Here is a 143815-nt window from a genome sequence, read left to right on the forward strand (position 1 = left end):
TTTACAAAACCACAAAAACATTGTTGCTCACACTTATAAAATAAGATATTTAATGCACATCAAAGAGCAGAAAAGGGGAAGAGCAGATTTTTTTTTACCTCTTTATATGGATAATAAAAATACTCTTTGCACACAAACATCACCAGCACTAGCTTGCTGTACCCCATCACTTCCCCTTTTGGTGCCTTTTCCCCAAAAGTAAAACATCATTCATCAGCATTCTCGTCACCTAAAATGTGCTCCGCTTGCTCTTTCAGAGATTTACCGACTAAGCTGCTAAAACTGGACGACACGTTCATGCAAAGCCAAGAGCCCCTTTGCTGGGCTAAATTTTCATCGTCACCCTTTTCAATTACATTTGGGTTTATTCTTTCAGTAAGTGATCTCTAACAAATCAAATGCTTGTAATTAAATGGGATAAAACAAGCAGCAACCCATATCTATGACCAGTTTTGGAATCTCAGTGGCCTCTAGCTGAAATTATAAAGCAGAATAGCTTCTCAGGGCATAAAATAAAGCATCTGCATTAAATTTAAACTCTGATTTATTATGACAACAATAAGGGAGAGGCTGATTTAATAAAGTGGCTTTACCTTCAGATGTGTAGACAAGCCTCTTCTCCTGACTGGTGCAACTAAATAATGCCACAACGCTTTCACCTCCCCCTCACATTGGACATGGATGCATGTGGGTGGAGTAGAGCTCATCTCTGAGTCTCTCTCTCTCTCTCTCTCTCTCTCTCTCTCTCTCTCTCACACACACACACATACACACTCTCTCTCTTTCTCACCCCTCATCTCACTCACTTTGAGACATCAGTGTGTGATTGTGCAAGTGTGACAAACGACACAAATGAAGGGAAAAAATAACTTTCAAAGGAGTCCTTCCTCTTTTTCCTTTTCATGCTGCCTTCAGACTTTCACTCCAATCATCGACCAGCTGTTTCCACTGATTAGCCCATCCTCCTGGGTTGTTTGAATGAAATCAGCTATTTCTAATTAGTGAAAAAACAGTCTAAACCCGCTGGAAGTAACTGCACATTTTTTAGTTCTTATCTACCATGAAGCTCTATCTCTCTCTGTGCTGTTTCCTTCCCTAAACACAGCTGGATCATGTTGCACAAGAACATTATAATCATTTTTAATATCTGATAAAAACGAGAACAGGGGTTTAGATAGTTCAGATGCTTGTGTTGATGCTCAGGGAAACTTTTCTGTACTTAGATGTTTTTACTGGTTATTTTTTACAGTTTTTGTGAAACTTGAAGCTGATTATTTTAGTTCCTTGTCCAGGAAGGTTTGTTGTGAAGTGTGTAGTAGTCTGTTCAGATCTCACCTCGAGGAGGCGCCATTTATTTTAGCTTCACTGTAAATTCCTGAGTTTGCATTTTCTTCCCATGCATTTGTGGATCAGACTTCCTCTGCCTTTTGCAGATGATGTGGTCTCACTGGAGCAGTTCGTAGAGTGTGAAGCAGCTGGGATGAGAATCAGCTCCTCTAAGTCCAAGACCATGGAGTTAGAAAAGGGTAGAATGTCTTCTCCAAGTCAGGGATGAGGTCCTATTTCAAGTGAAGGAGTTTGGGTTAGGGTTAGTGATGAGGGCGTTGTACCGGTCTGTCGTGGTGAAGAGAGAGCTGAGACAGGAGCTCTTGATTGACCATGGTCCAACCCTCACCTATGGTCACGACCTTTGGGTAGTGTCCAAAAGAACGAGATCGCGGATACAAGCAGCCGAAAAGTTTTCTCCGCAGGGCGAGAATCTTGGTCATCCAGAAGGGGCTTGGAGTAGATCTGCTGCTCCTCCAGAGAGGAGCCAGCTGAGGTGGCTCGGGCATTTAGTTTCAATGCCTCCTCCCCGGTGGTTTTCCATGTACGTCCAAGTGGGAGAAGACCTAACGGAAGACCCAGGACAGGCTGGAGGGACTATGTTTCTCGGCTGGCCAGGGAACACCTTGGGATTCCTCCAGAGGAGGTGGCCCAAGTGGCTGGGGAGAGGGAAGTCTGGGCCTCCCTGCTTAGGCTGTCTGACCCCGGCTAAGCAGCTGAAAATGGATGGACTTCCTCTAATCATCCAGTAATTTGCATGCTGGGTAATTCTAGGATTGTGCAAGCATCTTTAACTTCAACTGTTCTGTCAGTTATCCATTAAGTTTGGTCATTGTCTAGTTCCTGATGTCTACACTGAATAGGTTTGAATTGAAACATATTTTATTTTACCATTTTCTTAAAATTCCCAATGCCTCCAGCACCAGAGACACACGCTTCCAAACGGTTTCTATTTTAGTAGAAACATCAGTTATTGTTTTCCTGACTGCTACTTTGGTTTTCTGTAGGCAGAAACAAAAGGATTTAGCTTTAAATCAGATTTTATTCTGAAAAACAACCAGAAGCCAACTCAGCTTTGTGCAGCAAACTTTAATCTGTATGAGACTTTAAAAAGTGGCAATACTTGTCATTTCACTTACTGTAATTTATAATTTCACCAGACTAGGTCAAATGTTTAAGAATTTTTATTTCAAGTCACTTTTTATTAACAAACCGAGACACCAAACCAAAACTCTGATGCTGTCTTTACTGTAATTATTTTCCAGAGCTTTCAGGTATGAAACCTACCCAGTAAAAACATTCAGACCAGTACATTTAGTTTCATTTACTCCACACACCATTTCGATTCCACCACAGCAAACATAAAAGAGTTAAGAAAAAGTGAAGATGCAACTCTGACAAGTCTGTAAAACCAAAAACAGCTGAAGGGCTGGGTTAAAAGAGGAAGCCTTTAAAAATGCCTACGACTGCAGCGTCATTGTGAATCAGAGGAAGAATCTTTAACGTCCGTGCTTTCTGTGGCCTCGCTGACTTCACTCAGCTCTTTGCTCTCTCCTCCGCTGTCCCTCTCGCTTTCTCTCTCCTGATCTCCGGGGCCTGACGGGCTCTGGCCCGATGAGGCGTCTTGACCCGACACACGGACTCCAGGTTTTCTCAGCTGCAGGAGGCAAAAGAAGAGACGGTGCTTTTAAAATATTTCTTCTCTTTAAGGAGCAACAATAAATAAATGAATGAATGAAACAAGAACATTTAGAGAATTTAAGTCACCTCATCAGCCATGTGAGCCAAGTCTCTCTTCATGGCATAAGCGTCTTCTCCATCAGCATAATATTTTGGCTCTACTTCACTAATCCTGCAACAAAATACTTTCGTTAGAGCACGTGTTTCGCATTTTATACATTTTGATTAGAAAAATATTTAGTCTTTTGTGTATGTAAAGCATGGACGTAATGGGGAGGGGGGAGATGTCCCCTCCACTTTTTCCAAAGTCAATTTTTGTCCCCTGCACTGTTTACCACCCAAAAACAATATGACGCCATATTAAACAGACACTGGTTGAGCCCTAGGACCAAGTGGAAAACAACCATTTGTGTTGAAGCCCATTTCCTATTAGAGCATACTGTAAAGATCTTACCCCACCCCCCGGTCCTCATGCCGGTTGTGCCCCCCTCCACTTCTAAAGTGAAAATTACGTCCATAATGTAAAGGGCCTGACAAGCTACAAATCCCCCGAGCAAAGGGGGTTCATTCTCTACATTTAACACTGGAGATGCGTTGAAACTTTTCTGTTGAAAATGATCCCAAAGTGCAATTTCAGTTTTCGGCCAAAACACCTAAATTACCGAAACAACACAGCCGAAACAGACTGTCAGGTGAACCCCATTTTCGGTTCATCTTGCTCCGCCCTCATGTGGCTACTTGCTCTTTGCTTCATAAAAATCATGCATTTGTACTGATTTCAAAATAAAGTGTTTACCATTTTAGTAATGCTGTTTTATCACTGTAATACTCACGTGAATTATGACACACTATTACTTTCAGTTTCACATCTACCGCATCTGCCCGGCCTTTTTCTTCTTTTACATTCCTGCTACGTCCGTCACTATGAGCGATGTTTTTATCATCCATTCTACACCCTGAACACAGTGAAATACGCTTTGGCTTATGTGTGTGAAACATGCTCGTCTCCTCTCCTCGCTCGGGAGCCTCCTGACTGGGGGCGGTTTTCAAACTCTATAAAACTCCAAATATTTCAATAGAAACACCCAAAAGTGTTGCTCAGATTCAAGTTACACATCTCCACTATCTTCTGGTGTAAAGCAATAACTTCATGAAGGATTATTTTTGGCTCGTTAAATGCAATATTGCAACTCTGGCGCTTAGAGGATTTATTTAACTGTGCTCTGCAGTCATTTCACTAAGCCTGTACATTTATAATTTATTATTTTAATGAATATTAAACCCATAAGGTGCTGCTATGGTTCTGATTACTGACATCATTTCTTTGTGTTTCGGTTTTCGGCCTTGGTTTGCTCGTTTTCCTTTTATTGCCAAGAATTTTCATTTCGGTGCATCCTTATTTACCACACACGCTCCCGTACTTCAAAAATCATCACAAACACAACTGTAACACAAACCACAACAATTAATTAGGGCTGGGCAATAAATCGGAAAATTTATCATTATAGAAATTTCTGACTCTTATTGAGAAAATTGTTCCCATGTCAATAAATTTGATAATAAAAAAAGAAGTGTGTAGGTTGGCAACGTTCACGTCCCTTTAACTTTGAGTTAAATACATGTGACAGCCCCATTTAGTGGACGACTTTTGTTTCTGCGTTTTCCTGCAGTTATCGTCCATTTATCTTTATGGAGGTGAAATCCTCATATTGGTTTTAGGCCATCTCGCCCAGCCCTGCAACTGGTGCTGCTCAAACACTCAACGCACACATACTGCAGTATACGGGGAACTGATTTATGTTTAATGGTTACTAAATTGTCATTTTGAAGCTCTCTTTAGAAATTCATCGGGGGGGGGGGGGGGGGGGGGTCAGCGATTGAAAATATCACTGTGTATTATAAATAATCTGCTGCAGCTGAACCTTCATTTGAAGAAAATCATGAATTGAACTGAAATCTTAATTCCTGCTAGAAAAACAAACAATTCAATGTTTTCCTGAAATAGTTCAGTCCTAGTAAAATAAAGATGTTTAAATAAAATATTGAATTTAAGTCAGTTTTTGTCTGTTTTATATTGTAAGTAGTAAATTAAGGAATGGCGTAAAATGTCCAGGGCCATTCTTATAATGTATTTTCTACAGTTTAATATATTTTTTCCCAATAATTATCCATATGAAATGTGGTTTCTACGATGCCCAGCCCTATGTAAGTAAGTAAAGTAAAAGTTTATTTATATAGTGCCTTTCACAGATATAAATCACAAAGCGCTGATGTCATGTGGTCCTGTGTTCTTTTTAAGTTTGAGCCAAGTTAAATCCTATAAATTTTACCACAATTACAGCTGCTGACACAAAAATACACTTACTGAAACTTCAGTGTGTTTGAGTACAGGTGCAGAGCTGCTCGATTGCTGCAGGAAGAAACCCAAAAAACATCAGTAACCCTGCAGAAGGAAGTGTTTTAAATAATATACAACTGATCCAAAAACAAAAAACAAAGCAAATTACCTTTTGCGAACGTGAAGCGAGACATATTTAGCATTAAAGTTTTCTATCATGGCCCGGCTGGCCTGGTCCATCAGCTTCTGAGCCAGACCAAGACGTCTGTGGGACCTCTTTACTGCCTAAAAGACACGAAGATGGGGAGATGTGCTTAAGTGATCCACATCAGGTAACGTAGTATCTTTTGCTGAGACTCACCAGGGATGTGATATGTCCATGAGGCACATCATCTGGGTCCTCCTCCCTAAAACGTTACCATCATCACGGCATTGAAAACCTCATACATCACTTTGATGAAGTGCTACGAAACTAACAGTGACACAGATACTTACATCTTTGCCAGCACGTATCCAACAATCTTACCATTTTCATCTTCAGCAATGTATGAGAGCTGGAAGAAACGTGGGTTTAAATTCCAGCACTCTTGGGTCTTTAAAAGGCAGCAGCAGGGACTCAAGAGCCATGAGACTCACCTGAGGCCAGGACAATCCGTGATAAAAGTAATATTTCATCTGGTAGTTTTCTGGGAGACACAGCAAATTACAGTGCTGCATGTTCATAAGGTCCTCCGGCTGAAATACATTAAACAGGATGCTCCGTAAATGACTTAAACAGTTAAAATAAAGCAAGAAGAGTCGGTAGTTAGCGTAGCTACATTCATTTGTAGCTACACAGCGTGGCTCACGGGAACATTTCTGTATACCTACCCTCGCGTTTCGTATATTCATGGCGGTAATTAGACTCTAATCACGCTTAGGGAACTAAATTAAACTAATTTTGCACCGGTCAAATTACTCATAATACCTACACAACAAAGTCTAAAGGGCTCGTTTAGCTGGCTAACTAAGAACACTAGCTAGCATGGAAGGAAGGAAAGAAGGGGCAGGCGAGAAAAATAACTTCCGGTTCAAAAAAGACTTCAAAATAAGAGTTTTTTTTTAATGCAACATTCCCCTCCTGAAGCCAAAATCTTCCTCCTGGACCTTTGCTCAGAGAACTTGGAGTATGGCATTATAGAATATTTACAATAAATACAGTTTTTTAAATATTTAATAAAAATGGTCACATGCAATAGCTTCAGCTGGCTCTGCTACCATAACTTCAAGGTGCATCAGCAGTTTATCTTGTTTGGCCTAATCCTCCTGGATGGTGGGTTAAGATTCGTAGCAGGTGGTTTGTTTGGTTTCTTATGCCTGCTGTAAATCAGAGGCAGACGCAATCTGGTGTTTGGTAACCTAAATGTTTGAATGTGTGCCATTAGTGAGCTTGAGGTATCTTAAGAGGACATCACATCTTGGTGAGATTAGACCAAGCTGGGACATTCTCTGCTTGTAATTTATCATATCAATTAATGTAATGTGGTATATTTTGCTTAAGCACAGAGAGCATGTTCTTTACGGATACACTATAACAGGCCTGTACCTTCTGATGTGAGCTCATCACTTTTTTTGAAGCACAGGATTTGCCATTACGAGAAAGGTAACCTTGTAGAGGAATTGCATGGATGACATGAGACCACAAGCTTTACTCCTCTAGCTCAACTGAACTCCAGCTCACTGCAAACACTGCACACAAGACAAAAGCCAGAAACAGATGCACCAACCTAATTCACACAGAGGTGCCGAGAGACAATTATGTTTTGCATTTATTCGCACAGCTGAGACAGTTACATTAACATTAATTTTTACAATCATACAGCCTAACTTGCGTGTGAGTGTGACTTCCTAGTGTCTGCTACAACCCCAAAATGATGCCTAAACCACGAATACACTGATGAAATACAAAATTTACAGATGAACAACTTCCTATAGTTTTTGAACCAGTTCATTATTAATACAATTAAATTTGATTGAAAGAAAATATTGTTTTTTCTAGCAAAAGCTGGCTTGACATTTGTTTTTGCTTTGCATGAAACAAGCTCTAGTTTCATACAATGATTTTAAATTATATACGAAGACATTTTCTTAATGTTATAATCAAACAAGTGCCTTTGTCACGTTTTGGAGGGATGTTAGAACCTAAAGTGCAGAAACCCAGGGTGACACGAGGCAGGAGAGGATGTAAAGTAAAATCCTTTAATTATGAAGGATGAAACGAAGAATAAATCCAGGGGCAGGGAGCCAAAGTCCAAAAAATGTCCAAAATCCAAAATAAACTAGAGATCCAACTGAGACACGAGAAACACTAGAGACTAGGAACGAGAGACTGACAGAATTACCACAAACAGCAACAATGGACCGACAAGAACAACAAGACAAGGAGAGGCTTTATACACTGGGGCTGGAGTGATAGGAGACGAGGAGCAGGTGTGTGGAGAACTGGCACATGTGAAATCACTAAGGAGGAGAGGAGCAGAGTAGGACACCAGACCTGACTGGGAAGGACAAACAAACACACACACACACACACACACACACACACACACACACACACACACACACACATGTACTGACAAACACATAAACTCACGCACACATATACTGATCTGGGGAACAAGAGGCTGGAGCTACAGCTAGAGGGGCTGAGGATGACTGGATGACACAGGACCTGGGAGGAATGATTATAAAGGGCTACAACATAAGACACACAACAGAGATGCAGACAAAGGACACATGAGGGTGCTAAGAGAACACAAAAGGGAATCTAGAGAGGGATGGAGAAACATTAGGAGACACATGGGGAAAGACGCAGACAAAGGACACATGAGGGCGCTATGAAATACAAAAGGAGAACCTGGAGTGGGAACTGGAGGAGCTGGGGGACAAAGGGACACAGAACATGACAGCCTTAAGCAGGGCGAAAACTCTGCAACTTTTTTCAAATTTTTTGAGCCGATTGTTCCCTCGTGCGAAAACCTTTGATGCTGGGGTGAGTTTTGCGTCATGTAGTATGAAGGTATCGCAGTGATGAAGCAGCTATCCAACCCAAAAATACAAGAACCGCTCACACAGTGCATGCAACAACCCGGCTCCACAGGTATTTCTGTGTCAACACACATTGTTTCCTTTTATTTTACACTTTACACACAATGACAAGGATTGTCAAGAAAGTGAGTTTCCTATGGTTCTGTGAAATAACACAGATCCCAAAACATTTTTTCACTTCCTTTCTTTTGTCTTCCTTTTCCAACCCCCATAAACCCCTGTGTGTCCAGCTATGGAAATCCTGAAGGACAAATGACATAACAACACAACAATCTCAGGGATTTCTGACTCAAAGGTCGGATGTGTAGTATTAAAGGTGCTGTAACGCTTTTTCCAAACAAACTAGGCCAGCTAGCTAGCTTACACCAATACGGTCCCAGAACTCTCACCACTCCCATCGGGTATAATCATTATGCCGCGCCCCTCCGGATATGTGAACATGCTCTGCCACGGTGAACAACACAAAGCAGTACTTTTTGGTTTTCTTCAGTTGCCTTTGTATTTGCCTCAATCCTAAGGTCAAAAGCTTTCAGATTTTTGTCTAGCAGATCAAATCTTTCTTCAAATCTTTCTGTAAAGGCCAGCAGGGCTTCATAGATATTTTCATTGCTCACCTGTTTCCCGGCAGCTTCATTTGTCGGTGTTTTTTGATTGGGGCTTTTTATTGGAGTGTGATCACCAGTGGGTCTTGCTGCTATCTGTTGATTCTCCATCTCCTCTATGTCTTTGTCCGCACATGCTTCTTTCATTGCCGCGAGGTTGTAGTCATGGTCGGAAAGGCTACCTATTAGCTCCGCCATGTTAGTCATTTGATGTTCTGCGTTTGCTACTTTATCTGTCCAATAACTCTTCAAAAACTATGTTCCAGGGGTTCCGCTTTCCTTTCAGTTTCGTTCTGAATAACTGTTTATCAGAGAATTACTTCTCAGGACATTTAAAACCCGCCGTTTTATCAGACCTGCCAAGTTTCCACCTGCACACTCCGCCATCTTGAATTCCCCCTCTGCCGTCTCACTTTCGGTTGTGTGTTCTGCTGAAAAATGACACCGTGCACAAAATGTAGGTCACGGGGAAATGCGAATATGCTGAGGTTCGGCGAGACGGACAAACGGGTGGTCCAATCATTGCTTTCGGTCCGAATTGATGATTGGCAGTCCGAAAGCAATGATTGGCTGAGGTTTTTAGACAAATCCGAGATAACTACTTTATTGATTTTTTTCTGGTTTTTTCAGTCTCCATAACATATTTATAGCTAGACTATGTTAGCACGTTGCTAAAAGGCCAGAAAAAAACAGTTTTAAGCTAATTTGTTTTCCAAATTTGCTACATAACCTTTAAAACAACTATTTTTAGAACACTTTCGGGTCTGACGTGTTGCTACAAGAGGTACAGTGTGTGCAGTCAGGTTGCATCTGAGCATTGGGTCGTACAGTGTGAAAACATGACTCATGAGTGTTGTTCTGTGAGGAAGTCGTACAGTTTGAGATGGAGCTGCTACGAGTGAAAAAGTTGCACAGTGTCTGGCCGTCTTTACTTACACACTTTAAATGTGTTTCCTGATGATGGGGACAAGTTGGGTGAGCTGAATAGATAAATAAAGATAAAAATCACAAGGTGATTTAAAGAATAAAAAAATGAAAATAATTTAAAACATATAATCAAAAAGGGGAAAAGTGAAACATTTAAACGAAAAAATTAGGACAAAAACGAATAAGAAAAAGATCATTCTGGATCCAGAGAAAGGCAGAATTGGTAGGGATAGCTGCATGAAAAGAAGGTAGTAAGGAAGAATAAGCAAGAAGTCCCACAAAGCTAGTGCAGTGCACATAATAAAGAAAATAAACAGAATTAGATGAAAGGCACAGTTTTCTTTAAATAAAGTAAACCACATTGTTTATGCAGCAGAACATCCAATGTTTTATTTTTTATTGATTCCTTTGGGGAGGGGACATGGCCACCTCTAAAATGTGTTGGCCACCCCACTGGCTCTATCTGCCCCCTATGAATTATTTCTGGGGGCGCCACTGTCCCACGATTTCTGCCCGCACGAGTCCTTTCAGGTAAACTTCTATCCAATCAGCAGTCAAGCATGCAACTTGCGCAGGCGTCACAGGAGAAAGAGAGCGGGTATTTTTAGAATAACGCCTTGCGAGACGGTGTCGACAAAGTTTTTATCAGGATGTGCTTTTAAAATCAAGATTCAGAAAAGTGAGCGATTCGTTGGCGCGTGATGGGTGTAGAGGGAGGTCTGGGACTCGGAGGAGAGTGACCAAAAATCGCCTGTTCAGATGGAGGCAGACGCGAGGTTGGAGTCAAGTTTGTGGGTCGGGAGTAAGAGATACCTGGCTCTCCTTACAGGCTGGCACTTCAGCTGGACCGAGGCTGACAAGAAGGGTCGTCACAGGAACACAGGTGAGTGAGCAGGAGGGAATCAGTGGCTTTTACACCAAACATCAACTCGCCCACAATTATTTTACATTTTAGAACAGCAAATAACAAATAATAATTGTTTGTTTTTTTAAGTAGAAACTTATTTTACTTTGAGTTGTATGTAACTCGCACGTGCTCAAAAGTTGGGGGGAAAAAACACTTTCCATAATAAAGGATGATGTTGATGTTCCAATTTTGAGCGACAGCATGGAGGGAGTGCTTTCAAAACATGAAGAACGAGTTCAGCAGCACCAACGAGACTCAGTTTACAGAAAACAAGAAAGCTCCCACCTTGAAAACGGGTTGATTTAAGGCAGAGGCTGTTCCTCCCACCAAACACACCACATACTTTCACCTTAACCACAAACAGAGAGTAAAACCCAAAGATGAAGGCCTTTTACCAAACTAATAATAAAGTCAGTAAGTAAGTAAGTAAGTAAAAGTTTATTTATATAGCACCTTTCACAGATATAAATCACAAAGCGCTGTACAACATGATAAAGATCAGGGCAAATACCTCTAACCAATAAAAACATCAGAAAAACAATAGCAGTGATAAACGTAGAAAATAAAATCATGAGTATAAACAAAGTGAAGGTGTGAACCCGAATAGTTGATAGTGTAAACTATCATCTGACACTGATGCAGCATCACCAGTGCCAGTTATGAAATGACCCTTTCATAAATACACCACATTGTTCCAGGCTCTAAGGGTTAAAACATTTATTTAATTGGAAATGTTCATGTGATGGATTGGTGACCCTTTAGGGCAGGTTATGCCTCTCGCATAATGACTTCTGTATCATCTCCAGTTCCCCCTGCAGCCCCATTAAAGGACAAACTGGATAGAAAATAGACGGGTGGGTGATATCAGTTACAGTTACACAGTAAATTATTGTGTGTGTGCGTGTGTGTGGTAAAGTTTCAGTACCTGTGGCTGAAGTGATTGGAGTGCAGGAGGGCCGGGTGGAGATCCTGCCCCACAAGTCTGTGGAGGACACAGACAAAGTTTTTACAGGTAAGATGAACTTTTATCTCTTAAACGACAACGCGCCTATGTGTATCTGATGTATTATAACCGTTGGCTATAACGGTTTCATTTATAGCAGTCGTTATTTGGTTTTCCTTTATCTGTCACCCACTTTCAGTTTTCTACGTGAAGCGGAGCAGAGGCTGGGGCACCGATGGGTTGCTATGGAGTCTGGGCCGAATCCAGTTCAGCTGCCCCAGTCGGGTCCTAAAAACCATGTGGACAGATGCCCTCACAACTGCTGTCAAAACACACAGTAAGGGTGGACAAGAAGGCTGTGTTGCTTACTGACAACCTTTTAAATTCATCATCTGTCTTGGACCAGACTTTTCCAGCTGATTTGTGAGATCTAAATGAATCTTTCAGGTCCTTTGCGACCACAAAGGTTGTTGGTCTTCATCAACCCGTATGGAGGAAAGAAAAAGGGAAGGGAGATCTACCATTCTCTGGTAGCCCCTCTGTTTGAGCTGGCTGGAATCAGCTCCCATGTTATAGGTAAGCTCTTATTCTTCTTGGCAAACCTCTGGTTTCTCTGCTTCATTTAAACACTTTAATTTTTAGTAACAGAACGGGCAAACCAGGCCAGAGATCACCTCCTCAAGAAGCATCTAACAGGCTTTGATGGGTGAGTGCTGCTGTGGCGCTAACACTGTGTTTACAGAGCATTATGTAGCAGCCCTTTGAGCAGAAACATTTGTGTATGTGTGCTTCCTGACAGCGTGGTGTGTGTCGGTGGGGATGGCATGTTTAGTGAAATACTTCACGGTGTGATTGGGCGGACACAACAAGAGGCAGGTGTTTGTGAGAATAACCCCGCCGCCACTCTCAAGCCGTGTCCCCTTCACATCGGCATCATCCCTGCAGGTCACTGTTGTTTGGCTTTACTAAAACTGTTCAGCAGGATTTAGAGACGTTACACAACCTTTCTGACTGCATGTATCCACTGCAGGCTCTACAGACTGTGTGTGCCATGCCACAGGAGGAGTGACTGACCCTGTTACTTCAGCCTTGCACATTATCATTGGTGAGACGACGTTCTTACAAAAAAGCACAACGCGATTGCTTTGTTGACTGATGTCTTTCAACACCTTGCAGGAGACTCTCAGCCTTTAGACGTGTGCTCAGTTCATTATGGCTCGGGTCTGGTACGCTATTCGGTGTCTCTGGTGGGCTACGGCTTCTACGGAGATGTACTGGCTGAGAGTGAAAAGCACCGCTGGATGGGACCGTTAAGATATGACTATTCAGGTCTGGATTGATGAAAACAAAATATCTAAGATTGTATAAATTATCATTACCAAACCTAGAGTTCCTGCTTTCTACTGTAGGTAAGATGAGGACAAATCATTACTGCTCCACACAACTGCAACCACATTCAGTTCAATTATCTTTTATGGTCAGTTCACAATATGTTCAGGATTAAAATGAAAGGTTGATTCTTATCTTTGTATTACAAGTAAAGAAATAAATAAAGGAATAAAAAGTTTTAAAAGTCTAAGAATAAAAATCAAGAGTCAGTAGAGTAGAACTGGGTCAATTGCTGAGGTGCACTTGGAGCAGCTGTAAAATTAGCTAAAAGTCATGTTAGTAGATTTAATATTTAGTCTTTTATGGAGGCAGCTGATATGCGTGAAATGATCCATAATTTCCCAAAACTACTTACTGTGTATTGAAAAATGCTTAGTGTGCATCTGCTTCTGCGCACTTTCTACCAACATAGTTTCTCTGTGTGTTTTGTTTGTTTAGGTGCATTAGTGTATCTGAGCAACAGGAGCTACTCAGGCACAGTTCAGTATCTACCAGCAGACCCACTGCTCTCCAGCCCCAGAGACAAAACGCGCTGCCTCTCAGGGTAAAACACCAAGTACTAACTAAACATTACATCAGTTAAAACATGCAATTATAGGACCAACCACTTACTATTTTAAAGCATCACATGCTGTCATACAAATGACTTCTCATGAGTCTGTTTCGTGTTTATTTCATGCATGTTATTACTTTTCTGTGTCTGTCCAAAGAGGTGAGGCTCCTGATGAGCAACAAGCTCTACTTCCAATGAGACGTGATTGTGACTGAAGGGTTCAAAATATTCTTAATAAAATCATGACAAGTGTTTACTAGTTCAGCATGTTACAACAAGGCCAAAGTAGGATTTGAACACACTAAAAGCTTGGCACACTGATCTTACACTCAATGTGTGTGTGTGTTCTAATCTAAGTTATCTGAGAGTGACGATGATTTGTTGAAACCCTAAACCTGTTTAATCAGCAGATGAGGAGGTGTGTGTGTGTGTGTATGTGTGTGTGTGTGTGTGTGTGTGTGTGTGTGTGTGTGTGTGTGTGTGTGTGTGTGTGTGTGTGTGTGTGTGTGTGTGTGTGTGTGTGTGTGTGTGCGTGTGTGTGTGTGTGTGTGTGTGTGAGGGGTTAGGACCATTATTATTCAGGCCACAGTGAGATTGTTCAGTCACATCTCTCAGTGGGGACTCAGGTGTTGGGTGGATCTTAAGAAGGGAACCATGGCAGTAGGAACCTGATCTAGATGAAAGGTGAAACTTGGCATCTAATGAGGGTTTCTATTAAATGTCTGAGGCAGCTGCACTTAGCAGTGAGAAAGTGGGTTTAATGCTGTTGAATAAATTTTGAACCCCATTAATTTCAAGGTGATACTGTTTTGTGTGTGTGTGTGTGTGTGTGTGTGTGTGTGTGTGTGCTTTTAGGTGTGGTGTGTGCGCCAAAAGCACAGAAAGACTTTTTCCCAATTCTTCCGATTCGGGCTCTTTGTACAGCTCCTTCACTGAACAGCTCAGCACCGAATCAGAAGGTAAACACAGAACAGACCTTTATTATAACCCACCACCCAAGGGCAGGCCGCAGACAATGGTGTTTGCCTTTATGTGTGTGTTTGCAAAACATCTCATTGCAGATGTTAATAAAACTTGGGTACATCTATAACTGTTAACTTTTGGAGACAGCCCCATTTAGGCTGGTGGTTAAAGCTAATCAATCTTATTGAGGCCAAAACAGTTTAGACCCAGTCAGGTTTACAGAAAATGATCTGTTCGTAGCTGAAAGTCATTTACAAACTTTGAGCTTAGAAGTTCTTACAGTTTTTGTGTAATTAAGCTTATTGTTGATTTCAGTTTTTGGCAACACTTTATAATATGGGTCCCTTTATTAATATTTCTTAGTGCATTATTAAGCATTAATAAACTTTTAAAGTATAAACTGCGTAATGTTAATATTAAGTAATGCATTACTAAGCAGACAACCCCACCCTGGCTCATTGTCCTAACATTAAGAACACTTAATGTACTGATGAGGAATGCTAATAAAAGGATCCTGTCACAATGCGAGTAGGAGGAGGTTAGGACCCAAGATGCAGAACCCCAGATGACATGAGGCAGGAGCGATTGTAAAAGTAAAATCATTTATTTAGGATGGGGAACAAAAATCCGAAAAGGCAGGAAGCCAAACCTAATATCTAAAACTGAAAGACAAAAACCAAAAGCTCACTTATGAGCAGAGACCTAGAAACCTAGTGGGGGGACAAAACAACGCTGACAAACATCAATGGACCGACAAAACATTGAGACACAGACAGGGTTATATACACAGTGACTGGGTGATTGGGAGATGAGGAGCAGGTGCGTGAGGAGAGAGGACTGAGGGGAGACTGGCAAATTCAATTAATTTAATGGGAAGGGAAAACCAAGCAGAGGGGATAAACCCTAACCTATAAATCTCGAAATAAATAATAAACCTAAAAGACTAAGGGCACAGGAGAACCAAAGATCAGAGAATCAGAGAGAATTTTATTGCCAGCGCTCCAGCGAACCAGAGCATAGGAACTTGATTCCACAGAACAGCCTGACCAAGGTTACACATACACATATAGACAGAACAGATACAGGCAGACCACGAGAGCAGCTAGCAGCTATAACGGCGCTCATTTCAATAGATGAAGAGGGGATTACATGAGGAGAGTTGGGGGAGGGAAAAAAAGGCAGACCAGAGACCCGGGGGTGTGTGTGTGTGTGTGTGGTGGGGGGTGGGGGGGGGGGGGGGATCCTGGTTTCCTCAGCGGGAGCAGCCTGTGTGGCATTCAGCCAACTGTATCCACAGGTGGGTGGGAGGTCATGGGAAACCACAGAGCACATTGAGTTCCTGCATTTTGATGACCTCGCTATGCAGAGACCACAATCTGAAGGGGGGGGGGGGGGGGGGGGGGGGGGGGGGGAGGAGATAGGTCGGGTTTTCACAGCATCTGTCTGCATTCCTTCCATCGTGGGGGTTGTAGTATGCAGCTCCAAGGCTGCTATGGCGTCAGATTAGATAACAGGACTTTGTTTGGGTCAGGCAGAGATAATTTTCCTCTCTGCCTTAAAGTCTGTATTGATCATTCAAGTCCCCCAGTGAAGCCAATTCAGGTATTAAACATCTCCACACCGTCCAGTGACCCTCTCCGAGATGACATCCATTTTGCGCACTAATACTGGCAACGCAGCAAGGACATTGTCCAGCTTACGTTTCACCTCGAGTAACATCCCAGTCTGTGAGGCATCCGCCCGGGCGGTGCTTGCCATGGGTGCGGGTCGCACTCCAATCGCTCCCGACTTCCCAAATTTCCAGAAAACCAGATATCCTCCCACTCCAATCAGAAGAAATCCAGTGATCATCAGGCCAAATATCCACATATCTTCGACGTCCTCAATGGACAACTGAGAGAGACAAACGATCCTCCAGACCTTCCAGGAATCGAGCGCATATCCTGCTGCGTGTGTCCCTTGAGGGCAGGTGGGAGCCCCCTCCTCCGTTCTCATTGTGGAAAAGATCTTATCAATCGCGTTGAATGACCAATTAATTAAATCCATTTCTAAAAAATAGGGATTCCCAGAAGAAATGCAGAGAAGCGCTCTGTAGGCAGACGGGACAAAGAGCCTTGGGGAAAAAGATAAGGGAGCAAAAAGGAAGCGTCTGTACTCTTCGAGTGCCAGAAGAGGCACTAATGACCTGAGGAGTAAGGGAGACTAATTAACAAGTGGGGAAGGAAACGCACACTAAAGGAGACTAATAAAATCAAAAGGTGAACCTACAGAAAAACTATAGAGGGGTGACTAGGGGAGACCTGAGGGAGACCGGGAGGGAGCTGGGGACAAAGAGGGGCACAGGAAGCTTGGGTACACATGAGGGAGATCCTAGAGGGACACCTGGAGGGGTTGGGGAACACAAGGAGGCACATGAGGAACACAAGGAGACACATAAGGGGAATCTAGAGGGAGCTGGAGAACACATGAGGGGGACGCAGGACGTAGACAATGACAGATCCTTTGTCTATCAAAGGTTGAATATGGAATGTGAACACCAAAGCGACATCTAGTGTGTGGAGATTGTAGTTGCAACAATAGAACAAGGTTTCCAGCTGTCGGGATGCCAGGTTCAGTGACGATGAGTGAAATGTTTTATTTGGGTCCATCTGTTGTAGGCTTCACCTAAACTCACTCTGGTTTTAGAGCTTTCATGGTTGCTCCTCTTCTGAGAAGTATAACATCTTCTGGGCTCAGAAGCAGCTACTTGACTTGCCGAGTCTGCCATTTTCCACAGGGCCAGCCTTGCTGTGCCAAGCGGTCTGTTTGGCAACCCGCAGTAGTGCCCTCCATTGGCTGGTAGATGTAAACATAAACCCACTATCGTGCCTGTCAAAATAAATATTTGATTATTCTTCAACTAAAATATAGCTTTTTTAGGAAATACTGTACCTCCATTCTGCACATCTCTAAATGTGGATGTATTATTATTTTAAAATATAGATTTTTGTTAAATAGTTTCATATTCAGCCTTAAATGCTTAATAATACACTAAGTAATCTTAATAAAGGGACTCTTTTTGTATAGCGTTACCCAATTTTTGACCAAAACAGTTTTAAAGTCACAATGTCTTGCTGAACATTACATTAGCTTTAAACTCTGCATCTGAAATACTTTATTTCAAGGAGTGCTTCACTCTAAGATATGAAATGTTGATTTTACTTTACAAAGTTATCTCTATTGGTTATAGCTGCTTAAACGTAAAGAATAAAAACATACAACAATGTACATTGCTCTTTGCATTTAAAGGGATACTATGCAACTTTTTTCATATTTTTCATTCATTTTCTTGAGCCAGTATGTGTTAAATGACCCCTTATATGGTTAATGAAAAGTCATTCAGACCACCACTGCCCTCTGTTGCCAGAATGCCGCATTTGCAACTTCAGAGTGCTGGTCCTGTCTGTTGGACATAGAAATAAATAGAGCTTACATACTTGGTCTTCCATTATGTTTCCTGCATGTTTTAGATCAGGGGTGGGGAACCCTGGTCCGTCGAGGGCCACTATCCAGCATAATTTTGTTTCAACCCTACTTCACCACACCTGATTTCAATCAGCAGGTGATTAACAGGCTTCTGCAGAGCCTGATGAGCTGCTGAACAGGTGAATTAATGACTGAATCAGAAGTGTTGGAGCAAAGACATGCAGGATACCGGCCCTTGTGGACCAGGTTTCCCCACTCTTGTTTAAGATCATAACACAGCTGATGTGTTTGATTTAGTGACGAACCACATTTGTAGAAACTAATGAAAGCTGAGGAGACGTTTCAGCTGTTAGATTAAGGTGTTAAAAAGACTAAAGTACAGCGAGGAGATAAGTTTCACTTTTGGTTCTACTAAACAGACACTAGGGGGTGCTAAAAGCAAGCAAAAAAGCCAAGTGTGCCTTTAAGCAACTAGGTTTAGTGGAACCAGCTGACATAACGTGGTGAAGTAAATTCAACGTTTTCTTTTTTGAAGTGTAGGCTGTTATTACAAGCCGCTTTTACCTTAAAATATCCCGCTTGGAAACAGACACACTGATACTTATGGCAGCACTTTTATTTTAATATTTTTAAACTAGCTTATATTTTATGGCCTAATTGAGTATTTTTACAATCAAACTGTCATTCTGATTCTGTCTGTCTCTTCAGATGAGTGGGTGAGTGTGGAGGGCAGGTTCAAGGCCGTGTCTCTCACCTGCATGTCCAGCTCATGTGCTAAAAGTCCTCAGGGCCTCTCACCCTCTGCCCACCTGGCAGATGGAACAGGAGACCTGATCCTGGTGTGGGACACTCACCCTCTCAGCTTCCTCAGGTTCCTTCACAGGCACACGAGCACTGAGGACCAGGTGTCAGATCTTCACGTGAAAAACTTTATAAGAAGCTTCAAAATTGCTCCGGCTCATGTTCTTCTCCACTTCCTCTAGTTTGACCTGCCCTTTGTGGAGGTCCATCGAGTGAAGGGGTTCCGCTTCTGTCACACAGGAACCAGTGAAGAGGATTCTCTTAAAGAGTGTGAAAGCCAGGGTGATGGCACTGATGGAGAAGTGAGAGCATACTTAGACTCAGGAGGCAGAAATGGATCACAGCAGCACCTGGAACAAGTGTCGAGGAACGAGGAGAAAACGCTGACTCCATTCATGTGTGGTTTGTGCTGCAAAAAAGTTCCTTATGCGTCGGTGTGGAACTGCGATGGAGAACTTCTGCCTTTTACCGACATCTCTTGCAAGTAAGAGAAAACTGCTGGATGTCAAATGAATCTGTGCCTCTCTTTAGATTAGAACATTTAAAAACATGTTTTTTATTTGTCATCAGCTTTATTTTTTCTTTTCTGTGCACCTTTAAAAGGATTCATGGCCAGCTGGTGCGACTGTACGCTCGAGGCATCGAGGACACGGCTGCCATCAGCTGCAGTTAGAAGAGGAGCGAACGCAAGAGAACAAAAACTCTATGAATTGTCTGAATTTTGGATGATGAGGGGAAAACTTAAGCCTAATGAATGATGGGTAAATGCAAATGTGTATATAGTTTTCACAGTAATAGCAGAAATGACATTATTGTTAAATATGTCTGTCTCTGTGTGTGATTGCTCCTCTTCTGTAAATTTATGGTGGCATTTTTCTGCACAAGGCATTTTTGCTGCATCTCCCTGGTGTGATGCTTCTGGTCCAATTATTTTTGTTGTTTTTCTTGACTGCTTTCAGAAAGTAATGTTATAATGGATGACAACAAAAGGTGCAAAAAGGTGGACATAATTTTTATGTTTTATGTTTATTTATTTAGCAGACGCTTTTATCCAAAGCGACTTACAATTTATAGCCTATAGGGCATGTTGTAATCTGTGGGGGAAACCGGAGTACCCGGAGGAAACCCACGCATGCATGGGGAGAACACGCAACTCCATGCAGAAAGGCCGCAGCCGAGTTTCGAACCTGCAACCTTCGTGCTGCGAGGCAACAGTGCTAACAACTGTGCCACCATGCAGCCCGATGATCTTATGATCAACTTGATTTCACTTTTGAACAAACAAATGCACCAACTCTTCTTTTGTTGTGTTTTAGCAAGACGGTGTAAACCTGATTAAAACAAAACAAAGTGATTAAAAAATGGTCGTTAGTGCTTATGGTTATGTTCCAGCACAAGAATGGAGTCTCAACACTTCTACTGACACCAAAAATAGAGGAAGAAAAAACAAGCCAAGTGTAAGAGTCCCAGTTATTTGAACACATGTTTGCTCTCAGTTTTTCCCATAACTTTCCGAAGTTCCCGGCAGGATCCTAGTTATTGCTGTGAAATCGCATTTAAGTGTTTTTACTCCAGCAGGTGTCACACCTGGTGAAGATAGTGTAAGAAAACAACATTAAACCAATGCATCCAGCTAACAAAATCAGCTACTTTAACTTTGTTTTTAACTTGTGAATTGTTGGAGATCAGTATGTCATTAGAGATAATTTACTGATTTGAGAAACTCACCTGGAGGATGACATTCAAACCTGCATTATTTGTGAAGGTTAACCACACAGGTATTCTCCCGTGCTAACCAGTTCACCAGGCCCTCCCAGTATAAGCACTAGTAGTTATGCGGCTCGTGCTTTGCCTCATTCTGGTTTGGTAAAGACTTTAAATAGAAATTCTGATTACAGAAAACAAACTTTCAAGTGTTCCTCAGAGAAAAAAGATCATTTGTAAAGTCTGAATGAAACTAAATTTTCCTGCTCTTATTTTTCCCTTTTCACTAGAAAATTAAAGGGAAGGTTCAGATCTGCTGCATGGCGGTTTCTCAAAAAATGTAATGAAAATATGATGTAATACCTTTTTTAGATGTCTCTTTGAATGGCTTCAGTTTGAAGAAACAGACTAATTCTGGGTGGATTGACAAGCTAACGGCTAGTCACAGTGGGCCATGATCAAAGTGAAGGGTCTTCAAAACAAACCTGACATCAAGTGTTTTGTGCAAACCGATTTAGACCGCCTTAAATTTTACATTTCACAATTACTTACATTAGAATAATATTATTTTGAAAAATTTGGAAATAAGATCTAATTGTAGCAGCCTTTACCTTCAGGTCAGTTTCCTATATGAACACAACTGTGTAAAGATTAAATAAACAGCTGATAATTTATTAGGGTTACTATTGTTTTACAAGGACATTGTCTCTATCAGAACTAATCTCCGTTTCTTCAAACTAAGGTTGTTCGAAGAGCTACTCCGAGAAACCCACCTCAGCAGAAACATTCCCTTTCAAAATTAATGATCCCCTAAAAGGTTTTGGAGGGCTGCGGATAGAAATTGCGTCATTAAAACACTTCAGTTCTAGATTCATTTTTGTGAAATCAGTGGTGAAATGGTGCTCTTTTGTGTTTATGCTGAAAAAATCAATCTGAGTGACTGCAGTAAACTTTATTCATTGTAATTTTTCAGACAAAAATTTCCATCTGTGTGTGTGTGTGTGTGTGTGTGTGTGTGTGTGTGTGTGTGACATTGAGCATTAGGCTGTGTGGGGCTGCACCCACTTGTACGTTCCCTCATAGCGAAATCCCACCCTTTTCATTAGATCATCAGCTTCACTCGGGCCACGACTGCAGACAGAGGGAGGAAGTTAAAAACTAGTCTAAAGAATAAAGTGTATTTACATTTTGTTTTATAAAACGGTGGGTTTACCTTCCAAATGTGTAGGGAACCGGGTTTATCTTTTCTGCTTCTATTTGGTGGAGCAGCGGGGTGAAAATCCTCCAGGCCTCCCGCAGCTCGTCGCTGTCAGAAATTGAGAAGGACATAAAATATGTATATGTTCACACATATTTTTGTGTTTCCTCAGCTAATGTTGCTACCAACCTGCGAACAAAGTGCATCTGATTTCCACAGAAGACATCCAGTAGGAGTCTCTCGTAAGCATCTGGGAGCTTCATGTCCTGTAAAACAGACACGCTGCTCCAGGTGTTCCTTGTATTTGTGTTTATTGAAAGCTCTTACCTTGTATCTGCTCCTGTAGGTGAGATCCAGCTCAGTCTCCTCTGGGCTGAAGTGACCTCCAGGCCTCTTGGTCATCATTTTCAGGTAAATGGCTTCATCTGGCTGCACCCGCACCACCAGCTCATTCCTCTGACAGCTTCCGTCAAAGATGTCTCCTGGCACATCCGTGAATTGCAGACGCACTTCCGCTTTCTGCTCATTCAGAGCTTTACCACAGCGCAAAATGAAGGGAACTCCTGATGGATGGATGAGTGGGTGGTGAGAATGAGAGGAGGGAAACCATCAGATCAAAGCCGTAACTCAGCCTCACCATCCCATCTTTCATTCTGAACATAGAGCACCGCGGTGGCAAAGGTTGGTGTGCAGGAGCCTTCAGGTACGGTAGGATCATTGAGGTATCCCTGCTTGAAGTGGCCCTCCCCCTCTGGATCTCCAACGTACTGACCCAACACCACGTCTGACAACGTAACAGGAGCTACACACTTCAACACCTTCACCTGAAACACATTAAAAGTGGTGCGAGGAAACCTTAAGGACCTAATAGTTAGACACAACATCTAATCCCTAATGCTAGTTACCTTTTCATTCCTCACGTCATCTGGATGGGTGGAGGCAGGGTTCTCCATTGCAACCAGACAGAGCATCTGCAGCAGATGGTTCTGCATGATATCTCTATATTTAAAGGACAGAGTCAGACCATTGTTGAAATAAGAGTCATAATAAAATGCATATGATGGTATCCTCACCTAATTATACCAAAATCATCAAAGTATCCTCCACGGCCCTGAGTGCCAAAGGGCTCCTTAAAGGCGAGGACCACACAGGCCACACTGTTTCTGTTCCAGATGGGTCCAAAAATCCGATTCCCAAATCTGCAGTTAATAAAAACAACTGCAGCTTTAGCGTTACACCCACGGTAAACACCTATGTGTGTTTTTCTAGTTACCTGAGCACCATGAGGTTCTGAACCATCTCCTTCCCTAGGTAGTGATCTATGCGGTAGATCTGGTCCTCTTTGAACAGGGAGGACAGGTGACCCGACAGCTCCTGTGAGCTCTGGAGGTCGCGCCCAAATGGCTTCTCAAATATTAGCCTGTTCCAACCTTTGCTGTGAACAAATATGAGTGTATGAACAACTAAACTGAGCTTTTCCATCATCCCTTTTCAGAACTGAATTGATACAAACTTGCAGTCCATGCAGTGGTTTCTGATGTTTGTGCTGACTTGGTGGTAGACAGTGGGGGGCAGCGCCAGGTAGAAGAGCCGGTTGGCATTTGCTCCCCCAGGCAACGATGACAGGTGTTTGTTGAGTCGTTTAAAGGAGCTGATGTCATCATACCAGCCACTCAGATAGGAGATTTTACTGATGAAGGTTGAGAGCATCTCTCTCTCTTCATCTGTAACCTAAAATGCATCAGTCAGTTAGTCCTACATGTTCAGAATCTTGTCCCAGAGCTTAAAATGCATTACCTTCATGTAAGGCAGACATGTTTCTTTAATGTTCTCCACAGTCAGGTTGGACCGGGCAAACCCCACAATGTACGTGTCATCAGGGAGAAGGCCATCTCGGAACAGCCACCTTAACAAGTCAGACAAAAGCAGGAATGTGGGGAAACCGATCAAAGGTCAAACTCCTCAGAGCACAAAACAACTTTTAAAGCAGCTCAATGTGTTAGCTGCTGGTTTCACTCACCATAAAGTTGGATAGATCTTCTTTTTAGCAAGATCTCCCTGTGCAAATGACACAAAATAAATTTGATCTAACTAAAAGGCTTCGAAGCTACTCTGAAGAATTAATCAAGAGTCCAAAGAGCAAACTCTGGATAAGAGGTGAAAGAGTAAGGGCTTGTTTGATTAATACAAAAAAGTTCTCTAAAATAGTTTAAATCTGGTGCAGACGAGTCTAAACACTCACAAACATCCATGCATGTTTTTTTATAAAATTCGCTCCTGAGACATGTACTCACTGATGCTCCCAGGATGATGAATATGTGCGCGTTGGAGTAACTGGACCGTTTCTCTCCATAGAGCTCCCGTCTGAACTGTCCAAACACATCTGAGCGAGTCAAAGTTTCGGTGCTCATGTTCTGGATCCGTTTGTCCCTTACAGTGACCACTGATCTCCACCGGCAGCGTGACACATTCTTTAGGGGCTTTTCAGTTGTCATCGCTGTCTTGCAGAAACTAAAGCTACTCTATGCTGCCATCTATTGTTGCAAAGAACAAAAGCATGATTTTTCATAGACGTACAACCTCAGCTCTGCAGTTTGTGTGTGTGTGTGTGTGTGTGTGTGAGAAACTACACATTCCTCCAGATCAAGTCTGACGGTCTCTTACAACTCACACTGCAGGTTATTCTGGGCGTAGATGAAGTGTGTCAGGAATTTGTCCACATCCTAAACCACTCCTTGGATAATAGGTGACCTGACATTTTGTTACAGCTCACTGCAGGAAGATTTCTTATCAACTCAAAACATCTTAGTGGGTGAATTTTCACAGGCTGTAAAACTAGAATCGTGACGCGTGATGGCTATAAAACAGTATTTGTCATTTATCAGTAGGCAAAGAAATTCCTTCAATAAACTTTTTTTTTAAAAGTTACAATTTCATGCAGATATGACATAAAAGATCATTAATTATAGCTAAATGTGATTAATGCCAGTATTTGCTTTCCAAATTCCAAATGGATAAAGCGATGGACAAGAATGGTGATTTAATAGAAAAGAAGCATCGCTTACAAAAGGCAAAATATTTTTAATAAAAAATATTTTTGTTTAAAAATTTTTTAACATTCATCGCCAGATAAAAAAGAAAAAAAATGTCCCATTTATTAATAGTTTTTTCATACTGGAGTGTAAAACACGCAGGTTGTGTTCACAGGAGCTGAGTTTTTCTGCAGCCGCCACTCCCACGTTCAAAGTCCACGCATTTCTGAATAACCCTAACCACGCTACAAATCACTTTCCTGAGTTTCCTCCATAAATACATTTAAAACCTTTAAACCCCACCCTGATTTCTCTTTAATTCTTTACTTCAGCCTCCACCTATCTGCTGGTCACCATTTTTGCTACTGGCTCAAAGCTCCTCAGCAGGTCCTCCAGGGTTAGTGTTGCTTTGGCTCTGAGCTGCTGAGTCTCAGAAGAAAGGGGGGACAAATGAGACGCTTAATGGACAGACGGGGAGGTCAGCTGAAGGTCCAGTGCTGGTGGAGATTGGCGGGATTACAGTAGTCCATCCGAACCTCGTCTCCACTCAACTGTAAACATTTCCCATTGTTTGGATTCCTCAGAAGATTGTCCTGAAGAAAAGAAGAATCAGAGCTCAAATGATTGTTTCAATCAAAATTTTGACATCAGAAAAACAAATCGTCAAATGTATCCTCCTGCCACGATCTAGGAAGAACGGTCCACATGGAACGTTTGAGGCTAGAAGACGTTAAAAGTTGTTTGGATTTAGAAGATATTTCATTTGGAATTTTAGAGGATCTTTACACTTTTAGCCTTTTTATCAGCTACACAAAAAGCCATCATAAATAAACAAATAAAGTTTGAATTAATAATTAGCCTAATAAATTCCTCTAATAAATAAATGTTGAATGAAATAAAACCTATAGTTAATTAAATAAATATGTGATTGATAAAATAAGCTTCCCATAAAACATACTTAAAATATTAATTTAGTTTGTACTAATTCATGTATTAATTGTTTATTATTATTACTATTATTATTATTAGTGGTAGTAGTAGTAGTAGTAGTGGTAGTAATAGCTTCCTGTACACAGAGAGCTTGCAAATCCCCCCCCCCCCCCCCCCCCCCCCCACACACACACACACACACACCCACACACTTACTTACCAAACAGGAACAAAAGTATTTCCTCTGACGTTTAGAAAAGAGTTCACATGACTCCTTAAACCAGCATTCTTGCAGTTACAAAAATCTAAATCAAGCTTTGTCAAGTTCATCTTCCAAGAATCTCCTGCAGTTTTAGGGATTTTTTTCCCACAGTTTTGAGTATTTTACAACATTTATATTCTATTCTATTTTTTTAGATGCTATGCTAAAATCCTAGTTAAAAATCCAATAAAGAAGATTTGCCACCACGTTGAGATTTCTCCAATGACATGGGCCTTTGGTGCTCGTCACCTCAGTAAAGATCCACTCCTGTTGTGGAGATAAACTGGTTCCCCTCCCCTTTAACTGGCACAGCTCAATCTTCACTGGCTCCGCCTGGTCCGACGCGTGGAGACACAGCTGCTTCCCAATGTTATGACGTAGCTCCTTATGAGATGAGTACTCAAAGTACTAAAAGACACAATCAACCAGTTTAGACCAAACAAAGCAACTCCTTAGTTGACGTTGGTGAATCAGAAGTTTTGGGGTTTGTACCTGGTTGCCTCCCATGTTGTGACACACATACATGATCAGAGGTTTTCCTCCCTGATTGTTCTCTCCAACATCCAAACACGTGCTGGATCCAAGGTTTTTAATCTGCATCAATACACAATAATCCTTCAGAACACGCAGCATTTTATATTTCTGTTGTTTACAAACTAAACTCACTGCTCCAAATTTGACGGGCTTCAAGTCCGGAATAAAGATCTCCGGGTAGATGGTGTTCAGGTACCAGGAGAAGTTCTTGCACTGCAACTCCTCCCTCAGTCTGAGGCGATCAGAGATGTCTCCATACTTATTCTGTAACCATCAAACAGCCGTGGTTACTAGCAGCATGTAGCAGCGTAAGGATGAACTCAACAACATGTATGATGAGTGAAGGTGATGGATGGAAAACAGACCTCACTGGCCATAACTGCAGCGTTCTTGTTGCGGCGATAGAAGATCTTCTTATAATCGTCCATCCAGACTTCAGCTAGGCGCACCTGGTTACGAGTGATGACCTCAGTGCCCTTGGGAAAGGTGTGTGGACTTTTTGTCCGGAAAACGTGACCCACTACAGAGCACGGGATGATCTCCAGCTGACCCCCACACTGCCACACCTACAAATGACATACAAAGAAGACAAACGCATGAACTAAAAGCTAAAGACACTCATTATATAAGTGCAGCAGTGAGAGTGGAATGAGGCTGACCCTAAAGGACATTTCCACGTTTTCTCCACCCCAGATCTCCATCTTGTCATCATATGTTCCGATGTGCTCGAAGTACTTCTTTGAGATTGCAAAAAGGCCTCCGGCAAAAGTAGGAGTCCTAAAAATTTCATGGGCACGCACAAAAGCTTTAGGCTTTTAAATGATTCAGTAGGTTAGGAGTGAAAACAACATGATCCGTCTTACTTTACAGGGTAGGTTTCATCCTTGCGCAGCTTCTTTGCATCCTCGGGTATTGGCTCCCAGCCAAAAGTCAGGCTCCAGTCGAAGTTACCCCGGTTGTAAGCTCGGTTGGTGGACACAGGCTTGTGGAACTGAAAGTTGTTGAGGTCTATGGTGGTGATTTCTGGGCTGACTACAGCTGTGGGCTCCTCAACGATGCGGGCTAAAAGAGGCTCCAGCCAACCATGGAAACACTCACCTGAACAGAGAGAGGGGACAACGTAATAAAGTACAATCCAGATAGGAGAGGGTTAAACGATGTGCTGCGGGTTCAGATGCAGCCTTTGAGGTTACCAAGACTCACAGGATGGATTTTACCAGATCATGGTTCACCACCAACCTAGGCTGACATGTTTAACTAAACATGCATTCAGTGGCTAAAAGCTGATTTTGAAAACATTAAGAAAAATATTGTGTATCGCGATAAATCCCTGTGATATTGCAATATATTGCATATATGACACAAAATTATACAACAACAAAAAAATACACAATTTAGTGTAGTTTATTCTAAATATTTGGTTTATAAATAAGATTTCACTTCCATAAATGAAACAAATACTGTAAATATTCATGGTCATTGCTATTTCCAAACTGGAGCATATTTGGTACAAATTGTGAACCACAAACATATAAACCATAGAAAAGTAAGTATAGAAAATAAAAGAAAAGAAAAAGAAACAAATAAAATCAAATGTGTCACTAAAGTCAGGCACTTCCTGTGTTATCTGCCTCACACAAGATGGGTTTCATTTTCTGTTTGACCTACTGAACATTTATATTAACCTGTGTTTTCCTGACAGGTTTGACATAAAAGAGGATGTTAGACAGGTGCTTCCTTTAACCAAGTGAACAGATCTAACTGTAGCTCCTGTTGATGTCAAAGCACCAGCCTGCTAGTAGGAGAAATGTTCCCCTGCATAAGAACATTTTATTCACTTTCTAACCTTTGTAAGGGTGTGTTGGTGATGCTACAGGTGTGTGTTGGTTTCTTACAATGTGCATCGAGGAAGGTGAGCACATCAGCCTGAGCAATACTGGCCCCCAGCAACCTGGCAGTGATCAGACCTTTTCTCTCTGGCTGTCGGACCACGCGGACGATCTTCAGCTGTTGCACAAACTCCTCCAGTTTACCCTTAAGGTGGTCTGCAGAGAAACATGATTATCTTCATTTCTATGCTTTCAGTGATGCAGAGAAACCTTCCCTCTTACATTCATGTTCAACAGCAATTAAAAGCAATGTTTGAAACAACTCCAGGTTTACTGTCGGGCATCCTATTGACAAAAGGGAAGAAAACACGTTTACCAGTCAAATCACTGCCAGAAGATTGCAATGGAGTGGAAAACTTGCTGGTAAAAATGGGTCCTACTTCCTCTCTTAGAACTTTTGTTACCACAGAGAATGCCACACGTTTCTCACCAGCTTGAGGCTGCAAACCTGCCGCCCACATGACATGAGAATCACTCTGGGACGTAAAAGCAGAAGTACAGGAAACGTGCAGACACAAGAGACGGAGACTACTTCACCTCGGTTAATTAATCACTAAAATTATTAATATATTACGGCCTTGAATGTTCTCATCATGTATCATTCAAGGTTCTTTAATGAATAAAGGGTGCAGAAGTCTGTTGTGGACAGAAAAACATTTAAAACAACTTTTGTTCTGTATCTTTGAAAAACAAAGTCTAAACCATTTGTTTTTTCTTTCCTGTAGCGCCCAAATTCTCTTCATTAGTAATATACTTAACCAACAAGGGGGAAAATGAACAAATATACATATATTATATATATATATATATATATATATATATATATATATATATATATATATATATATATATACACATACATATATTATATATATATATATATAATATATGTATATATATATATATATATATATATATATATATATATATATATAATATATGTATATATATATATATGTGTGTGTAAATTTATTTCTCTCACGTCTGAAATATTACCCAACACCATCTACTTGCTCTATTTACATAATACTTGCTCAAAATGTCCCAACACATGCAGTCATCTAAAAGTGAAGCATCGAAGCAGATGTGTTTCAGTCAAAATGAAAAGAATAAACCGTTTAACCACCAAAAGAGTCTGAGGCATGATGTCACTTCCTATCAGTGTCTGTTGTCAATGCATAATGTGAAAGTTACAACACTAAACATGCAAGTTTGGATGATTTTTCTTTCAAATTCAGCTCCAAATGGTGTTGCACTTGTCCTGCCGTGGCCCTGCTCATCATATATTTAACTTATTGACATTTATTGCACTCAACTTCAGTAAAATAGAGAAATTATTTCTCATTAATGACACGGTTGTCTTCAGGTATTATTACTTTCACTTCGAGTCTTTTTGGTTGTTTAAATAATCCCGTCCTGTTTGCTTTTGGGAAGTTAAGCTGTTAAAATCCTAAACAAGCAAAGCTATACGCTGTAGCCATACAGCTTCCAGAGCTCCCATTAAACTCTAAAGGACTAAGAATAACAAGACCAGTCACCCAGAGAGGACAACGCACATTATGTTGACATTACTCATCAGGAGTAAACTTAACACACCCAGCGTGTGAGCGACGCGGTCTACGCTCCAGTCTGAAATCCTGATCAGCTTCTGAAAACGTGATAAAATAGAAATCGTGCTGCTATGAATTTTATGGAAATGTAAACCAGCACTGTAGTTTTGAGTTAGCAAAGAATAACTTTGAATCTTATTAATTCCATTAAATTTAGTCAATATCAAAAAATATTCAGTATTTTCACACCAAAAAGTTATACAGACTTATATGGAAAGGCTGTGATAGTGAAACACAAGGCAGTCAACACCATCAATAATGGATGTCATGGTTAGTATGCACTTTTAATGAGACATTAGGTAAAAGTGCTGAAAACATTCTAAACATGTAGGGAACTCTGACGTTTGAAAAGAAACAAACCAACAAAGGAGAACAATCTCAAATGGTACCTACTATGATATAAGACTGTACAAGTGCTGGTCCTAAAATTACAATATCGTGACAAAGTTGATTCATTTCAGTTATTCTATTCAAAAAGTGAAACTTGCATATTACATTCATTCATTACACGCACAGACTGGTATGTTTCAAATGTTCATCTCTTTCATTTTGATAATTATAACTGACAACTAATGAAAATCCCAAATTCAGCGTCTCAGAATATTAGAAATTTGTCAAAAGGTTCAATTATGAAGACCCCTGGTGCATCTGTTAACTCAAAACACCTGCAAAAGCTTTTAAATGGTTCCTCAGTCTAGTTCTGTAAGCTTTCTGATCATGGGGAAGACTGCTGACTTGACAGTTGTCCAAAAGACAACCTTTGACACTTTGCACAAGTAAGGAAAGACACAAAAGGTCTAAAGAGGCTGGCTGCTCACAGAACTCTGTGTCCAAGCACATTAATACAGAGGTGAAGGGAAGGACAAGATGTGGTAAAAAAAAGTGTACAAGCAATAGCGATAATCGCACCCTGGAGATGATTGTGAAACCAAACCCAATCAGAAATGTGGGGGTGATTCACAAAGAGTGGACTGCAGCTGGAGTCTGCTTCAAGAACCACCACACACAGATGTATGCAGGACATGGTTTCATCTGTCGCATTCCTTGTGTCAAGCTACTCTTGAACAAGAGACAGCATCAGAAGTGTCTTGCCTGGGTCAAAGACAAAAGGGACTGGACTGCTGCTGATGGCCCAAATGTTCTCTGATGAAAGTTAAGTTTGCATTTCCTTTGGAAATCAAGGTCCCAGAGTCTGGAAGAAGAGAGGAGAGGCACAGAATCCATGTTGCTTGAGGTCCAGAGTAAAGTTTCCACAGTCAGTGATGGTTTGAGAAGTCATGTCATCTGCTGGTGTTGGTCCAATGTGTTTTCTGAGGTCCAAGGTCATCACAACCAGGAAGTGTTAAAGCACTCCATGCTTCCTGCTGCTGATCGATTTTGTGGAGATACGGATTCCATTTTCCAACTGGACTTGGCACCTGCTCACAGTGCCAAAGCTACCAGTACCTGGTTTAAGGACCATGGTATCCTTGTCCTTGATTGGCCAACAAACTCACCTGACCTTAACCCCATAGAAAATCTATGGGGTATTGTGAAGAGGAAGATGCAATACACCAGACCCAACAATTCAGAAGAGCTAAAGGCCACTATCAGAGCAACATGGGCTCTCATAACACCTGAACAGTGCCACAGACTGATGGACTCCATGCCACTCTGCATTGCTGCAGTAATCCAGGTCAAAGGAGCCCCAACTAAATATTCAGTGCTGTACATGCCCATCCTTTTCATATTTGTACTTTTCATTTGGCCAACAAATTCCCTTTTTCCTTTTCCTTAATTGATATTTAAAATTTCTGAGATACAGAATTTGAGATTTTCATTAGTTGTCAGTTAAAATCATCAACATTTAAATAAACAAACATTTGAAACACCAGTCTGTGTGTAATGACTGAATTCATATATATAAATCTGTCACTTTAAGGGAGACAAACTAACACCTCCCCACACTGACAGGAGCTTTGAGGCTTGGAGTAGAGCCGCTGCTCCTCCAACCTACTGATGGGTGTAGGTATGATTGTGACATCACAATCGGGGACTTTTTAAGGTGGCTTGTTTTAGGCGCATAATTCCTAGAACCAAACACTGACAGAAAATGGATGGACGGGTTTTTTCACATTTGGTGTTTATACAGGCAGTATAGATGCACATGGGGCAGATCTGAATATATTAGATATATTTTGCATAATATGCCTCCCTTTGATTGAATGTAATTAAATATTCCATCTGTGGGTGGCATTAAAATGACCTAAACGATATTTACACTCTTCTACTGTTGCCGAACACTGGTATATTTCTGCCTATGCTGCCTGTTGGATAATTATTTGTTGCATTCATAATTGAGTAAAATCACTTAAAAAAAAACTACCAAGCAAAGAATGGTGAAATGTGAAAAAATGTGGATTATTTACACAAGCAGAGCTCATTTCATGAAGTTGCAGTTCACTTACAGAGTGCAAACTGTCGTTTATTTTCTCAGGGCTCTGTCTGATTTACATTTAGTTCAACCCAAGATTTTCATATTGTCATGCACCACGTGAAGCTCTCAGCACGTTTTGTATAATCCCAGTAGAAGAATTGAATCTACCTGCAGTGCTTGCATCATCAACCAATATGATTTCCTTCAGCATGATGGCAGGAGAGGTGTGCAGGACGCTGTAGACTGTTCTGAGGAGCGTGGACCAAGCCTCGTTGTGGAAGACGATGATAACGCTGGTGGTGGGGAGAGCAGGGCAGCGAGGAAACTTCCTCTCAACGCACCTGCGCCAGGTAAGCCACACCAAATATCCAAAGAGAGACAAAAGAGTACGAGTGAAAGGCATATCTGGTTAAATGAAAGTCAGACAAGGTCTCATGCGTCTAAACATAGAGGCTATTGTTTATAGATATTCAAGGTCTGACGCTTTTAATATCTGTGTGAAACGCTCTTCAACAAACAGCTCCTTTTCAAAGCCATTTGAAACCTCTGTAAAGCAAATATGTCAAGGTTTGCAGTATCATTTAGTCATTGAGACACCGACATCAGTCTCAGCTACCGCAGGTCATCAAGTTAACTTATCTGGGTTACAACCTGGTTACTCAGTTAAAGTGGATCTTCATAATATCTCTGACAATGTCAGTAAATAATTGACCTGTGTGAGCACAGCCCCAGCTGAGACTCAGAATCTTATCTATGCGTCAACATTCTTGTCTATTTAAGATTAAGCACTCACTCTGGAGGCCTGGTGTCATCTCCAAGACTGCGGCTGAGGGAGATATGGTCGCTGGCAAACTGATTGAAACAATGCCGGGTCATGCCTTCCTGCTTCTCCTTCTCCTCCTCGGGAGTCATGTGATCTTTCTGAAATGCCTTCCCATCAGCCCCGAAGCCCTGCGGGTCCTGAGGTGGTCTCTCCAGGTGTGGTCTGAGATCATTCAGGGTGTAAAATCCAGAGGGACAGTTGGCGTTCTCCGTGGGTTGTTCCTGCATCGGTGGTGGCTGCGGAGCTCCGATCTGAAAGCCTATGTTGTTCACGGCGTGACGGACCATGATTATCATCTCGTCCCTTTTGTGAGCCAGGTCCTGTAACCAGGGGTCCCCAGCCGTTGAAGAGCCCACGTCCCTCTGAAGAACCACCAGGACCACCAAGAAAAGAGTACCCCCAAGGAGCGCCAGCTTCAGAGGAGACATCCGGCGGCGTAAGAATCGCATGTTTGATGGGTGCTGGTTTTTAAGGCTGTAACAGAAAAGAGAGGAGAACTTACGCTGAAAAAGCGTTTACACCCGAACACACTTCTGCCTCGCTAGACATTCTCTAGGGTTGCCTGCATGAAACAGACAAGCAGGAGGGTAAAAAAAAGTCTCTCAAACCGGTTTGTGCGTCTCTGCAAGTGTCATAGCAGCTGGTGCCAACCCTGCTCCTGCTCCACCTCCTCTGTCTCTTTAGGAAACAGTCCCACGGGGAGAGCAGGGAGGTGGTGAGAGTGAACAAACACACAGCACCTCTCGGCAAACACCTGAATCCACCTGCTCTGATCTCAGACAAGTCAGGGCCCACGTGGCAGCAGGTGAGCCTGCAGGTTCACCCTGCAGCTCCCGAGCCACTCCGTACATGACATGCGACATTATGTGTCATTTTTCTCTCCCCGCACACCTCATCATTATAAAGGCCATTTGTCAACTGCACCAGGAACTAGAGTGTGGAGTAGTGACAACTTCACCTGGCCTTGACTAAATGGAAATCTGTTTCCTGCTGAGTGAAACAGGGTATTACTGCAAATGGGACATCTGTATGTCCCCGATCACTCTGTCTTGGTCATAATTTACTTTATTCTAAAGCCAGCTGGCTTCATGACTGATTCAAGAGTGGACACTTGATGCTCAAGAAAAGGTAAACAACTAGCCCACTCTGTCAGTCCACATATCTGTCAAATGTATGTGAAGCAGCAGAGATCCGCACTGATTATGTCTAATTTGTGTGACTTTATATTAAATTGAGCTTATTTGAATCAGATCAGAAATGATAAACACGAGTTGAAAGGAAAAGTTAAAGTTCTGAGCTGAGACAAATAAAAGCTGACTTTCTAAAACTAATCTCAAAATGAAAGAGGAAGATCGAGCGGGTTTGAGATCACGCCTTTAAGGTCCAAAACTTCTTTTCATTTTAATTCAGCGACAACTGTTGCGCAAACATCCGGAAGTGGCGCTAATGTAGGATCAGAACGTGCGTAAAGGTTCGGAAATACCGCTACTTACCTAAAGCTGACGGCGACACCTGTTCAGTCCGATGAAACGCGGATGTTTGTGCGCGTGGAGCCTCCTGACCAGCCCGGTTCCGTTCTCCAGGTGAGTCAACCGAGCCAGAGAGGAGTCAGACCGCAATCCCGGGTGCTGCTCCTTAACGGATAAGCAGGTGCCATTGTTGTTTTAAATAAAGATATGTAGTTAAAGTGAGTCCCCTGCTGGCCACCTGCGTCCCGAGCGTCACAAGGAATGCAGCCAATCAGCGCACTTGGGAGATAAAGACTCAAGTTTAGAAAAGTTTCATTAGCTTTCACCTCATTTCAGGCGCCTGAAGGTTTCTTATGATTAAATTAAATTATTCTAGTAGGAAATCTGCCGTTTATACAATATTTTGCCTTGCAATAAAAATATAACGTGCAGAGCTGCGCAGAAGTTTTAAACATTCACTAACATTTTCATATTTTGCTTCCAAGCAGCCAAATTTTATTTTTCTTTTGAAAAATAAGAGAGAAAGTGGACTTCATTTACATGTTTTCAAACTTTTAAAAGATCATGAAAAGTAACTTGAAAGAATGATGATTTATTTCGACAAATAAACAAAAAATAACGTGCAACAACAACAACAATAATAGTAATGACAATTCCTATTGTGATCAAAAGGAAGAATCATAATAAAAAGATTCACTTGGCTTTCTCAAATCCTTCAGCTGATCTATTAAGTTTTCAATCAGCTAATAATCAAAAATTCTATTTTAGGTGTCAAACAGTTATTTGATGTTTTTCATAGATTCAGCAACAATGGAAACAATTAGTGGCTTTCTGACCGGCTGCTGGTAACAAAACATGTAAAACGAGTTATTTTGTGAAAAATGTCTCTTATTTGACCACACAACACCCTGTTAGTGAAACATCAGAGTTCAGTGACCTAAATCAAAACCATTCCTATGGAAATCAGAGAAACTCCTAAGAAAAACCTTGAAAGACCTTCAGAAAGTCTGAAGAACCATTGCAGGAACATTTGGAAGTCAAATATGAAGAAATAGGCCTACTTCGCCACACAATGTGATTTTGAAGGCTTGCTGCACAAAGTGATGAGAACATCTGGTTACTATGGCTGTAGTAAATTATAGTCATATCATATTTATTAAACCTGTGTTTATTCATTTTTGATGTTTAAGGATGCATTTCCCTTCAAAAGGCCATATGAAGGTAAAATAATAAAGGTAGGCCCTTTAAATGACCATGATGTGTGATAAAGGATGATTTGTTCAAAATAATAATTTGTTTTAGTATTGAACACAACTTAATCAGAAATTAAGTGTAATTGGAAACCTTTATTATTCCATAAATAATGAGTGAAAATGTACTTATAGGTGAAAGATCCCAGACCTGTGAACATAACACAAGTCATGTTCCTGTCATGTATCCATTAGAGTTACATTAGTGCTTTTTCATCAGGGATTAGGAGGAATTTATGTCTCTTAATTAAAGCTCACCATAGAGTGCTGTGAGCAAACACCTGCAATAACCTCAACAGAAATGTTTTATTCATGTGCCAGCAAATAAATACTCTCTCCTGTACCACCCTCCTGAAACCGTAGAGCGTGTTGTTCAGAAAAAAGAGACGGCGGCGTCTATCGGGTTACTGTGACACAGTGCAATCTTGATTGCAGGCTGCTGATTGATGTGAGAGTACGCCTTAAGAGGGAGGAAAGCATCGTTCTCTGAATGCTTTATTCACTCACTTTATGAATAAAGGAAATCAAACACAGTTGTGCAAAAAATAGCTGTTTATTGACTTTTTACACTACAAAGGCCCAAAACTAATGAAATCGTTGCACTCGTTGTTGACCTCTGCCATGTTCTGAATGAAGATGTGTTTACTTGGCGGAAACATGAGCAGATCAACACAAAGTGCAAAGCTTGTCTAAAATATCCTCCAGCTGATGATTTATAAAAAACAGTTTGCTCTCTAGTACCAAAAAGCTTCCTTCAGTAGTCAAGAATCTCAGTTATTGCATACATTCCTTTGATTTTTTTAACGTATTTTTACAAATTAGGATCAAATACTGATGGGTTAAGTAGTGAATATTGGCCTGTGAAGGATGCTGACGTTAGCGCTGAGTAATACCAAGGCAACACGAAGCAGAGTCTACAGAAATGTAATCCTGTAGGATGACCGTTTACTTTCACTTGTAGGTCGTAAAATCCCCAAAAAATAAAAACTACATAGCTTCTTTCACCTGGAATGAAATCATTCATGAATCACAGTCCCGTAAAGCCTCATGATAAAGGGATGAAAACCCTCCTAGAAAGATCAGCCAGGCTAAAAACGTAGGAATGGGCACGCAGCTATGAAGGGTAATCTATAAAACAGCAACAGGTTTGTCAAGAAGGTGTAATCATACAGATCTCACAGTGAAACGTTTCAGTATGCCCCTTAATAGATGCACTTACATGTGCCCACACACACACACACACACACACACACACACACACACACACACACACACACACACACACACACACACACACACACACACACACACACACACACACACACACACACACACACACACACACTCACACACTTGTAAAACAAGCTTCCAATGTTACAACTGTTCCTTCTTCATTTTGCACTTCTTGTTTTTTGCTCCAAACTAAAAATAATCCGAGTATTCAGTCGTCCGCAGTGGTTCCCAATCTGGGGTCCCCACGAGTTTGCAGGGGGTCCCCACAACTTTTTCTGTGCTATAGTTGTGAGGTTACAAATTACAATATAAAATCCCAATAACTCACCCAATAGTATGATCAAAACCCTGTATGAGTTACAACTACATATAGAGTTTGCAATTGATCACTTTTGATGTGTGTGTGGGAAGGAACTATGATTGGGGGGGTCCTGGCTTGTCTTGGACACAGCCAAGGGGGGGTCCTTGTGGAAACCACTGCTTTAGAGTGAACGGCCTTGTGGGTAATCTCAGACTGGAAGGAACAAAGGAAAAAAGGAGAAATGATAAGAAACACAAAAGTCCAAGCCAAGGTTATTGTGTTTTTAGTCTGCATATGTGTGCGTTCTCCTTCATTAAAAAGTCCAACAGCATCAGAGCGTGACGCTGTCGATAAATGAGATATTAACGTGGCCTTTGCTCTTAAAAAATAAGAATAATATTGTTCATCATTCTCCGAATCATCATCAGGGTTCCGCATTTATCCTTTGTTCTTTGGTTATTCTTCTCCGTCTTCATGTCCCTCCATTTTCCTTCTAAGAAACTGTTTTGTTTTTCATAAAAATAAATAATGGATCCAGATGAAATACTTGTACTATTGCTCATTAGCGTTACCACTTCCTTCCTAAGGCAACTGGGCTTCATCATCTCTCGGCCAACTTGAGATCAAGCCTTCAGACATCGACCAACAATGGCCTCCATATGTGCATCTGAAACAGAGACAAGATGTGGACTCGTCTCTGTTGGACACATCCTGTCCTCGGTGTGTCTGAGCCATGAGCCGACCACTCAGGCTCGCTGCAGCACGGTGGGGGTGGGGTCGCCTTCAGCTCGGCTGGTCGCTCGCTAACTACCGGGGGGGCCGCTGGTGAGGAAGTAGGTGGTCATCTCCCCCTTCCCCTTCACCTTGATGACACCCCGGCGGTCCAGCTGGTACCCGTTTTTGGCGAGCACGTGGTACAGGTCTGTGGTCACCTTGGATCAAAACAGGGAACACGTTCATTTAAAACTTTATTTCAGATGGAAATATTTGGCCTGTCAAGAATATTTTTATTTCAAAGTAAGAATATTTACTATAGATTCACATAAAAATAACTAATTATCTGCATTTTCTGAAACCACTAAATAAAAAAGTGAAATAAAGACAAATCTTACAAGGTAACATTTAAATTTTTATAAAAATTATTTACTTTTGTCAACTAGGTTTTTGGTCTTGATCACCATCTACTATAAAAAAAATTAATCATAAACATGCTTTTATCTTTTTTTTATTTTTTATTATTATCTACACTTTTATGATGTTAAATTCCAATAATTAGTCATCGAAACAAAAAAGTTAATATTTATTTAACTAGAAAATTCCTGAAGAAATTTTAAAAAGGGACCTGCCTGCTCATAGTGGCCACATTCTATACAGGCCAAATGATAATTTTAAGGTGATATTGGGTGAACAACCCAAAATAATATTTGTGTGATATTGGGGTGAACAACCCTAAAATAATGACATTTGGGTGACATTAAGGTAAAAAAAAATCATATTGTTCATGCATATGTAAAAATGCCTCTTTGGAGGGCCTGCCATCTAATCTAGTATTATGTGCACATTTAATTGATAATTATGCAAATTTTTTGCAAATTTAGAGTGGCATGTGTCAAAAAGAATTTTTTTATGTGTTTTGCTAATGTAAATTGTAATGTAAATCAAAATGCTTTGAAAAGTAATAGCACCCCTCCCACAGCCGATCCGCTCGTTTTGATGTCTAATGTGTGGGGGTGCACGCTGCCGTTCGAGCCACATTAATGTCCATGGAATAATAACAATAATAATAACAATAATAATAATAATAACAATAATAATAACAACAATAATAATAATAATAAAGAGAACAAATAGACAAATCCTCTAGTGAAGAACAATAGGGGACTTGCAGCAGGTCCCCTAATGACGTTATTTATTTATATGCATTCACTATTGGTGTTTCTGAAAGTAAATGCACCTTATTTAAAATGTTTTTGCAATTTTTTTTTATTGATTAGAAAATTGTGCGACCATTTCTTTCATAACCTAAAAATACATTTTTTATTTTTACATATTAATGAGATTACTCTGCTAACTTTTCATTACTGTAGAATCTTTTTAATTCTGTCAATAATTATGAGTTTTTTCCTTTTCTTTCTTTATTTGATGTTAGTTTTATTCTCATTTGCTGCAAAGCCTTTGGTTTTACATCCAACTGTGTAAAAAGTACTTAGTAAACAAAGTTTGACACAAAAATATGTGTGCTGCAGTTACACACTTTGGGCCGTAGGCAGCAGCATGGATCCTTCTAGTATTTCATGAATTCCCCACAAGCGTTGATCCAGGCTGGCAAACTCCCACATTTCAGAAATAACGCCAACATCTGCTACATGTTTACAAATTGAACGATGATGACATTGTGGTAGACGTGTGACCCCTGGAGGAAACACAGATTTATCACGCTCCCCTGAAGGGACTTTAAAGGAACATTTCCGAGATGGAGCTGCATGTTTTGCACAAGTGGGGGATTTGTTTGAGGGTTTAAAATAAAAAAATGTGCGACTCATAACAGCTTTGGAGTGAAACTATCTGAGCTATGGAGACATTTGCTGATCATTTGCATATTAATTGACTTTAATGAGACTCAGTTATGTGGAAGCAACTGCTGACAGAGCCTCGGAGACTAATGCCATAAATATTTGCTTTATTATTCTGACGTGGATGACTCATTTAACCGTAATAGTACCTGGATGCAGTCTGGCACTCCGGTGCTGTCCATCCTGCTGGCCACATTGACCGTGTTTCCCCAGATGTCATACTGTGGTTTCCTGGCTCCGATCACCCCGGCAACAACAGGCCCCATGTTCAATCCTGACAACAGATCGTGCCGCAGTGAGGCTTTAATCATTTAAAAGAAAATACTAATGTAGCTAGCTCAACACGGCCTATCCAAATCAAATTATTCATAAGTGTCCAGAACTTCCTCTTCCTTCCAGGCTTACCTATCTTCATCTGGAAGTTGTTGAAGGAATGTTCGTTGATGTGTTTCATCTGCTCTCTGAGCCTCATGGCGTAGTCTGCCATAGCCAGGATGTGCGAGCCCTTTCTGTCATAGGTGGAGTCGTTGAGGCCGGAGGCGGCCATGTAGGTGGAACCGATGGTTTTGATTTTCTCCAGCTGACGGAACCTCTCCTCGCTGATGATCTGGAAACATGCAATCAGCCACACAGGAGGAGAGGAAATAAGAGCTGTAGCTGTCAGCGGTGGAGCCACACAGACAACCATTTCATTTTACCTCGTCGAAGTCAGCGATGATCTCATTCAGCAGCCTGAGACACTCGACCCCCTCGTTGTTCGCCTCCAGCTCCACATAAAACTCAGAAAAGTTGCTGATGGAGGCAAACATGACGGCGACGCACTCGCAGGACTGGTAGTACAGTTCATCGTTGCGACGCTCCCATGCAAGAAAGTGGGCAGCCACGTCTTTGGGTAAGATGTTGTGCAGCAGGCGGCGGTTGTACGCCTGTAGCTTCTCCATGTCCTCCTTCTCCTCGGTGGCCTTCAAAGGAAAAGAGTTAAAAGTTTCTTCAAGCTCTCATTGCAGCAGCCAAGGTGCAAAATAATAAAAAATCACCAAGGCTAGAATGTTAGCTGACCTCTCTGCATGACTGACAGAAACTGTTGTTACTGTGACTCATCACTAACATCTGCACTGAAAAAGGATTTTTCTTGAGTTTAAAGAGAAGTGGAGGAACTTCTGTTTCCAGTGACGAAATGGAACTCTTTTATTTTTACCTGCAGCTTCCAGAGGAAGTCGAGGCGTGAGGTGGACTCCACCTGTTGGCCATGCAGGTACAGAGCCAGAACGAAAACCATCAGGACCACAGGGATCGTGACCTTTAGAGACACTTTAGTCACACTCTCCACGCTAAGGAAGGAGAAAAAAAACATGGGTGAGCGGCTTGCTTTGGACTAAAAATGAATTTACTCACTTTAGAGGACAAATAAAAATGTTTTACCACTGTTCCGCAGTTTCATTGAAACCATGTCTGGAATGGAGACGACAGAAAGTCAACCAGCAAATCATATGATCCACTTTAGTAAAGCAGGACAAAACACAAGACACAACTTACTTTAACAAGGACTCATTACCAGGTGATAATTGCCTGAGGAGAAAAAATGAGAACATGTTCAGAAAATAGAACTCAACATTCGGAAGTAGGTCTACTACATTCTAAACCTTAGAAAAGTTCCAGTGACACGTAAGTTTATCTACTCAGGTTTACTGCGGAAAAGTGTGTGTGTGTGTGTGTGTGTGTGTGTGTGTGTGTGTGTGTGTGTGTGTGTGTGTGAACAAATGTTGTTGTCTCAGTCGTTACAGAAGCTACACATGTTCAGAAACTGAAACAATGGTTTAATTTATTTATCATGCCTTAATTTATAATTTTATTCATGCATCAAATTATTGTTTAATTCATATTTAAATTTATGAATTTATTCAGGCATTAATAATTATGTTATTCATGCAATGATGTATTTTTTTATTCATGCTGTATTAGCAACAGAAACAAACACAACAGTGCTCCTTTGATGACATCATCATCTAGAGTCTATAGGTGAGAACTAGCTCTAGGCTCAGTCAGAGCTCTCTGTGTGTCTGAGGAGAAGACATCGTATTTTTGCAGTCTGACATGAACTTTTGCAAAGAGTTTGTGAACATCACGCATGTCCGCAGGTTTTTGAGTAGTTTAGGGGGGTGAGTCGTGTCAGTGTAATTAAATGCCAACTTGCATACTTGCTACGCAAAACTCGTACAGGTTAGCAGGTCTGGTAACAGCCTGACGCTCAGCTTCACCTCTTTTCCCATTTTTTGGATTGTCTAGGCGTGACGAGACGTGTGACACGGTCAAAACGGTGATGGTGGAAACATCCCATTTAGAAACAAAACTTTATAATTCCTGCCTATGGAAATTAAATGTTCAGTATATATGTTGGGACGCATCATCAGTGTTGTTTTCTGGGATCCTCGGGTGTTTCGGGTCCCTCAGCATCAGACAACCCAGCCAGGGCAGATCAGGCCCAGGAGAGTTGGCCCACGATTCAGACATTTTAATCCTAATCCACATAGACTCTGTGGTGGATTTGACGACTGTCCTCTTAGCAGCTCCTACGATGCTCTGGAGCGACTGAGCGCAGGGAGTCGGCTGCAAAGCCTCGAGATCCAAAAGTAAAGGTTGTCAGGAATTGAGGTTGTGTCCTGTGTGTGCATGCATGCGTATGTGTGTGTGAGGTTGACAGAGGACTCACAGGGTGTTTGCAATGACCAACACGTCGGCGTTGTCAAACAGGTTCACTAGAGGCCACTCCACCAGCATCAGGAAGACAAGCTGGATGAGCAGCATCAGAGCCAGCTTCCCGATGCTGCTGATGTGGAGGAACACCGAGCAGGCCAGCAGGGTCAGTAGCACGCTGTAGCTGAAATACTGCAGTGTGGGGAGAACAGAGAGGGTTTAGGGCAATTATCCAAATACTTCTCATTTCAGCAGAGAAACAAATAAGCACAGGGACCAACCTCTGGGAAATGGCAAGGCATCGTCTGACTGGAACACAACGTCAAACCGTCCTCTGCTGCTTGAGTCCGGTTGTGGAGGAGGCAGAGGGTCGCTGTGGTGTTCAGCTCCTCTTCTACACAGTCCTGCAGTCGCTCTCTGCTGCAGGTAAGCTACGAAGACAGGATACAACTTTCTGTTTAGGAGAGCTAAACAGCCACATGTTAGCCAAGCTGTTGATGATGATTCATTTTGACTTCAACCCAGACATGTTACTGAGTCTGACCACACAAAGCAACTCATACCAACCAAATTACAATATATATAAAAAACAAAAACAAATAAAACCCAAGCAATAAAAAATACACATTTTCACAGTTATAGCCACAGTTTCTCATTTTTAGAGTTAAGATTTAAGTTAGGTTGATGTCATGTGTTCCTGAACCTTTAATCCCAGCTAAGATGTGGGGTTTGTTTATGAATCTGGTGAATTATGAGTTATAATAAACATCAGCTATTTAATGCAAGCCCAGTATTTAAATTAATTTAGATGAATCCATAGCAGATGTTACCATGTGACTAGTTGATTTGTTTATTATTTAGTACATGCTCCTCTCTCTCTCTCTCTCTCTCTCTCTCTCTCTCTCTCTCTATATATATATATATATATATAAAGAGAGAGAGAGAGAGAGAAAAGGAAAGATGAGAGAGAGAGGAGAGAGAAAGAGACAGAGAATGAGAGATGTGAGAGAGAGTAGGAGAGAAAGAAAGATATATATAACTATATCTAAATATAGTATATAGATATAGATATCTATCTATATATCTAGAATTTCTTCTGTACTTTAAAAAAATCAGGATTAAATAAATCAACATTTCAGCTCATAGCGGAAATGGGCCTCTATTATTTACATTCTCTGTATGAAGTATTTATTATTCGACACATCCCAAAAGACAAAACTAAACTTTACATACAGATGAATATTTATTTATTAGATCCCCATTAGCTGTTGCTTCGTACAGCAACTATTCTTCCTGGGGTCCGACACCACAATACAGCAACCAGTATTTACATTAAAATTCACTCAAACATTCTCACATCACAAAACAAAACACACAAAAAAACATCTGCTCAAATTACACAATAATTACAAACCATGGCAAAAGCTGCATCAGCCATTTCAAATATTTCCTTCACATGTTCAATCACAATTCCAATAACTAACCTTGGGTTTTCTTTTAAGGAATTTTTAGATCCTAAAATAATGCACTTTGTTTTCTTATTCAAAACTAATTTATTTTTTGTCATCCATGTGTCTATTACTGCAAATTCCTCATTTAGAATCCTGTTTAAATCCATATCTGTATCCGCAGAGGCATGGATTGTGGAGTCATCTGCATACATAGTAGCTTGATGTAAACTAAGAAAGGTAAGTCATTGATAAAGATGGAAAACAACAATGGTCCCAGAGCGCTCCCTTGTGGCACCCCACAGCTCACCACTACCTGGTCAGAATAACTTCCATTGAAATATACTATATTTTTCCTATCTGTTAGAAAGCTGTTCATCCATGTTATGGCAGTTGATTCAAATCCATAGCACTGCAGCTTATCCAATAACACATTGTGATCTAGTACATCGAAAGCTGCACTCAAGTCTAACAGCACTGCACCAACAAATTTTTTATTATCTTATTTCTGTCTTCCAATCATCAGTCATCTGCGCAAGAGCAGTAGCCGTGGAGTGCCCTTTCCTGTATGCGTGTTGATATACTGAATTCAGTCCATTTATACAGAAATATTCTTGAAATTGTTCACATATTACTTGCTCCATTATCTTACCAAGAGCTGGTAGTAAACTAATGGGTCGGCTATTTTCTCCAGAAACTGATTCGCTATTGTTCTTTGGTATTGGGATTAATTTGGCTATTTTCCATTCCAATGGACAAACACCTGCTCCTAGACTTGTATTAATAATATGAGCCACAGGTATTGCAATTAAATCAGCTACTGACTTTAACAACTTCATCTCCAATTCATCAACTCCAGCTGGGTTTTCTTTGCCATCCTGAAGTAATTTTGCTATTTTATCTGCATCTACAGTCACAAAAGAAAATATACATGTCTTGTTTGTCATAATTTTCTCTCTTATTAATTCACCAGATAATCCTGCATCTTAATCCACAAAACCAAGTCCTTCCCATATATTTTGAATTTAATTACTAAAATAGGTGCTGAAATAGCTAGCTATTTCTCTCGGCTTGGTGAGAACTTTCCCGTCCACTTCTAAAAAGATGCTGTTACCCTTCCTTTTCTTCCCATTAATTCATTAATCATATTCCACATTTTTTAATAATCCCCTTTTACAGAATCAATTTTACTTTGTTAAAACACTCTTCTTTTTGTTCTATTTAATTTAGTGACTTGATTCCTCAGTTTCTTATAAGACTCCCACCTCATTGTGTCTCCTGATTTTATCGCTTCTGCCTTTGCTTTCTCTCTTAATTTCATTTTCTCTCTATGTTCTTCATCCAACCAGGGAGCCTTAGAGTTCCTCACAGTTAATTTTCTTGTTGGTGCATGTCTCTCAATGACAGGTGTTAATAATTTATAGAAAACTCTTAGAGCCTCATTAGGATCAACCTCTTTCAAAATTATCGACCAATCAATGCAGCTTACATCCATGTAATACTTATTGCACTCCAAGTTCTCTAAGATCCGCTTGAAAATGATCTTCTGACCAGATTTTGGCATTTTTGTCTTTCGGCCTATTGCTACTAAATTGTGGTCACTACAGCCTACCGGTACTGTCATTGCTTTTGAACACTTTGCTGGTGCGTTTGTAAAAATTAAATCAATACAAGAGGCTGCTACTGATCCATCAGCACTGATACTTATCCTAGTTGGGCTCCTGATCATCTGCTTCAAATTACAAGTTTGTGTACTAGCTAACAATATGCTTCTGTTGGCACATGATGTTTTATTCCAGTCAATATTAAAATCTCCCAGTAAATAAATCTCATTATCCACATCACACACTCTGTCAATCATTTCACATATTACATTAACATATTTCACTTCTGCATTAGGCGGGCGGTAACAGCACCCAACTAACAGCGGCTTTAAATGGGGTAAATGCACCTGTAACCAGATTACTCCTAATTCCCCATTTCTTGAATCCCCTCTAACCTTTACTGGTATGTGATCTCGAACATAAATTACCACTCCTCCTCCTTTTATATTCCTGTCAGATCTATATATATTATACCTCTCTATACCTAGTAAATTATTACTAATTGACTCGTCTAAATGTGTTTCAGTAATCACCATTATATGTAAATCCCATCTGGATGTCATTTCTGTTACATCCTGTATCTTATTTCTTAAACTACATATGTTCAAATGAGCCATCCTCAATCCTTTTTTAGGCAATTCAAGAACATTTGTCATTATGTCATTTCAGTACTTTCCATCTCGATACAAAAGCCTTTGCCATCGTCATAAAACAATATACATTTGAGCAACACATAACATTACAGACATTCAACCACAAGAAAACCCCCATCACATCACACACATTCACCCATTCATACTCCATACCACCTTTAACCAAATCTAAATTAGAAGTGTCTCCCCAAGCCAGCTGTATTGTAACATAAATCAGATGCTGTGGTCTTAATATATCATTCTCTAGTACTCAAGCTTGGCTCTATCACTTTTTTCCAGTAATCTTCTGCTTAAAGGTAATCTACGAACATCTTGGTTTCTTCTTTAAATGTTATAATTAATGTTGCAGGATGAATGATCCCATTTTTCACCCCCGCCTTCCACAGTTTCTCTCTCACATCACGGAAGCTTGTCCTCTTTTTCGCCATCATCTCCGTCAGGTCTGCAGTGATTCGCAGCTTCATCCCACAAATTTGGAAGATGCGTTCCTTCTTCATAGTTTCCATGATCTCTTCCTTCATTTTATATCGTTGTAGTCTCACAAGCATGGCTCTGTCTCCGGTCTTCCCAGCTAATCCAATCCGATGAGCCACTTCAACCCCAGGTTCCAAAGTTAGTTTACTTTTAAACATCTCACTCAGGAGAGAGGCCATGTATTTTGATGGTTGTCCCTTTTCTACATCTTTCGGCAGCCCATAAACGCGGATGTTACACATCCTAGAGTAACTTTCAAGATGATCAACCTTCTTTCTTAACTCACTGTTCTCCTAACGAAGTTGTCCGTTTTCTTTCTCTAATATTGTAATCCGACTGTTCATTTCACACAATGATTCTTCCACATCTTTTATTTTATTGCCAGCCTGCGATATCTCTTGCTTTAAACCATCCAGTTGTGGCTGCAAGGTCTCTATTACTCCTCTTATTTCCTCTCTTATTATCATGTGAATCATTGTCAGTAAATCCTGTTGCTGGTCATCCATGCCTGCCATTGTAACTCCTGTCACCTGTCGCTCGTGAGTCACACCTTGCTCCAGCGTTGTTTTCTTGTTCGCGTTCCTTGTCCTTGACCTTTTTAACGACGTAACGCCATCCGTAAGCTCCAAATATCCACCAGCAGCCCTTCACCATAAAAGTGATTCGAAAAGTTTTATCCACAATATTAATCCATCAATCTTGACAGTTTTTTAACCACTTTCCATAACTCCGGTGTGTTCCTTCAGCGACTTGAGTGCCTGTTTTCCTCACGCATGCGCATCATCTGGCCTGATTACTTCAGTTCAATTAAAATAATAACTTAAGCTTGTAAATGGAAGTGACTTGTGTCCAAAACTACCATAAAACATATAAAAATGGGTGTTTCCATAGTTTTTGTTGCCTCATCAGACTTTTGTACATATTTAGTTTTGGCTTTCAAAAATAAATAAACATGGTTCACTACTGCACATTTCCTGCATCTATTTCATGTAGCTATGAAACCTAATTATGTGAATATAATATAATAATAATTGTATATATATATATATATATATATATATATATATACATATATATATATATATATATATATATGTATATATATATATATATATATATATATATATATATATATATATATATATATATATAAGAAAATACCTACATGGAGGTAGTTGATAGTGTGAGAATATTTACAGGAAAGATAAATACATGAATATTTTTTGATCTGATAGTCTAATATTTTTTTGCCATTTTAACCATATTTTTAATCATAAAAAATGTTTTTTATGTTTAAAATGTAGGCTATACTATTCTGTGAAATTAGATTATTTTTTCTCATTTACTTTAAACCTTTGGCCAAGTTGACGTCCTGTTTTTTAGTTACATTTTTAACTTTAAATTTATGGCTTAGTTTCTGTTTAAGTTATAATAAATTTTATTTAAACTTGAACATCCCTCAGATTTAAGCACGTCTGTGTTCCTGTTAACAAAGAAAAAGGATCTAAAAATATTTTATTGAACGTAACACCTCAGTTCTATGACTGTGCTGCAGGGAGACACATCGGTTTTGTGTTTACAAGTAACGGCTGAAAGCGGGGCTTTCCATGCTTGTTTAAACCTGAAAAAAAAAGTGTTTATGAGTTAATCTAATCATGATAAAGCATATGTGCTTGAGCCCAGAGGAGCCGTTTCTCAGTTTGACCCCCGGCCACAGTGATGTGTTATATAAGTTAATACAGATGGCTCTAATTATAAACCGGTCTGGTTTTAAAAGCCAGAATAGTCCAGAATTTATTCAAATATCTCAAAAATTCTATCAGCTCCACATGTCAGGAAAAACAAAAAGCCAAAATCCCCTTTCCGTAATTCATCTTAAAACACGTTCACATAAAACAGCTGTTTTCATGTTCCTAAAAAACCCCTCTGATGCCTACCATGTTAGCAAAGGAAGAGATGAAGAGGAGGGTGATGGTGAAGACGCCCACCAGTGTGCTGTTTGCTCGAGACTGGATTATCTTCTTGGTAAGTGTCTGGAAGGCAGCTGGGAAGTGCTTTAACACAAAAAGATCAGATAAGTGAGTGACGCTAGCTGTAATAAGCACTCTTATCTAAAGATATCTGCCTAGGGGGGTTTGTTTCTTACTTTAATGCAGGAATATATGGCGCAGATGAAGAGGATGTTGGAGAGGATGATGAAAATGATGATAAAGAGACAAACCATGAGTGTTGTTCTGCGGAAGAGAATCAAAGAAGGCTCATTAGGACGCACAGCTCTTGTTAACTCCTCCTAAACTAATAGGAACACATTTCCTGCCTGATTAAGTAGAAACTTCGAAAGAGAGAACTTACTTTGGGAAAAGGATCATCTGAATGAAACAGATGCAGAAGAAGACAAGAAGAGTAGAGGCCACGTATCCCCACAAACGATCATCCACCTTTTTAGAGTACTGCAAAAAAAGAGAAAGAAAGAAACATCTGAGCTGTCTTCCTCCAGAAAGCGTTGATGGATGTCTCTCTGCTCAAGCACCAACCATCTTCTCAAGGTCGTCTGTCTGAAAGGTGAGCCAAAACTTCCTGACATGATCCTTCCTCAGCTGGTCGATGCTGCGAGCATCGATGGCTCGCCCAAGAAACTCGTCCACCTCGTCCTCGGGGTTCAGAGCCTCCTGAGCACAGCAGCTAGGAGGCGCGTGGAACAAAAGGTCACCGTGAATGTGAGGGGATTGACCTCCGTTATGACAGGCAGGCCGACTCACAGCTAATATGGTATTAGTGCTGTGTTGGATCTGATTAAATTAAACCAACAGCAGGCTTTAAAGTGAAAGATCTACAGTGACAGTCTGCCAGAGGACCTCTAACAACATGGGCCGGCCATGATTGCAGGCCCCAGGGCCAAAATACTTACGTCTCTTTGCTGGATGGTCCTTCGATACCCTGAGAAGCAAAAACAAGAGCGAAAATCTCAAAATGTTGCAGGAAATAAAAAGAAACAGGAATGTGTTATTGTGGAGTTACAGCGAACCAGAAAAATAGACAGAGTCTGAGACATCTGCACAGCTAATCCCTGCGAGCCTGACTGATGTTTTAATTAATGCTGGGAGGCTTCAAATTACACCCTCTTGGCCCCGGGGGCTCAAACCCTCTGAGATGGAAAGGACAGAAGAGATGGAAAAGGATGAGAAAGAAAGAATGCAGGAAAGAAAAGGAAATGAGACAAGCTTAGAGCGAGTGAGGGACCAGAAAACGATCTGCAGCTGCAGCCTCGATCGGGTTAACGTGAGTTATATTTGGTGGAGTAGGAATCCCTCCGAGCCCTTTTGTGACTCCAGATTGTAGTGTTCTCACATTCACACAGCTTTTTTTTAATAAATACATATCCTTTTCTAGAGCTGAAATCTATTTTTAAACAGTCTAAAATCAATCTGAAGGTATTGAGTTTTGCAAAGGCTGAAAGTTTGCAGAGTCCCAAATCTGTCTGTGTGAATAAATCTCAGCTGCACAGCTAGTTTTAATGTTAAAACACCTTAACTCCTGTAGAGTTCATTCCTTATGAGAAGGCTGTTATATAGATCTGTAGACGCGTTAGAACTACAGTCACCGTTCCTGTTATCTTGCAGGGTGAGGTGAACTTTATGCATACATAAATCTGCTTCAGTAGATATTATCAAAGCTTTAATGTACATAATTATGAGCTTAAGGGTATGATTTAGGTGAAATGCAAAAAGACTATTGAGAAATGTTAGATTTGACTTTGGAGAGAGAAGAGGATGAGCATATCTCACCAGGAATTTGGACTCCTTACTCCTGGAGAAAGGTCTATCAGGCCCCCAGCCCTGCATCAGCGGCTCTGCAGAGTTCGCACGTGCTCGATGCATCTTGGCCAGCAGGGCTTTCTCTTCTTTCTGCAAGGGAGGAGACTCCACCTCAACTAAAGCCCTCTAAACCAGGTGGCACACCATTATACTGCTCGTGTGAAATGTGGCACTCATGTGAGGGGTCATGCAAATAATCTGGAGCACGCTTGACCATGCACTCACCCGCTTCTGGCTGCAGCCCAGCACCAAAAAGGTGTCGATGTTGTGCTCCTTCAGGTAAGCGTTCCTCTCTCCTCCATGTCCCGGCTCAACGTCGTAGTCCCCGTTGAGGTACTGCAGCGTGGCTTTGGTGATGTGGATACGCCTGCAGAAACAAAAAAGGTTTAGTGTGGTCCCAAAACTCCTACTTTGGGGGGTGGGAGGAAGCAGGTGGAATGGGAGGTGCTTACCCAGCCTTCCCCCCGGCCTCCATTTGGTTGGCGAGAGTCACGTCGTTAGACCACACGTCAAACTGCCACTTACGCAGACCCAGCACCCCGCAGTGAACGCGCCCGCTGTGAATGCCCACCCGCATGTTCACATTAACACCTGTCACCTCTCTCACCAGCCTGCAGAGGCGCACACACAAAAATACACACACTGTTGTCAGAGAGTCACATTCAGCTTCGGGTCGTCCCTAAAGAAATCTGTGTGGCGATCACAAGAAGAAATTTGAATGTTTCTATTATTCACACACGAGATGGCTTCGATCATGTCTACTCCCATCTCCACACAGCAGTGGGCGTGGTCAGCCCGAGGCTCAGGCAGCCCTGAAACACAGTAGTAACAGTCCCCGAGGATTTTGATACGCAGGCAGTGGTTTTCCTGTACAACAAAGACAAAAACACACACATCACCTCCAACATTAGATATTTAATTACAGTATATACACCACTAGCTCTTGTCAAGCAGATAAAAGGTTTAGGCCACTCCTCAGTCACAACCCGACACACACACCTCAGGTTTTTTTCATCACACACACTGCTGGGGTTACAGAACACATAAGAGGAAATGGGTCACAGATCTGCTGTGAACACTGCAGCAGTAGGTGTCTCACCGAGGCCAGCTTGTCAAAGCGGGCGAACAGCTCGTTCAGCGTCATGACCAACTCCTGAGCCGTGCACTGAGACGCCAGGCCGGTGAAGCCCTCGATGTCAGCAAACAGTATGCTGCAGGTCAAGTGGTGACAAAAGGGTGGAAAAGAGGGGCAACAGACAAACAAAGGGGTGTGAAAATTAGACCAGCTGATGAAGCACAGAGAGAGCTTGCATGACGCTCCCTCCTGTCTCACATAGGAGACATTAGGAGGGAGACATTCCTTCAGCTCTGGCTCTCATCGCTATGCTGATGTAGGTCACTGCATCCAGCCCTTCCTCTGAGAACACAACCAACGTTCTCTCGTCTGCATGCCTTTCATGCTGAAATACAAGGATTCAGAAAAAAGTTCAAGCTGAAAGGGACAGGTGGCGCTGTGGGTCCCATCGGGCTGAGCTCTGGACCTTAAAAACATCATGGGTGTGTTTTCCCACCATGACCGAGGCTGTGAGCCAGGACAGATTAGCTCTTTTCCAAAGGCTAGACTCACTATTATAAGATTACCACTGATGGTATTTCATCATGTGGTGAACGTAGTTTTTGGCAAACCTTACAAACCAAACAACATTTGTTTTGACCGGTCAGAGGCAGAAGGGAGTGGGAGTCGGACTTTGGTATTCTTGACAAAACAATCTATAAAATGTGTTACACGTGCAGGAGTGGGCATGCTCAGCGCCTACACAGAATCTAAAGGACAAACACATTTGAAGATAAAGAAACATATGTGTATTTTTAAACGTTTGACCTCAAGATAATCAGTAGCGATGCCAGCAAAGATAAGATGAATTTAGCACAATACGCTATCATTTCAGAAAATCTGACTTGGTGTTCCCTGCAGCTGTGTGGTTTGTGACTCAGAAATATGCAGTATATAAGGTGTTAAATTATGGGGTCATAGACTGAAAGTTATGTGATGATTAAACCTCCAAATAAGATCCAGTAGTGAGAATGAATTTGAGAATCAAACAATAAACTTCCCCTGAATTACATTCAAAACTTTCACAGTCAAAAATATTAAAGGTGTGGGACACTGATTTAAATAATAAATTTTTAGTGATCTCTAGTAGGAATGAATACCTCGCAAGCCATACTTGGGAGGTAAAAAAGCTCACATGTGTTTGTTTCAGTAACTAAATGCCACATCAGAGGTCAGCTTAACATGGCAGGATTACGAATCTTAATTCATGATATTAGAGCATCTCGCCTCAGATTGGATAACAGCAACGCGGCTCTTCTCTGTTTGCTCTGCAACGTGGATGTTTTATCTTCACAAATCACTCAAGCTTGGAGAAGTTCGGCTATGTGGTGGAGTTAATGCTAATGCTAATTCCTAGCTTCTAAAACAGCAACAGCCTTCGCTGTTGTGAGCCAAGATTGGTGAGTCCACGAATGTTAAGTGACAATGTGACGTAGATCTGTCAGGCTTTTTAAATCTTAGCGTTTCACTGTCTATCTTCTATCAGAAGCTAAGGCAGCTGTATTTGTATTTTCACGTTCAGCGTGCATGAAAAACTCAAGAGGAAGAATCATTAAAACGTGTTTTTTCAGTGCTGCACAGCTTTAAAGTAAAAACTTCATTTATTTATTGACTCATTAAACACTACAAATTAAATCAACTGGTGACTGGAATGTGAAATGTGCTAATATTCAGCACGATAAGCTTAATTAATGACTGGCCAGTCCATGAATGCAGCAACTAAAATACATCTGCTTTCCTGGTCAGTGAACACACCACTAAGCAACAAATCACACTAGCAATAACAGATCTTCCACTTGGACGCTTTCAATTTTAGAATCCAAATTTTAAAGAGACTTCAGAAAACCAGAATTTTCAACAAAAGTCTTTTGTTAATCACAACTCTTGAAAATCACTAAAATCTGTAATTAAATCTAGAATTGGCGCATCTCTAATAATATTAAAACAATTGATCCCTCACATGCCATGAATACATTTTATTTATTTGTTGTCTTTGGCTCTTGTTTTTCCACCATGAGTAGGTTTTAATCGTGTTACATTTTAATAATGGATTTCTCCTTTAAGTTTACCCCAGGGCAGTAAGTAGACAAACTTATTGGTGACAGCTGATGTCTGCTTGGAGCCAATTTCATTCTCCACCATCCCTACGCGCATCAAAACAGAAATGCAATAACCTCCAAGTTCCTCCAGCTCAGGAAATGAGACGGGGAGCAGTAAACGTTAGATTTGTGTTTTATGAAATGGGTAAAAAGAACGTTAATCAAGGTTTACCTCACATTATCGTGTTTTTGGATGTAGATCTTGTGAAACATCATATCTTCCTTCTTGGCTTTGATATCATCCTTCATCTCCATGGCAACGTGCCTTGGCAGGACTGATAGGAGTAAGCGCTCCTGAGAAAAGGAGGGAGATGGAGTCAGGGAGAGGAATTAAAACAGAAAAAGGCAGCAAGGGAAGTCAAATCTGTTCATCATTTTTAACTGGGAGTAAGCTCAGTGAGTCATTCTACTTCGTCTGCGTGGGAATGTGCTAGTCAAATAAATAAAAGGAGTGGTGATATGTTACACTCCTGAACATTATTGTTGGCCTCGAAAACCGAAATAAACAAATTGGGGAATAAAACAGGGACACCCATTTGTTGCTCATTTGCATTTGTGATGTGTTTTCCTGCAGGACGTGGGCACGGCCGCCTTCCTGTTTTGCTTTGGTTGAACTTGCAGGTGTCTGTGTGTGTGTGTGTGTGCATACATGCATGTGTGTGTAAGTGTACCTGTTGCTGGTTTTCCCTCTGCAGGTGCAGTCTGGACTGGATGAATCCTCTCGTCTCCTGGAAGGCCTGCCTCTGGGACACCTCAGCAGGGTAGTGGGTGCAGATCCCGATTATGTTAGTGCACAGAAAGATCAACACGTTGGCGCTGATCTGGAAAAACACACAACCAGGCAGAAAGGGTGAGGATTAAATCTTAAAAATCAGCACAGGTATTGACACAAGAATCCATTAAACTCTGCCTGACCTGGGTGAGGCCACTCAGTAAAAACTGATAACATTCTGTGTCATAGCAGCGACCGTGAGATGAAAAATTCCTCAAACGTCTGAGGCGCCATTAGACAGGATCTGGTTAGAGATGATGGCTGCTCTGTTAGAGGACATTATCCTCACTCTGTGTTCCATCTGGGAGATAAGATGCCAAAGGGTCCAGGAACATCACACAAAACACGGTGACACACCATGATTGTATTGTGTTTGATCCACATAATGCTTCTTGTTTACTTTGTGGAGGATGAAACCTTTACCAGAAATCAACTTTTATGAAATTTCAGGACTTTAGTTCTCAAAATTTGTATAAAACAATCCAAGAAAACACAATTTTAAGCTAAAAGGTTGCAGCAGAAGAAAAAGCTATTGGAAATTGTGTCCTTATGTGCAAATAGTGCTGTGAGCTCTGAGGCTGTAGCGCACAATCTGTATGAGATTATCCGTGCATTGAGTAAATTAAAGTCGGCTACAGAGTACAGTTAACTTTCTGGGGTCTTTGACCTTGAAGGCATCACTCTCTGTAGTGTTTCTGCTTCTCTTCGTGTGTTTTTGATCTGTGTGTTAAGAAAATCTGTTAGCGATTTCTCCACTCACTCATCCGCTACAGAGAACGAACACCAGAATCTGAGCCCTGGTTTTGGACTTCCCCTCTGCTTGGAAACACACACACACACACACACACACACACACACACACACACACACACACACACACACACACACACATCTTCTCCATGTTCAGAAGCACACTCCGGCCTGGGAAAATCACTTGACCCGTGACCAGAGCACCAGAGAGTTTCCTCTAAAGATGATATTATCAACAATGAGAGAATAAATAAGAAGCGTCGGTGCAGTCTGCATATAAAAGCTGGATTTTAATTTGTCTTAATGGCAGCTGTTTGATTAAAGAGCTAAAGTCTCCCATCACTAGTACCAGCATATCTGAACAAGGGCTGGTATGTTGCCAAACCAGAGTCTGTTTGTGTGCATGCTTGTAATTTGAGTTCATCAAAAGGATGGCGGATGGCAGCTGAAGCCAGAGATGGAGGATGATTATCTGCACGCTTACATAGGCTGCATTTTTTCACGGATGTGTCACCGCTCTTTCCAAAACGTGAATGAAAATTAGATTGGGAGGAGTCTTAAACTACTGCGTTAGCATCCAGACATCAGTTAAATGGCTGGATTTCAACACAGCCCTCAAAGTGATGACAGCTTTCCTCATGGTGTCCCGAGACAAGTTTACACTGCACACACAAGACCTCGATATTTGTTGTCACAACAAGGCAGAGATAATCTAACAACCTTTGCTGGAAACAGAACACCCTGTCCACAGAGCAGAGGGAGGTAAATTCCACTAGGAGAATAGAGAGGGACAATCAATTCTAGCCACCTATTCAACCTGAACACAAATGGCTCAACTCAATTAGGACTGTTCACAAAAATAAACTCGCTGATGGGTTGCAGGTGCAAAGGGAGACTTTTGATGCGTCGGGTGTGTGTAGTAATGGATGCAAAAATCATCAATGCTGTTCTTTATTACAAATAAAAAAAAGATTTCTAGGGATGCACCGATATAATTTTTTTGGCCAATACCGATATCCGATAATAATAGTGCTGTATTATATTGATCCGAAACCAATAAATACGGGGGGTTACTGTCACAACTGGCACCAGCCACCTTGCGACCAAAACTAGCAACAGTCGCCTCAACAATTGCAGAGTGGAATAAGGCCAATTCAGACTCAATATCCCCCACTGCTCTCAGGACGTGGTCAAAGCTCTGCTGGAGGTGGAAGTTGAAGACCATCTGGACAAGCTCATCTGCCAGGCGTTCCCAGCAGACCCTCACAATACGTTAGGGTCTACCAGGTCTGTGCAGCATCTTCCCCTGCCATCTGATCCAGCTCACCACCAGGTGGTGATCAGTTGACAGCTCCGCTCCACTCTTTACTCAAGTGTCCAAAACATACGGTCTCAGGTCAGATGATACAACTACACAGTCAATCATTGACCTGTAACCTAGGTTGCCCTGGTACCAGGTATACCGAGGAGCATTCTTATGTTTGAACATTGCATTTGTTTATAGCCACACTGTGACTTGCGCAGAAGTCCAATAACAAAACACTACTCGAGTTCAGATTGGGCACGCCATTCCTCCCAATCACGCCACTCCAGGACACGCTATCATTGCCAACGTGAGCAATGAAATCCCCCAGCAGGCCTATGGAGTCCCCAGTTGGAGCTCCATCTAGTACTCGTCCCAGGGACTCCAAAAAGGGTGGGTACTCTGAACTGCTATTTGGTGCATAAGCACAAACAACAGTCAGGTCCCATTTCCCGACCTGAAGGCGCAGGGAAGATACCCTTTTGGCCGCTGGAGAAAGATTCTTGAGGCTAACAGAAAGCCCACCCAGCCCTCTGCCTCTAACCTGGAGCAACTCCAGCATAAAAGAGAGTCCAACCCCTCTCATGGACTTGGGTACCAAAGCCAATGCTATGTGTCAAGGTGAGCCTGACTATATCTAGCCAGTACCACTCAACCTCTTCCACAAGCTCCAGCTCCTTCCCCACCAGAGGTAATGTTCCATGTCCCAATAGCCAGTTTTTGTGTCCGGGTATCTGACCGCCAAAGCTCCCGCCTTCGTCTGCATTGCACCGGACCCTTCATGTTCCTCCTGCAGGTGGTGGGTCCACAGGTGGATGAGCCCATGTCTCTGACACACATTCTGAGGAGGAACCAGAGCTGGGAGACCTGGGGATGAACTGTCCAATTTCTGGAGCAGAAGTCGCTGAGGTAGTCAAACAACTTTGCAGCGGCGGAGCCCCTCAGGTGGATGAAATCCTACCTGGATATCTCAAGGCTTTGGATGTTGTAGGACTGTCTTTGGATGTTGTAGGACTGTCTTGGTTGACACATCTCTGCCACACTACGTGGTCGTCGGGGGCAGTTCCTGTGGAGTGGCAGACCGGGGTGGTGGTCCCAATTATTAAAAAGAGGAGCCAGAGCATGTTTCCAACTATAGGGGGATCATACTCCTCAGCCTCCTGGGAAAGGTCTACTCCAGGGTACTGGAGAAGAGGGTCCGGTTGATAGTTAAATCTCAGATAGAGGAGGATCAATGTGGTTTTCGTCCTGGCCATTAAACTGTGGACCAACTCTTTACCCTTGCTAGAGTGATGGAGGGGTCATGGGAGTTTGCCCAACCAATCCACCTGTGTTTTGTGGATTTGGAGAAGGCTTATGACCATGTCCCCAGAGGCACCCTGTGAGGGGCACTCCAGGAGTATTGGGTGGATGGTCTTTTGCTAAGGGCCATTCAGTCCCTGTATCAGAGGAGTGTGAGTTTGGACCTGTTACCAGTAAGGGTTGGACTCCACCAGGGCTGCCATTTGTCATCTGTCCTGTTCATAACGTTTATGGACAGGATTTCTAGGTGTAGCCAAGATGCTGAGGATGTGGAGTTTTGTGGCAGGAGAATCTCATATCTGCTTCATGCAGATGATGTGGTCCTCCAAGCTTCATCAGACTCTAACCTACAGCTCTTGCTGGGGAGGTTCGCAGCAGAGTGTGAAGCGACTGGGAAGAGGATCAGCACCTTCAAGTGTGAGACCATGGCTCTCAACCGGCTTGCCAACTCCAGGTCGGGAGAGAGGTCCTGTCTCAAGTGGAGGAGTTCAAGTATATCGGGGTCTTGTTCACAAGTCAGGGAAGGAGGGAGCAGAAGATCGACAGGTGGATTTGGGCAGCATCTGCAGAGATGCGGATGCTGAACCGGTCTGTTGTGGTGAAGAAGGAGCCGAGCCGGAAAGCAAAGCTCTTGATTTAGATGTCAGTCTACGGCTGGTGGAGGTGTGTGTGTGTGTGTGTGAGTGTGTGTGTGTGTGTGTGTGTGTGTGTGTGTGTGTGTGTGTGTGTGTGTGTGTGTGTGTGTGTGTATTTACGTTATTGTATACACACACCACACACATTTACACTTCTGAGATGATTACCAGTACTGGCACATGACTAAACATTGGGCTCTGAAACAGATACACAAACGGAAACAAGATGGAAAAATATTGGTTGTTAATATCGGCCCAGTTTTATTTATCGGACCGATACTGATATGTTGATAGATGACTAACATCGGCCGATGCCGATATATCATGCCTTCCTAAATATTTTTGAACAAAAATAATAAACAGGTTTCCAAAAATGCTTTACAGAGAGTCGCTGAGGAATTCATGCCAAAAATGATTAAAATGTTAAATGCATCTTCCTCATAGATCTCAGGTGTGTGGACTTGCATCCATTGACGTCTTTCACCCAGCCCCCTTTGTGTTTGTGCTCTGAGTGTAACATTGAATTTGTGACAAGGCGTCATTCACTTTGTGCTGTTAAACCAGTCAGAAGCTGGGGTTCCTGATTTGAACATCCAGAGGAAACCTGACACTCCAGTCTCAGTACAACCTGATCACATAAATCCAAAACAGATGGCTCTAAAATCACAGAGCAAAGATAACCTGGTTAACTGGCTCGTCTTGAGATTCAGGACCACCTGCAGTTCCCACGACTACGCTTTTCATTGACACACTTAATTTACATTTGGACAAGCTTTCCACTTAGACACAATGTCTCCCTGTGGCCTACAAAGATTCCTTATACTTTTTGTCAGTTTTCTTTTCAAATAATGACTTTCTAAACATAGGACGTCCAATAAAAACAGGAAACTGAATTGTAAAAGCATGCACGTACATTTACTTGCAAATGCAATGCAAATGTGAGGTAGGACTTTATCAAAATGTTGATGGTTTAGGAAGGAAAAGGCTGCCAAAACACAGGTTTGCTGGAGTGATCTCAGTTTCGTACAAAACATGTAGCACCCAGGACTCATTTTACAAAAGTGTCTGAGATTCAGGACAACCTGTCTCTTCCAGGTTAAACAAAGGATAAAACAAGAAAAATGTCAACAAGTTGTGCAACTATTGTTAGAGCCTTTTACAAAGAAACATGAGTCTCTCTATATATTTTTATGGTTATTTGCAGAGTGCATTAGCTGAGGTGATGGCAGTATGGAGCATTTCTAACTTAGAATGCAACACTTGCAGTTGAAATTTCATTAGTTATTGCTGTCAAAATAACTATTTAATGTAAAGTTGATTAAAATAAATAAATAAAATAGCTTTCTTGAGAATGCTTTCAAAGCATGTTTTTTAAAGTTCTTTGCATGAAATCACTCACATGAAGCTATTTTAGCAGTTTATTCCTGAGAGTTTTAGCACCTTCCAGAACGTGTCGTTTCAGGGCTTGGTCACTTTAAAAAAACAATCCATGCCCACCCATTCCCCGACTGGTTACCTATAAGCTTGTAAATCTGAGGACATCATATACGCAGACTCGATAGCCATTTTTACAAAACAATGCCGTGCCAGCATCAGGGAGCCTTAGGTCATTTATAAGTGGTTAGACCGTGGTGGTAATGTAGCGCAATCGTGTCCTTTTTATAAAAGTTTAGACGATGGCAGCATAAAGGTGATATGAGGCAGTCTCTGCGCTGCTGCGGACTTCTGTTTATCTTGGCCATAACTTGCTTTTTATTGCGACTTTTACGTTTTCTTTTTGACAAGCTGCTCCTAAAGAAGTCTGTCCTCCACAGTCCATGTGCAGTTTCTGGTGATCTGAACTCCAGCTCGAACAGAAAGAAGCTACTGGAGCGCTGCATTGCTTCTGTTTATCATCTCAACTGCTTCTGTTTACAAAAGTGAAACCTATTGTCCGTGTTTACTTTCATTTTCATAATAGTTGCCGGTCGGAGCTCAGCAGTAACTCCCCATGTAATCATGACACTTCCCTCTGTTGTGCCAAAGCACAGTCGAAGTTTAAAGGACAATCACCGCAATATTATTAGAAAGAAAAAAAACAATCTTTCATATAGTTAAATATCATTAGGCGCTTCACCAAAAAAAAAGAAGAAATTTTTTAAAATAAAATAATTATTAAAAAAAAAACGATTTAAAATATATTTTAAATGAGAAAAAAGGATAAAAAATTGTGATTAAAAAATGTAAGGAAAGGGAGAGAGAAAATGAAAAGGAAAGAGGGAAGTCGGTGGATCCCAGGAAAGGCGGAACGAAGCGAAGCGGAACGAATGTTGCTAAATTTGCGCATCGCCATGGCGCATTTTCAAGCCACACTGTTGTGGTAATATTATGCTGATTTGCTGGCATAGTGTGTCTTGTACAAAGGGTTAATATGGCCTATGGCCGCTATCTTGGGTGGGTCTCCATTAGTTCCCAGTGCATTTAATTCTACTGAGGAATGTGTTTACCAAACTTAAAAAAATGTATTATGCTTTTTCATAAAATCAGACATGTGATATGGCATGGTGTGGCGGTTGTTGCAATCGTAGGCTGCACAAAAATAGCTATAGTTGCTCACTCTGTGTTGACTTAAATTGAGTTTGGAGAGTGAGGAACCAATCTAATATTGGTGCGACACTGTTATGCTCTTCAGCGCATCTATGTATCCATGTCTAAGGATGGAGCCACTGCTCCTTCCAGGTGAGAGGTGGTTCTATGCAAATATACTCATTTATGATGTCACAAAAGGGAACTTTCTGAAACAGCTTATTTCAGGCAAAAATTCCTAAAACCAAACCCTAACAGAAAATGAATGGCCATTTTTTCCCCACATTTGGAATGTCTAGAGGCAGTAGAGACCTGCATGGCACCACAAAAGGAAACAAATGGTGAGTTTTGCATAATAAACTCCCAGTAAGACAATATTCCACTTCTGCCTCACTGTGACTAGCTTTTCTAGCTAATCAAAATTGGTTTTTCAAATAGCTTTTCACAATAAGAACATTGTCTATAACCTTTCCACTGAAACTCACGCCAAAAGAGCTGTACAATTACTTTAATAGCTATTCAGTTTATTGTCCAAATAAATATCAAAATAGAGCTCCTGTCCTCTTTTGTCTCTGTGGGCTGTCAGACGGATACTTCAAAGAACAGCGGATCATCCATCCAGCATCATTAAAGAAACTAGATGACTTTATGCAATGCCATGGTGCACTGATGCTGCTGATACATGTCATCTGCTATAATTTCTTACCTAATAATAAGTTAAAGTAAAATGTAGGAATTGTAGATCTCAAGACCAAGGTAAATGTACTTAGTGAGAGGCTGCACTCAAGTCTGCAAACAAAGCACATGTCTGACACCTCCCAAAACTTGGGTGTGCTGCAAACCCTGCTTCTCTCTTATCAAAACCATTAAACTCACTTTATAACCAACAATCTGGACTTTGGGTATCCTCTTCTGTCATCTGCTGACCATTCAGTCTGTAGATTTTTTGCTCTCAAAGGTTAACCTTGCTCAACATTTACTTTTGCAGAGACCTCTTGGCGGCAAAGTTAAAAAGAATCTAAACATTGGCTTATAAGGTGCAGCTCACCTCAAGGTGCTTGTAATGTTAAGAAGGACAGAATGTTGAAGAACAAAGGGGAATGAAAGAGACTAATGTTTGGCGAACACAAGGCAGATCCAGTCTGTCTTTAATAATGTCCCATAGGACACTACTCTCAGGCATAAGCAGCTGGAATGAACATGTGTGCAAATGGAGAGCTAACTGCACGTCCATGGACAAAAGAAAAAGCTGAAAGCTGATGGGACTGAAGAGAAAAAGATCAGATATTGAAAAAGACTGAGGCCCACAAATGCTGGAATTTAAACTTTAAAAGGCCAAAGTGCTTCGTCCCATAGGTCAACACGCAGCCCTCCGGGACACGGACTGCTGTTGACATAAAGGCTAATCACCAGCAAATGACCTTTGATGGCATCTGGAAGTTTTAAAATGTATAACAGAAACCAATGTCAAAGCCCTGTGGATCACAGCCTAGAAAAGACAACATGTGGTACGAAAGTGATAAAAATAGAGGATACTATGGGACTTCGTTGAGATCTAATTAGGGGTTACAATGATGTATAATTACTGACACAGAAAAGAAACTTCCTTTTAAAGATAAATGTTTCACAGGGGTGTGGGTGCCTGTCTTTGCTGCTCATGTCCCCACCATCTGGAAGCAGAGTTCTGTGTCTGTTGTGAACCAAACTAAAATTAGTTTGAAGCGACCTGGGAGACCTCGAAGTAAAAGCTGAAACAAATCAGAGGCAGGCCACATAACATATCTGTCGACTAAACATCCTGAAATAATGCCGGACTCAGGAAGAGAAAAGAAACGTCAACGAAATGCAGTTGAAATTGCTCTCCGATTCTTTTCAAGTGACACATTTTTCTTTGAAATACTAAAACACTCATTTTAACTTAGAACTTTATTGCTTCTTGATAATGATCATTTGCATTATGTTGACCATGACTTTACTGCTGCTTTATCTACATCTGCCCTTAGAACATCAAGATACATCAAATTTCCCACTTGTGGGACTAATAAAGGATTATCTTATCTTATAGAGTCATATAAAAGATAAAGGGCTCATAAGGAGGGGTTTCTGGCTCCAAAGAGAAAAGTAAAAATACCTCATCAAACACAGAATAGTTCATTTGCCGTTTTTTTATTCTCATTTAAGGCTGTTCTGTTGAGTAAAGTAGGGGGGTTGAATTACTTTGATTCATAGCTTTTTTGTGGCTGGTTTGTCTTTGCTGAAAATAAAATATCCTTTTCTGTGTCTGCTGAGGGGACATAAATCATTTGTCCTTCTCCTCTCGTTTTTTCCCACAATTTCCTGTTTGACGAGCTTTAAATGGATGTGCAACCTCAAGTTTTTAAGGGAAGCATGTAAGTTTATTGACATTTTTCTACTACTTTAAGCAGTTCTATTTAATTACTTCTGCATTGCTCTATATATTCTTATATTGTTCTCACAGGATGTCTCACTGTACGCCTGAGGTGGTTGTGTGCAGTATGGGAGTTTCACAGGTTACGGTGCTCTCACTCTTTTTCTTCACCTTCTACACCTCGGACTTCACCTACAACACCAGTAGCTGTCACCTCCAGCTGTCATTGTCGGCTGTGTGTCCGGGGGGTGAATACAGGCCAGTCATCACTGACTTTGTGGACTGGTGTGAGCATATCCACCTTTGCTTGAACACCAGTAAAACAAAGAAAATGGTGATTGACTTCCAGAGAAACACTTCGCCTCACTCACCAGTAAACATCCAGTGAGCAGGCATTGAGGTGGTGGCTATCTTTGACCCTCTCAGGCTCAAAATAAGTTTTGATAAAATGACAAACAACTAAGTCCTTCAGGGGTACTTCTGAGTTAAAAAATGCTCATGAAATACGTATGTGGAGTAACCAGGTAGGTAGGTTTTAACTGTTGCAAATCTGCAACGCCTGCCTCCAGGGGGTTAAGTACCTGGGTGTTCACCTCAACAGAAAACTGAACTGGTCCAACTACACAGATGTTCTGTATAAGAAGGGCCAAAGCCACCTCCACCTCCTGAGGAGGCTTAGATCCTTTGGAATTAATTCCCATCTGCTAAAATCATTTTATCACTCTGTTGTTGGCTCTATTATTAACTGTGTTGTGGTCTGTTGAGGTGCAGACAGCGCTGACCAAGACAGGAAGAGACTGAACAAGCTAGTTAAGAAAGCTAGCTCGATTCTGCGCTGCCAACTAAATTCAGTTGAGAAGATGTGTGAAAGGAGGATGGTGGTGAAGATGACCGCCATTCTACAAAAACCCTCCCACCTACTGCATTCCAGTGTTTTGACCATGAACAGCTCCTTCAGAGTCAGACTGAGACATCCCAGATTTAAAACAGAACGCTACCATAGGTCATTCACCCCTCTGCAGTAAGAGTGTATAACTCCTCAGTTTAAACTATACTAGCATTATCTTGGCACACAATAACATCAATGCAGTACTCAATATGTGTTCAATACTTGTGCAATACCAGATTTGCATAGTATGTCTATGTCCCTTACAGTATGTTGCATAGTTGTGGAACCCAAGTTTCCTTAATGCTGAGTGTCAACTGGGGAGGCATTGGGTCCCATTTTTAAAGTATTTTTTATGACCCGACAGTGGATTTGAACCCATGATCACCCAGTCTCTGGGCAGACACTCGTACCACTTTGCCATTGAGTTGGTATTCTTTGCTACAAAAAACAGTCAACGGGGCAGTCAAAGAAAAATAATTAAATACATCCTTTTTCAAAATAAAGAACTTGTGTGCATCTATATCGACATGCCTCAGAGTAAATCCAAATTTTATGCCAAAGCCATTTTTAAAAAGTGCTGTTCCTGAGCTGACACCATCTTTATACTTTTTCTCTATCGCAGACATGGCCCTAAGCCCGCCCAACATCTATACAAACATAGAGCACTGTGACTGACTGGACCTGAAATTGGTCAGATCAATGGTAGATCTGCTGAGGCCAGGTTTAGCTGCTACCATCTTGATGTTTTGAGGCCACAAGTGGTTTGAAGCTAATTTGCCAAGATGGTTCACAAGGGGTTAAACACAGCACAGGGGTTTTCCTCCCGATTTTCTTTTTAAATTATGACTCATTAACATGAAGCAGGCTGATGGAGACAGCTGGTCTTGGCAGCTTGGTGGTCTGGGTTCAGTGTTTGTCTGACGGGGGCTGCTGTGAGCAGGACCGGACCCTCCTCCCAGCTGTGTCCTCACTAACCCTACCCTTCCTGTCCTCTGACACCCTCTGAGGCACAGCTGCGGGAGGGACTCAAAATCTGCTCAATTAGCCGAACCATTCAGAGCGACCAGTCACATTAAGACTGGGCTGTGTGAAGGAGTCCAGACCTTGAACTGTGGGAGTCTGAGCTAAACATCCAGGAATTCCCAGTCCAGCTCCCATTACATCTCCTTTTAAGCACAAACATCAGCCTTTTAGATGGATGAACATAACACCAATGTTCAGAGGTTTCTCTAGACTCTAGAACAAGAAAACTATCAGCTGGATTTACATTCCCCATTGTTGGACTGTTAGTCAAGCTTAACTTAACTGTTGACCCCCGTCTCCTCAGCTATGCACAGTATTGGCTTTAACTACAAAGCCCAAAGATCAATACTGGGACAAGAACAGGTTATAGTTTAAACAGCAGGGAAAACAAAGCTCCACAAGCTGCTTAGTCAAGGATGTGCCGATTCTGAATCCACGAATGTGACATATCCGTCTCCTGGGGCAACTTCAGAGGGGGTCATGTGACGCGTTCATTATAAATAAGGAGTGGAATATGGGAATAAAGACACAAGTGTTGAGTTTCAACACGTGTTTACAGAACTAAAGCACCAACTGCATGCATATGTCGATGTGTTCTGACCTTTGATTTATAATATCCTGCAGAAGTTACTGTAGTAGAAGTGTTCCCAAACACAACCTCCAGGAAATGTCAATCAGATCGAGTGAGTAACATGCAAATGCCCTTTAGTCTTTATATAATTAATACATGAAAAATAAAGTGCATTAATTTTTTAATGTTTCAGATGAAGAATCAAATTATACAGAGCAAATTCCTTTGGATTAACTGGGAATGTGTGAAATTATATTCATGTGACAAGGGCCTTGTTACTTCTCATGACATCATTCTTTAACTATGTTTGAGAGCCACAAAGCTCAGCCCAATAAAAAGCAGCTTCCTTTTTTTTTAAAAGGTTTTCACAAACTGAAGATAATCATTAGAACAATCAACATTTTCCACATAAAAATCTCAAGGAAACTGAGCAGATTTAAAAGGGTCGATCATACCTTTGATAATAAAAACACTGGTTGGGCAGACTTGTGTGCATTACTGTGTAGGGAAGTAGCTCTCTGTTTGTACAGTGCTAGTGAGCTACAGCCTCTCTCCAATAGGAAGCAATCCCACTTCTGCTACAATAACTATAGTAGAGGCTGCACTCAGTGGGATTCATAGCAGAATTAAAATCCAAAGTCTAGATTTAGCACAGATTAAAGCTTCCTAAAATACATTTATCTTGGCTGAGCACCACGGCAGTTCAGCTTTAAATCTCTGTTATTAACTTTTGCGGAGTCAAATAGCCGGTAAACAATGAGCTGTTATTAGAAGCTCGTACTTCCTCATGCTTGACTCACATGCTTATTTTTAGCCTGGCTTTTATTTCCCTTATCATTACATGTGTTTTAGGAGTAAGGTTTATTGCTTATCCTAATTTCCTTCACCCAGAATAATGGAGGATTTCCTGGTTTTATGTTGCCAGTAGTTGTAATTCAGTAAGTGTAATAATGACCAGTGTTTTCTCCCTTGTTTAAAGACGGTGGGTGGAGGTGTCTATTATCTGAGCTTCTATGTTGTTTGGGACCCAAATAACCTAAGGACAGATTCTCACCACCTGATAGCCGCCAAGTCAGCCACATGCAGCTGTTTAGGACCTATAGTGAATTTTAGACCTGGTTTATTTAAGCAGGGTTATGGGGACATTGATTTAAGTGCACAAAAAAAATCCTCACATAATTTTGAGTGTCATTTCAAAATGTCCAAAAAACTTTTTATTGTTTTCCCTTTTTTGCTTTTTTTAAGTACATTTTAAAACTTCCAGAAAAAAAGAAAAAAAAGTCCAAACATTTTATAAAGAATTAAAATAAAAACTATAGATTTGTATTGTTATGTATGCTATTTATTACATTAAGACTTCTAAATGAATATTTTTAGAGTTTATAATCATTTTAAACATGAAAATGAAATATAGCTTTGTGGGTTCATTAAGATAATAACAAAATAAAAGTCACCATAAATGACAAGATTCTTGCGAGTTTTTACCTCAATCTGATAGTTCTATGTCATTTCTAATGAAAACTTTCTCATTTTTATTCCATCCCACTAATGTTACAGCTGACTATTTAATGAGTTGTTGCCCATGTTCTGAGCCCACAGCTATAATTATATACATACACACACACACACACACATATATATATATATATATATATATATATATATATATATATATATATATATATATATACACACACACACATATATAGCAGCTATTCCATCAGACACCATGTGAGACACATCTCTTGTTTCCAGGTAGACAACATAAATCACTGCTTACAGGGTACAGTAACTGGAGTGTCTGTGTTCAGGACTGAACACATTATGTAAGCCTCGGTCATGACATTCCATTGATTGGTATTAACCTCACTGGTGTGAAGCTGAGGGATCTGTATGTTTCCACTATTGCCATATTCGTTGACCCCACAACAATCAGCCAGACCAACAGGTTCTTCCTTTACTGGTGGGTTAGAAAACAATTACAACTGCAAACAAGCTGGGTTTTGAACATAAACACGTTTGTATCCTTTGGAGGTTTTGCCCTCTTTGACCTTCCTATCTGGAGCTTCTTCATGGACTTGGTCAATAAGGATTTATCAAAATAAACAAACCATCCAAACAACAGTTTTTATATTTTTTTAACCTTTGATCACATAAGTGATCCTGTATGTTCGTAAAGTCTTCCACAAGTTCAGTAATCTCCTTTTAAAAACAGGTGTGTGGCAAACAGCAGTTTAAAGTTTTAATTATAGAAAATTACTATGTATCAAAGGAAACCCCCTTAAGCATAATTGTCAATCAAGTGAAATGTTCTTTACAATGGGGTCAAAACAACAAACAGCCTTTGAGTTGGATAGTAACTAACTTTGCTGAAATATACCTTGAAAACCATAAGCAAAAATGTTGTCCTCAAATTTAAAGCTGCTATAACAAATCTGCAGAACAAGCTAGGTTTTGAATGCAAACACAGCCACAAAACACTCGCCCCTCCCTGGATCCACCGGAACAGGAAACTTACATCGCCAGAAGAAATTAGATAGTAAACCCCGGTCATTGTTCTGTAGGTCAAAAGGTATTTTGTTATCCATGACTTCAAATGGATCAAAGAAGTAACTGAAATAAGGAGACATGGACCCAAGACCATGACCAGGGACAAAGAAATATATACACTGGACATCCATTGGACATGGTGATCAACAGAGAAGGTGCGAGCAGTAGAGGGAGATATCAGCCAGAAACCAGAAAAACCAGCAACTAGAACCAGAAACATTCAATCAGATAAGAACACAGAAAAAAAACTCACAGACGACACACGGCAGCGAAACAGTCCCTAGCTTTCGGTCTGAAACTTAGAGGTTTTTTAAAAAAATTTGAGAGAAACACTTATCAATATTATTTTTAATCACCACAATATATCTATAGCTACACTATGTGAGAATGTTGTTACGATACTAATTTGTTTTCCAAATTTGCTTTTGGAGCTTTAAGTGTAGAAACTTGTTTTATCCATCCATCGATTTCCAACCGCTTATCCGGAGTCGCGAGGGTAGCAGCCTAAGCCAAGAGGCTCAGGCTTCCCTCTCCCCAGCTACTTGGGCCAGCTTCTCCAGGGGGATCCCAAGGTGCTCCCTGGCCAGCCGAAAGACATAGTTCCTCTAGCGTGTCCTGGGTCTTCCCTTCGGTCTGCACACAGTTGGACGTGCCCGGAAAACTTCACCAGGGAGGCATCCAGAAGGCATCCTGACCAGATGTCCGAGACACTCCAACTGGCTGAGCAGCGGTTCTACTTCGTGCCCTTCCCAGATGACTGAGCTTCTCACCCTATCCCTAAGGGAGAGCCCAGACACCCTGCAGAGAAAACTAATTTTGGTTGCTTGTATCCGCAATCTCACTTTTTCGGTCACTACCCAAAGCTCGTGACCATAGGTGAGGGTAGGAAAATAGATCGACCAGTAAATCGAGAGCTTTGCCTTCCAGCTCATCTCTCTCTTCACCACGACAACCTGGTACAATGCCTGCACCACTGCAGATGCAGCACCAACCCGCCTATCGATCTCATGCTCCATTTTTCTCTCACTCGTGAACAAGACCCCGAGATACTTAAACGACTCTACTTGAGGCAGAACCTCGTCCCTGACCTAAAGATGCTTTCTATGCCAAAATAAGGATACAAAAGGCTAAGTCAATTAGTTGATAACAGGTCAGAGATAACTAATAAAAACAGTTTTTATCACAATAGGGAGTCTAAGTATCCTCCCTTTCTGCATGGCTCATGGGTCCCCGGTAGAATGAAACAATGAATGCAAAAGTATGGGGCTAAAAGAGCTATTTTTAATGTGCTTTTCCTTATGCCCTAAATCACACATATGCTGTACTTCAATTTAAATGAAAAGTAATGATGGGTGTTTTGGCCATGCCTGTCATGTACTTTGAAATTTAATCAGCTTGTAAAAGTTCATAATTTCTATGGCTACAAATCAGACGTTGGCACGTTGCATATATGACATCACCACATAATCTCCTCTCCTCTAGCTTAGCTGCTACTTACCACATGGCAAGATTTATGGTGGTTCTTTCCTCCAGGACAAAGGATTCGAAGATCGCTAAACTTACAGACATTTTTCCTCTGCTCTTCTCCATGTCTGGTTCAATGACGTCAATTTAGTAATGTGCATTTGTAGTCCTGGACTTTTTCACATAAAACCTAAAATAACTTTTGCTGCTGTTTGAAAATAAGCGCTTTCTTGGCATCCGAATGTGTCTTTAATATTCACGGACATTATATGTGAAATCCAAAGCACATCACAAACAAGAATAAATAATAGCTTTTACAGCGCATTTGACTTGCATTCATTTTTTCATTATATGGGCGTGACTCGGCACCCTATAGCAATCTAATCTACATCAGTAGGGACTGCAGTTATGAACCATTTATGTACTCATTAACTCTTGGTTAAATAAATTGACTAATAATAGCCCTGTCACTCTTGCTAAGTTTACTTCTCACTGTGGACTGGTTAAATAAATGTTTTGAAACAAAAAACCAGAGATGTGGACTCTAGTCACATGACTTGGACTCGAGTCAGACTTGAGTCATTATTTTAATGACTTCAGACTTGACTTGATAAAATCTATAAAGACTTACGACTTGACTTGGACTTGAATGCCAATGACTTGCGACTTGAATCGACTTGCATCTGTTGACTTGATGACTTGAGCATATCTGATATTTTAGCACAAAAGTGGCACGACATGGACAACAATCATAAATCATTCTTGCTTCTTGTACTGCTAAATGCAGCAGCACTTTGTTTATAATCAGTTTCAGTTGCACTTTCTGCTTGTTTGAGCAAATAAATTAAGTTTATGAAGCTTTATTTCTGGAATTTATTTATTATCATTGTGTCAGGTTCGGTGGCAGAGCTGAAGCGTGGCTGAGAGGATCTGTTGCCCAGACGCGGAGTGATGGAAATAACCAGCGTGGTTATCTCCTGTAGGTCAGGATTGAAGGTTTGAGGGCTGGTAAGCCTGGAAACTCGATACAAAGTCTGGTGAGAACGATGACTGAGTAATGAATGAAACACCGGCACTTCCTTAAGTAGTGTCGGCGTGATGACGTCAGCCGCCACGTTGGTGGCAGGAATGATGGGAAGTGGTGGCGAGAATGCTGGGAAATGAAGTCAGCGGGAGGAGTTCCTGACAGGACCCCCCCCCCCCCCCCCCTAGGGACGGCTCCCGAAGTCCCAGGACGGCGGGCCCAGAAGTCAGTCAGCAGGGTAGGGTCGACAAACGAGCTCGTGGGCTCCCAAGAGCGTTACTCAGGCCCGTACCCCTCCCAGTCCACGAGGTACTGCCAACCTCGTCCCCGGCGGCGAGCGTCCAGAATCCTGCGGACCGTGTAGGTGTGATCCTCCTCTACACCACGGGGCGGAGACACCCGGGTCGGCGGAGGGTGGAGAGGAGAGGAGACCACCGGCTTCAGCTGGGAGACGTGAAAGACCGGGTGGATCCGGAGAGTAGCCGAGAGGCGCAGACGGTAAGTGACTGGATTGATGACCCTGAGGACAGGGGACGGCCCCAGGAAGCGAGGAGTGAGCTTCCGGGAGCCAGCCGGCATCCTCAGGTTAGCGGAGGAGAGCCACACCTCGTTGCCAGACCGGAAGACGGGGCCAGGCCGGTGGCGGCGGCGATGTTGGTCCGGGTGATGGCCGCACGGGCCCGGATCCAGGCGAGCCGACAGTGGCGGACCAGTGTCTGGGCAGCAGGGACCTCCACCTTGGGCACCTGATGGTCGAACAGAGGAGGCTGGTACCCATAACAGGTCTTGAAGGGAGACAGACTCGTGGCAGAGGAGGTCTGGAGGTTGTGTGACAGCTCCGCCCACAGGAGGAAGCGGGGCCAGGTGGTCGGCTGGGACGAAGCGAAGCAGCGCAAGTAGCGTCCAAGCTGCTGGTTAGCTCTCTCCGTCTGACCGTTTGTCTGCGGATGGTACCCAGAGGACAGGCTGGTGGAAGCACCAACCAGGCGACAGAACGCTTTCCAGAAGCGTGAGACAAACTGGGGTCCTCGGTCGGAAACCACGTCCTGAGGGAAACCATGGAGCTGCACCGCCTGTTCCAGGAGCAGTTCGGCCGTTCTCTTGGCAGTGGGAAGGCCGGCCAGGGCCACTAAGTGCACGGCCTTGGAGAAACGGTCCGTGATAGTCAATATGGTGTCCAGGTGGTCGACTTTGCAGGTGCTTCAGGGTCGTGGGTAGAGGCCACTGAGCTACTGCCTGAACCTTCTGAGGGTCCATCTTCAGGCCCTGGGAGGAGATGGTAAAACCCAGGAAGGAGGTGGACTCCTGGTGAAATGCACACTTCTCCAGTTTGCAGTACAGTCCATGATCCAGAAGGCGGGACAGAACAGCCCGAACATGCCAGATGTGCTCTTCGGCCGTGTGGGAGTAGATGAGAATGTCTTCTAGATAAACAAAGACCCAGCGGCCCAACATGTCTCTCAGCACATCTGTAATGAGCCGCTGGAAGACGGCGGGGCTGTTGCAGAGGCCAAAAGGCATCACTAAATATTCATAGTGGCCGGTGGGTGTGATAAACGCGGTCTTCCACTCCTCACCTTCCTTAATACGGATGAGATTATAAGCGCTGCGCAGGTCCAGTTTAGTAAACACAGCGGCTTGTGTGATGGCGTCCAAGGCGGTGCCCATGAGGGGGAGAGGGTGACGGTCCCGGATCATTATTTTATTTAACCCTCGATAGTTTATACAGGGCAGGAGATCTCCCCCATTCTTCTTTACAAAAAAAAACCCCAGCGGCCCCGGGGGATGTTGAGGGACGGATGAATCCCTTCTGGAGGGTATCAGTTATATAATTGTCCATTGCCCGGGTCTCCGCCGGAGAGAGGGAGAACAGGCGACCCCGAGGGGGGGGGGGGGGGGGGGTGCCAGGCTGGAGCCTGATCTCCAGGTCATAGTGCCGATGAGGAGGTAACCTGGTAGTGGGTTCTTTAGCGAAAACCTGAACGAGGTCGTGGTATTGAGGAGGGACGAGCATCAGGTCTACGTCTGTGGGAGGGGCTGCTCCAGTCCGAGGTGTAGGGGAGCCCCGGTGGTTCTGGCAACCCGTACCCCAGGCCAGGACCTTACTGGTGGACCAGGAGATGTGAGGCTCATGACGGCAGAACCAGGAATGACCCAGGATGAGTGGTGTAGCCGGAGCCTGGATGACCAGGAAGTAGAGGGTCTCCAGGTGTTGGCCAATAGTCATGTGGAGACCCTGGGTTCGGTGGGTGAGAGGGTACGGCATGATGGGCCGGCCGTCCACAGAGGTCACGGGAATGGGTCGGTCGAGGGCGGTGAGGGGTATCTTGAGCTGAGTAACCAGTCCGTGATCGATAAAACACTCCGCAGCCCCAGTGTCTAAAAGAGCCTCCAGTCTGGTCGGGCCTTGGTCCAGGTGGAGGGAGACCGGGAGAGTAGTTCGGTGTGGAGCCGGAAAAGTGGAGACTCCGGGTGGGACAGCCCCTACTCTGACCCGGAGGGACCGTTTCCCGGTCGTTTTGGGCACGTGCCACGATGATGACCCAAATCCCCACCGTAAGCGCATCTTCCCTCCTGATAGCGCCGTGTCCGTTCCTCAGGGGGGAGATGTCCGAGCTGCATCGGCTCCTCCGTCGATTGGTGAGCCGGACGGTGGGGTGACGTCCTGATGTGTACGGGAGCTGACATGGTGCTCGGCCGGTTCAGGATACAGCGGTCCAGTTGGAGAGCCAAATCCACTGCCAGGTCCAGGGAGGTTGGGGCCTCGTGCCCGATCATGCCCTCCCGGATTCTAGGTGACAATCCCTCCAGGTAAACGGCCTTTAGGGCGGTGTCATCCCACCTCAACCGAGCGGCTGTCGTCCGGAAGCGAGAGGTGTACTGAGCCGCCGTCTGGGAGCCCTGGCGAAGCTGAAGCAGCCAAGTCTCGTCCGAGACCTCGCTGCTGGGGTGCACAAATGTCTTTTTCATCTCCTTTACAAAAGTCTCATAGTCATTGCAGGCAGGAGATTTCTGATTGTAAAGAGCCACCGCCCATTCACCGGCTCGACCTGTCAGCAGTGGGGTCAGCAGGGCGACACGAGAGCAGGATGTGGGGTAGCGAGCCGGCTGGCACTCAAAAGTCATAGCCAGGGTCGCCAGCATGCCCTCCGGGGATCCCCTGGTTCCGTCCCACTTCTCTGGAAGGCTGAGGCGTGGCTCCATCCTGTCGGTGATGGCTGTGGTCTGTCGTTGCAGAGCGGTGGACAGCTGGAGAACTAGCTCGGTGAGTGACTCGACCTTTGTGGCTTGGCGATCAGCTACGGCATGAAACTGGTTCATCTCTGCATGGAGCTGGCTTATCTCCATCGTCTGCTGAACCAAGGTTGCGCGCTGTTGAGCCACTTCAACACGCAGACACGCGAACTCCGCTGGGTCAACTTGGGACTCAGTCATCCTGTCAGGTTCGGTGGCAGAGCTGAAGCATGGCTGAGAGGATCTGTTGCCCAGACGCGGAGTGATGGAAATAACCAGCGTGGTTATCTCCTGTTGGTCAGGATTGAAGGTTTGAGGGCTGGTAAGCCTGGAAACTCGATACAAAGTCTGGTGTGAACGATGACTGAGTAATGAATGAAACGCTTGCACTTCCTTAAGTAGTGTCGGCGTGATGACGTCAGCCGCCACGTTGGTGGCAGGAATGATGGGAAGTGGTGGCGAGAATGTTGGGAAATGAAGTCAGCGGGAGGAGTTTGTGACACCTTGTCATTAATTTGAAGTTGGACAGAAGACTTGAATATGACTTGAAAATTCAAAGCTAAGGACTTGGACTTCCACATGATTGACTTTGGACTCAACTTGGACTTGGTTGTTTTTGAATTGGACTTGACTTGAGACTTGACTGGAAAGACGTGTGATTTACTTGTGAATTGCAAAGCAGTGACTTGGTCACACCTCTGCAACAAACTAATCAAACAGCAATGCAGCAAAACAGCAAAACTTAAAACTTTTTCTTCTTGCAATAACTCCTTTAGAGCCTAAGCTAAGATGATTTAAATGCAGGTGAATTTGCAAACAAGAAAAACAAGTTCTTCCTTTTGAGGTCCCTTCATCCAGATGTCCCTAAACAAAGACCAAGATGGTGGCGCGCACGGACGCAGCGGCTCATGGTTCCCAGCAACTATGCTCTATTATTTGTCTTTTAGGTTGTCTTGTTTTATCAGACCACTTCTGCCATGGACTTATTAAATACTCACCCCAGGAGATATTGGCCATCAAATCTCAGCTAAATACTAAAGTAACAGTTGAATTCACCCGGACATACAATATTCCACCAGAGATAGCCAGACCAGCCAGAGCTCCGTGGACTGTTGTCGGCTCTGCAAGGCGTCGCAGATGGCACAGAGACAGGAAACAGAAGCGAGGCTGCCGAGCAGGCCTACTAGCACAACTAAGGAGGAAACCAATCCGCCCGCCGCTACCATCCATTCTGCTCCTAAATGCCCAGTCTCTTGCCAACAAAATGGATGATCTGCAATCACAGCTTGCTTACAACCACATTTGTGATTGTTGTCTGCTGATTATTACGGAATCCTGGCTCCACCCGCACATTCCAGACGCCAGCGTTGAGCTAACCGGCTATGTGCTCCATCGCCTTGATCAGGATAAAAGCTCCGGTAAGACCAGAGGAGGAGGACTCTGCGTTTATGTGCATGAAGAGTGGTGCCGAAACAGCAGAGTAATAAATACCTTTTGCTCATCTGACTTAGAGGCTCTGTCTGTCCAGTGCAGACCATTCTATCTGCCACGGGAGCTAACGCTAGTCATGGCAACTGCTGTTTATATCCCACCTAATGCTAACGTTAGCGCAGCACTCATCCAGCTTCATCACTTTTTAACCAAACAGCAGCAGGCTCATCCAGATGGAGTACACATAATAGCTGGGGACTTTAACAAAGCATGCTTAAGGACTGTTTTCCCCAAACTCCACCAACATGTCAAGTTTGCATCCCAGGGTAAAAATACACTCGACCGTGTATATACCAACATCAAGCATGCTTATAAAGCTACACCCCTTCCCCATCTTGGACAGTCTGACCACCTCTCCATGTTTTTCATCCCAGCTTACACTCCCCTCAGGAAGCAAACAAAGCCCACAACACATACCATCACCACGGTACCTGCTGAAGCACTCCCTCAGCTACAGGACTGCTTTGCCTGCACAGACTGGAGAGTGTTTGAACAACATGACCTAGAGGCACACACATAGACGGTGCTATCCTACATCAGAACCTGTGTAGAAAATGTCACAGTGACCAAACAGATTCGGATCTTCCCAAATAGGAAGCCCTGGATGACATCAGAGGTCCAGGCTCTAATCAGAGCCCGCAATGTTGCCTTCAAGTCAGGTAACAGCAACTTGTACCACATAGCCAGAACTAGTCTGAGGAAGGGCATTCACCAGGCAAAGAGAGTCTACAGGAGGAAAATAGAAGACCTCTTTCACAACAACAATCCCCGGAAAATGTGGAAGGGGATTCAGACTCTGACCAACTACAGAGGCCACACTCTGCCCAACACTGGCAGAAGCAGAACACAGGCAGAGGAGCTAAACAACTTCTTTGCTCGTTTTGAAACCACTGCCCACCCACTTTTGCACCCCCCCCCCCCCCCCCCACACACACACACACACACATACACACACACAACGTGAGCAACCCCACTCCTCCCTCTCTCATCCTACAGGAACATGAGGTGAGAAGAACCTTGAGAGCAGTAAATCCCAGGAAAGCTGCCGGACCAGACGGCATACCAGGGATCGTGGTCAAGGAGTGTGCCAGTGAGCTGGCACCAAGTTGTTTAACCTCTCCCTGTCTCATGCTTCAGTCCCAAGCTGCCTCAAGTCTGCAACAATGATTCCCATCCCCAAAAAATCTTCCATAGACAGCTTAAATGACTATCAACCAGTTGCCCTCACACCTGCAATCACAAAGTGTCTGGAGCGACTTATCTCCAACCACATCCAAACCTGTCTCCCCACCTCCTTCGACCCCCTTCTGTTTGCCTACCGGGGAAACAGATCAACAGAGGATGCCATCGGCCTGACGCTGCACACAACACTGAGCCACCAATGGGCCATTCCCATCTGTACCGGGTCGGCCCGGGCTGGGTAGCGTAGGTTGTTTACATATCTGGGTGGCCTGGTATTTTTCCAGGCCAACCAAGGCTCATACTCAGCCCTCTTCTCGAGGGGGTCTGCTTCAGGCCGACCAGGGCCAACACACCCACTGCTGATAGCAAAATCACACCTTCCATTAGAGCAAGCCTCTGATTGGTGGGTAGAATAAGCCCACATGGGCTTAAGGCAAGGATGTGTGGAATCAACCGGGCCAGGCTGGGGCCGACTGGGGCTACCCAGCCCGGGCCGACCCGGTACAGATGGGAATGGCCCACTAGAGACCAGAGGAAGCTACGTGAGGATGCTCTTTGTTGACTTCAGTTCAGCTTTCAATACCATCATCCCAGACATTCTTATCTCAAAACAGCTGAGCCTTCAGATCCCTCCCTCCACCTGCCACTGGATAAAAGACTTTCTCACAAATCGACCACAGCATGTTAAACTTGGCTCCCATCTTTCCTCTTCCATCCTGCTCAGTACTGGCTCTCCTCAGGGCTGTGTGCTGAGCCCCCTACTGTACACTCTGTACACATCGGACTGTACCGCATCCCACCCATCCACTGTCTTCTTTAAGTTTGCAGATGACACTACTTTGGTCGGCCTCATCACAGACGAAGACGAGGCAGCGTACCGGGCAGAGGTCAGTAATCTGTCAAGGTGGTGCTCAGATAACAACCTCACTCTGAATATAAAAAAACAAAATAGCTCATTCTGGATTTCAGAAGACACAGTCACACACACGCCCCTCTCCTCATAAATGGAAAGCGTGTGGACCGTGTCCCCTCCATCAGGTTCCTTGGCACCATCATCTCTGCTGACCTGTCCTGGTCTGCCAACACCAGAGCTCTGGTTAAAAAGGCTCAGCAGCAGCTGCACGTTCTCCGGGTCTTGAGAAGGTGTGGCCTGGATCAGAAACTGCTGCTGGCTTTCTACCACTGCTCCGTGGAGAGCACCTTCACCTACTCTCTGAGTGAGTGGTATGCAGGCTCCACTGCTGAGGACAGGAAGGCTGTTCAGAGGACAATAAACACTGCCCAGAGGATTATTGGCTGCACCCTGCCATCCCTTGAGGCCATCTCCAGAACCCGCTGCCTGAAGAGAACTGCTGCTATCCTCCGTGACCCCACCCACCCTGCCCACTGCCCTCAGGGCACCGCCTCAGGTCAGTTAAATCACATACCACCAGACTTTCCAACAGCTTCTTCCCTTGGGCCATCAGAACATTCAACACAACAGCACCATTCAACCCCCCACATCCCCATCAGTAATGTGGACCAATCTGTTTTAAATCCTTTTAAATTGTTGTTTTAGCAGATCTGATTCACTGGTTGTACTTTCAAGGTGTTTGCTAAATGTTTTTAGATTGTTTTTAATCCTCTATGGTTTTGACATGTATTGTTATTTATTGTTTTGTGCACTGTTGATGGCGGACCATCTGTAGATTAAATGCCATGAGCAATTACAATAAAGTCTATTCTATTGTAAGGAACTTGCTTCACTATAAGAGAGTTACACAAAACCTTACAGAATTCTTCTTTTGAAAGCCAACAGCCGGTTTCTGCTAAAAGAAGACTGACGCTCATTCACCTGGATTGTTGTATGTACTGTAAGTGAGCAGCAGCAGCGTTTCCTGAGAGTGGTTACACCTTCATCTTGCTGTAGGCATCTGAAGAGAGACTTTGAAGCTGAGAAAATCACAGCAGGTCTCAGTGGTTAAACTTTGGGATAAATGGCAGCAATCCCTGAGAGTAGTATGAGCTCAATCTCATTCTGTTGTGAAGTAAAAGACCACTTCATGTGAGTTGGATTTTGTGAGAATAGAATCATGACTCAGAGAAATAGTGGAGGTAGAAGAAAAGGAGGGAAGACTGGTGGGTCTTTTACAGCAGCATGAGTCATCCTCACATTATTTCACGTTCTCCATCGGTGGTTGACAGCGTGTCACCACCATTAAACCTCACAAACGCCCACATCCCCTACTCCATCCTGGAGGTCCCTCAAAAAGACCACTTTTGTCCAAGTGTCATCAGTCTTCTCAGCTCAGATCCTGTATAAATCTCACTGCAGTGGAAATACAAATAAGGCGGGGAAACAAAGAGGCCTGCAAAACAAGACCCAAAAAGAAGATTGACACTATATTTTAGTTTCTGCCTCTTGGTTTTGGATCTAGTTTTTTAAATAAAATCTCTGTTAAGTTTGTTTTTGTGCCTTGCTTACCACCTGGATTGTTAGCTGATTGTTGCCATCTGGCCCTCCGGTAAATGCACTCCTGGGCTTCCCTTGTTCAGGGGAGGCTCCTTGTCATCCCCTTCCACCAGCATTGTTGTCTGTGTTTTGCTCTACCACGCTGAGCTGTGCTTTTATTTTCACTGGATTTCTTATAAATCAGCATCTACTTTAAATAAACTTTCCTTGAGATCCATCTGCTCGTCTCCAGAATGCTCCCTGATTGTGGGAACTCATTGAACAACTTTTCACAAGTTTATGAAAATTTAAATGTGAGACATACTGAATAGAGTCCCACAGTGTTGACACAATGAGACTAGATTGAAGCAAGACTAAGAGATGTTTGTTCACATTGACTGAACATTGTAAAATAGGAAGAAAACACACTGAGTTGCTCAGCTGATTAATCAGGATGACATTGCCATTTTCAGTTAACCTATAGACTTAGTATGGAACAAACCTATGAGCACTTTGAGATGACTTCTGTGATGAAAAGTGCATTATAAATAAAATGTATTATTATTATAATTATTATTATTATCTGTGGAAAGAGCAGTGTTGTTATAAATGGTAGTACAGTGTTGTATCAATCAAACTGCTCCTTCCACAATAGATGGGTTAATTGGCAACTGTAAATTAGCCCTATGTGTAATTGTGCATGGTCTCTATGGCAACCTGTCCAGGATATACCCCACCTCTCACCTGTTGACCTCTAGAAATAGGAAACAGAAGCCTCAATCAAGAACAATATTGATTTGGTGGAATGAAAGGGGATTACAACGTGCAAGGATAATAAAGTATCAAACCAACATAATCTGCTTGATTTGTTTGCCATCAGTTGTCCTGATTTTTAAAGATGAAGCCATAGCTAAACTTCAATTGACCTTTACTGTAAAACACATTTACCATCAAAAAATCACAATGCCAGCCCCCATGTCAGTCCCTACTTGTTCTTACATCCATCTCTAAAAGAGTCTGTGAGCCTGAGCCGTTCAACTCAGCGTGCTAAGGTTCATGTCCTATCCCGTGTTGAAGGTCCAGACCCTCAGGCAGTCCATTATCAGTAGACCTTTGCAAGCTGCCAAGGTTAGAGCACATAGAGCCAACAGACCACTGCGCCCGTTGTCACCCTGTCTAGTCTAGAGCATGAACAGACACACACAAGCTCAATGGATCAGCAGAGTTGTGTCAATATTACCTTATGCAGAGTGGCTCCACATTTATCTGGTTGCTTAATAGTGGAAAAAACAAAATCCTATCAGCAGCTTTGTGCACTTCTAGTAATCTCATTGCAGGATTTATCTGTATATTTAACTGTTTAATAAAGTAAGAGATTTTAAGTATTTAAACCTCCAGAAAAGCATGCATACCATCATGAGAACAATGAAACGTTATGACGCATGTTCTAATTCACTCTAATACTAAGGAAAATTTCCATGGAGTTTTAGAGAATCACTTTACAGAATTTAAAAAGCAGCAAGATTGTGGAGAAAATGCGGTCAGCATAAATAAAATGACTAAATGTGACATTCAAAAAAAGCGTCACTCTGGACACTTTTTTTTAATGGATGCATAGATAAACCAGCAGTGTTGGGCAAGTTACTTCAAAACTGTAATACATTACTTATTACTTGTTACCCTCATTTTAAAGTAATTCATTACATTACAATATTACTGATTTTAAAATGTAAGGCATTACACTACTTTTGCATTACTCTAAGTTACTTTAAACAAAACAACTTCAGTATGAGTTTGGTAATCTGATGCCCGTTGAACTCCTGACACATCCGATGGAAAGTGATGTGGTGTCTGAGCTAGGATTGCTGTTAAAAACAGTCAGATATAATAACAGTGCTTTAAAATGATTGTTTATCAAATAAAAGCAACAACAACTGTACTTTCAGCACGCTGCCATCTTAGATTAATTGAGCAGGGAGTGAGGTGGTGGGGGCTCCAAGTCTATTTAGCCTTGGTCCCCAAATGCCTTGATACGGCCCTGGATGTGGGACTGACTTCTGGGGTGATCTGATTCCATCACATGTATAAATATTAAATGCTTATATATTATTGCTTTTCACCGGTAAAAATGTGTATTGGGGATAAATCTACCTACTTTTTTTCTTTTCAAGCCCTTTGTTTTGTTTTCTTGATTTTATTTGAATTATTTCCTGCCCTTTCTCTCTCTAAACTCCCTGCATGCTGCATGTTTTCTCCGTCTTCCAAAAAAACCTGTTTCCTAGACTTCCTACTTTCTAACTATCAGCCAAAGGGATCTTCACATGTGCGGCGCTCCAGCAGCAATGAGTTAAAATCACCGGAGCCCAGATTAACTCAGCTGAGGCAAAGCACGTCAGAAAAGTACAGAATACCAGAGAATATGCGCTGATATGAACGATCTCAGGTGAATTATTTTGTTTTAGTGGAGCGATTTTGTGAATGTTACAGTGGCCGCGTGGAGGACGCAGCTGGATTATTTGAGCCGTTACCGAAGCGTCCTCTCTGCCTGCAAAGCGGAGTCCATAAATGACGTCATATATGCAGATACTGGATCTTTTTTCGGGTTTCCCACAATTTGAATTTTTAAGAAACGCATCTTGATTCTGGGTTTGAAATGCAATGTAATTACTGCGTTACTGACAATTGTACCGAGTAAATATTACCATTTTCTTTCCCTGTAATGCCTTACATTACTACATTACAGCAAAAAGCAATGCATTACAGTAATTAATTACTTCTGTACCGCATTACTCCCAACACTGTAAACCAGGTAGTCATGTCGTGTTTCTTTCATCTTCGCCTGCTGGCCAAACTAAAATCTGTCCTGAACAAAAAAGATCTTCAGTCAGTTGTTCATGCTTTTGTAACGTCACGTCTGGAATATGCCAACTATCTTTTATATGGTATTCCCTCCTCTTCAATGGTACGCCTCCAGTTGGTACAGAATGCTGCCGCAAGGTTTCTTACGGGCATAGACCAACGGCAGCATATCACCCCTGTTGTGACAAATTTACACTGGCTTCCAGTTCGGTTTCAAATTAAATTTAAAATTCTCCTGTTGGTTTACAAATCTATTCATGAAATGGCCCCCTCTTATTTGGCATATCTTTTAAGCTCCTATGTTCCAGCGCGAACCCTGAGGTCCTCTGACCAGCGCCTTCTGCTTGTCCCTCCTGCCCGCTATATGGCCCGTGGTGGACGGGCTTTTTCAGTTTGTGCGCCTAAACTTTGGAAACAACTCCCCCTGACGGTCTGACTTGCCCCCTCCCTTCCCATTTTTAAAGTGCGTTTAAAGACATATTTCTATTCCCTGGCCTTCCCGGCTGAGACTGTTTAACTCTTGTGCTTTCCTGTTTGTTTGTTATTATAGTTTTTGTTTTATCTATTTTATGCTGCTGTTTGGTGATGTATTGTCTTGTACAGCACTTAGGTTGGCATTGTTGTCGTTTAAATGAAGGTTGATGATGATGATGATTTGTTTTCATAGGTTAAACGTAGAGGTTTTGCTTTCCTTAATATGGACTCTGACCTACTTAAGTATGAACTAAGCCAATAAGTACAAGCACCATGAGCATTGTTATGGTAAGGTCTACAGTAGTGTGCATTAATTTACACAAACAGAGAGTAAATGAATTAAATGTAATAAAATAATAATAAAAAAAATGTTTCAAATATGCTTTGAGCAACAATTACAAACTGTTTCCAATATGAAGTATTCATCTTGTTTTCCAAAAACTTCATTGCACAATCTGAGTATCCCACCCCACCCTGTTTAATTTAACTACAAAAGGCCCCTTGTTTTAGGGGGGATTGCAGGCTGAATGGCACCATGCTACGTTATCATGATATTCCTCGACAATGCAGCTAAATGGGCTCATTCAACCCAGATGACCTTATACAATTCCCAAAGAGTTTGCCAGTAGCTGCTCTACAGCTCAAAACATAGGCTCATTAAAAAACTAATTTGAAAAGCGGTTGAGATCTACAGAACCTTCTACTTTTAGTACAGCACCTTTGACATGAAAAAAGTGGTTGACGATTCCGTACTAAGTCTATATTGATGAGACAAAAAGTAGGCTATTTCCAATACTGAATACAGTGACACCATTGTACTCAGTTGTAGCGTGGCAAGTACGTTAGAGATGTTGAAAAGAGTTTTTTTCTAACAGATAAAAACATTCCAGAGAATTTTGTTTCAATCAGATCATCCAAAATCGTTGAAAGAATTACTAATGTTGTAATATGGTTTAGTAATAATGGTTTCATTTTCAATAAAAACTTGTATGATTAATGAAGCACAAAACATTTATCGTGTTTAGATTTAGTCAGTTTTCAGCATGATCTGCTTAATGATCATCCACTATACAACTCAAAATAAGATTTTTTTAAACTCATTGTTGCTAAGTGCTAATGCACGGTAGCAATGACAAAAGTTTCATGTGGAAGTTTGTGCTCATACTTAGAGCTTTCTAGTAAATCAAAAAAATATAAAAATTATTTCTGTTGATTATAGTTCTTCATTTCAGAGCTGTACAAGAATCAGAAATCTGTATTAGTCCCAAATCAAACAATAGTTGATGTGATATTTTAACACATTCCTTTATAATAAAAATTTTACTATAATAACTCTGTAATTGGCTCTCTGTCCAGGGTGTACCCCGCCTGATTGCCCATTGACTGCTGGAAATTGGCACCAACACCCCCCACCCCCTCCCACCACACACACACACACACACACACACACACACACACACACACACACACACACACACCCAGCCCCCCTCGCGACCCTACGTGGACAAAGCGGGTTCAGATAATGAATGGATGGATGGAACACTGTAATTGAAAAATGTTTACATGGAACACTCAAGGGATGTTATAACATTGGGTTTAAAGGACTGTTGTACTGTAGTGGCTCTGCTCTCATACCTGTTTGAAAAGGAACTTGTCCTCTTGGTTGAGCTGCCAGGCGGTGGCAATGTGAATGGAGGATAGTACAGCTCCACTAAGCACAGCGGATCTCATTCTGACTGGCAGCAGAGTGTAGATAATATAGATGAAAAAGACTGTCCACCATACACCCTCTGAGGCACTGCGGGGGAAGACCATCAGTACCCCAAAAACCTGCAATACGACCAGAACCCCAATCACCAGGTAGCTCACAATCCACATGTAGTCCTGGTGGAAGCTGGTCCTGTTGCACACAAACATCATGGTCATAAAGATTGCCATGGCCACCGAGAGTACCGAGATGTATGGCACATTACGGGTTGTGAGGGCACAATGGAAGGCGAGCATGACTCCACACACCACCATCAGCATCCCCATCAGCATCGTCAGAGAGCTCTGGTTGAGTCTGAAGAAATAGCGCTGGTACAAACGTTCCAACTTTGCGGATTGAAATTTTTTGGATTGGAAAACCCACAAAAGCCACACCCAGCAGTCTGCAACAGTCATTCTCTTGCAGTTGCCCTCTGCTAATTCTCCTGATGCATCTTTTAGCTTGTCCTTCAGTTCACCATCCTCCAATCCCAGGTCTCCAGATTTTAGACCCAGATCCCCAGCAACTACTGTGTTTTTCAGATAATGGTCCTCTTGCCAACCACGGCGCAGGCCAAAGTTGCCCCCACTGGCATCTGCTTTACAGTAGTAATGCTGGGGGACCACATTAGGGATCTCAGAATCCTCTTGGCCCCTCAGGCAGCTCATGTAATGTGGGTTGCATAGTGACGAGCTGTCCTTCCTCTTTTTGCCATTGCGTTCTCCCCATGCTGTCTTTTGCTCATCCTCTCTGCCTACAAAGAGGCTCCTGGCCCACGACATCCTAGAAAAATAGAAAATGAAAACAAATAAATGAAAATAAACATGAAGAGATTGGAATCGGAACTTTCAGTCTATCACGCATATATCTGAGTGAGATGTGACAGTCCTCTCACCTGTGTGGGCTTTACCGTGTGTAGAAACACTTTGCTCTTTGGCCAGGCCACTGGTTTATCCCAGCAAACCAACAACATGAGCACAGTCTGGCCACAAGCATCAGAAGTGTGTCTGTGTTTGAGTTGCTCTAAGGGTTTCTTCTGTATCACCACCTCATATTCTTATAAATCACCGTTTTGCCTAAAAATGTAAACACACAAAAAAGAAATTATGTTGAGCAAAACAGTCCTGAGGATCATGATATTAAAACATCAACATAATCAGCATAAAGTTACTGAGACAATATATTTATGAGTGAATAAATGTCAAGTAAATTACTTGTTTATTCTAATATCCCCCATTATCAACAGTAATGCATTTCTAGGAAAACATTTGACAAAAAATTTTCACTGATTCAAAATTGCTCTTCCAACAAATTCCACTGGTCTATTTGTAATAATAAACACAGCTCTATAATTATCCAATAATTTGTATTTTATTTTTTTATTTATTACATTTAGCAGATTTTAGATCACAGTTCTAGACAGAAACAGAGTTTGGCCTCATTCTATCTTTGCAATCTGGCTTTAACATCTTGAGTGGCTTGATTTGTCAACAAAGAGCCACAGATTGGGCACAGTGAAAGATCAAACTCTCTCCAGTCCAGATTCAATTGCCCATGCTTCCCACATTAGCTTTGATGAGTCACATTGGCTGCATGTGTCAAGGACACTGCTTACCTCTAAACTTAATAAGCAAATCTGTGCCAGGCTGAATCAGCTGAGAATAAAGGTGAGAAGAGCAGATGTAAAATGCAGCACCTTGTAATGAGATGCTAAATCACAATAGTAAAAAGCTGACCCAATAAATAATTAAATTAAAAAAAGTTGCATAAACATAAAGTGGGTTTGTCAATAACTTTAACCCTTCAAACCTATAGACCTGATATACAGCTGGAGGATATGGCAAATTTATCAAGATTTCTTACAGAGAAAATCATGATTTTATTATCATTAGGTAAATGTATTATTATTTTTCTAGTTAATTAACAATGCAATCCTTTTTAGAAACAGTTGTTAAGGTAAAATATAACAGAACACAGGCCAAGTAAGATTTCAGAATGGAATCATTTTAAACATTTGCAGCCATCATACCCATAGAAATGACTTGGTGCAATTTAATATAACACACAGCAAACATCATATTTATTTACCTGCTTAAGGTAATAGGCACTAGGAACACTATTATACAGGTCCTTCTAAAAATAGCATATTATGATAAAGTTCATTGTTGTCTGTACAGTACCGATAAACATTACTCTTTCATATATATTAGATATATTCATTACACACAACTGAAGTAGTTCAAGCCTTTTATTGTTTCTAATATTGATGATTTTGGCATACAGCTCATGAAAACCCAAAATTCCTATCTCAAAAAATTAGCATATCATGAAAAGGTTCTCTAAACGAGCTATTAACCTAATCATCTGAATCGACCAATTAACTCTAAACACCTGCAAAAGATTCCTGAGGCTTTTAAAAACTCCCAGCCATGTTCATTACTCAGAACTGCAATCATGGGTAAGACTGCCGACCTGACTGCTGTCCAGAAGGCCATCACTGACACCCTCAAGCAAGAGGGTAAGACACAGAAAGAAATTTCTGAACGAATAGGCTGTTCCCATAGTGCTGTATCAAGGAACCTCAGTGGGAAATCTGTGGGAAGGAACAAGTGTGGCAGAAAACGCTGCACAAAGAGAAGAGGTGACCGGACCCTGAGGAAGATTGTGGAGGGAGAACGACCGATTCCAGACCTTGGGGGAACCTGCGGAAGTAGTGGACTGAGTCTGAAGTAGAAACATCCACAGCCACCGTGTACAGGTGTGTGCAGGAAATGGGCTACAGGTGCAGCATTCCTCAGGTCAAGCCACTTTTGAACCAGAAACAGCGGCAGAAGTGCCTGACCTGGGCTTCAGAGAAGCAGCACTGGACTGTTGCTCAGTGGTCCAAAGCAAAATTTTCATGTCATTCGGAAATCAAGGTGCCAGAGTCTGGAGGAAGCCTGGGCAGAGGGAAATGCCAAAATGCCTTAAGTCTAGTGTCAAGTAGCCACAGTCAGTGATGGTCTGGGGTGCCATGTCAGCTGCTGGTGTTGGTCCATTGTGTTTTATCAAGGGCAGGGTCAATGCAGCTAGCTATCAGGAGATTTTGGAGCACTTCATGCTTCCATCTGCTGAAAAGCTTTATGGAGATGAAGATTTCATTTTTCAGCATGACCTGGCACCTGCTCACAGTGCCAAAAGCACTGGTAAATGGTTTACTGACCATGGTATTACTGTGCTCAATTGGCCTGCCAACTCTCCTGACCTGATCTACATCGGGGGGTACTGTCATGTTCTGTGTCCTTGTGGTCCCCAGCCCCCTCCAGGTTCTCCTCCAGGTGCCCCTCGTCTGTCCCTTTGGTCCCCAGCCCCCTCCTGTTCTCCCTCCAGGTGTCCCCTCAGGTTCTATATCCCTTTGGTCCCCAGCCCCCTCCTGTTCTCCCTCCAGGTGTCCCCTCAGGTCCTGTGCTCCTTGTCGTCCCCAGCCCCTTTCAGGTTTCCCTCATGTGTCTCCCTAGTCACTTTATACTTAGTTATCCCATCCAATTTAGGCCTAGTCCACACGTAGCCGGTTTAAAAAAAAAAACGAATATCCGCCCCTCCAAAAACTTGCATCCACACCACCTCGTTTTAAAAAATACTCTGTCCACACATACCCAGATAAATACGTTGTTAAGGACATGCCAGACCTGTAGGTGGTAGTAATTCCCCCGTTCTTAACCTCGTCCTTCATCTGTAGTCTTCCGCAAGGAGCAGTAATTCCGCTTGCAAAAACAAACAAGCAAAAAGCGCTTGGACAACTGATAAAGCGAGCGCAGCTCTGAGGGCATCCATGCCGTTGGCTAGTGTAAACACAGGTCGCACACGTGATGTCAGCATTTTTTGTCGCGGAAAGTGACGTTTCGGGCCTTAAAACTCCGGTTTTGTCTGTCCACATGCAGACACCCAAAACGGAGAAAACGCAGATCTTCACTTTGGCCAGAGTTTTAAAAAAGATCAGTTTTCGTGTGAAAAAACTCAATTTCCGTGTGGATGACAGGCCAAAACGTAGAAAAATATCTACGTTTTGGCAGATCCCCGGCTACGTGTGGACAGGGCCTCAGTCTAGTCTCCCCATAGATCCCCTCTCTTTTGGTCCCTGTCTCTTTAGTGCTCCAAGCTGAAGATTTAGTGGGGTTTTTTTTCTTCTGGTGTCTAGTTTCAGGTTTATTAGTTCTCTTATCTTTTGTTCTCTGTATAGTTATATTATCCAGTCAGTCTTTTCCTTTAACAACATGTTCCTTCCCCATTTAGTTAATTAGTCTCTCCTGATCCCTTCAGCTCACACTCCCCACACACCTGCTACCTGTTTCCCTGATTGCTTCCCTCTGTGTATATAACCCTATCTGTGTCTCTCAGTATTGTCGGTCCATTGTATGCATCAGCGTTTTTCTGTCCCTCTCAAGTTTCTCCAAGTTCATGCTCATGAGTGAGTTTTGTTTTTGATCGTTCAGTGTGTTTTGAGATTAAGTCTGGTTTTTGTGCCTTTGGACTTCTGGCGCATCCTCCTTTAAATAAAGGAATTGTTTTCTTAAATAACTCCTGCCTCGAGTCGTTCTGGGGATTCTGCATCTTGGGTCCAAACATCTTGCTCTCAGTGTGACAGCTGTATGCAAAAATCATCAATATTGGAAACCATAAAAGGCTTGAACCACTTCAGTTGTGTGTAATGAATCTAATATATATGAAAGTCTAATGCTTATCAGTGCATTACAGACAATAATGAACTTTATCACAATATGCTAATTTTTTTAGAAGGACCTGTATTGTTTACATATGTCTAAGAAGGGGAGGGGTATCCAAGACATTCTGTTTCCATGAATTAATTCCCAGACCACAATAATGTTAATGGAAAATCATCCTCTCTGGCTCGATGGCAACTTTTATTTCCCTGCATAAATAAGCTAACTCAGTGTTTGACACACCTTTAATTCATTTAGGACAAGTCAGCCGGTTCTTACGTAATGTAATTTGTAGCCTACATGCAGGCATCTGCTATACATCATGAATGGAGTCTGGATCACATGAGTCATCCAGCATCCATTACAAATTAGGATGTTCATGCTGGTATTTTGGGAAAAAATATAACAAAGGGTTATTGTTTATGTATAACAATAAAACCAGTTTAACATAGAACATTAGTTCTGCTGCCATCATGGCTGAGCCTGATGTTAGAAATAGTGATGTGTCGGTCGCGAAGGAACCGGCTCTAAGAGCCGGCTCTATGAAGTGAACGACGGGAGCCAGCTCGTCATTGGGGCAGCAGTAACTCAGATGGTAGAGCGGATTGCCTCATGATCGGAGGGTCATGGGATTGATTCCAGCTCCCGCCAGGGGCATCCTGCTGTTGTGTCCTTGGGCAAGACACTTCACCCAACTTGCCTGTGTTAGTGGTGGTCAGAGGGGCCGACGGCACCAAATGACAGTCTCGCCTCTGTCAGGCCTCCCCAGGGCGGCTGTGGCTACAAGTAGCTTACCATCACTAGCAGTGTGTGAATGTGAGAGTGTGTGAAAGCGTCTTTGGGTGTCTAGAAAAGCGCTATATAAGTTCAATGCATTATTATTATTATTATTATTATTATTATTATAGAGCAGTAGGGGGAATCAGACTCAAGACGGACACACAGCAGAGCACATGCGGGCGGAGGGAGACGAGAGTGAATGAGGGAAAAGACGAGCGAGAGAGAAAGGAGAGTGTGACATAGATGGTGAGAAAATGAACAACAGTAGTCGGAAAGTTAACAATTCTTAAAGTGTTCAGTTAATAAATCCATATAAAGGATAAATATTTGATATATTGCATATTTTTACATTAGTAAATCATTTTACATATAGTTTTGCATTATTTTTGGTGATAAACATACTTTACGCAACAGAAAATCTGAGGAGCCACTTGGGAGCCGAATGAAATGACTCTCTAAAAAGAGCCGGAATTCCCATCACTAGTTAGAAAACATGTTTTGCAGAAACACGTGTAGGCCCTGTCGGTCTGGTTGCGGGCAGGCGGCCGAAGCGCATTACATAACCGGACGCACCAGTAGCCTGCAGGGAAAGTCGATGGCTCACTCTGTGCTCACAAGAGACTCCTAAAGTTGTATGTGGGATACAAAAAAATGAAGGACCAGCTCATCTGAGAAGTATTTTGGTGCTAAACTGAGAGCTGCTCCAAACACATCAATGCCTTGACCAATTTATAAAGAGTAAATGAAATGGACAACTTCAATAAACAATCGTGTAAGGACTACAAGGAGAACGTAGGTTACACGGCCTCCTGCGACACAAACCCCACGTTTGGGTAATAAAACTATTACTAGACGAGGACAGCATAATAAAAGCGTTGTGTCCTCCTAATACATGCAAACTGTCAAAGAGCCAATTTCTTAAAAGTCACGTTCAATGACTTCCATGCCTGCATGCGGAGCTCAGTCCTGCAGGAAGTGTCCTTGCTCAGCGCTAAAGCAAAACACCACAAGTCAGCTGTTGGCTTTTTTCCGACTGCTGCACGTTCCCCAGCAAATTAACAATGTGTCCCACAAAGGACAGAGACACAGGGTACTCACCATCGGATTTCCATGCAATGACATGTAGGAGTATCCTTTTGTTTATCACCGCGGAAGAGCCAGGTCTTCTGTCCTCACACAGCCGCCACGACGCGCTCCTGATGCGAATCTGTCCGAGTGGCTGCAAGGAGGACGGGTTTGGGAAGCAGGGAGAACTGGGAAATGAGTAGGACAACCTTCGCTCTTCCCAGTCAGAGCTCAGCTCTACAACACTGACGCCTATCTCACTCTCTGTCTTTCTCATGCATGCGCACACACTCATGCAGACGCTTCTATCCTTGTGGGGACACGGATTAATTTACATTTATTGGGCTCTTAGCCGAATCCCTCGAAAAAAAAACAGTGCCTCTCATATGTGGTGGCCATAAAGACAAGTGGTCAGTTACTATGTAGCAGGTCCTGGTGAGTGAATTAAATCAAGAACACACACACACGCACACACAAGCATATGTTCCCAAGCTTTAGCTCAGTTTGCGAGCGGAGGAGGCCCCCTATTGGTGGCACAAGTGAGTCTCCGGCTGCATGTAGGTGATTTACAGCTGCATTTGTAAAGGCATTTTAAATTAAAATAAAATCTAAAAATGCTACTTATTTTGACAAAGCATTCAGAAAAAGCAAAATCTCAGTGCTGTCAGACCTTAATTTCAAATCAATGTAGAGCTCTTTCTAGTTGTGAGGATTTAGAAAATCACCCTGAAGACCTGAAGTAGTCAAATCTTTCCATGTTGTTTCACTGTGTGCTGTCAGATGCATAGATGAATGTGTTACGCACTATTGGAGAATAACTCAGCATTGTGTTTTTAAACTAAATAACTGAAAGACCTCTCTGTCGAATATAATTTCATTTGATTTTAATATTTGTAGATATTTAATTACAATCAATCAAAATGCAAATTGGTTTCAGAACACAAACAGCAAAAGTATTCCTTTTTTTAAACAACATAATTGCAATATCTTATTAAATGTTCTGAAGGTAATTTGTGGATTTCAAAAAAGTTTGGCAATGTCTTCATTCTTTCCAGCACAATAGTCATTAATGATACTACGGTGCCCCTGTGTTTTTATAGATCTCCGGAGAGAAGCTCAAAAACACTCAAAAGGTGTTTCATTAAATCTAAGTCAGCGTCTACAGCTAACTTGGCCAGTTTTCACCTTTTCCTATTAAAGTTGTTTTGTGTTTGCTGCAGCATGTTTATGACATTGCTATGAAACCCCTTTGCTCTTAATTTCATCTGAGGACACAGAGTTTCTTCTCATTTAGTATTTGGTTGTCACTCATTTTCCTCCTACGACTGAGTATAATTCCTAATGAGGGTTTAGATGTCACAGCAAACATGAAATCATTCTTAAGTAAATATTTTTGTACTCAAATTTCCTTTCAGCAAATATCTCTTTGTGTTAATAGAGTCCATTCTTGTGACATGTTCCACAAATATGTTATATAAATAATGTAAATATAAAATATGATGCCAAACTAAACAGCCATTTCACTATTGATATTAATATTTATGTGACATTGTTTTGTTTTTATTTGTATATCCTCAACTCAAACATTATTTAGATGGTGCCTTTCACAGAAATGAAATTCACAGAGCATTTCTCAAAAGGATAACATCAGTATTGAAAAATAAGAGATAAAATATAAACATGACAATCAGTAACAAGACAATTAAACTTCAAAGTTAAAATACCTGTTAAACAGCTAAAACCCAGTAAAAATACAAGAGGTTAACCAAAAGCCTTTAAAAACAAGTTAGTCTTCAGTCATTTAATTAAAATTTCCACCAAGGGCATTGAGCGAAGCAACAGTGAAGTGCATTCCACAAACTGGGATCAACAACCTGGAAAGTGAGGTCACTTATTTTCCTAAATTTAGTACAAAGGATCCTGAAAAGGTAGCATTCTGCAGAGCTAAGAGGATGTCTTTAATTTGCTTGAGTGCTAGTCCATGCAAGGCCTTGTAGGTCAGTAATGCCAACTTTCTGAGTTTGTCCAGCAGCAGGCAGCATTGGTAAGATTTAAGTGTGTTTGACTCGTGTCTTCCTGTTTTCATTTCTATTACCTAGATTGTGCTAAAGATTTTTATTTATTCTAGATTGCTGAGCAACTTTGTTGATACTATTTGAGTTTGCACAAAGCTCCGCTATTAAATCCAGGCCACTGTGTATAAAAACCGAACATATACGGTGTTTTGAACATAGAGGTGCCCCATGCTGCTTTCTGTACTGTATAAATGACTTCCTCCTGAGTTTCTGGCTTTGGCAGCAGATTAGAGCTACCTGACAGGGTCGGTCGATTTGGCCCCATGTAAATGGAGGTCATTTACAGGATGTTTGAGGGTAGAGTGCTGGATCAGTGAAAACTGAGAAGACAAATCCTCTCTTTCTCAATAACTTCACCTTGCAGACACAGAAAATCTAAAAACAGTGTCACAGTGTTTTTCACCAGTTTTGTAGAAGATTTGAACATCTTTGACTGAGATATAGTGGTGGATAACTTGCGTAATGATGGATACAAACAAAGTATTTTTTGGTTTATTCAAGAAATATGTATAAGTGCTACATTTATTTTTGTGGCTACAATGTTTTGAATAGAGGATAGTAGAGAGCTCATGGTTTAGAACCAAACTTGCAAATGATACTGTATTCTGATGCAGAGATAGAAATCTGTCATGGCTGAGTAAAAAGGGCATCCTTTGCATAATTTATTCAGAAAGCTGTAATGTATCCCTCCGCGTGTTCATATGGCTTTGTGTACTAGACATTGATCATGTCATGAATCAGAAACTGGAGATTTCTCTGCACAGATGCTGATGGAGCTTCCATCATGAAGCACTTTTTTTTGCAGGAAAAATGCATGGCTGAAATATGATTGATGCTTTTTTTTTACTATTTGTAAAGCAGTATTTTTTCATGCAAGATGAGCAGTGGTGAACAAGATTCCTGTTCACTGCAAATGTCCCCTCGCATCTTCCTGCTTAACTAGGGGGGCAGTTTTTTTCTGGATCCAGAGTAGAATTTTGCTGCTGAGTCGAAACATCATGTCATCTTTTATTTATCTTCTTACTGCTCAGACATGACGGTAGGACCGTGTTTCTGTTTATAGTGGTGATGATTAAACTAGATGTTCTGACCTCACAGGGAAGTTGCCACTTCATTATGAGAGTCTCACCAAGTATTGTCCCTGTGATTAAATTATAGAGCTAGACAAGCAGGGCTTTTAAATGTTCATTATGACTTTATTTTCCCAAATCCAAAACAGGAGGAGAACAACAGACTGAATGTCAATATTCTCTGAGCTGCAAATAAATAAATAAATAATTTAAACAGTTTTATATGAGCCCTATTTAAATTTAAGCAAAGTTGTGACTGATGCAGAACAACCAAACCTTAAATTTGTCTGTGTCAAAATTGATGATGCACAAGCTACAAATGAAACAGCTACACATAAAGGAGAAACAACATACAATCTTTCATACTTTAGAGGCATACTATGCAACTTTTTCATATTTTAAAAATCATCTTCTTAAGCCAGTATGAGCTAAAATGACCCTTTACTGGGTTAATGAAATGTCACTCAAACTTCCATCGCTCCCTGTGTCCAGAATATTGCACTTGCAACTTCAGAGTTGCTGGGCCAGTCCCTGTTGGACAAAATAAAGAGGAGCTGACATGCCTGCACTGGAGTCTGCTTCCAGTATGTTTCCTGGATGTGTTATGGATCATGGCATGACAGCTGGCTTGTTGGATTTAATGATAAATCACTCCTGTAGAAATTAATGAAGATTGAGGAGACATTTACACAGCAAAGAGATAAGTTTCACTTTTGCTTTGATTAATGGCCACTAGAGGGTGCTAAAAGTGTAGCAATTAATATATATTAATAATGACCAATAAGATGTGATATTCCATGCAAATATGAAATACCAATCTGATGGTTCTTTGAATGTTTAATCAGAAGATTCTCGGGTTCTTTGCTTATTCAGGGACCATAATCACACCTCGTATTAATTCAGACAGAGTCAGTATCTAGTTTATAAAATGAATTAAATTATTTTCCTAAACTAATGATACATGACAAGATATGAATAAGGAGATGTGATGTGGTGGATGTGAGGTGTTGTGATGGAAGCTAGATGTTGTAGCAACCGTTCTTTGTATCTAGGAGAAATTGTGAAATCTGGGTGTAAAAGAATTAGTTGTTTGTTATAACTAGAGAGTTGTTTATTTATAAACCTCATCAGCCACCAGCATGCAGGCTTATGATACCCTGGTATGAGTTGCTCCCAGCAGTCTGGAGGTTTGCTGTCAGAGTGGTGAGGTCACCGGACGTCGAAACCACAATACTCAGAGATTAGTAGCTTCCTTTGAGTTCAGCCTCCCCGGCCATGAGATGCAACCCGGGGTCTGCAGATTAGGTGTCCAAGGTGGATGTCTGAGAGTTGAAGTAGCTCTGAAAAGTGCTGTTGTGTCTGTAATCACTTGCAGCATCGCAGAAAGGTTTTGACTAAACCCTCTCAGGCTCAAAATAAGTTTTGATAAAAGGGCAAACAACTAAGTCCTTCAGAGGTACTTCTGAGTTAAAAAATGCTCATGAAATATGTATATGGAGTAACCAGGTAGGTAGGTTTTAACGTTGCAAATCTGCAACACCTGCCTCCAGAGGGTTAAAGTCAAAGGAGTTTGTTTCAAAAGAGATGCTTCTTTCCCGATTTGGCCGAATCGGGGTCAGCTGGAAACTGAATTACTCGGGAAGTAATTCTTGTTTTACTGTCCTCATGGGTGACCCTGCCAGGGAAGTTGACCATTGAGCAGAATTGATGGTTTATCCCTTGAGGTCCACGTGACAGGGGTGAGGTGGTGCTCACTCCTCACCCCTGCCATGTGGACTTCAAGGGATAAACCATGAACCCTGCTCAATGGTTAACTTTCCTGGCGGGGTCACCCATGAGGATGGTGGGAGGGTTAAACAACTTTGTTACGATTTCTGGCCAAGTTTGGCAAATCAGAATTTGACACGTTTCTGAGTATTTACCAACATCTCTCAGAAACCCACGCCTTCCTTCAGATACAAGATTCTTAACAGTGTGAATAAGAATCTTTAAAACTCTTATGTGAAGTGCATATTAAAACACATACTTATTTGTGATTTAAACTGATCATTGTAAGAACAATATTAATTTTAAATTCATTGATTTAAGCACAGATTATTCAAACATTTCATTAATCACATATGAAACGTCATGTCCTACCGTCATGTCTGAGCTGCTTCAAAATGGCCACCATTGTCCCTGTACCCAAATCCTCCACCATCTCCACATTGAATGACTGGCGACCTGCAGCCCTGACACCCATCGTGAGCAAATGCTTCGAGAAGTTGGTCAGGGACTTCATCTGCTCTGCACTGCCCGATTCACTGGACCCTCTACAGTTTGCATACCGCCACAACAGGTCCACTGATGATGCCATAGCCCTGACACTCCATGCTGCCCTATCACACCTGGAGAAGAGGGACACGTATGTGAGAATGCTGTTTGTAGATTACAGCTCAGCATTCAACACCATTGTTCCCTTGAAGCTGGACAGGAAACTGCAGGATCTAGGACTGAGCAGCTCCCTCTGCAGCTGGATCCTTAACTTTCTGTCTGACAGACGCCAGGTGGTCAGACTGGGCGGCACCACCTCATCCACCGTCACACTGAACACTGGTGCTCCGCAGGGGTGTGTGCTGAGCCCTCTCCTGTACTCACTCTACACCTACGACTGCACGGCCACGAGAAACTCCAACATCATTGTGAAGTATGTGGACGACACCACAGTGGTAGGTCTCATCACCAACGACGATGAGACGGCCTACAGGGAGGAGATCAGCGCCCTGACCCACTGGTGTCAGGACAACAGTCTCACCCTCAACGTCACAAAGACAAAGGAGATGATAGTGGACTTCCGGAGGAGCAGAGGAATACACACCCCCATCACCATCAACGGCGACGCTGTGGAGAGGGTGAGCAGCTTCCGTTTCCTTGGAGTTCATCTGGCAGAGGATCTTACGTGGTCAGTGCACACGGAAAATACAGTGAAGAAGGCACAGCAGCACCTCTTCTTTCTCAGAAGACTGAAAAGATTTGGCATGAGCCACCGCATCCTCAGGACCTTCTATCGCTGTGCCATTGAGAGCATCCTCACTGGATGCATCTCCGCCTGGTATGGCAACAGCACCGCTTACAACCGCAAAGCTCTCCAGAGAGTAGTGCAGTGTGCAAAAAGGATTATTGGAGGTGAGCTTCCCTCCCTCCAGGACATCTACAGGAAGCGGTGCCTGAGGAAAGCGGGGAGGATCATCAAGGACTCAAGTCACCCCAGCCATAAACTGTTCAGACTACTTCCATCAGAAAGGAGGTTCTGCAGCATCCGGTCCAGAACCAGCAGACTGAGAGACAGCTTTTTCCATCAGGCCATCAGACTGCTGAACACGGTGCAGACACCTCACCCTCACTACTGAAACTCCAACATTACACACTCCATACTGTACATTAATGCCACTGTTTTGCACATACCAACCTCTGTACATTTTATATCTCTTATCTTATTGTTTACTTTATTCATTTGTAAAACACGTATATACCCACTATACACACACTCACACGCACACACGTAGAACAATATATTAAAAAATATATATATACTTGCATAAACATTTAGTAATGTATATACATTACAACTTATACATATTATTACTTAGATTAGCCATTTTTATATTTTACTAGTTTTTACATTACTGTATTTTTGCATAACTCTGTTGCTGTGAGGCTCGCATACAAGAATTTCACTCGCATGTACTGTACCAGTGTACCTGCACATGTGACGTGACAATAAAAGTGATTTGATTTGATTATTTAACTTATAACTATAACATCATGGAGTCTTCACTTATTCAGAGTGAAGAATGTTGACGTCTGGCTTTCACAGAGAGTGCAGGAACCTTGGGAGAGAATGTTTGGATGTTTTGTCTTCATGGAACGTCAACACGCGCTGAGCAGAACCTTCTGGATTTAGAAGGCCACATAGAAAGTGGATTTATGCTGTAGATGAAAGGTTATTATGTTGATCAATATACAGGTGAAAATTGTCCCTTTTGGCATGTTACAAAAGCAAAACTACTCAGTATTCCTTTAAAGTGTAGCATCACATTTAAAACAAATTGATTAATTATTTCCTAATTAAATCAAACTTCAGCTATTTATAAATCAGCAAAGCAATATATTAACGCTCATAAAAATCTGATGAAATAGGAATGCAACACATTTCTCATCACAAAAGCTTTCATCTATGTAGGTCGCTCCTTTTATGCTTTTTCTTCTTTTAAAGAGACCACTACACAATAGCGTTTGGTTATTTTTTGATTATCCGAAAAAAAAAAAACTCACAGAAAGACTGCTACTGTCTCTTCCAGATTTAACAACTGGTAAGCTATCAACCCTGACACCATTGGTGTCTATGAGCTTGTCTGTGAGAGGGTCTGGGCTGTGTTAAAGTTGATTACAAGTCAAGAACAAGGACTTCAAATTAGGGATGCTTGACATTGGCATTTTTTAACCAATATCTGATATACTGATATTGCTGAATCTTAATATCCGATACTGATATAAACCAATACCGTTAAATGCAGGGTCCTCCTCTCATAAAAAAAGAAAAACTGAAATACTAAAACATTTTAGGGTTACTAACATCAAATATCTTCTATCATGCATGCCTACATTTTCTGTGCAAAATGACAACGACTTCAATTTAAGTTAGAACAGGAAAAATAAAATATTTATTTTGTCTCCAACGGCAAATGAATTTCATTCTGCCTGAGTGTGACACTCAGATGTGTTTATTAGTTTCTGATGTAATTTTTGTTTTTCTATAAATTGCAGCTATGATGATAAAATATTTATAAAGTTTTCCAGATAAGAAATGTGAGCCTTGGGAGAAGATCCTTGTTTTGTTTTATTGGTTTGTAACTACATTTAGCTATGTGCTGTGAGGACAGCACTCATCCACTACATAGGGCAGATTCCTACTTCTCAAGTAGTGCCAAATAAATAAAGTGCCAAAATATCTCAAAAACATTACCTCTGACATTTTAAGAGAGAGGGGAAGCAGCTCAATTGTTTGATGTATAGCATGCGTATGGTATAAATCAGGGGTGCCCAATCCTGGTCCTGGAGGGCCGATATCCAGCAGGTTTTGTGTATTTTCTGCTGCAACAGACTTGATTCAGTGGTTGAAACACCTGTGCAGCAGCTCATCAGGCTCTGCAGAAGTCTGTTAATTAGCTGCTGATTGAAATCAGGTCTGTTGAAACAGAGTTCAAACTAAAGCATGCAGGATACCGGCCCTCCAGGACCAGGGTTGGGTACTCCTGGTATAGTTGGATCATTAAAAGACTGAAAACCAATACCAATATTTCCCACAATGAAACTTTAATGCCAATACCTGCCGATATCAATGGTAGACTGATAATATTGAACATCCTTACCTCAAATGGTTTATCCTTTTTAATATAGTGTTCTTTCTGTAAGCCAATAATGACAGGGTTCGGTCTGAAATAGACTTCAACATCAGACCACAGCAGAATCTGCATTAGCATAATTTTTAAGTTAAAATCACATTTATTTTTTTATGGGATACTTATATTTCATAACTTTAACATGATTTCTGGATCACAGGTAATGTTATTGCAGGTCATTTTTGCATTTGCAGCCTAAATTGATTCTCTGTATTTAGTCAAATGAACTCAGTGATCAACAATAACAGAGAGTATGAGAGAGGTTTTATTACTGTATGAAGATCTCTGTTTGAAGCTAGTTTTAGTGACCATCACAGTCACTTTAAAGGCACACCATTCTGTTTACCTTCTGTTTCCTGCTGTGTAAGCTTCACATGTGGATCAGGTTTGTGCTAGAACACACTCTGTACCTGCTTGTCTAAAACCCATCAAGTGCAGTAGAAACCATGAGAAAATGACTTGGCAGAAGCCATGGGTGTCATCTCTTTTTGCTATGAAATCAAAATGCTGCGATCCCCAGTGTCTTAAAATAACCCCTCATCCATAATGCACCAGCAGCGTTTCAGTCCACAGAGACGCCTCATGCGGGACAGCCTGACAGACATCTGCACTCAGTGCTTGGGTGCAGCTCACTCTTCTTCTTCTTCTTCTTCTTCTGAACTTTTTAAACTTCCTTCATTCATTCATACTTTATCCACACCTCCTGCTCATGCAGAATTTGAGGGAGTGCCTCAGTTGTCTTGCACTCCTGTTTTTTTCCTCCCTTTTTCTGCCTCACTGTTTCCTGCAACCTTTTCTATAAATTATGGATCTCAGCTATGTTGAAAAAGTTCTCATCATGGTTTTGTGGAGTCAGGTTCATTTGTTTCTTTGTTTATACATCTTAAGCAAGGTGTTTGAAATGCATCAAGCATTGCATCTCATGTTATCTCACTTTTTGCACTTTGTCTGCAGGCTGTGATGCTTTCGCCTGTGTCTGTGTTCATACCACGAACCACATGAAGGATTTTAATAAAACCCTCAGAAAGTAATCACCGGATGATATTGTCTGATAAATCCCTCTATAACTGACAAACATTCATGCATCAAAACCTATTTTTTTAGTTATATTTGACATTTTGAAATCAGTAAACATGAAAGGAACTGTGCTGTGGTCAGTCTTGATCCAGTCATGAATGAACTTCATACATGTATAGATGGGAGAGGTAGGGATCAAACTGAAGATGTGGGAAGAAGCAGAGAGAGGGTGGGGAGGATGGTGTGCCATGCAAAGAGAGAGAGAAAGAGAGAGTCTTTGTGACGTAGCAGGAGCCTGAGAGCTGAGAATGGCGGAGAACGGGGGGGGGGGGGGGGGGGGGTGAGGGGGGGTGCAAAGACAGAGAGAGGAATGGACTGCTTACCAGCACGCTACAGTAGACTTCATTGTTGCCCAGGAGAGAGCACACACCATGGCTGACTAACAGCAAGCAGAGAGACGGGGAGAGTGCTCTCCTACCTCCATCTGAGTAAGTTACCTTGCTGTCTCCTCTAAATCTTCAAAAACCTGACACATCTGTGCTTTCTTTTTCTATTTTTAGTAGAATATTAGAATTAGGGAGATTATAAGTAGAAACACTGTTTTAGTTCAAAGTCAGGAAGTTTCTGCAGGCATAAAAGTGGTTGATAACATAAGTTTTTGTGTAATTTCTATAAATGTGATACATGTAAGATTTGTCACCCTGATCACTGACATTTATTTAGTTGCTCTAATGCAGAAAATGACATTTAGAGAACATTTGTTTGACGGTGGACCAGTAGGTGCATCTCTCTGTTGGAGGGGAGAGGAAGGAGTGCATTTGGGACCGCCATGCTTCCTGTGTGAGGTCAATTAAATACTGCATGAGACAGAGCACTAAAAGCCTGTCCCGTGAGGAGCAAAGTGCTTTGTGTGTTTATGATGAGTGTGTGTGTGTGAGTGTGTGTGTGTTGGTGCATCAGCGTGCAAGCCTTGATTAAATTTGATGAACCAGCAGTGTTGAGAGAACTAGAATTCCCAATTCCAGTTCTGGAGTCCTGTTTTAGAAACAGTGTTTATGCTATACATGGAAACATTCAGCATCCACGACTTTATGTTTCTGAATTTATGCAAACAAATGCTCTAACAAACGCGAGTTTTAGCACGTTAACACGCCCAGTTTTCCTTTTCTTCTTTACCCTCTGCAACCCTTATTCACAGATGGCTTTTTATTTTTTTTCCAGTAAGAGGAAATATTTCGATGCGTGCGAGTATGTAGGGCGACGTTACATATTCATAACTCTGACATTCCCACAGTTAGCTCAGCCCACTAGTCAAGATGCACCAATTAGGCCTGACTCAAACCTGAATCAGGTCAGCTTCCAACAAACACATCTGACTTAATGAAGGATTCAGCGCGCTGCTGTTTCCGTATTGCAGCAAGAGTACACAACTTTTATGTGGGTTAGATGCAGCCTCTCTGTGCTTTGAAGCAGTTTGGTGAAGTCAGGTTGAGGGATCCCCAGGGGGGATGAGAGAAGGCGCGGCGTGAGCCAGTGGGGCCGAACTGACATCCTGGATGAAAGAGTCTGGATCAGGTTTGTTGCATCCTCTTATGGAAAAATAAACTCTTATGGTGACTCATAAGAAACCAGCTCTGTTATAAAGTGAAGTTGCAAGTGAAACAGCTGCAGGATCAGAAGACTTACTACAGACACATCGATGGTTTCCTGAAGTTACATTAGAAGGGTGGAGCTGCTGAGGACAGTGTGGAGTATCAATCTGGGTGGCTCTGGTATTGATCCACTGACTCTGCCCTACTCTGGTTGCACTTCTCGCTGGCTCTGAAACATCCACCTCTTGCAACGATGCTGCCTCAGCTCCTGCTGCACACACACATGCACACACACAAACACACTAGATTAAGGGGCCTCTTCACAAGGTAAAATGCTCCATATGTAGGCTTGTGAAAGCACAGGGATTGTGCTTAAAGCTCCAGTTTTATTGTGGGGGATCTATAAGTCAGTTTGCTGTAAATACTCATCACCTGGTGCAGAGATTTCCAGCTGCTTACAGACTTTAGTTGCTCTGAATCAGGCACTAAAGTCAGGATGTTTTAGAGTTGAGAAATGAGATGGAAAACATGAATAAAAAATGTTTTTTAGCCTGTTCTAAAACATTTAATCAGTTGTGTTGTTGATACAAACTTCTGCTCTGTGACTTCTCTTTTACCTTGTATTCTTATTTCCTCAGAGTATTTTTTTTCTTATTGCAATTTGCTTTTAACATTTGCCAGTTGTTCTGTTTTTGGTCAACTAAGAGGAGATAAAGTAACAAGCAAAACTTAAATAAACAAAAATGCAAATAAAGCACTATTTGTGTTGCTTTTCTTTTATTTACCAAGAATTATACAAAAAAATTAAAGAAAAAAGGAAAACAGACATGCTCTGGTGAGATTTGCCACCATTATTTTCTCCTTTCATCTTTATTGTGAAGACTTCAGTGAATAATGATGAAGTACAAAAAAAGAGAAAACAGGAAGCGGGCTGCGCTGCAGCGATGGTGTTAATGTTGTTTTTGGATGAGAAACGAGTCTGCTATGGTATTCTGTCAAGCCTCTGAGTTCACATTCAGATGGGCGAACCGGAGTCAGTGAATGTGGCTGAGCCGCTCTCAAATCTGCTTTTCTCCTTCTTGGGGGAATTCATTGAAACTCAGTGAACTTTGACAATCCTCCACCATCCTCTCCCGCTGCCAGCCCCAGTCTGTGAAGGGAGGAGTGTGAGTAAAGCAGCGAGAGCTAAATTTAGAGCAACCAAACAGCAACGGGATGACAAAAAAAGAAATGTTCTCCTGTTAATTTCTCACCCTGTTGTTTTAGCTGCTTCTCTGTGTCCTTCTCTTCCTTCTGTGACTTTTCAAATCTTACTTTTATCATGCTTTCTTTTCTACTTATTGCAGATTTTAAGAAAGATAACCAATCAGACAAAATAAATGAATTAGAAACAAAGATATGTTGGTCCTTCTGTATTCCTCTTCCAGCCTGTCCTACTCCTCACTGTCTACATTTTGATGATCACAGCTTTTTGCTCAGTGCTAATAATGTAAAAGTTTGTTCTCTGAGCTGAAGGCATTTGAGAGTTTTTGCAATAATCAAGTGATTCTGTTTGTGTGCCCTGCTCTGCGTTGCTTCTCTTTAATTTTGAAAAGCCACACAGACATATTGCCCTGAGATGTTTTCTGCTAAAAGCCTTAGTGGAGTGCACTTATTTCCTGAACAGGCAACGTTGAATGAGGGTAAGAGTGTGTGTTTGTGTGCTGCTAGCAATAATGGACCCCTAAGTAGGGTTCTCAGTGCCCGGGGCGACCTCAGGAGCAGGCACCCATGAGAGGTTTGTTTCCCACGGCGGAGACCTCTGTGCTGGATATTAGGACATCTGATGGACCCTACATGGCTGCTTGCTGACTCACCTCTGCATTTCTGCTCTGTAGCCTCATGCATCACCTTGCTGTCAGAAGGATGTTGCGGGACAGACAGACAGACAAAACGTGTCCTGTTTGTGTCTCTTCGTTTATGTCCAGCTCTTTGTTGTCCACCCTTCTGCATTTCAGTTCTTGTTCTGCAAAAGGGGAATGTCACCTAGAACTGATCACTGGTGATCGCCAGCACTTAACGTGGCGCTCGATCTTTGTTTTTGTTTTATTTATAGAATATTTCCATTGAAAATGAGACTTGGTGTGAGAGCACACGGGAGAGGAACGTATGGAAAAGCCAGTGTTCGAGAGATGAGGGATATATTAGGGTGATGGGGAGGAAACCAGGAGAGGAGTTTGAAAGAGGAAAGTGTTTTTCTTAGATGAGGTCCAGTTGGAAGCAAAAGAAAACCCACCACACTTCACACACCATCACTGCAGCCAGTGTATCAATTTTGTAGAGGAAATGACTTTTGATGCAGCGCAGCAATGGCTGTGAAGCACTTAGGCTGAGCGCCTCCCTCCTGTTTCTCCCTACTGTAACCATGGGCTGATGGGAAGAGGTTTTTTTTCCCTGAGCCATGAGGAGAAGAGCGTGCTGGCAGCTGAATCATGTCTGCCTCTGACTCTAGCGCTACAGGACTAATCAACAAGGTATCTCTTTTTTAATCAGTTTGCATGTGACAACACCCCCCACACCCCCACCCCACCAGTCACATAAATCTTTGCTCTGGGATGATTACAGGACTTAACTGTTGTTTCAGCACAAGTCTAATTGGGTCCAGTTAATTTGCCAGCATCGCCACACTTGTCTCCCTCTTCTCCCTCCTTCCTCTCACAGTATTTGAACACACTGTAAACAGGAAATGTGCATATTTCAGTTTTGTCTGGTCCATCTTGTAGATTTTGAGTGAGATAACAGCTCATTGGATGGATGTTTTGCATTTAGTAAACAGTTGTTGGTATTTTGTTTAAAAATGTCTTTGCACTTGCATCCATTAGTGACTCCCAGACTGAGGAGGAGAAAAAGTCATTATTATGAGGATTTTAGGTTATTTTTTAAGACTCATTTTATGGTAAATAGCCTTTATTTGATATAGCACCTTCTAGAGTCCTGGAACCCCCCATAGTGCTTTACAACACAATAAGTCATTCACCCATTCACACACTGGTGGGGATGAGCTACAATGTAGCCACACTTGCCCTGGGACGCACTGACGGAGGCGAGGCTGCAGAGCACAGGCGCCACCAGTCTCTCCAAACACCACCAGCAGGCAAGGCGGGTTAAGCGTCTTGCCCAAGGACACAATGGCAAACTGAGCGGGGCTCAAACCTGCAACCTTCCAATTAAGGGGGAAGCACTTAACTCCTAACCCTCACCCCATGTGGTGGGTTTATGTTACTTTTGTAAACTATAATAATTTAGCAGCTTATCTTTTTGTTCGAGTTTTTGTATTGTTTATATGCCATATTTATTATTATAATTAATAATAACACTTCTGTGCCTTCACTCTGTCTGTTTCTTTTAACTGATTTACTTGCTTCTTTTTGAACACAGGAAAACAGCTGTTTTACCTTTTTTTGTTGACCACTACTGCAGTCTTCCTCAGAGCTCGCTGCAGTTAGCATCGTCACTTCCTTCTCTGTTGATTCGCGGGCAGCAGAGGGCGACGCCGCCCTCTGCATGATGATGACACAGTCCTATGGGAGATACAATGTGTAGCCCCATGGTCTCTGTTCATGGTTGTGTGTCCATGTCTCCTTATTTTTATGGCTTCCTTAATCCATCTTTTGTATTTTTGTTGTTCGGTGTTTATAATCCTTGTTCTGTCCCAGTCCATTATATGGTTTTCTCTTGTGCAGTGGTCTGTTACTGCTGATTTCTTTATTGCGCTTTCTGCTTCTTGTTTTACGGCTCTTGAGTGTCTTTGACTTGATTCTTTCTCACACTCTTTTCTTTGTTCTATTGTTCGTGTGTTGAGTTGGCGTTCGGTTTCTCCTATGTATGATTTATTGCAGAGTTTGCATGGGATTTCATGTATGACTCTACAATTGTGTCCTGCTGACATCTTGTCTTTTGGGTGTACTAGTCTTTTAATAACTGTGGTGTATGGTTTTGTTGGTGTGTTTATGTTGTGTTTTTCATTATTGCTATAATTTTTATGTTATGCCTTTGATGTAAGGAAGGGTTATCACTGGTTTGGATCATGCATGGGACTGTGTCATCGACGAGGAGAGAGCGGGCAGCAGAAGGCGACACCGTCCTCTGCTACCCGCGGGTAAATGGAGAAGGAAGTGCAGCAAGCCAATAGCTGCGAGCTCTGAGGTGGAGGAGCGCAGTGGTAGTCGAAATGTCAGCAAAAAAAGGTAAACAACTCTTCTGTGTTAAAAAAAGAACCAAGTAATGCGATAATAATAATAATAACTACATTTTGCCCACTTGTATTTTTTGAATTAATAACTTGCATCTGTTTTATTTTAATTTTATAATAACAAACCAACTTTTAGACTTTGTTTTCATTTACAACAAGGGTTATTGTGTATGCCATTATTATTATTATTATTATTATTATTATTATTATTATTATTATTATTATTATTATTATTATGTATTTGCTCTTTATTTTCCTCTATTATCAATTTATTTTTGTAGCATTGTACCTTTTTTCTGGATTTCATTCATTTTTATGTTACTAACTTGAGACAGTTTAAAAAACATTATTAAATTCTAATATTTAACATTTTTACCAAATAAAATGATTAAATCCTGTAATGAAAGCTGCGCTCACAGCTAGTATACTAGAGAATTAGTTAGTTTGTGCTCCCCTCTACTGGTGAGACTCTGCAGCTGCGTCATCATCTGTTTCAGTCAAACCTGTAGTCTGTGAGTAGCCTAGTGAACTAGACCAAATTCTTGCTTTGCAAAGTTTGGTCTAGGCATGCTCCATTGGAACCTCCACAGCTCCTACCAGGACTCTGGCTAGCCAATCACAGCTCTCTAGAGGGGTTTCAAACACATAAAGAGCTGTGATTGGTCCATAATGGTGGGCCAATCATAGTGCTCTATCTGCTTAGTGAACAAATCACAGAGCTTTATCCGCTTTGTGGGCCAATCAGGGCACTCTATATGCCTGGTGGGTGGGATGATGCAACAGAGTGAAACAAGAGTATGTCACATTCATTGTCCAGTAGCAAGCGGAGATCATTTGAAAGACAACGGTAGAACCCGCCCCACAACCAAGAGCCGTCAATGGAGCGTGGCCAGACTAAATAATACATTTATTTAGTCTGGCTTGCCAGGCTAGTCTGTGAGGGATTTCCCTGTAACTTCTGTTTCTCGTGTTCTTGCACAGAGACTGAGAGTTTAACATGTTATTGCTGCTCCACCACTGAGACCTACAATTAGGTTCTTGTATGGGTCCCATTGCGAGAGAGAGAGAGAGAGAGAGTGTGTGTGTGTGTGTGTGTGTGTGTGTGTGTGTGTGTGTGTGTGTGTGTGTGTGTGTGTGTGTGTGTGTGTGTGTGTGTGTGTGTGTGTGTGTGTGCAAATCACTTCTGAACACACTGTAATGATGCTGAATTTAACAAAGCAGCTTGATTACATTTTATTCTGTCCATCATTGGTAAATTAATTTTAAAGAGGCTGTACGTTTAAACTGTTGCCATTTTTAAGTTAGAAGAAATGTGACTAGAATCATTATTTTTGTTGCCATTTTCAGTCAACTTTTGCTTGTTTAAGACTATTAAGACCTTAATGTTGACCCTCTGTGAGTTAATTTCTTCTGTCCGAGTCAAACGACTTAAGTCAGAGATTCAACTCCTTTTTGCATGAAACGTTGCATCAGATTTGCCGTTTAGAGCAGAATTATATGGAGCTAGGATTGGGACAATATTCAATGTAACTTGTACCAAGTTTTGTAACTTGGAACATGTTTCATGACATGTAACTTTGGATGAGCCTGCCCTCCCTCCTCTCCCAATGATTGGACAGGAATTCGAGAAACGTGATAGGTAGCTAAGACTCGTGCTCTCATTGGTTCCACCCAAGTTCCTCCCACTGAGGCTAGAATTGAGACAAAATGATTTGTAACACTGTAGATTTGAGGTTTGTACCTGTAGAATGAAATGTGTGTTTTGAGAGTTTTGATTTCAAACATGTACATTGATTTTTTTTTTTGGAAGTCTGCTAGGTAAAAACCGAACGTTTCATGTTTCTGAATGAATGTTTGAAGTTACAAAATTAGTAGTAAATGTACAAAATAAAAGTTTGATTTTACAAAATAAAAAATGCATGTACAAAATGAAAATTTCCTGTTACAAAACAAGAAATACAAGTACAAATTGAGAATTATAAGTTAGAAAACTAAAGTTACAAGTTACGAATTCAAAGTTACATGTCATGAAACATGTTCCAACTTACAAAACCTGGTACAAGTTACATTGAATATTGTCCCAATCCTAGCTCCATAGTTTTATAGCTATAAAAGAGAGAAAGACAAAGTTATTAATCTGATTGTGGACATTGTTTTGTAACACTCTAAAGTTTAATGTAAGGCTCTAAGTCAGAGTTCCAAGTTTCAAGTTATTTCTTGAACCTCTTTTTGCATCAGATATTGCTTCAGAGCCTGCCTGACAGCAGACGCTCCTGAGACTTAGATTCATATTATTACTCCTGCAAGGTTATTATTTTTTTATCACTGATGCACAATGTAAGCAGAGATTTGAGCTCTATTCTAATAAAAGATCTGCAGAAGCCATATAAACAACAAAAGGCATGTTTTACATAATCAAAATCTGTGAACGCTGCTGGAGTAAGGTACAGTAGAGGAAAAAGCTAGGATGCTAAGAGGGTTAGGATCATAATGATGCATGTAAAACTCCCAGACTTTACATGAAATAATCCATATCCTGATTTTCACTAAAGCTAAAAATAAAAAATGTGGGGGGAAAAAAACTCTATATCACTGAACTGTTGCTTACATTTCAGTGTGATTCTTGCAGACTGGAACTCTGCCAACATGTCGCGTGCGAGCGTGTAAACAGACAACAAGGTTGTGCAGGTTGTTAAGCGTTGCAGCACTTGTGCACATCCTCCCCTGAGAGAGCTGCTTTGGAAAGCTCCAGGAAAGAGCAGGCAGGTGCAGAATCAGGTGAACCATGGGACAAATGGGCAGCTTGGAGGAAACAGTAGCGTGAGGCAGCATTCCTGCTTTTTGTCTCCTGTCATACTTAATGCAACCAGGTGCTGTATTACAGGGGATTTATACGTAGTCCGCCTCATCTGAGAGTACAAAAAAATGTCCACTTCTTCTTTTCTGGCGCTTGTTTCAGGGTTCAGCCGATTCCTACACTAGTCGACCTTCTGATTCCGACCTGTCCCTGGAGGAAGATAAGGAGGCGTCTCGGCGTGAAGCCGAGCGCCAGGCTCAGCTGCAGCTGGAGAGAGCCAAGGTGAGCGCTCAGAAGTTAAATAAAAACTTGATTTCCTGCTTTTACGTTCACCTTTATTCCCCCAAGGAGCCAAAACAATTCTATTTTGTTTTCTTTAAATAAACTTGCATTAGGTTTCTAATGGATGAAAAGTCCTCCTCCTTGAACCGTCACCTTATTGTGGTGGAGGAGTTTGAGTGCCCTAATGATCCTAGGAGCTATGTTGTCTGGGGCACTTAGTGCCCCTGGTAGGGTCTCCCATGACAAATTGGTCTTAGGTGAAGGGTGAGACAAAGAATGGTTCGAAGGATCTTTCATGGCGGTTAAAACGAAGAGTCGGAATACCCGGCCCGGAGAGTTACCGGGGTCCCACCCTGGAGCCAGGCCTGGGGTTGGGGCCCGTGAGCGAGCGCCTGGTGGCCGGGCTTTCGCCCATGGGGCCCGGCCGGGCCCAGCCCGAACCGGATACATGGGCTCGTCCAACTGTGGACCCACCACCCGCAGGAGGAACATGAAGGGTCCGGTGCAATGCGAATCGGGTGGCAGACCAAGGCGGGAGCCTTGGCGGTCCAATCCCCGGACAAGAAAACTAGTTTTTGGGACATGGAACGTCACCTCGCTGGCGGGGAAGAAGCCGGAGCTTGTGGCAGAGGTTGAGCGGTACCGGCTAGATATAGTCGGACTCACCTCGACACATTGCATTGGCTCTGGAACCCGAGACCTGGAGAGGGGTTGGACACTCTACTTTGCTGGAGTTGCTCCGGGTGAGAGGCGGAGGGCTGGGGTTGGCTTTTTGTTAGCCCCGAGACTCTCTGCCTGTGTGTTGGGGTTTACCCCGGGGGACAAGAGGGTAGCTTCCTTGCGCCTTCGGGTCGGGGAACGGGTCCTGACTGTTGTTTGTGCTTATGGGCCAAATATCAGTTCAGAGTACCCACCCTTTTTGGAGTCCCTGGGACGAGTGCTAGATAGTGCTCCATCAGGGGACTCCATTGTCCTGCTGGGGGACTTCAATGCTCACGTGGGCAATGACAGCTTGACCTGGAGGGGTGTGATTGGGAGGAACGGCCCACCTAATCAGAACTCGAGCGGTGTTTTGTTATTGGACTTCTGTGCAAGCCGCAGTTTGGCCATAACGAACACCATGTTCGAACATAAGGATGCCCACCGGTACACTTGGTACCAAGGCAGCCTAGGTCACAGGTCGATGATAGATTTTGTAGTCGTATCATCTGACCTGCGGCCGTATGTTTTGGACACCCGAGTGAAGAGAGGGGCGGAGCTGTCAACTGATCACCACCTGGTGGTGAGTTGGATCAGATGGCAAGGGAACATGCCGCGTAGACCTGGCAGACCCAAACGCATAGTGAGGGTCTGCTGGGAACGCCTGGCAGAAGAACCTGTCAAGACGGTCTTCAACTCCCACCTCCGGCAGAGCTATGACCACGTCCCGAGAGCAGTGGGGGACATTGTGTCCGAGTGGGCCTTGTTCCACTCTGCGATTGTCGAGGCGGCTGTTGCTAGCTGTGGTCGTAAGGTGGCCGGTGCCAGTCGTGGTGGCAACCCCCGTACCCGCTGGTGGACACCAGAGGTTCGGGGAGCCGTCAGGCTGAAGAAGGAGGCCTACAGGGCGTGGCTGGTCTGTGGGTCTCCGGAGGCAGCAGACAGGTACCGGATAGCCAAGCGGGGTGCAGCAGTGGCAGTTGCCGAGGCAAAATCTCGGGCGTGGGAGGAGTTTGGTGAGGCCATGGAGAAAGACTATCGATCGGCTCCAAAGAGGTTCTGGCAAACTGTCCGGCGCCTCAGGAGAGGAAGGCAGCAACTCGCTCACACTGTTTACAGTGGGGATGGGGAGCTGCTGACGTCAACTGAGGCTATAGTCGGACGGTGGAAGGAATACTTTGAGGAGCTCCTCAATCCCACCAATGCGCATTCCGAGGAGGAACCAGAGCTGGGAGACCTGGGGATGGAATGTCCGATCTCGGGGGCAGAAGTTGCTGAGGTAGTCAAACAACTACACAGTGGCGGAGCCCCGGGGGCGGATGAGGTTCGTCCTGGGTATCTCAAGGCTATGGATGTTGTAGGGCTGTCATGGTTGGCACGTCTCTACAACATTGCGAGGTCATCGGGGGCAGTTCCTAGGGAGTGGCAGACCGGGGTGGTGGTCCCCATCTTTAAGAAGGGTGACCTGAGGGTGTGTTCCAACTATAGGGGGATCACACTCCTCAGCCTCCCTGGAAAGGTCTACTCCAAGGTACTGGAGAGGAGGGTCCGATCGATAGTTGAATCTCAGATAGAGGAGGAGCAATGTGGTTTTCGTCCTGGCCGTGGAATTGTGGACAAGCTCTATACCCTTGCAAGGGTGATGGAGGGGGCATGGGAGTTTGCCCAACCAATCCACATGTGCTTTGTGGATTTGGAGAAGGCTTATGACCGTGTCCCCAGGGGCACCCTGTGGGGGACGCTCCAGGAGTATGGGGTGGGTGGCTTTCTGTTAAGGGCCATTCAGTCCCTTTACCAGAGGAGCGTGAGTTTGGTCCGCATAGCCGGTAGTAAGTCGGACCTGTTCCCAGTGAGGGTTGGACTCCGCCAGGGCTGCCCTTTGTCACCGGTTCTGTTCATCACTTTTATGGACAGAATTTCTAGACGCAGCCGTGGTGTGGAGTGTGTCGAGTTTGGTGGCAGGAGAATCTCGTCTCTGCTTTTTGCGGATGATGTGGTCCTCCTAGCTTCATCCAGCTCTGACCTTCAGCTCTTGCTGGGTAGGTTCGCGGCCGAATGTGAAGCGGCTGGGATGAGGATCAGCACCTCCAAATCTGAGACCATGGTTCTCGACCGGAAAAGGGTGGCTTGCCACCTCCGGGTCGGGGGAGAGGTCCTACCTCAAGTGGAGGAGTTTAAGTATCTCGGGGTCTTGTTCACAAGTGAGGGTAGGAGGGATCGGGAGATCGACAGGCGGATTGGTTCGGCGTCTGCAGTGATGCGGACGCTGAGCCGATCTGTTGTGGGGAAGAGGGAGCTGAGCCAGAAAGCCAGGCTCTCGATTTACCGGTCGATCTACGTCCCAATCCTCACCTATGGTCATGAGCTTTGGGTAATGACCGAAAGAACGAGATTGCGGATACAAGCGGCCGAAATGAGTTTCCTCCGTAGGGTGGCCGGGCTCAGCCTTAGAGATAGGGTGAGGAGCTCGGACATTCGTGAGGGACTCGGAGTAGAACCGCTGCTCCTCCGGATCGAAAGGAGCCAGTTGAGGTGGTTTGGGCATCTGGTCAGGATGCCTCCTGGACGCCTCCCCGGGGAGGTGTTTCGGGCATGTCCTGCCGGCAGAAGGCCCCCGGGTCGACCCAGGACACGTTGGAGAGGTTACATCTCCAATCTGGTCCGGGAATGCCTTGGGGTCCTGCCGGAGGAGCTGGTGGACAAGGCCGGGGAGAGGACGGCCTGGAGCTCCCTAGTTGGGATGCTGCCCCCGCGACCCAGACCCGGATAAGCGGAGGAAGACGAAGAGGAAGACGAATGGATGAAAAGTCATTTGGAAGAAATGTCAGGTTTTTTTTTACTTTATTTGTCTCCAAACAGACCAAACCAGTAGCATTTGCAGTGAAAACCAACATGAGTTACTGCGGAGCCCTTTACGATGACTGTCCAGTTCAAGGTTCTGCTGTTATCTTTGAAACCAAAGACTTTCTGCACATCAAAGAGGTGAAGCAGCAAAGACTTACTGAAGCATTATTAACATTCACATGAAAAGGTTTCATCTTTGTTACACAATTTTTCTTTTTATGCAGAAATACAACAATGATTGGTGGATCGGTCGGCTAGTAAAAGAAGGAGCAGACATCACATTCATCCCAAGCCCTGTAAAACTGGAGGCCATGAGGATAAAACAAGAGGAAAAAGCAGCTGCAAGGTCAGAGGTCACACAACACTGAAACACCTATTATTTATTACTCCTCTTGTATTTCTCTCTTCCTGAGATCTGATCAGCTCCTTCTGCAGGAAGCTCCTTCAAAAGTCTTTTGCTGACATAAATAGTTCATAAGTTTGGAGGTCTTCCTCTGCAAATTGCTTCCTGAAGAGCTTCACGCTTAATGAAGTTTTATATTATGTTGCTCCACAGGAAAGGAGGCAACGTGTCATCAGGAGGCTGGAGGTCTACCCCTCCATCTGCAGGTGAGTGAAGTTCTTAGCCTGGCCTGCCAGACTCATCCTCTGTTTAATTCTGCACAGAGAATGAGTCTGGTAACTGTCCTATTCAAATAACCCCTCCCCGTGAGATTTCTAACCGAGCCAATCAGCGCTGAGTATCGCACGTCACACACCACAACGCTGAATTTGTCGAACATGGTGACTGAAGCGGAGTTCGCTGCGGCTCTTTCCTCTGGTCTAAACAACTTGGACACAGCAAGTAGAAGCACTAAAAGCCTTTCTTCTAAAGAAAGATGTTTGCGATGTTGCCAGACTCCATTTTTGACTACAGCTAAAAAAACGACAGTGCCGCGGACGTCACACACAGCGATGCTCACTTTCTCATGAACAGCAAAGACAGCAGCGGAGTTCACTGCGGCTCTTTTCTCTGTTCTAAATGACTCAAATGACTTTAAAACCACAAGTAGAATCGCTAAAAGCATTTCTTCTAAAAAAAACTAAAAGATGTTTGCGCTGTTGCCAGATGCAATTTTTTTACTACAGCATCGTGCGATACAGTCGGGATTTCCATCTTTCTTCTGATTGGTTACTTTGAGCTGCCTAGTCCCGCCCATCAAGTGCCTCTGCCTGTGAGTTACCAGACTCATTCTCTGTGCAGAATGAAACAGAGGATGAGTCTGGCAGGCCAGGCTATGAAGTTCTGCTGCTGCTGGGACATCATCCCTCCTCAAAACGAACTAACAATCCTAACAAACCCGACGGAAGTGAGAGAGTTTTATCAGCTTTCCATGCAGACTAAAATCTTATATTTACTTTAGATTAATAAGCTTTACAATGATGTCATAATCAATCTGTTTATTCCAAAAGCTAAACAGAAGCAGAAACAGGTACGTTTGCAATTTCCTCTTTTTCTCTCCTATCCGTCACCTAAAACAGTTCTAATCTTTAAAGTGGGTACTTTGGAACTGTACCCAAGTACAGTATCTAACCTGTATAAGTATCTTACCTGTTGAATGTACCTCATCACTAGTCAGTGACTTGATGCAATTTGCTGGGTTCCTTATATAGGAAACTTTTTACTGATTGACTTAGTGAACTGGCCTGTACTGGAATGTTTATTATGTGAAGTGCCTTGAGACGACTCTTGTCGTGATTTGGCGCTAAATAAATCAACTTGAATTAAATTGAATTTAAAAATAACCTCAGTTTGAAGAAACAGAGGTTGGTTTTGATCAGATTCATAAGCTAATGGCTAGTTCAAGAGGAGCCAAGATGAAAAGTGGATTGATGCTGTCTTAAAAATTAAATTCATGTTAAAACAAGAAAGCTATAGCTTTATAAACCCTTTAGAGTCGTGTTCCTCACATGAGTATTCACATAGACACTTCATAGTGGACTTTCATATTTCTGCAGGAATAACCATGAAATGTGGAATTTGTGACATAAACAATGGTGATATTTATTCTTATTAAAGCTGTTTTAAGCCGGGCGTACACTGTGCGACTTTTTCACTCGCAGCGTTCAGCTTCAGCTCAAACTGTTCGACTTCCTCGCAGAGCAGATCTCACGAGTCATGCGCTCACACTGCACGACCCAGTTCTCAGATGCGACCTGACTGCTCACACTGTACGTCTGGTAGCAACACGTCGGCCCTAAAATTATGCTAAAAATAGCAGTTTTTACACAACACGTCAGACTTTTTTGTCTTGTCTTGCCTGTTGTCCTTCGGGAGTGCTGCAGGAGGACACACAGGGATTTATGGGGGTTGGATGAGGAAACGAAATAAAGAAAGTAAATCTGTGTTTTGTGATCAGTTTAATTTGACATGAACACGACAAACACGCTTTCTTGACAATCTTTGTGAGGAAAAAAACGTGTAGAAACAAAAACGAACAGCGTGTGTTATTAGGGAAATAGCGAGCGGCGTTGATGCAGGATTGCGCATGCCAGGGACGAAATTTTGATTTCAGAAGTGGGGGGGACACAGCAGGCTTGTGCGGATTTGGGGTGGGGGGTGTTATGTAAAGACCCCTTGACACGTCACGTGCCCATCTCAATAATTTTTCCATCCTCAATATATATATATATATATATATATATATATATATATATATATATATATATATATATATATATATATATATATATCAGAGTTAAAAAATGTACAACTCTATTATTATTTTTATTTATTATCATTATTGAAGTGCAGTTTTGGCTGTTGACAATGTATTGGTCATTGTATTTATTGTTTTGGGTGTTTTTTTTATTGTTTTTGGTGCAACATTTTCTAACAGGGAGTGAGATTCCTTTTTTATTTAATTTTTGTTTGTTATTTTTATTCATTTAGAAGTTCTGGTTCTGGACATTTCAATGTTAAATGAAGGTTTATTTGTTGCATTTTAAAGGGTGTACTTGCATTATTATGATATATTAACATTATATTAGTGGTTATTTTGGTCTAGATAATGTTGAAAATATCGTTTATCATCAACAATTTGTTGGACAAAATATCGTCCAGCAAAATGTGTTACTTTCCCAGGCCTAGTCAAAAGTATAAAAAGTATTTATACATAAACGGTCCCTCCTGAGATCTGGCCGTTTGTTCATTTGCTGTGTTAGAGGACATGCTGAACTAATGTTTTACACATGATCATCACCCTAACATTTGAGTGTATAAAAACATATTAAATATGTTTTTTCCCTTAAAAGTGTTTAAACAGTTGTTGCATTTCAACACACAAAAAATAAATGAAAAAATAAGATAAATCTAATGAAAAGTGTACATCTTTGACATTAAGCTTAAAAAAATCTGTTGACGATAATGATACTGTTCATTTTTCAGAGCTTTTTAATGTGAAAATATACATTGCAATAGATAAGTTTACAATAAAGTTAAATGATAAAAGTTTTGAAGTTACACTTCTACTACTACTAGTAATAATAATTATGATAATAGTAATAATAAAAAAATAATTATTATAATAATATGAATAAATTGTGTCTGAGGAGTCAGTTATGTGGAGGAGATGAGTTTGTAAAAGTTAGTTTTGAGTATGTGTGTGAAGGAGGAGGTGAGTCTGAGCTTAATGCAGGGTGTGCCTAACTACCAAAGACTCACAAATGAACACTTATTCAAATGTTATGTAATGGAAGCTGAGCTGAGCTCTGATATTAGACAGCGTCTAGTTGACGATGTGACTCAGTACCGGTGTTCCCTAGCGGCTCCAAACTAGCAAAACAACGTGAGCACGTTCTGACTGTTTACAACTTGAGTGACAGCAGCAACAGCCAATAATACGTTAGCAAGTATCAGCAGAGCCAATAGATTAGCTTTTGGGCGGGTCTAATAGTAAACCGGTTTCCGTTTCGGTCCTAGTGCTCAAACAAATCCATTTAATGGAGCGTAACATTGTTTTTGGACGGAAAAAAGTGCAGGGGACCAAAACTGCCTTTTGAAAAAGTGGGGGGGACATGTCCCACCCGTCCCCCCCCAAAATTACGTCCCAGGCGCTTGCGCCGTGAGCGGTTCTGATACTTTTTGGCCCGCAGCTGCTCGCAGCGCCGCTTCAACAGTGCGATACCCTCAAGAGGGACGAGCAAAATTTTAAACACGCCAGAAGTCCGTGCGACCTCACGACTGCTGATCGGCAGCTGGTCACGTGGTGTTAATCGCCTCTCGTAACCCCCTGTACACTACACGACCGCTCGGCGCAAAACTCGCCCCGATGTCGTGGATTCTCGCACGACTGGAAAATCGGCTCAAAAAAGTGAAAAAGTCGCACAGTGTACACCCGGCTTTAGTGAGGACAAGAACATACTTTGGAGCATAGCTCATCTGTCTGAGCCGACCTAATTTCTGTTTCAACCAGCTGAGGTTGTTCAGAAAGCTGTTAGCAAGTTAGCATTTATCACAAAGAGTGAGAGCCTTTACTTCATGGTTTATACATGCTTTTCTCCTACCTCGGGCTGTGCAGACAGAACATGTCCCTCCTTATGACGTGGTTCCCTCCATGAGACCGGTGGTGCTGGTGGGCCCGTCTCTGAAAGGTTATGAGGTGAGTTTTCTAGAAAATTACATCCAATTAAAGATTTTAAATTTTAATTATTTAACTAAGCATTATTTTTACTTTCACTGGGACAAAGCTTACTGAGAAATGTATCTCAAGATGACATCTTTGCAGTATTCCACCATTATTGGCTCTAATGACATCGAATTGTAAGAATATCACAGCAAATGAGCTAATCTAACAGCATGATGGTTCTGTAAAACCACCAAAGAGTGGAATGCAGCCTGCATTAAAGGTGTGGCTCACTGAAAAGGCATTTTTAATGATTATTTCTGAGTTGTTCACTCTGAGCAGGCTGAACATGAAATTAGACATAGAAAATAAACAGTGAAACGCTAGGATTTGAAAAGCCTGAAAATTATACGTCAAATGGTCGCTTGAACTCACCCTTCCTGGCTCGCGATGGGGAAGGCTGTTGTTGGTTTATCGTCCAGAAATCAGCATTGAATGTCTCAGCTAGCAGAAGCTAACCATTAGCGACTCATCCACACAGCAGAAGCTTCTCCAGTATTTTTAGTGATAAAACATCCATGTTGCAGAGTAAATGGAATCAGTGCTAGAGTCGCGTTGCTGTTTTCCAATCAGAGACAAGATGTCTAAACATCCTGAAATAAGACCCCACGTCCTGCTGTCTGCTGCCACTCTCTGCTGCAGCAGACTTATCCGTGCTGATCCAGGAGCTTCTGGGCATTTTTTCCCCTCGAGTACAACTTGCATGGCAGTCATTCCTACCAGAGACCACTGCAAATGTAATGATTAAACGAGTGTTGAAAACCTTTAATAAACCTGTGCTTACCATGCTGTTTCCTAAAAAAAAAGCACCCACCTTACAGTGATAACCTATTTGTGATTGGCTAAAATGTAACATGGGATATTCTGATGCAGTGATTGATAAATAGTGTGTTGTGTTTCAAATGTTTATTTTGTCAGAGAAAATATCAGAAGATTAATGAGCAGCTCTTAAAATCTTCTGCTAGAACACAAGTTTTTTCTGTCAGATGTTCAATTCAAGTAACTTAAAATGAGATCTTGGATTTTTTTAATTCCACTGTCAGAGTAAGAGCTGATACTGTTATTTCTGTTTCTACTGCTGTTCACAACAGAGACTGAGTTTTATTTTAACACCTCACCCCACCAAGTATGACACAAAGTAGATTTATCAGGCCACCTTTAAGCAACATGCTTTGATTTTTTTGCAAGAATATGAATTCAGTGCCAGGTTTGTGCCAACTAGGGGTTTTAGTGAATTACGCTTTTCATCTTAAAAGATCTCAGTCTGATTTGTGTCTCGTAGGTGACAGACATGATGCAGAAGGCCCTGTTTGACTTCCTGAAGCACAGGTTCGATGGCAGGTGAGTGTGTGCTGCAGCTCATTGTGCAGTTAGACCGTCTCTGAGGTGACTGTGGTGTTCTGCCTATCGTGTTTCATGGTGGGTAGCACACAACATGATGAGAAGGTATTTTTAGCTTGGAGAGAAAACGCGTTCATGTCATCCTTTGAAATGGAACAACTGTAGATGGGATGTGATGAGAGGCTTCTTCTTTAGGATCACCATTACACGGGTGACTGCTGATCTGTCTCTGGCAAAGCGTTCGGTGCTCAACAAGAAGGCCATCATGGAGAGATCCAACACTCGCTCCAGTCTGGGTGAGTGATCAGAACATTCTCTTTGATCTGTTCCTGCTAAATATAGACGAATAAGTGCTAAGAATAGATGGTTCCACTGTCTGAGTTTGAGGCGACTGTTTGATTTTGTTTGGCTTGTTCTCAGCGGAGGTCCAGAGTGAGATTGAGAGGATCTTTGAGTTGGCCAAAACTCTTCAGCTGGTTGTCCTGGATGCAGATACCATCAACCATCCAACACAACTCCTCAAAACATCTCTGGCTCCCATCATCGTCTACGTCAAAGTCTCCTCACCTAAAGTACTGGAACCCTTTATAAAACAATACAAACACAGATGCTTGTTTTTTTCTTTTACAAGTTAAATAACAGTTACTACACTGCAAAAAATTGATTTATAAGAAAGTAAAAAAGCCTCATATTTAGGCTTTTGATTACATTAAACCTCAATCGGATTATTTGGCTAGTTTTAAGATTTCTAGCCAAGCAGTTTTTGCTTACCCCATAGGCAGATTTTTTTATTCAAAACAAGAGAATTTTCATCATATTTAAAAATAATTACCTTATTTTAAATAATACTATTTTCTAGAGAATAATTAATTTTCTTTTTAACTTAAAATTAAGATAAAATGTCTACAATTTTTTTTGCTTTCTTAGAAATCAGTTATTGTGTTGTATAACTATTAAAATGCACATTTCTAATCTAATGTGACATTTAAAAGAATTTCCTTTGTGTATTGAATTTATCCTTTTAATTGGCAGAATATGTTCAAATGTTTTTAGATCAAAAGATGTTAAAAGAGGCGACAAAAACTCAATTTTTCTGATAATGTTTGTGATCTGAGTCATATTAATTCTGATTTTTATTAGATTTGCATGTTTCTGTTTAATTGAGTCTCTGGATCATCTTGCAGGTTCTTCAGAGGCTGATTAAGTCTAGAGGGAAGTCGCAAAGCAAACATCTCAACGTGCAGATGATGGCCGGGGACAAACTGGCTCAGTGTCCTCCTGTATGTTATTCCACCTTAAGTAACTCCTGTAAAAATGAATCATGTAATAATTCTTTCTGATGTTGTAATTATATTGTCTTTTTCATAACTTGCCTCATCAGGATATGTTTGATGTAATCCTGGATGAGAATCAGCTTGAAGAAGCATGTGACCACCTTGCAGACTACCTGGAGGTCTATTGGCGAGCGACACACCTGCCTAGTGCAGCCCCGGTTAACCCTCTACAAGACCAAAGTGTGGTCACACCACCTTCAGCCAACTCCAGCCAGCAGGTACAACCACAGCTGATTTACATTTTTATAAACACTTCACTTCCTGTTTTAAATTTCATCTCTGTGTCTGCGCCAGTTTTCAGAAACTCAAGAGCTGATTGAGTGATCACAGTCACAGATGGAGGTGAGTACATTTGACTTTTCCTGATTTACAAACTGAATGTTGTAGCTTCTGTTTTCTATAACTGGCTCTACCCCTGCAGGATCAGCCTGTGCTGTCGGCTGGGCTCAGACCAGTCAAGGCTTATGGCAAAGAGTCAGAAATGCCACCCGGGGGCAGCAGCAAAACCACCGCCTTCTCCAGACCTGGAGAAAAGTAAAACAAAAAAACAAGAACAGGGTCCAAGAACAAGAGAAGATGCAAATGCAAAGAGGAGGAAGATGAAGCTGCAGCGGAGGAGCCACTGGCCCACTGCTGCCCCCCTGTGGGCAGAACCATCTGCTCCCAATGCCAAGCAAGAACTCAGGGCCGCCTTCTGCAACTGCACGCACGCACGCACACACACACACGCACACACACACACACGCACACACGCACACACACACACACACACACACACACACACACACACAGGTGACAACCAGCAAAGCAGCACAGCCGTTTACCTCCCGCTCCCTCCTCACACTATTCTTCCCACCCACACCTTAAAACTGGTCCTCTCTCTCTCTCTCTCTCTCTCTCTCTCTCTCTCTCTCTCTCTCTCTCTCTCTCTCTCTCTCTCTCTCTCTCTCTCTCTCTCTCTCTCTCTCTCTCTCTCTCTCTCTCTCTCTCTCTCTCTCTCTCTCTCTCTCTCTCTCTCTCTCTCTCTCTCTCTCTCTCTCTCAGAACATGGTACAGTGCCGTGGCAAAAGGTGTCAGTGGAACATACGTGTTTCCAGGGCAGGGCTCTGATCCGCCTCTCTCCCCTCTGGGGTCAGGAGAGACGGAAAATCAGTTCAGTATGTCTTCCATGTCTGCAGCTTCAAGTGAGCTGTCATTCCAAGTGTTTAACCAAATCCTTTCCTAAAAGAACAATTCTGTCAGAGGACAAAAAAAAAGCACAAAGAAAACTGTTTCTTGTTCTTTTATCGATCTAAATGCTTGTTAATCCAAATAGCCTCTTAAACTGCACTGAAACAAAAGAAACTAATTATTATATTTGCTTTCATTATAACTGAGTGATCCATGTAGATGTCATGCTAAATCATTTTATAACAAGCACAGAACATTTACACACTTTAGTCACTGCTGTGAATGTTAATTAATGCTGACTGGTTTGATCAGAGAGGAATTTACACATGAAGTGGAGGGGGTTAGAGGTTACTAATAATAATACTTCCAACACAAAAATACACAAATACAAGTCAGTAAGTCATACTTAGTTATAAATATCTTATATATATTATTAAATATAATAAATCCTGTGAATTCTTGCTTAGAAGATTGAAATTTGTTTGACAATAAATAGATGAATTTATTAGTGACAACGTTTGATTCCCACAGAAATAGAAGTCATGACAGGAATTGTTTCCTGTGGGATTTATTTTATTTAACAAATGTTTAATATTTTATAATAACTATTATAATTATATATTGTATTGCAAATCTTTAAAAATAATATGATGAAGCACAAGAAGTTCTTTATAACAAAAGTCCCAAAATAAGTTGAGCAGAAATCAGAAAATGTTATGGTGAGGGTTCTTTAATTATTAGAGACAATAATCAAATATCTGGTAATAGCAAAAATATGTGAACCTCTAAGATTTTCAGGTTATTAGAAGTTTGGAGCATTGTTGTTCTCAGTAGAATAAAACAAGAAACTATTAAAATCTGACTAGAAACTAATTATGAAACAAACAAAAAATCTGGGTTTAATGGTTGTGTTTATAAAATTATCAAAAATGTCAAATTAAAACATTTTCAGATGCAACTAAAATAAGTCTTTTATAATTCAAATGCACCAATGGTAAGGATTTCTGTTGATTTTGATTTAAAGGTTTTCTTTATTGTACATAAACGGACAAACATGGGGTTTTTACAATCATTAAGATAACTATTTAGAGAATAAGTGTGTGCTCATCTGAGTTAGTGGATGAAAATAAAATAAAATCAGTATGTCTTTGTCGACTGACGCGTTTCTGCAATATTGCCTGGACATCAGGGGCAGTTCCACTGGACTGGCAGACCAGGGTGGTGGTGGTCCCCCCGTTTAAAATGGGAGACGCAGGGTATGTTCCAACTACAGGGGTTCACACTCGTGAGACTCCCTGGTAAAGTATTTAGGGGTTCTGGAGAGGAGAGTTCATCAGATAGTCGAACCTCGGATTCAGGAGGAACCAATGTGGATTTTGTCCTGGACCGTGGAACACAACCAGCTCTATATCCTTAGGATGGTCCTGGAGGGTGAGTGAGAGTTTACCCAACCAGTCTACATGTGTTTTGTGGATTTGGAGAAGACGTTCGACCGCATGTCTTGGGGGTACTTTGGGAGTATGGGGAGTCCTCTGATATGGGCTGTTAGGTCCCTGTATGACCGGTGTCAGAGCTTGGTCCGCAATGTCGGCAGTAAGTCGAGCTTGTTTCTGGTGAGAATTGGACTCCGCCAAGATTGCCCTTTGTCATCAATTTTGTTCATAACAGGATTTCTAAGTGCAGACAAGGCGTTGAGGGGATTCGTTTTGGTGGCCTAAGTACTAATTCTCTGCATTTTGCAGATGATGTGGTCCTATTGGCTTTATCAGAATGTGATCTCCAGCACTGGAGCGGTTTGCAAATCCGAGTCGGAAAAAGGTAGACTGCCTTCTCCGGGTCAGGGATGAGGTCCTGCCCCAAGTGGAGGAGTTTAAGTATCTCGGGGTCTTTTTCATGAGTAAGGGGAAGATGGAACGTGAAATCGGCAGGCAGGTTGGTGCCACATCTGCAGTGATGCGGACGTTGTACCAGTCTGTCGTGGTGAAGAGAGAGCTGAGTCAGAAGGCAAAGCTCTTGATTTAGACGTCAGTCTACGTTTCTACCCTCACCGTCGTCACGAGCTTTGGGTACTGATCGATAGAATGAGATCGCGGATACAAGCGGCTGAAATTAGTTTTCTCCGCAGGGTGTCTGGGCTCTCCCTTAGAGATAGGGTGAGAAGCTCAGTCATCTGGGAGGGACTCGGAGTAGAGCTGCTGCTCCTCCACATTGAGAGGAGTCAGTGGAGGTCATCTGGTTAGGAAGCTCCTGGACGCCTTCCTGGTGAGGTTTTCTGGGCACGTCCAAATGGGACGAGACCTAAAGGAAGACCCAGGACACGCTGGAGGGACTATGTCTCTCGGCTGGCCAGGGAACACCTTGGGGTTCCCCGAAGGAGCTGGCCCAAGTGGCTGGTGCTTAGGCTGCTGCCCCTGCGATCCGACCCAGGATAAGCAGCTGAAAATAGATGGAAAACAGAGTGGGTGTTTAATTTGCCTCCATCATTTGCTGTTAATAACAAAAAGTATTGTAAGCACAGAAATACAAAAGCTTTCCTCTTGTTAAACTAATGACTTCATCTTCTCTGCCACACATGTAAATAATCTACTGTATGTGCATGACATATTGTACTCCTGTCACATCAGAAGGGCTTCTAGGATCATCTTCACTTGAGCAGTCACTTGTAGGAGTAAATAAAACTAACACATGTGTGTTACCATGGTTACAAGCTGTGTAAATAGTGTCCATGGTTATTATTTATAAAAATTCCCCAAAAAGCTGCAAACTCTGACAAAAACTTTAAAAGTTTTGTCACAGCACACATCAGACCAACAGCTTCAAAAGCATGCGTTTCTATGTAAAATCCTCTTTTTTTAAATGATGCACCCTAATTTAAAGTAATCTTCACCCACAGCCACTTTTAAAGGATCAGGTGTGATTTATAACTTCTACCCAATGAAACTCAAAGAGCACGCCACCTCCTTTAGATAAACGGCTTTTAAAGTGACAATGTGTAGTTTTTGCCATTAATTTCTGGAAGTGACATGTTGTTGTAAATGAATTAAAAGATACTCAGTTGTTGAAAAATATTGGCGGTTTCATAAAACATAACCATAAAAATCGGGTCTAAACTACATGAGAGCAGGTCTAAGTCTCTGGGTGACGCCATATTGGATGCCATGCTTCCTTCTGCGGAAGCCCGTGAGGACAGAATGCATTAACTGATTTGTATTAGTTACAAAACTTTACCATTAATAAATGTTGTTCTTTTACACATTTACGTCTTCACTCATCGCAAGGGAAGAAAGGGAATCTGATGTTTTTATTATTTTGCTGGAGGAAGCTTTCCCAAGGATTTTGACCCTAATGACCATCTGTTGGTAAGGTCTTACTTGAACACAAAAATAATGCTTGTTTGCAATGATTTAGGTATCTACTGCCCCCTATTGGCAGGTAAAATACACACTGTCACTTTCACATAGCAGATTCTCTGTTGCTTGATTTTCTACAGAAAGCAAACTAGTCTTTCAATATCCAAAAGCACAATTTTTATAATTTTATTTTTATTATTGCATTTCACTCAGGATGCAATACAACGTTGAGCATTGACAAGACACTCGCTGAGGCTATGGAGATGTCTCCTGGGGTGGTGGTGGGGTATAATTGCACTACTATAATTTCTCTGTATGCTTCTCGATGCAATAAACGCACTAAAGCTATGCTGTTCTTACCTCATTGTGAACAAGCAGCCTGGTCTGCTCCTGGTTTCTGACTGCTTAACAAGACAAATGATCCAACACTGTCTGATGATGATGATGACGATGACGACGACGATGATGATGATGATGATGATGATGATGATGATAATGATGATGATGATGCACATGAAAAGTGGCTTTGTCAACAGCACATGTTAAGGATGGAATAAACAAAAACATTGAAATAACTTTGTGTGAAGTCTCATAAATTCAGCAGGGTAAAATTATTATTATGAATCTATGGGATATTTAGTGCACTGATTAAATAATAAATGCATGAAATGAAAATATTCAGATTAAAATTGGGTTCTAAAAATGTGTGTTTACCCAAATTGCAAGAAATAAATTAGTTGCGTGTGTCTTAGATTGCAAATATTTTATTTGTTTGCAACCGGGATAAGTGGAGTGCGACTAGGGTGGTCCTGGAGGCAAAAACCTGAGCTACTGGCCTCAATTCCGGATGTTGTGAATCGGTGGACGGAATACTTTGAAGACCTCCTCCCACCAGCATGTCTTCCAGTGCGGAAGCGGAGTCTGGGATCTTTGGCTTGGGCTCTCCAATCTCTGGTGCTCACGTCACTAAGGTGGTCAAAACGCTCCTTGGTGGCAATGCTCTAGGGGTGGGTGAGATATGCCCAGAGTTCCTTGAGGCTCTGGATGTTGTGGGGATATTTTGGTTGATGCAGCTCTGCAATATCGCAGATTTTGGAGGAACAATATGGTTTTCATCCTGGACTGTGGAATGCTGGACCAGCTCTCCTTAGGGGGGTCCTGGAGGGCTTGTGGGAGTTCCCCCAGCCAATCTACATGCATTTTGTGGATTTCGAGAAGGTGTTTGACCGTACCCCTCAGGGGCTCTGTGGAGAAGGCAAAGCTCTTGATTTACAGGTCGATCTACCTGTTCCTAGCCTCATATGGTCACGAGCTGTGGGTGTTGACTGAAAGAATGAAATCACAGATACAAGTGGCTGAAATGAGTTTTCTCCACAGGGTGTCTGGGCTCTCCCTCAGTGATAGGGTGAGAAGCTCAGTCACCTGGGAGAAGTTCTGAGTAGACCCACTGCTCGTCCACATCACGTAGCCAGTTGACATGGCTCAGGCATCTGGTTAAGATTTCTCCTGGATGCCTCCCAACATGTCCAACTGGGAGAACACCTAAAGGAAGACACAGGAGGGACTATGTTTCTCAGCTGGCCAGGGAATGCCTTAGGATTCCTCCGGATGAGCTGACCCAGGTGGTTAGGGAGGGGGACGGCCGGGCCTCTCTGCTTAGGCGGCTGCACCTGTGACCCGACCCCAGATAAGCAGAAGAGAGTGGATGGCTCAATGTTTTTCCCTCCATTTTTTCTGCTGTTTCTGAAATATCCTTGTGTGTTGGTTTTAAAATTTATAAGTGGTTTAATAATTTGGACAGAGAGAGCATATATGATCTTACACGACCAAATTGATGACCTCTTTAAATGTAGAGCTGTGGTTTTAGAGTTTCAGAGCTGTGTCTAAATGCTGAAAACATGCTAAGTCTTCACATTCCTCTAGTGCCTATGTGGTGTCCCTATCCATCAGATCAAAACATGCATGCATGCAGGAGTGTGTGTGTGTGTGTGTGTGTGTGTGTGTGTGTGTGTGTGTGTGTGTGTGTGTGTGTGTGTGTGTGTGTGTGTGTGTGTGTGTGTGTGTGTGTGTGTGTGATTGACTGGTGATTTGAGCAGGTCACATTGGAAGATGCCTCTTTATGCCTGATGCTTATTCACGGCCATCTGGCTCTCCCTCAGAGGGGATACGGGGTTTCCTGAGGCTTCCAAATAAATGCTGCAGATATTTTTGAGAGGTTACGGGAGGTTCATTGTTACTTTTCACTGCTTTTATCCTTGAAAACATGTAAAAAGAAAATATGGATGAAGAATAAGGAATAAAACTAGTTGTTCAGGATCACAAAGTGCAGTGCAATAAGAATCCTGTTATAAAACTTTCATCATGGTTTCGTCTCACTCTGTGTGGTATTTGACGATGAACAATTCATTTATTTATAACTCATTCAATTGGCAGCTCTTTGTGAACAAAAGTAAATTGCCCTCACTTTGTTGTGATCAACAATATAATGCAAATTGAACAGGAAAGGGAAGCTGCTTGACTTTTATCTTTATTTATGCCTTTCGTTTACAACCACATTTATATCCAGTAAAACCCTTCTGGCTGTCTAACGGTCTCCAGGGGTTTAAGCAGCCAAATGTCACAAATAATGGGCATCAGCTGGAACTCATCCTGATGTTGTAGCACAGTGGTGTTATAATAATCAGAGTGGCATGATCAGCAATTTAAAGAAAAAACTTGGATCTCACACAACAAGCTATCAATTACATTTACTGCTGTTTATCATGTTTGGGATAGAGCTGACTTGTGACTTGTTTAAATAAAACTACCTTAAGTATAAATGAGCAGTCGTGTCTGCAGCTCTCTCTTGTGGTACATTGGGGATGTTGCAATTTCACTTTTCAATGATTTCACACAAGCAGCAAAAAAGGGAAAGAAATCTCATTTTTACATCAGTGGGGGTGCTTAAAAGTCCCTGTTTGCTGTACTATAGTGAAGAAAAAATAAAAAGTACACAACAAGAACAAGAAATCCTCCTGTTTACAAAGTGCACTTTAAATAAATTGTATTAGTAGGTGTTGGTGCCACAAATGCATACAAAGTAAAACACACTTAAATGCAAGTTACTATAAGGCAAGCCAGTACAGTGTACATAGACATTTGCTGACTTTTTACAACTGCTTAAGTATAAACAACTCAAAAATACAAGTTCAGTAAGTACAAGTACTACGTACTACTCAGAGGTGTGACCAAGTCACTGCTTTGCAAGTCACAAGTAGTCACAAGTCTTTCCAGTCAAGTCTCGAGTCAAGTCCAAGTCAAAGACAATCAAGTCCAAGTTGAGTCCAAAGTCAATGACGTGGAAGTCCAAGTCAAGTCTAAGTCCGTAACTTTGATTTTTCAAGTCATAATCAAGTCATCTATCCAACTTCAATTTAATTATAATGATAATAAATCAATTCCAGAAATAAAGCTTCTTAAACTTAATTTATTTGCTCAAACAAGCAGAAAGTGCAACTGAAACTGATTATAAACAAAGTGCTGCTGCATTTAGCAGTACAAGAACCAAGAATGATTAATGATTTTTGTCCGTGTCGTGCCACTTTTGTGCTAAAATATCAAATATGCTCAAGTCATCATCAAGTCAACAGATGCAAGTCGATTCAAGTCGCAAGTCATTGCCGTTCAAGTCTGAGTCAAGTCGTAAGTCTTTATAGATTTTATCAAGTCAAGTCTGAAGTCATTAAAATAATTTCTTCATTCTGACTCGAGTCCGTCATGTGACTCGAGTCCACACCTCTGGTACTACTTAATCTTAGTTAACTTGCATTTGAATGCATTTAACTTTGTAAGTTTCAGTGGCTCCCACTCAAAATTACTACTTGTTGTTTTATGTGCAATTGGGTGCCATGTTTGTTTCCAGTAAGGTTAACTAATACAAATTTACAGTGTAGCATTAGAGTGAAGGGAGACAAGATGGCCGCTGGACAGGTGTGCCTGTGAGAGGCTCTCCAAACAATTTAAGAAGATTCTATTTAAAAGTGCTTGGAATGATGAAAATTTGTGTGGAAATCCTCTGAAACCAAGACCTTTTACTGCAAGTTGATTAATTTATGACTGGAGCTGTGGAATATGCCAAAACCAAGGCAAAAGCAATCCTCCAAACAAATGGAAGAAGGTGCTCACAAACAAATGGAGAACAATCAACTGGAATCAGCTGAGGACATGACACCAACTAAATCTTCAGGTATGGCTGAAATACTCAAAAAACTGAGAGAATTTCGAACTGAAACATCAGCCAGCTTTGGAGCATTAAAAACAGAATTGAATGAGCTACGAGCAGAGTTCACGAGCATCAAAAAAAGAATGGAGGAAGCTGAACAGAGAATTGTTGAGAGTGAAGACTATGCAATGAAAACCTCCAATGTGTTAATACAAGTGGTTCAGATGCAAAAACAACTAGAAATGAAATGTGAGGCACTTGAGAGCCAAGCTCGCAAAAAAAATATGAGAATCTACTCTGTACCTGAGGGTTGTGAAGAAAATAACATCACTGAGTTTGTGAACAAACTGGCCCGTGAAAAACTGGATGTGATTGATGATTTGAATATTGAGAGAGCACATCGTGTTGGGCCAAAGATGGGACAAAGGGAGCGCCCCAGAGCAATCTTGGTTCGATTCCAGTCATACGCCATGAAACAGAAAGTATTGGAGGCTGCTTGGAGAAAAGGGAATGTTCAAGTGACAGACCAAAGGATTTATTTCGATGAGGATTTTACAAGCGCTGTGTTCAAGGAGCGGGCTAAATACAAGGAGGTGCGGAAAATACTCAATGAAAGAAAAGTGAAGTCACGGATCTTGTTTCCAGCGAGACTGAAACTCTTTTGTGGAGATGGAAAAGTGAAGGTGTATAGTGACCCCCATGCTGCTGCTATTGGACTACGTGAGTTTGGAGTAAACATGAATATTCCAGAAGAGGTTCCCGATCTGGAATCAACGCTGAGGAGCGCAGGATGGGAGTCAGTTCATGCTCAACGGAGAACAAGCCCTGGTCATGAATTGATTAAAGGAGTCAACACTCTTCTGAAAAGTCACAAGAGTTGAGGTACTTTTGTGAAAAATAGTTGATGGCAAATTCTGCTGTAAAAACTCTGAAAAGATTTGAAGTTGCTGAATATAACACACTTGACTATGAAAACAATATTGATCCAGATGGTAATCTGTTAAATACAATCAATGATAACTGTAAATATTACACAAATGATCAGTTTAATAGTTCTGTAGATTTAGGTCATTTCTCACTTATCCACATTAATTGTAGAAGTCTTTACGTTAGTTTTGACCAAATTAATGCATATATGAAAACATTTAAGCACCAATTTGAAGTGATTGCTTTATCTGAAACATGGTTAAATGAAGAAAAGGGTACAGATTTTGATATGGTAGGGTACCATTTGTTTTATACAAACAGAGGAAAGAAAAAAGGTGGAGGGGTTGCACTGTACGTCAAAAGTGCCTTGAAGTGTAAAATACTGGACTCCATGGCAGTAGCTGTGGAAGATATGATGGAATGTGTAGCTGTTGAAATAGAAATGGAAAAAACTAGAAACATTATAGTAGCCTGTATATATAGAACACCTGGCTCCAATTTACAATGTTTTAAAGAAAGATGCGAAACTCTCATAGATGGATTAAATGACAACAAATCCTGGTTAATATGTGGAGATTTCAATATTGATTTACTTAACCAGAGAAACAAAATGACTAGAGACTTTATGGATGTGATGTCCAGCAGGAGTTTATATCCTGTGATCACTCTGCCTACTAGAATCACCAGTACCTGTGCTACATTAATAGACAATATTTATACAAATGAAATTGAGAAGACAGCTAACAGTGGTCTCCTAATTAGTGATATAAGTGATCATCTACCAATTTTTATAATACATAAAAATGCATTCAAAAAACCTAAGGAGTTAGATCAGATAAAACATGTTAGAATAAGGACAGAGGATGCTATAACAGCATTTTGTAATGACTTGTTGAAGGAGAACTGGAGTGGGGTTTATGTGAAGGATGTGAACGTGGCATATGATACGTTCTTAAAAACATATAAATCTTTATATAATAAGAACTGCCCTGTAGTTGTCTGTAGAAAAAAGATAAATATGAATGTAGAACCGTGGTTAACTAAGGGACTACTAAAATCTTGTAAAAGGAAAAACAAATTATACAGAGATTTTGTCAGATACCGAACCAAAGCCACAGAAATTAAGTACAAAATATACAAAAATAAATTGACATCATTAATAAGACAAGCAAAAAAAGATCATTATAATTTAAGGCTGAAGGAAAGCATAGGTGACATGAAAAGAACATGGAGAATTCTGAATAGTGTCATAAGATCCAGGTCTCAGCATGCCCGCTATCCAGATTTCTTTACTAACGGAGATAAGATCTTGAGGGATAAAGCTGAGGTGGTAAATGAACTTAATTCATTTTTTGTAAACATAGGACCAAGTTTGGCCAAATCTCTGGAAACACAAACTAATGAAGCTGGAAAAATACAAAGAGGGAGCAAAATTTTACAGTCTATGTTTTTAGGGGATGTAAGTGAAAATGAAGTTTTGACGATAGTTAGGAAAAGTAAAAATAAAACATCCACAGACTGTGACGGGATTGACATGATGATTGTAAAGAAAACTATTGATTATGTTGTCAAACCATTCACTTATATCTGTAATTTGTCTGTTCAGAGTGGTACATTTCCAGAAAAAATGAAAACTACAAAAGTAATTCCAATTTTTAAAAATGGTGATAGACATAAGTTTGATAATTATAGACCAATCTCAGTGCTTTCTCAGTTTTCTAAAGTGCTTGAGAAATGGTTTGTTCAGAAACTAGATAACTTTATTGAGAAGGAAAACCTCCTGAGTGAGAGTCAGTATGGGTTTCGATCACATAAATCTACATCCCTGGCTTTATTGGAATTAAATGAAGAACTTTCATCAGCAATAGAAAAAAAACAATATACAGTGGGGTTGTTTATTGATTTAAAAAAGGCATTTGACACAATAAATCATAGTATTTTACTCTCCAAGCTGAGGGATTATGGGATACGTGGAATCGCCCATGACTGGTTAAGTAGTTATTTGACCAATAGAAATCAATTTGTACAGTTAGATGATGAAATTTCAGATTCACTAGAGATTACACACGGTGTCCCACAGGGGTCAGTGTTGGGCCCTAAGCCTTTCATTCTATATATCAATGACATTTGTGATGTGTCCAAAGTATTACAGTTCATATTGTTTGCTGATGACACGAATATATTTTGTTCTGGAAATGATTTAGAAATTATTATTCAAAATATGGTTTGTGAAATGTCTAAACTTAAGAAGTGGTTTAATGACAATAAATTATTTCTCAATTGGAATAAAACAAAATTCATGGTTTTTGGTAACAGAAAAACTAATGATTTAGTTACATTGTCTATTGATGGTTTTTTAATTGATAGAGTAAATGAAGTCAGATTCTTAGGGGTTCTCTTGGACCATAAACTTACTTGGAAATCCCATATAAAATATATAAAACAAAAAATATCCAAAAGTATTGGAATTTTAAACAAAGTCAAAGGTTTTCTAGAAATTACAACGCTTCAGACATTATATTACTCATTTATCTTCCCATACTTAACTTATTGTATTGAGGTTTGGGGCAATACATATAAAACAAACACTAATCCTTTGTTTCTGTTACAGAAGAAAGTTCTGCGAATTCTACATAAAGCAAATCCAAGAGAACATACTAACAAATATTTTGTTCTATCTAAAATTATGAAATTCAAAGACTTAGTTAACTTGAAAACAGTGCTGGACTGACCATAGGGCATAGCGGGCAACTGCCCGCTGGGCCGACCCTTTCATCTTTTATGGGCCGGTGTCTGTTTTTTTTTTATTTTTATTTTTTTTTTATTTTTTTTTTTTTCCTGGCCTCTAGTTGTTGCGGACAACTTGCCCGCGCCGCCCCACGCGACGCCTCGTAAAAGTTGGTGGATTGGCCAATTGGTAATAATACACTCTGGGCTGGACCAATAGCCAGAGGTCTGATGCACACCCGCCAGTTGTTTGTGAATCTCAGTAAACAGACAGACGAGCTTAACAAAATGGAGAACAAAAAACGGAAAGGAGAAGCGGAGAAAATTCGACTAAAAAAGAAACTGGCCCTTCAGGCTGATGCTGGCACATGTGTTAAAATCTCACAGTTGTTTGGTAGTGAAGGTTCAAGTAAAATCAATTTAGGAAGTGATGGAGCCTCAGCCCAGCGACAGGTTGGAGAAGAAAAGAGGGAGGAGGAGGAGAAACCCGAGCCGGTGTTGTGCCATAAATTGACTCGCTGCCAAAAAATGATTAGCCACCGCGGGATCGCGCACGGTTAGGCAATTGCATTTCTAGACAAAATTCCCCAGGATTTCGCCCTAAAACTCAGCATATCTAGCAATATGGACATTCAGAAAGCAAAGATAACCTCTTCCGGTACTTAAACAGATGTTTATCGCGGATATTAGTGTGGCAGTGTTTGTGGCACCCTGCGCGGGAGCACGAGGACGTGCTTGTGGAAAGAGGGAGGAAGATGTGGCAGTGTGAGCATCCACAATATCCCGATTGATCATGTGCCCTGACTGCTTGGCCAAGGAGATGTCTCTTTGGTTGACTGGTTAGAGCGTATGACTCTCACCCGGGAGTCTGGGGATCGAATCCCGCCCGGGCACTCGTTTCTGCACCTTGCCACATTAGTTTTTCCAGTTCGGAAGTTGTTTTAAGTGTTGCTATTTGTCTTAAACCTTCACAATGAGGATATATTAATCCTTTTTGCAATATTTGCGATTGAAAGATGGTTTGTGCCACAAACTTTGTGGTAAGAACTGGCTTTCTTTATGTTACAGCCATGATACTAAAAAAAATAAATAAACAATGTAAAATGGCACCCTGTATTGAATGTAAACGTTGTATAAATGGAAATAAACAATTCTCCAGCGATTTAATTTTTTCCCCTTCCTTTCTTTAATCCACTTGACATGGAACCACAGTTAACTAGTTTGGGGCACATTTTTACTTGAAAAAAAGTATTTAAAATGATCAAGCTTTGGCTTTACAATGAAACTGTGTAGGTTGCTACGTTGCTCTATTTAAAAGTAACAAGATAAAAGCACTTCAGCACATAAAATCAAGATTGTCACTTGCCAAATAGACTACACCCTCCCGTTTACCTATAAGAAATGCCTCAAAATATCTTTAAATTCTTTATTGATGATTTAATTGTAGACAACTAAAATGGCATTTTACTTGCCAAAAAGTGATTGAATCGCTAAGATTTTCATGGAGGCTAAAATTGACCAAATAAGGGTTTTATGTATTATCTGTTGACGTTACTGTACTCATACTGCCTACTGTGTCATCAAAAACACCCCAAAAATGGCAAAAAAAAAGAAGATAATTTCCCTTGCCAAAAATTGATTACAGTGTCCTGGTCACCTGTAAAGGGTTACATTTACCTAAATATTACTTTATTTATTATCTCTTGATGTTATTAGTGCCATCACAGGATGCCGGTGTCTTTCACATTCATAAAAACCTCAAAAATGGCAACAAATGATCATTTCCCTTGCCAAAAATTGATTACAGTGTCCTGGTCACGTGTAAAGGGTTAAATTGACCTAAATATTACCTTATTTATTATCTCTTGATGTTATTAGTGCCATCACAGGATGCTGGGTGTCTTCCACATTCATAAACACAGAGTCCTGGTCACCCATAAAGGCTTAAATTGGCATAAATATTACTTCATTTATTATGATGCTGGGTGTGTTCCACAATCATATTCGAATAAACGTGAAAATATTCTGTCCGAATATCTGTTTCTTGTTATAAATATAACAGCTAGAAGGATTTACAGTTAAAATAGGAGAAACACGTGACTCCCCAGGAAGGGTCGTAACACCACTTGCCTCATGCACATAAGTGACCAAAACAAAGCAGCATGGAGACACTCTGTCTCCAACCACCTCTCAGGCAGCAGCCTGCACTCCCAAGTTCTACACATCACCAGAACATAACCAACCGCAACACAATAAAAGCAATGTTATACAAAATGGAAGGCCTGTAGTGTTTATTCTCTTACAGTAACAACTTTTCAATTTTTTGGAGGAATTTATTTGAGAATTTTTTGGTTTTTATTAATTGTGCAATAGAAAAGTAATCGCTAGATTAATCATCTAAATAGTCATTAGAATAGTCGACTATTCGATAAAATAATCGTCAGAATAATCATTTTAAAAATAATCAGTTACCCCCAACCCTACTTTTTAGAATACCAGGATAGGAAGGATGGTGTAGGTTTACGTTTATTAGATTGATACATAAATACTACCAATAAGAAAGTGTACGTTGGTGTGTGTCAGAAACAGCATAAGGCTTAATGTCTTTTCCAAAAAAAACAGGTGATGGGCCGGTCTCCAGTCAAAATGCCCGGGCTGAATTTTTGTCCCAGTCCAGCCCTGCTTGAAAATTTTACTAATTATGTTTAAGGCTAGAAATAATTTGCTGCCAACTAATCTACAAAGGTTCTTTGTTTTAATCCCAAAAAATGATAAGAGTAGAAAGAAACCAGAGTTTAAAAGGATATTTGTTCGTACTACATTAAAGCAAATGTGTATTTCAAAATATGGTGTGACATTATGGAATAACCTGGATGATGAATTAAAAAAATGTGCAACTACTGATCAATTCAAAAAAATGTATAAAGATAAAATGCTAATCGTATGATTTGGTAAGTTGAGGATGGAGGATTAATGTTTTAGTAGTGTTATTATTTGTGGAAGTAAGAGAGCGGTTTATTTTTTGTGTATAAGGCTATTTTGTACTTTTTGTTATTTATCTTGTCTTAGTTAAAGGGGGTAGGTCATATAAGATTTTTTCTTCTTCCTCCCCCTATTTCACTTGAATGCCTATATTCTGATTTGAAGTTTGTATATTTAAACTTTGAGTGAAATAAAGAATTGAATTGAATTGAAGAATCGTAGCACATCCAAAGCAGGAAGTTAGCATAGAATTTTGGAATGTATATTTTTAAATTGATCTGTTCAAAAAGTTTTAATTGTCAGTCTACAACAGCCTGATGGAGACAGTTCCAGAAAATCCTAGAAATGCAGTTGGAGGCCTCATAAAATCTGTCTGAAGCCCGGACCACATTGTAGGTTTTTCGGCTGTCGCACAGGACTGCTCGTGTCGCAGTGTGAGGACTCCAGAAAGGTGGCTCTCAGTACGGTCCAAGATTTCAGCGAGCCAAACTGCACAGTGTCTCATTCCAGCAGGGTGTGCTAGTGTCCCCGCCCAAAAAGCATATATCACAAAAAGTAGACAGCTAACCTAAGCAATGCTGAAAAGAGACAAGAGCATTGCCGTCAACACTTCTCTTATTGGGCTCCAAATCCAAACTCCAAAAAGGAGCGGTCCACGTGTTTGTGCGTGAAGCATCCACTGCTGCTAATGTTGCTAATGCTACTCTCGTATTGTATTCCCATCACTAGCTGATCACGTCAATCCCTGTGTGTATTTTCAGTGGTTGATTGCAGACGGGAGTCATAGGTTATCAAGCAGTTGTTGAAGACTGTTGGAGGCTGACTTTGGTTGTGAGGGTGCTCAATAAGCTGTCACAGGGCCGACACACTGGACGGCCACAGACTTCCAAGTCACCCTCACGATTCTGCTCACGACAAGAGATTTGTCAAGGACGGCCAAAAAATGCAAACTGTGGTCCTGGCTTTAGGGCCTCAAATGGCCCCTGGGCCACTTCTTGATTATACCTACTCTTATACCCGCATTAAGTGCCTTTCAGAGGCACTGCCTTACATTTTACCCGATAAGCATCCAGGTAATGAAAACAAGTTAAAGTCATGCTAAATACGTTTTCACGTGTAAAGTGCTTGTTGACATCTAAATCTAAATGTGAATGCACTAGTTAACCCATTGTTAGATATCATAAAATACAAGTACCAAAATAAAATGAGACCCCCATATCAGATCTTAGAGCCTCTTTAATAGTGAGCTCTGAGTGGTGGATGATTGATCAGTGAGCAGAGAGAACAGTAGTCTTACCACCAGTGCATGTTACAGGGGATCATTTGTGTTATTTCGATTTAGTTTTTTATACTTTTATTTTGAGGGGCTTCACTTTTCCAAATCACTGCTAAATGTTTTATGTGAATGATGTGATTCTTAATGAGCGTTTTTAACAAACGCTGTCTGCGTTGTGTCTGAAGTTCAGAGCATCTCAGTGGATGCTGGACAAGCCTGTAGAAAGGAGCGCTCCTATTGGCTGCTGCTCGCCTGTTTTAAGAGCCGCAGTGGCAAATTCAATCAGATCAACTGCGGGCATCTTCCGACGGACCGACGTGGGGACGGTTTATCACACCGGGACCATCTCTGGGCTTTTCTGCTGCTTGTTCTGTTTTCCGCGCGTTCTACAGAAAATACTGGAGCGTTTTGTTGCATCATGAAGGAGCGGAGAAACATACAGCCACTGGTGGTGAGGTGTAAACTGGTTCTAGTGGGAGACGTTCAATGCGGTAAAACGGCGATGTTGCAAGTGCTGGCGAAGGACTGTTACCCAGAGGTACACCTCCTCCAATGCGACTCTTTTATGAAAAATACACCCACATGGGGCATTTTTAATTATTTAGTCGAGAAGAGAATATTTAAATATCTGGTAAAATGATCAGTGCAGAATGTGTCCGTTTTAATGCGCATTTTTTTTAATGTGCGTCTTTTGGTTCATGTATTGCCCAACTGAATATTAAAATTAATGTAAATGACCAAAGCATCCATATCGCTAGATTTTAATCTTTTGTAGAGATTATTTTAATAGTGACTGGAATCGAAAATGTCTCATTTAAGGAGATATTTTAATGCACCTTCATACCTTCATCCATCAAAGTAAACAACTTAAGCAGCTTGCAGCTGACCGACACCTTCCTGCTAATGGCATCCTGTTACTAATTGCTCCCATGCAGACCTATGTGCCCACGGTGTTTGAAAACTACACAGCCTGTCTGGAGCTGGAGGAGCAGCGAGTGGAACTCAGTCTGTGGGACACCTCAGGTAACAAATTTTCATTTTAACGTGACTCTGCTGATCCGACTGCAACACAGATGGTGCTTACAAGGTTTTTGTCTTTGTCCTGATCAGCTTGGATAAATGACAGTAGTTGCAGCAGACAGGCCTCATAAGCAGCCACTGTAAGTCTGTGCTTGTTCCACCAAAAGTAATAAACAAAGATGGTCATTATTCCAGTTCACTTGCCATTAATGGTGACTTTGTTCATCATATGTTCATTTACACTTAGCGTGAAAAACAGGGTCAATGTGCCTTTGTAGGTCTCTCAGGAGATGTGCTGTTTAGTGTGTTGACCTGAATCCTGCCATGCCGGGTCTGCAGCACCTGTTAGATCCCGCTCATCCTCGCCGTCCACGCTGCATCTATCTGCGCTTTTATAGGTCACCGTGACAGAGCACAAGTGTGTGCCTGTTTTTGCATGTCACGTACATCTGTGTACAGCAAATCCTTTATATAACAGATCCACTTGTAGACGATGCAGCATTTACGGCATGCTCATGTTTTCACCCCTCCCCTCAGTCACAACAGAGGAGGGTGGGAGGAATTGGTTTCGGAGCAGCGTAATTCCTGCCCCAGACCAAATGCTGGTTTTAATCCCAGACTGTGGACCTTTGGTCCATCCAGCCGTGAGTGGGCCTGGTGCCCAGAGATGAAGGCTCCACAGAAAGACATCCTATTGAGCAGGAAGGTTTTCTGGAGCAGACAGATAGGAGGGAGCAAAGAAACTGTGGTGACCTGCATTCTCCTCCATATGCTGCCCAGGTCACCCACTCAAAACACACCATTCAAGGGATTAGGACTCTGAATGGGCCCTTTAACTGAGTTTTTCTTTCTTTTCTTCCATAAAAAGTATATTTTTAACAGATATCTGCAGATAGAATTAAGGATGTAGGACACTAAAAACCCATTTTTTAATGATAATTCCTGATAATAACCAGTCAATCTGAGTTTTTCGTGCAGACTGAACATGAAAATAGTCTCCTACATCTGTCTCCTGCATCAGCTTCTGATAGAAAGTTGATGGTTAAACGCTAGGATTTGAAAAGCCTGACTGAACGACGTCACACTAGCCCTTTTTGGAAGACACCATGCTGGCAAATTAGTATAATATCAGCTGCCACAGTGTGTCTTATGAACATGCCATGGAGGCATGGCATTGTGGGAATTTAGCAGCATTCATGCTTGGTAGTAAAATTGCCACAAATGCATATTACGCCTTGGCACAACAGAGGAAGGTGTCATGGTCATGTGGGGAATTACTGCCGAGCTCCGGCCGGCAGCTATAATGAAAATGCAGTAAACACAGGCCGTAAGTTTCACTTTTGTAAACAGAACCAGCTGAGATGATAAACTGAAACGATGCGGCGCTCCAGGAGCTTCTCTCCGTTAGAGCTGGAGCACATCATCTCAGACGGTTCAGGGACTGAGTGACAGCCACCTTTTGGCTTGTAAAAAAAACCCGTAATGAGCGTGGATTTGATCACAATAAAATGCCTGTTATGTCCAAGTTAAACAGAAGTACGCGGCAGTGCAGAGACTGCCCCGATACCCCCTTTATACCACCATCGGGTAATGTTTTGTAAAAAGGCCATGATCGCGCCACATTACAGCCACGGTCTGACCACTTATAAACAATGTCAAGCTCCCCGATGCCGACTCGGCGTTGCGGCAAGTTGGTAGCATTGTTTTCTAAAAGAGGGTACCGTCACCTAACATTCTTGGACTCACCCCTTTTGACTCACAATGGGGAAGGCTGTTGTTCTTTTAATTCCAGGGAACAGCAGAAGACACCTCAGCTAGCAGAAGCTAATCATTAGCATTATCATCTTCACCACACAGCAGAATCTTCTCCAAGCTTGTGTTACTTGGAGAGATAAAATATGCAGGTTGCAAGTCAGTGGTAGAGTTGTGTTGTGTAGCGTGATTAATGATTAACATTATCACTACATATTAATTATGACCAATAAGATGTGATGTTTCCATATAAATATAAAAAATCAACCTGATTGATGTTTGAATGTTTAATCAGAAGATTCTAGTTACTTTTACTTGTTCAAGGACCCTAAATACACTTCGTATTAATTCAGGCAGAGTCAAGTATAGTTTATAAAATGAATTTAATTCTTTTCTTAAACTAATAATTATTCATGACAAGATATGTGGTGTTGTGGATGTGAGGTGATGTAATGGAAGCTAGATGTTTAGCAAAACCATTCTTTGTATCTGAGAGAAATTGTGAAATCTGGGTGTAAAATAATTTGTTGTTTGGTTCTAAACTAGAGAGTTGGTTTTTGATAAAACCATCAGACGCAATCTGTCATGCCAAGTCTGCGCACCCTTTGTGTGGAGGTTCTCATTCGATCCGGGGGGTCATGTGGGTCACTGCTGGTGGAGTGAACCTCTGATTTCAGGAACCCATAGATAGCTCAGATAGGACCCGTCCAGTCTGAGATCCCTCCAGGTGAAGGCAGGAAGTTGGAATGCTTATTTGTGTCCAAGGTGGATGTCTGACAGTTGAAGTGGCTCTGAAAAGAGCTGTTTGGCTGTATCAGCTTGCAGCGTCACAGAGAGGCTTTTAACTGTAGGTCCATTATCCAATCCGGGACGAGATGTCCAAATATCAGTAAATAAGACTCCAAATCCTGCTGTCTGAAGCTCAGCTGTGATGTGGGTCATTACTAGTTCCTTGAAATGGTGCACCGGTGTTTTTTACCCCCTGAGTACGACTTACAAAGCCTTCATTCCTACTAGACAACTGTAAATATATTGATTAAACGAGTGAACATACCATTAACATTTTTGATGCTATGCATTTTTTCTGTTATGGACGTTTCCTACAGGCTCTTGCTAGCAGAAGATTTGTTGATTCTACTGTACGGTTTCCTCTGCTCACTGTATTTATTTTAATTGTGTGTAGTTATGTAGCTGCGGGTCCTCCGCTCCCCACCCCAGACAGAGCGTCTCCTCATTATCTTAGCTCCCCTTCATTGATTGAACTGACCTCATCACAGGCTCCAAATGGCAGCCAGCTCCTTCCCTCAGCTCCACCATGGATTTACAGACTAAAATCAATCCCTGGCTTTTAATCAGCCTGATCCGATCGGACATGAAAATAGGAGAAAGAAAAGAGGGGAAAGTGAACAGGGTCCCACTCATGAATAGTTAATGATGAATCTCATTGTGATGTTGGTGACTAATTTCTGGTTCAGTGATCTTGTTGATAAGGATGTTGAGTTAGAGAGAATGCTGCATAAATACTAATTAAATGTATCATATCTTCTGAATGAACTCAGTAGGTATGTGTATTGGTGAAATTCTGGCAATATAATGCATATCACTATACAGGGGAGATGATACGATATTCACGATATATTGCGATATATTCAGCCAGACGATATTAGCGAATTTTTAGACTGAATTTATTGTTAGGAAAATTCAATAAACAGTCCAAACTTATACTTAACTTGTTTATCATGTGGTATCTGAACCATAATAGAGGGATTTACATTTCAGTGGTGGAAACAAAACCCATTGCACACTGCTGTCAACTTGCGGTTGGTGTTGGAATTGCACCAAAAGAAAAGAAAATACACAAATGTTTGCACGTAAATTCTTCCATAAATTTGATACACAGCTTTTGAATATCAGTATAATAACGCAGGGAAAATTAATCACAATGTATTGCCATATTGATGTTTTCTTACATCCCTAGAACACAGTATCGTTTACCCGCAACGTCTTTGTTGATAAGAATCATCCAGACAAATTTGAAACTCGTTTATAAATAGGTGCAATGATCAATGAAAAAATTCTGAGTTTTTGTTCAATTTAAGACAGAATAAAAAAAATAAACACGGGGCGTGCAGGATTGAGATGACCTTAGTTTGTTTTAATATCACTAGACATGTTGTGAATGCTGACTAATGCATCCCACTGAGCTGAGTGTGAAGCTCTCACTATGTGGTGTCATCCTGGCAACAGGAAATGGTGTTATGTAAAAATAGCATTCACAAATAGCTGTTGTTTCTTTTTTTATATATTAAAAATCTATCTGCAGGATTAAAGATAAAGACTTTGCTGTTCTCTACTGATACTCAGATACACCAGACGGAGGAGGAATCAAGTAGTAGAAGACAAATAAAGTGGTGTCATGATGTGACTCAGATTTGGCTTTTTGCCAAAAATAAACAAAAAATTAATCATATTCTTTGCTTCTTTATATTAAACTAGTTTGAAGTTCTAATAACGGTCATTGTGGAGCATTTTCTGATTAAAAACTAATATTTAATTTCATGCAAACATTTTAACAAGACACTGTGTTGCCAAATCTGCATTAAAGCCATACTTTGCAACTTTTTCATACTTTTAAATAATTTTCTTGAGCAGTCCGAGCTAAAATGACTGTTTACTGGGTTAATAAAAGGCCACCCAACCCCTATCGCCCCCTGTGGCCAGAATTTTCCACTAGAATTTCCCAATGGCCACCCCTTGAAAATTTATATATATATATATATATATATATATATATATATATATATATATATATATATATATATATATATATATGTATATATATATATATATGTGTATATATATATATATATATATATATATATATATATATATATATATATATATATATATATAAATATATATATATATATTTATTTATTTATTTATATATTTATATATTATTATTATTATTTAAATAAATTTTGAAATAACATTTTAAATTACTGAAATTAGTTTTTCTGAAATGTTTGTGTTTGTTAAATTTGAGTTAAGTGTTTTGGATACATTTAAATTTTTTATTATTATTTTATAGATATATATATAGATATAGTTTTGAATAAAACGAATAAAGGAGCACTGCAGTGCTTTGCCACGGGCTAAACTCTCCGAGAGATACTACAAGGACCAGTTTGGTGTGCCATCCCAAAAATTTCTTTAGCCACGTCTGGCCACCCTTATCAAATTTTCTGGAGGCATCTCTGACGTTTCCTGCATGTTTTTGTCATGGTCTGCGTCTGCCCCCTCCCTTATGTGTCTCCTAATGTTTCTCCATTCCTCTCTGGGTTCCCTTTTGTGTTCTCTTAGCCCCCTCTTGTGTCCTTTGTCTGCATCTCTGTTATGTTTCTTATGTTGTAGCCCTTTAGCGCCCTCATGTGTCCTTTGTCTGCATCTCTGTTATGTGTCTTATGTTGTTACCTTTTCTAATCTTTCCTCCCAGGTCAGCTCCAGCCTCTTTGTCCCCAGCTCAGTGTGTGTGGTTATGTGTGTGTGGGTGTATGTGCTATGTCCTCCTCCAGCTAGTTTGTGTGAGCCCTTCCCTCTGTCTTTAGGTAATTGTTGTTTAGTTTTGTGTTTAGGTATTTGACCTCCTCTGTTTCTGTTTTCCCCATTGAGATAATTATTGTCACCTGCCTTCCCTCCAGCCCTCACTCCACACAC

At 41.8% G+C, this 143815-nt stretch overlaps 7 protein-coding genes across 8 annotated transcripts in view; 3 read left to right on the plus strand and 4 right to left on the minus strand.

The window, feature by feature from the left end:
* Window positions 1-2395: 2395 nt before the first annotated feature.
* On the minus strand, window positions 2396-6409 carry naa10 (N-alpha-acetyltransferase 10, NatA catalytic subuni). Its single transcript, XM_015967821.3, has 8 exons — window positions 6215-6409; window positions 5981-6079; window positions 5840-5898; window positions 5706-5751; window positions 5514-5629; window positions 5372-5416; window positions 3094-3178; window positions 2396-2983 (listed from the first exon to the last, which is right to left on the minus strand). The coding sequence occupies exons 1-8, from the start codon at window positions 6233-6235 to the stop codon at window positions 2801-2803; spliced, it is 654 nt and encodes a 217-aa protein (XP_015823307.1). The 5' UTR covers window positions 6236-6409; the 3' UTR covers window positions 2396-2800.
* Window positions 6410-10568: 4159 nt separating this feature from the next.
* On the plus strand, window positions 10569-20569 carry zgc:158263 (ceramide kinase family protein). Its single transcript, XM_015967817.3, has 13 exons — window positions 10569-10843; window positions 11784-11879; window positions 12010-12147; window positions 12258-12386; window positions 12453-12516; window positions 12610-12755; window positions 12841-12915; window positions 12987-13139; window positions 13638-13743; window positions 14608-14711; window positions 18889-19085; window positions 19164-19465; window positions 19585-20569. The coding sequence occupies exons 1-13, from the start codon at window positions 10720-10722 to the stop codon at window positions 19652-19654; spliced, it is 1704 nt and encodes a 567-aa protein (XP_015823303.1). The 5' UTR covers window positions 10569-10719; the 3' UTR covers window positions 19655-20569.
* Window positions 20570-21622: 1053 nt separating this feature from the next.
* Window positions 21623-24725, minus strand: LOC107390851 (glucose-6-phosphate 1-dehydrogenase). The gene is made up of 12 exons (XM_015967818.3): window positions 24178-24725; window positions 23904-23941; window positions 23681-23789; window positions 23397-23614; window positions 23157-23318; window positions 22957-23082; window positions 22789-22882; window positions 22521-22707; window positions 22211-22446; window positions 22073-22149; window positions 21899-21991; window positions 21623-21816 (listed from the first exon to the last, which is right to left on the minus strand). Exons 1-12 carry the CDS (start codon window positions 24376-24378, stop codon window positions 21726-21728), a joined length of 1632 nt encoding a protein of 543 aa, XP_015823304.3. The 5' UTR covers window positions 24379-24725; the 3' UTR covers window positions 21623-21725.
* A 219-nt stretch (window positions 24726-24944) lies between these two features.
* Window positions 24945-35080, minus strand: galnt6 (UDP-N-acetyl-alpha-D-galactosamine:polypeptide N-acetylgalactosaminyltransferase 6 (GalNAc-T6)). Its single transcript, XM_015967816.3, has 11 exons — window positions 34873-35080; window positions 33350-33853; window positions 32725-32897; window positions 28537-28686; window positions 27505-27739; window positions 27301-27418; window positions 27007-27207; window positions 26774-26905; window positions 26600-26701; window positions 26357-26515; window positions 24945-25508 (listed from the first exon to the last, which is right to left on the minus strand). Exons 2-11 carry the CDS (start codon window positions 33826-33828, stop codon window positions 25395-25397), a joined length of 1863 nt encoding a protein of 620 aa, XP_015823302.3. The 5' UTR covers window positions 33829-33853; window positions 34873-35080; the 3' UTR covers window positions 24945-25394.
* A 1552-nt stretch (window positions 35081-36632) lies between these two features.
* Window positions 36633-91684, minus strand: LOC107390847 (adenylate cyclase type 6). The gene is made up of 24 exons (XM_015967814.3): window positions 91340-91684; window positions 85657-85837; window positions 84650-85544; window positions 54778-54927; window positions 54279-54400; window positions 51993-52104; window positions 51633-51760; window positions 51346-51504; window positions 51119-51260; window positions 50864-50983; window positions 49987-50015; window positions 49613-49760; window positions 49431-49528; window positions 49225-49312; window positions 49016-49132; window positions 43181-43330; window positions 42916-43091; window positions 41742-41774; window positions 41628-41657; window positions 41404-41536; window positions 40904-41167; window positions 40611-40812; window positions 40355-40479; window positions 36633-38564 (listed from the first exon to the last, which is right to left on the minus strand). Exons 3-24 carry the CDS (start codon window positions 85541-85543, stop codon window positions 38436-38438), a joined length of 3549 nt encoding a protein of 1182 aa, XP_015823300.3. The 5' UTR covers window position 85544; window positions 85657-85837; window positions 91340-91684; the 3' UTR covers window positions 36633-38435.
* Window positions 91685-101271: 9587 nt separating this feature from the next.
* On the plus strand, window positions 101272-125788 carry cacnb3b (calcium channel, voltage-dependent, beta 3b). 2 transcript variants are annotated; one of them, XM_015967813.3, is made up of 14 exons: window positions 101272-101397; window positions 109692-109811; window positions 113370-113492; window positions 113579-113700; window positions 113911-113963; window positions 114807-114826; window positions 117914-117994; window positions 119301-119359; window positions 119555-119655; window positions 119780-119931; window positions 120544-120639; window positions 120741-120911; window positions 120988-121035; window positions 121115-125788. In XM_015967813.3, the coding sequence occupies exons 3-13, from the start codon at window positions 113403-113405 to the stop codon at window positions 121015-121017; spliced, it is 975 nt and encodes a 324-aa protein (XP_015823299.3). In that variant the 5' UTR covers window positions 101272-101397; window positions 109692-109811; window positions 113370-113402; the 3' UTR covers window positions 121018-121035; window positions 121115-125788. The 2 variants fall into 2 exon arrangements, with proteins under 2 accessions (XP_015823299.3, XP_070401230.1); XM_070545129.1 differs by lacking the exon at window positions 113370-113492.
* An 11719-nt stretch (window positions 125789-137507) lies between these two features.
* The window catches only part of rnd1b (Rho family GTPase 1b), a 12041-nt gene continuing 5733 nt past the window's right edge, over window positions 137508-143815 (plus strand). The window contains exons 1-2 of the mRNA XM_015967812.3: window positions 137508-137864; window positions 138262-138349. Of these exons, the coding sequence (XP_015823298.1) occupies window positions 137745-137864; window positions 138262-138349 (208 nt within the window). The 5' untranslated portion in view covers window positions 137508-137744. The remainder of the gene's footprint in view (window positions 137865-138261; window positions 138350-143815) is intronic.

The sequence above is a fragment of the Nothobranchius furzeri genome, chromosome 15, assembly GCF_043380555.1.
Source record: "Nothobranchius furzeri strain GRZ-AD chromosome 15, NfurGRZ-RIMD1, whole genome shotgun sequence".
Lineage (NCBI taxonomy): Eukaryota > Metazoa > Chordata > Actinopteri > Cyprinodontiformes > Nothobranchiidae > Nothobranchius > Nothobranchius furzeri.

Excerpts from the sequence above, each read along its gene's own strand:
- naa10 (XM_015967821.3), bottom strand. The coding sequence starts at position 6,235 with ATGAATATACGAAACGCGAGG. Across the intron at positions 5,752-5,839 it reads GGATACGTGCTGGCAAAGAT|GGAGGAGGACCCAGATGATG; the intron begins GTAAGTATCTGT and ends GTAACGTTTTAG. Across the intron at positions 3,179-5,371 it reads TCAAACACACTGAAGTTTCA|GATTAGTGAAGTAGAGCCAA; the intron begins GTAAGTGTATTT and ends ATTTTGTTGCAG.
- zgc:158263 (XM_015967817.3), top strand. The coding sequence starts at position 10,720 with ATGGAGGCAGACGCGAGGTTGGAGTCAAGTTTGTGGGTCGGGAGTAAG. Across the intron at positions 10,844-11,783 it reads GGGTCGTCACAGGAACACAG|TTTCAGTACCTGTGGCTGAA; the intron begins GTGAGTGAGCAG and ends TGTGTGGTAAAG. Across the intron at positions 13,140-13,637 it reads GTTAAGATATGACTATTCAG|GTGCATTAGTGTATCTGAGC; the intron begins GTCTGGATTGAT and ends TTGTTTGTTTAG.
- LOC107390851 (XM_015967818.3), bottom strand. The coding sequence starts at position 24,378 with ATGACAACTGAAAAGCCCCTAAAGAATGTGTCACGCTGCCGGTGGAGA. Across the intron at positions 23,615-23,680 it reads CATGTCTGCCTTACATGAAG|GTTACAGATGAAGAGAGAGA; the intron begins GTAATGCATTTT and ends GATGCATTTTAG. Across the intron at positions 21,817-21,898 it reads GTTCCCTACACATTTGGAAG|TCGTGGCCCGAGTGAAGCTG; the intron begins GTAAACCCACCG and ends CTCTGTCTGCAG.
- galnt6 (XM_015967816.3), bottom strand. The coding sequence starts at position 33,828 with ATGCGATTCTTACGCCGCCGGATGTCTCCTCTGAAGCTGGCGCTCCTT. Across the intron at positions 32,898-33,349 it reads GATGACACCAGGCCTCCAGA|GTGCGTTGAGAGGAAGTTTC; the intron begins GTGAGTGCTTAA and ends TACCTGGCGCAG. Across the intron at positions 27,419-27,504 it reads GATGAAACCTACCCTGTAAA|GACTCCTACTTTTGCCGGAG; the intron begins GTAAGACGGATC and ends TGAAATTTTTAG.
- LOC107390847 (XM_015967814.3), bottom strand. The coding sequence starts at position 85,543 with ATGTCGTGGGCCAGGAGCCTCTTTGTAGGCAGAGAGGATGAGCAAAAG. Across the intron at positions 54,401-54,777 it reads AGAGGGAAAACCAGCAACAG|GAGCGCTTACTCCTATCAGT; the intron begins GTACACTTACAC and ends TCCTTTTCTCAG. Across the intron at positions 49,761-49,986 it reads GGACCATCCAGCAAAGAGAC|CTGCTGTGCTCAGGAGGCTC; the intron begins GTAAGTATTTTG and ends CGCGCCTCCTAG.
- cacnb3b (XM_015967813.3), top strand. The coding sequence starts at position 113,403 with ATGAGTTACTGCGGAGCCCTTTACGATGACTGTCCAGTTCAAGGTTCT. Across the intron at positions 119,360-119,554 it reads AAGCACAGGTTCGATGGCAG|GATCACCATTACACGGGTGA; the intron begins GTGAGTGTGTGC and ends CTTCTTCTTTAG. Across the intron at positions 119,932-120,543 it reads TCAAAGTCTCCTCACCTAAA|GTTCTTCAGAGGCTGATTAA; the intron begins GTACTGGAACCC and ends ATCATCTTGCAG.